General features: G+C 57.0%; 6 protein-coding genes and 1 pseudogene across 9 annotated transcripts in view; 2 read left to right on the top strand and 5 right to left on the bottom strand.

The window, feature by feature from the left end:
- The window catches only part of LOC101026303 (phosphatidylinositol 4-phosphate 5-kinase type-1 gamma), a 52,839-nt gene extending 6,126 nt beyond the window's left edge, over window positions 1–46,713 (bottom strand). The window contains 10 exon segments of the mRNA XM_031660122.1: window positions 791–874; window positions 2,977–3,182; window positions 4,415–4,714; window positions 7,265–7,417; window positions 11,707–11,824; window positions 13,202–13,221; window positions 13,224–13,337; window positions 16,170–16,262; window positions 18,988–19,019; window positions 46,529–46,713. Of these exon segments, the coding sequence (XP_031515982.1) occupies window positions 791–874; window positions 2,977–3,182; window positions 4,415–4,714; window positions 7,265–7,417; window positions 11,707–11,824; window positions 13,202–13,221; window positions 13,224–13,337; window positions 16,170–16,262; window positions 18,988–19,019; window positions 46,529–46,622 (1,214 nt within the window). The 5' untranslated portion in view covers window positions 46,623–46,713.
- A 6,419-nt stretch (window positions 46,714–53,132) lies between these two features.
- TJP3 (tight junction protein 3) lies at window positions 53,133–97,719 on the top strand. Its single transcript, XM_009193155.3, is given in 22 exon segments — window positions 53,133–53,891; window positions 71,516–71,572; window positions 71,696–71,805; window positions 74,017–74,119; window positions 74,343–74,697; window positions 76,585–76,688; window positions 80,141–80,300; window positions 80,709–80,817; window positions 82,220–82,278; window positions 82,823–82,889; window positions 83,119–83,275; window positions 86,372–86,480; window positions 86,716–86,953; window positions 87,649–87,860; window positions 90,588–90,683; window positions 93,262–93,332; window positions 93,846–94,056; window positions 94,137–94,237; window positions 94,995–95,150; window positions 95,152–95,283; window positions 97,041–97,087; window positions 97,491–97,719. Coding segments are annotated over 21 exon segments (2,748 nt in total). The 5' UTR covers window positions 53,133–53,891; window positions 71,516–71,524; the 3' UTR covers window positions 97,594–97,719.
- LOC116271706 lies at window positions 61,095–61,669 on the bottom strand (annotated as a pseudogene).
- Window positions 97,720–97,814: 95 nt separating the features above from the next.
- Window positions 97,815–109,161, bottom strand: APBA3 (amyloid beta precursor protein binding family A member 3). 3 transcript variants are annotated; one of them, XM_031660119.1, is made up of 11 exons: window positions 109,048–109,161; window positions 107,086–107,698; window positions 106,958–106,997; window positions 101,127–101,272; window positions 100,951–101,037; window positions 100,695–100,856; window positions 99,747–99,917; window positions 99,436–99,648; window positions 98,371–98,490; window positions 98,128–98,268; window positions 97,815–98,036 (listed from the first exon to the last, which is right to left on the bottom strand). In XM_031660119.1, exons 2-11 carry the CDS (start codon window positions 107,659–107,661, stop codon window positions 97,965–97,967), a joined length of 1,728 nt encoding a protein of 575 aa, XP_031515979.1. In that variant the 5' UTR covers window positions 107,662–107,698; window positions 109,048–109,161; the 3' UTR covers window positions 97,815–97,964. The 3 variants fall into 3 exon arrangements, with proteins under 3 accessions (XP_031515979.1, XP_031515980.1, XP_031515981.1); XM_031660120.1 differs by having other exon boundaries at window positions 108,949–109,107; XM_031660121.1 differs by lacking the exons at window positions 97,815–98,036; window positions 98,128–98,268 and having other exon boundaries at window positions 98,393–98,832.
- Window positions 109,162–110,038: 877 nt separating this feature from the next.
- Window positions 110,039–115,343, top strand: MRPL54 (mitochondrial ribosomal protein L54). The gene is made up of 4 exons (XM_021930539.2): window positions 110,039–110,205; window positions 112,147–112,312; window positions 114,808–114,944; window positions 115,092–115,343. Exons 1-3 carry the CDS (start codon window positions 110,088–110,090, stop codon window positions 114,938–114,940), a joined length of 417 nt encoding a protein of 138 aa, XP_021786231.1. The 5' UTR covers window positions 110,039–110,087; the 3' UTR covers window positions 114,941–114,944; window positions 115,092–115,343.
- A 1,500-nt stretch (window positions 115,344–116,843) lies between these two features.
- Window positions 116,844–120,294, bottom strand: RAX2 (retina and anterior neural fold homeobox 2). Of its 2 annotated transcripts, none has more exons than XM_003914667.2 (3): window positions 120,235–120,294; window positions 119,612–120,091; window positions 116,844–118,735 (listed from the first exon to the last, which is right to left on the bottom strand). In XM_003914667.2, the coding sequence occupies exons 2-3, from the start codon at window positions 119,963–119,965 to the stop codon at window positions 118,397–118,399; spliced, it is 693 nt and encodes a 230-aa protein (XP_003914716.1). In that variant the 5' UTR covers window positions 119,966–120,091; window positions 120,235–120,294; the 3' UTR covers window positions 116,844–118,396. The 2 variants fall into 2 exon arrangements, with proteins under 2 accessions (XP_003914716.1, XP_009191425.1); XM_009193161.2 differs by having other exon boundaries at window positions 116,898–118,735; window positions 119,612–119,836.
- Window positions 120,295–126,932: 6,638 nt separating this feature from the next.
- Window positions 126,933–134,944, bottom strand: MATK (megakaryocyte-associated tyrosine kinase). Its single transcript, XM_031660118.1, has 14 exons — window positions 134,547–134,944; window positions 133,992–134,214; window positions 133,738–133,797; window positions 133,249–133,362; window positions 133,037–133,152; window positions 132,728–132,947; window positions 132,064–132,157; window positions 130,563–130,628; window positions 128,662–128,761; window positions 128,498–128,582; window positions 128,340–128,413; window positions 127,955–128,150; window positions 127,476–127,562; window positions 126,933–127,388 (listed from the first exon to the last, which is right to left on the bottom strand). The coding sequence occupies exons 1-14, from the start codon at window positions 134,828–134,830 to the stop codon at window positions 127,149–127,151; spliced, it is 1,959 nt and encodes a 652-aa protein (XP_031515978.1). The 5' UTR covers window positions 134,831–134,944; the 3' UTR covers window positions 126,933–127,148.
- Between the last annotated feature and the right edge of the window lie 3,282 nt (window positions 134,945–138,226).

Genomic DNA, 138,226 nt, shown 5'->3' with positions numbered 1-138,226 from the left:
GCGCGTGCCAGTAATCCCAGCTACTCGGGAGGCTGAGGCGGGAGAATAGGGTCGACTCAGAAGGCGGAAGCTGCAGTGAGCCAAGATCGCACCACTGCTCTTCAGCCTGAGTGACAGAGCGAGACTTTGTCTCAAAACAAACAAATGAAAAACCAAAAAACAAATATTCGAGCCCCAAAGGGAGGCCTCAAACCCACTCCTTAGATTTTCTGTTTTCTTTTTTTTTTTTTGAGACAGGGTCTTGCTCTGTCACCCAGCCTGGAGTGCAGCGCAGCCATCACAGCTCACTGCTGCAGCCCTGAACTCTTGGGCCCAAGGAATCCTCCTGCCTCAGCCTCCTGAGTAGCTGGGACTGCAGGAGCACGACCAAGCTCGGTTAATTTTTTTGATATTTCGTAGAGACGGGGTCTTGCTATGTTGCCCAGGCTGGTCTCAAACTCCTGGGCTCAAGCGATCCTCCCGCCTCGGCCTCCCACAGCGCTAGATTACAGGTGTGGACCACTACGCCCAACTCACTCTGGATTTTCAAGGCGACCAGACACCTTCCTTTAGGGCTCAAGAAGGGGCAGCCAAGCAAGAGCTTTCCAGAAGGTTGAGGAAGCCCCGAGAGCTGCTGGTGCAGCTGTTTCCACAGGCAAGCGCCTCTGTGCATGGGTGTCCTGGGGGCACCCACCCACCTGTGGGGCTGCAGACCCGGGGCATCCACCTGTGGGGCTGCAGACCCGGGGCGTCCACCTGTAGGACTGCAGACCCGGGCACCCCCCGTGGGACTGCAGACCCTGGCACCCACCTGTAGGATTGCAGGATATCAATGATGCCAATGTGCAGTAGCAGCCGCTCCCCGCGGCCGTTCACAGCGGGGATCCCGCCCATCCTGGGGAGAGAGGATGAGGGCACCGTCAGCATCCCACAGAGCCGGGACTCGGGGCAGGCAGGGCTGGGGACTCTGGGGCTGGGGAGTCCACCTGCTCCCATGGGTGGCAGCTCGGCCAAGCTCTTGGAGTGGGGCCTGGCACCCGGGAATCTCCGTCCTGATGTCCCTCCATCATCCCCAGTCTCAAACCCAGGCCCAGGCGCTGCTGAGGAGTCCCAGCTAGCAGGCCCGGGCACATACCCTGCCACCACACACGTGTGCATGGACACACACATGCACACACATGTACGTGCACACACATGCACGCTGCATGCCCAGGTAGGGCCACGGGGTCTCAGGTACAGCCTGGGGAGTTAATTGTCACCCGGCACCATGCCCAGCGCAGTTAGTGAGGCCACACGTGCAGCAGCCATCCTGAAGCCACCAGGAGCCAAACCCGCTGGGCCGGGGCCCTGCACGCTCTGCTCACACCACAGGCTGGTGCGCTCACCTGCTCCCCTGCCAGGCCCACGAAGACCCTACAAACGCCAGGATGGTCTGAGGGGGAGCTGTGCCTGGCCTTGGCTCCCGCACTCCCCACAGCTACACCCTGGTTGGGGCCCCGGCTCCTCCTCTGCCATCCATGGGAAATACCACCACCTTTGCAAACCAAAGCCCAGCTGGTGGCCTAGTGCAAGCCAGCACCGCCCCTGGGGCCAGGCCAGGTGGAACTTGGTTCCACACCTGCGTGGCTCCGCTGGGGAAGGCTGCCCCCCAACCTAGGAGCCTACTTCCTCAGCTGGAAACGGGGGAAGCCCACCTCCCTCCTCCAAGGCTGCTGTGAGGACCGAACAGGTACCAAAGTGAAGGCTCGGGCCTGCCCCCACTGTCAGGGTGCTGCTGTGACCAGGGCACAATCTCAGCACTGCTATACAACACCTGTCCAACCCGCCCCCTGGGGCCACATCTGGGGACATCTGTGGTTGTCACAACTGGGGGGTGCTCCTGGCCCGGAGTGGGTGGAGGCCCAGGACGCTGCTCAGCACCCTGCAGTGCCCAGGACAGCCCCAGGACAGCCCCATACCAGCGAATGACCTGGCCCTAACATTCATAGTGTCCCCGAAGGGCTCTGTGAGAATCTCCCCAACCAAGCCCTGAGCCCTGTGAGGGCAGGGCCGGTCTGCTCCCTCTGCCCCTAGTGTCCAGCAGAGACATAACTGTAGGCCACTGAGGTGTGGCCTCCTCTCTCTACCACCGTTTCCATCTTCTGTGGCAGCATTTTTTTTTTTTTTAAGACAGGGTCTCACCCTGACGCCCAAGCTGGAGTGCAGCGGTGTGATCTCGGCTCACCGCAACCTCCGCCTGCCACGCTCACGCCTGCCACACCTTCAGTCTCCTAAATAGTTGGGACTACAGGTGCACATGCCACCATGCCCAGCTAAGTTTTATATTTATTGTAGAGAGGGGGTCTCGCTATGCTGCCCAGGTGGGTACTGAACTCCAGGGCTGAGGTAGTCCTCCCACCTTGGCCTCCCGAAGTACTGGGAGCACAGGCATGAGCCACCGTGCCTGGCCAGCAGTCACTTTGATCTGTGTGGAATCAGATTTTGCAGTCCCTCCTTTTCGTGGGCTGTGTCCTGCTGTGAGCCCTGCCTCGCCCGATCCCTCTGGCCTCCCATGCACCTTCCACACCTCTGTGGCTCCTGTCTGCACGGGCAGCGAGTGGACCCCTCTGAGTGCCACGGGGAAACGCTATCTCTATCTCATTCCTGTGGGTGGCCAGTGGCCTCGGCCCACTCACGGGTGAATGGGAAATGCTACCACCATTGCAAGCCAAGACCCGGAACCCAGCACTCAGCCTGCGGCCCGCACTATGGCCTGGCTTTGCTCTAAGGCCCTGGCGTGAGGCTCTCAGACTCTGTCTGTCACCATGGATGCCCTCGCCAGCCCTCCCTGCCTGTTTTCGCTCTGAGGCCCTGGCGTGAGGCTCTCAGACTCTCTCTGTCGCCGCGGATGCCCTCGCCAGCCTTCCCTGCCTGTTTTCACACTTGAGCCGGGGATGGGGGACCGGAGCCTGTGGGGAAGGGAAGCGGGAGGGGTTCGGAGGCCCCCCGCCCACCTACGTGTCATCCGACTCGATGGGTTCTCCGCGCGCGGCGCCGCCCTGGATGGACTCCATGGCCGTGGAGTAGAGCGCCTTCTGGCCTACTGGCCGCTTCTCGTCCGAGGTGCCCCGGGCGCCCTGCGCCTGCCGCTCACGCTCGTGCTGGTCGATGTTGTGCACACCCAGCAGCAGGCTGTAGTCCATGATCTTGAAGCTCTCCAGGACCTGGCGGGACAGATGGGCAGGAGCACACCATGCCGTCAGCTGTCTCCACCCCCACCACAGCTCCTGGAGCTTATGGGGGCCTCAGCCTGGACAGCTCCGTGGGCTCGGGTGTGAGGGATGGAGTCCCACGGCCATGCAGGGGTGGGGGTTCTAGTATTATCCCGAGGGATGGAGGGGCTGCGGTCACACAGCGGCATCAAGGCGGGCCAGAGTGGGGCTTCCAGCCTCACAGCAGGCCGCCCCAGGCACTGGGACGGGGACTCCCTCCCTGGCTTTGCTCCTTCCTGAGAGACAGGGGGCCAGGCCTATGCTCTGACCAGCCCAGGCCCGTGGGCAAGGACCTGCCAGCCTGACAGGTGACACCCAGGTGCGTGGATGCCCAGGTTAGCCTTGAGGCCCCTGAGCGGTCTGCACAGTTCTCTGGGGGTGTGGGTCAAGTTCTCAAAGGGGTCGGGGAGCTAGGGGTGGTCAGCAGGAGGGCCTGGGTGGAATGGGGGAGCTGGGAGCTGACAGGCTGGGGCCTCCCTCCTTGGCTCCATGCCTCGAAGCTGCCGGGGTGGGGCGGGGACGATGGAGCTAACACAGGGAGAGGAAGAGCTGCGTGCATCGTTCTTTCCCTAATACAGAGCCGGTGCAGGCTCCACGGGGACAGGAGCCAGACCCCCCACCGGACAGACATGGGCCCTTGCCATGGCCTGCAGAGCGGGCAGTCATCCCATTTGATGGGTGAGGAAACTGAGGCACAAGCTCTCATGGCTGGCCGGGAGCTCTGGGCTCGTGACCACAGCATCTGAAGGCTGGGCTCTCTTCTTGGGGGGGTGGGGGGACTCTACCACTGCCACCATGTAACCTCCAGAGGAACCGCTTCTTCGCGGTGCAGACACTCCCAACCCCCAAGGGCTGGGTCTGGAGACATAAGTTTCCTGTTTTCTTTGTGAGACAGGGTCTCACAATGTTGCCCACGCTGGTCTTGAACCCCTGGGCTCAAGCCATCTGCCTGCCTCCCAAAGTGCTGGGATCCCAGGCATGAGCCAGTGTCCAACCACGTTTTAGGTTAAGACCATAAAAGCCTGAGCTGCTTCCGGATCCCACGTTGGGGTGGGGCCTGCTGTGGGCTGCAGGGCAGCTGGGCCTCAGCCTGGCACCCTCCCTGGCCCTGCCTGCCTGGACCGTGGCCTCACCAGGCAGTCCCACCTGCCACCCTCCCTCCCCCGCCCGGGCCGGGCCCTCACCAGACAGTCCCGCTGCAGCGTCTTGACCAGGGCGCTGAAGGTGTCGGCGTCCAGCAGGAGCCCCTCGGGCATGTCCTGCATGAAGTCCAGGTCCTTGTAGGTGGGGAAGCTCTTCTCCTTCTCCTTCTTGCTGGCGCGCCGCTTGTAGGTGGAGCCCTTGAGGTCGAACTTGAGGTGCATCTTGACCACGCGGGGCAGGATGTTGTTCATGACCACCACGCGGATGTTCTTGCCCCCCGACTGCACGCAGTACAGCCCGTAGAACTTGGGTAGCAGCGTCCGCGGGTTCTGGTTAAGGTTCTGCCAGGGGAAGAGGGGACGTCATGGAGGGCGGCCGGGCCACAGACCTACGGGGGCGGGCAGAGCTGGCCTCTGCCTTAGGGGGCTCATGGATGCCCCTGGTCAGCCCCCCTCTCTCCCCAGACGCCCTCAGGGACCTCTTTCCTCTGCAGGTGCCCAGCTGACCTTCCCACAGCACCCCGACTCTCACAGGCCACAGGGTCTCCCCGCCCAACTGTGAGCTCCAGGAGAGCCAGGCCCCGAGGCAGGCGCTTCTGTTCCATCAGAGGCTTCCACACTCCCTGCCTGCCCACAGGACATCGCCCTGGCTGGGCTTGCCTGTTGGGAGGTCTGGAGGCCGGAAACACAATGCTCTATCCTAAAATACATACGTACACATACATATATGTATATGCACACACGCACACACACACATGCACATACACACAGTGTGCACACACACATGTATTTTCTTGAGACAGGGTCTCACTCTGTCGCCCAGGCTGGAGTGCAATGGTGCGATCACAGCTCACTGCAGCCTCAACCTCCAGGGCCCAAACCATCCTCCCAGCTCAGCCTCCCAAAGTGCCAGGACTCCGGGCGTGAGCCCAGCCTCTATGTTGGTTATGCTTTGCTGTGTTGGACTGATCAACTCGGACCTTCACTCCAAATCTGGGTCCCCAGGCACAGGTCTGGGTCCTGTTCTGCCCTGTAGACCCCAAGCAGGCACTGGGTGACCCAGGGGCACCCAAGTGAATCAACAGCTCCCCCTGCCCAGAGCCTCTCAATAACGAACCCAGTGGTTTGCTGCCCAGGTTTTGGGGTTGGGATGGACCCACAGGGAGAGAAGTCGGGGGCACGGCCTCAGGCACCAGCCTGGGCAGGCTCAGCAAACTCCAGCCCCTGGGCCAAATCTGGATGCCACCTATTTTTATAGGGCTATGAGCTAAGAATGGTTTTTCCAGTTTTAAAAAGTGGAGAGGGCCGGGTGCGGTGGCTCACGCCTGTAATCCTAGCACTTTGGGAGGCCGAGGTGGGTGGATCACCTGAGGTCAGGAGTTGGCCTAGCCAACACGGTGAAACCCCGTCTCTATTAAAAATAAAAATTAGCTGGGCGTGGTGGCACATGCCTGTAATCCCAGCTACTTTTGAGGCTGAGGCAGGTGAATCGCTTGAACCTGGGAGATGGAGGTTGCAGTGAGCCGAGATTGTGCCATTGCATTCCAGCCTTGGCGACAGAGCAAGACTCCATCTCAAAAAAAAAAAAAAAAAAGTGGTGAAGAGGCCAGACGTGGTGGCTCCCACCTGTAATCCCAGCACTTTGGGAGGCCGAGACAGGCAGATCATGACATCAGGAGATCGAGACCATCCTGACTAACACGGTGAAACCCTGTCTCTACTAAAAATAAAAAAATAGCTGGGCGTGGTGGCGGGCGCCTGTAGTCCCAGCTGCTTGGGAGGCTGAAGCAGGAGAATGGCTTGAACTTGGGAGTGGGAGACTGCAGTGAGCCGAGATCGCGCCACTGCACTCCAGCCTGGGCGACAGAGTGAGACTCCGTCTCAATAAATAAATAAATAAATAAATAAATAAATAAATAGATAAATAAGTGGGGAAATAGAGAATAGTCTTTGATGACACGTGAAAGTGATATGGAATTTGCATTTCTTGGTCTATACATAACACGTATGGGCACATGGCCGTGCCCGTACATTCTCATGTGGTCATGGCGGCTTGGTGCCACACAGGCAGAGCTGAGGCCTGGAGACATAGGACACTGGCTCGCAGAGCCAAAAGCACTCACTCTCTGGGCCTTTAAAGATTGAGTTTGCTGAGCCTGATCGAGGGAGCCCGGGCCCCTCACTAAGCATCACAGAGAGTGGATGGAGGAGGGCTCAAAGGAGAAACTGAGTCACAGGTTGCACGGCGCTGCCCAGAGCCGGGCAGCAGCTCAGGCCCGGCCACATGGGAGGCGCCCACCTCGTCTGGGCGAGTACCGGAATCCCAGACCAGGGAACACAGCCGCAGCCGCCGGCTCCTCCTCCCGCTCCCGGGGCCTGACGCGCCCTTTCTGTGAGTCACGCGGGGTGAGAGGGGGGCCGGATGGAGCTGCCTCACGCCTGCCCGAGCAGCTGGTCTTTTGTGGGGTGCCAGCCGGTGGCCCGTCCCCTCCTCTCTGGATCCCTCTGAGGCACCCTTGGGCTGCTTGGGCCTCCGTGGCAGCTGAGAGACACTGTCCACGGGCCGCCGCTTCTGGGGCCCACGGCTCATAGGGGTGTTGGCCAGGTGGGGATGGGGAGGCAGGCAGGAGCCGATGCCCACCCAGCCCTGCCCGGGGATGGCCCTCAGGGCGTGTGGCCACAGGAGGAAGAGAGGGCAGCTCCTGAACACTGGTGACTGGTGCTGGTGAAGCCTGACGGGGGACCCCCGAGGGTGAGTCCCTGGGGCCCAAGATGCCTCTCGCTGCGCCCCAAGGACGCCTGCTTGCCCAAGCCTTGCAGACATCTGCTCCTGTCGGCCGGGAGAAGGGGGCTGATGGAGGAGCCGTCCACCCCGCAGGGCGAGCCACGCACCATGTAGTAGCCGGGGAGCAGCTTCTGCAGGAACTCAGCCTCCTTGTGCATGACAGTCTTGATGATGAACTCGTCGTCGCTGGTGACGTAGAAGAGGGAGCCGCTGGCACCCGGGTTGGACAGCTCGATCAGCGGCTCATTGCACAGGGAATACTGGAAGCAGAGGAGGCAGGTCAGCGGGCCCTGAGCTGCTGGACACACAGATGGCACTGGCTTCCGTCTGCCCAACAGCCCCAGGACCTGACGACGTGTCGCTGCGTTTTACAGATGTGGAAAGAGAGGCTCAGAGAGGGGGAGCGACTTGCCTGAGGCCAGCCAGCAAGGACTGGAGCCTGAGACCGAGCTGACTCTGCAGCCCGAGGGCTGGCCTGCTAGGACGCACTCCCCAGGCTGCCTCCCGCTCTCGTTAGGAGTGGACACTGGATCGTATGGGGGTGCTGACGTGCATGGCTAAGAGGTGCTCCCAGCACCCTGCAGCTGGGTGTGGCCACAATGCCAGCTCTCCCCCATGAGTCACAAGCAGAAGCTGTGGGGTGGAACTCAGGGAAGACTCCCTAGATGGGCAACAGGCAGCTGGAGTACCTGCATATTTGCCCTTCTCTCCTTCCCACCTAGTTCTCTCCTGAGATGCTGATGTGATGGCCGGAACCTCAGCAGCCACACTGGACCAGAAGATAACCTCTGGGATGGAAGCTGCATCTCTAATGGGCAGGCCCCACTCTGGCCCCCGGCACCCCAGTCCAAGCCCTTCCTCCCCACCTCTCTGCCCCTTTTTCTCAGCCCCTGCTGTTTGTTTCATGATGTGCTCACTCTCTCTCTGCCGCCACGCCCTCTCCTAGACATTCGGCAGTAGGTCCGTGGAGGCGAAAGTTTTTTGCGTCACTGACACACGACAGGTGCTCTATTTGGGTTTTTTTTTTTTTTTTTTTTTTTGAGACGGAGTCTCGCTCTGCTGCTCAGGCTGGAGTACAGTGGCCGGATCTCAGCTCACTGCAAGCTCCGCCTCCCGGGTTTACACCATTCTCCTGCCTCAGCCTCTGAGTAGCTGGGACTACAGGCGCCCGCCACCTCGCCCGGCTAGGTTTTTGTATTTTTAGTAGAGACGGGGTTTCACCGTGTTCGCCAGGATGGTCTCGATCTCCTGACCTCGTGATCCGCCCGTCTCGGCCTCCCAAAGTGTTGGGATTACAGGCCAGGTGCTCTATTTGTTAAGGACGAGAGTGAAGATGAGACCCACGGGCGCTATCCTGCGTCTTCTGGGTATGGAGCCAATGAAGTGTGCGTGTGGTTAAGGCCATCTGGGTCACGCCCTGCAAAATTCTAACTGGTCGCAGATGAGGTCAGAGCCAGCTCCCCATCAGCGGAGTGAGGCAGGCCCGCCCAGGGTTAACGCTGGGTCCGTATCTGCCGGACAACAGAAGGGTGGTCTCTGAGTGCTGAGTGCCGCCTGCCCCGCTGGGAAGAACGCTGCTGTGCTAAGCAGGTGGGGGGTGTCCCCAGAGTCAGGAGTGGTGGCAAGTAGAAGCGAGGGGAGGCCAGGCACAGCGGCTCACCCAGCACTTTGCAATCCCAGCACCTTGGGAGGCTGAGGATCGTTTGAGCCCAGGAGTTCAAGACCAGCCTGGGCAACAGAGCGAGGCCTCATCTGCACCAAAAAACAAAACAAAACAAAACAAAACATAGGCATGGTGGCGCACATCTGTGGTCCCAGCTACTTGGGAGGCTGAGGTGGGAGGATCACCTGAGCTCAGGAGGTCGAGGCTGCTGTGAGCTGGGACAGCACCACTGCCCTCCAACGTGGGCAACAGAGTAAGAAAGACTCTGTTTCAAAAAAACCCCAACAAGTGAGGGGAACCACCTTTGGAAAATGCTGGAAGAGCCAGAGGCTTGAGGTGTGAGTTAGGTCCCCAATGCCACACATGGTCTGAGGTGTGAATGTGCTTGGGGGCCAGAGGACTCTGGAAACATGAGGTCACTTCAGGCCCAGGGCCTGGGAATGCCCCCGTTCCTCCTTGGGCTCAAGTCACCACCCCCGCCCTCCACTGCCCGAGGTGGTCTCGGGCCAGGGAACGGCGCCATCAGTTATCACACGTCGGTCAACACAGGCTGGATACTGTGGAGTCAGCAACGGCCCTGCCAACCTCGGCAGCTCAGAACAGCGAGCGTCCTTCCTCCTGCACGCGCTGCTTCTGCCATGGCCTGGCTGGGAGTGACGGTGCAGGGTGAGAGAGCCGTGTGGGGTGGACTCAGAGGCTGGAGGGAGATCTGTCCAGGCCACTGCTGTCGCCCAGCCCGGCCATCTGCCTGCCTTTCTCCGCCCACAGCCATGAGCCACAAATATCCACGGGAAACACAGAGCCCACGTGGTTCCTCCACCCTTCCCGCCGCAGCAGGACGCCCTCCAGCCTCCCCGATACAGACGCAGCAGTGCAGAGCGAGGGCGGGTCTCTCCTGGGGCTGGTGCCCTCCCTGGGAGGCCAGGGCACCCCGCCAAGCCCTGGGCCACTGTGTTCAGGTCACCTGCAGCAGGGGGCACCCCACGCAGCTGGAGTGTCCCCCCGAGGCACAAATCACTGCTCCCTCTCCACGGTGGCAGGACGGGGAGGCTGATCTCACCCGCAGAGTGGAAAACACTGCGGAAAGGCACGTTCGGCTTTGTGCAAACACCACCAACGACGGAAATTCTGAAGCCACACGGCTCATGGCAGTTGCAGGGCTGTGGCCTCCATGGGCCTCAGCTGCCACGGGGAAGCAGGCCCCATGAGTGGGTTTCTGAGCCAGGCAGTGCCAGGACAACCCCCCAAGGCCTCCTTCGTCGGTGCTGGGGCTCTCGGCAGCCGTGCCACTGACCTCGGCCTCCTCTCTACCCTCCGCTGACTGCTGGGCAGGGCTGAGCCCCACCCCGCGTCCAACCTCTGCCTTCTCCTTCCTGGCTGTCCTGAGCTGGGGCCTTGCTGGGGCCACCCCTTTTACCAGCGTGGACTGTGACCTCAGCTGTCCAATCAGAGAAGTACCGGCAACCCCCAGTGCCCCCCGAGCCCCACCTGTCCCCACTCAGGTTCAGGGGCCCTGTGGACGGCAACACGCACACTGGCCCGTCCTCCTGCCACTGGCTCATGGCCACATGCACACCACAGCCTGGACAGAGGCTGGGGGCCCCCAGGAGAATTCTCACACTCCTGGGGAGGATTCGGGGGTCACCAACACCAGGCTGGCCCCCAAGACGCTGTGGGCGCACACCCGGCCTGAGGCCCCGGAATGCGGTCTCATCGGGTTCTAGGAGAGACCCAGACGGCCCAGCTCGCCTTGTATCCGTCCACTCCTGCTAACGGACGCGGGCGCCGTCTCTGCTATGAGCCAGGCCGCCGCCTCCCATTCCCGGCCGCCTCACACGGGGGCGTCCAGGTCACCCGAGGGCCATTTCTAGGCAAAAACCCCAGCTGTCTTTTCACTCCCCACTGCCCTGCCGAGCTCAGGCAAACGCTGGGACGCTGAAGTCAGGAGGCTGGGCCCTGGTGACACAGCCTAGGGGCATGGTGACTCCCGGGCACCTGAACAGGGCTGGAGTTCTCGGGGGGTCGCATGTACCCCCGGCTGCAGCACATGCTCATTCTCCCCGGAAGAGCGCAGCCTCGGGCACTTCCTACAGCCTGAGAGAAACCAAACGCCTGCACGGTCAGCAACCACCACAGGCACAAGGAACCGACCACCGTGGGTGAGGGCAGGATCGGAGAACCACAGGCTCCCGGCCCCGGGGACCGCGCTGCCGTGACAGCCAGAACGCCAACCGCACTTGTCTGCGGAGTTCGCGTTTTCCCTGACACAAAGTCCTCAGAATGACCGGCAGGCTTGGGAAAAGGCCACCCGGAGCTTTGAGAAGTGGTGCTGGCGCTGGTGAGCTCCGGGGCCGCCGCGGTGAGCGCCGCCTTCCACACGCCTCTGTCAGGAGCCCGGATGATGGGCTGCTAGGTCAAAGGGGTTGGCCTAGATTTTGACTTTTCTAACTGGAAACAACAAAGCCACGGCTAGAGCTTGGGAGGCCCGACTCTACGCTGGCCCCCAGTGGCACCCACGTCCCAGGGCCTTGTTCTAACCCTAAGTCTGAAGATGGGTCAGTCACTTTGGCACCAGGCTGCAGAAAACTGTACCATCCCTTTGGTGAGCAGACGCTTTGATGACAAGACCCATATGACAAGGAATGGAGGAGGCTCCCAGCCAACGCCAGCCAGGACGGAGTTCTGCAGCCGCCAGCGATGTGAGCTTGGAGGCCGATCCCTCCCCCTTCCCCAGTGAGTCTCACGGAGACCCCGGCCCCGAACCTCACCACAACCCTACACCAGGAACCCAGGGAGGCTGCCCCCAGTGCCTGACCCACAGACCCTCCGAGACCCAACACATGTTCTGTTTCAAGCCAGGAAGCCCATAATAGCAAATACGCTTACCAAGTAATCGTCTGGCCGGATCCCGAAGAGCTCCCGGAAGTAGCGGAAGGCGACAGGTGCATAGGTCTTGAAACGGAAGTCCTGGAAGTGGTGGGCGGGGGTGAGGTTGCTGCCTTCACTGTGGAGGAAGGACAGGAGGAAGCCTGTGAGGGGGGTGGGCACCTCTCCCCCACCCCTGCCATGGCCCCTCCTAGTGCCTCTAGCGGCTGAGCTCCAAGGCTTCCTAGAAATGGCCCAATCCCACAAGCAACATGGGGCTCCTGATGGAACTGTCCCCCAGTAACCACCCTCCCTTCTTTCATTAACAATAGGGCCCACAGTGTTGGTCAGGCACATGGCTGCCAAGAATAGGACCACACCGCCCCAGGCTCTTGCAGCTTGGTGTGGTCATGTGACTGCACCCAGCCAATGACACAAGTGCAGCAGAAACACTGGTTATGTTCTAAAGGGAAAGGCTGTGTTGTTCTCCTTCTCTTTCCTCCTGTGGCTGGAATGCAGCCGTGATGGGAGGAGCCTGGGCAGCCACCTGGGGCCACTGGTCACAAAGCTGTATATTGAGGATGGTGGTGTGGGGTGACCAGAAGGATCCCAGGACCCCAACACCATGGAGCCTCCTGACCAGCCCTGCACTGCCCGCTGGTATTTGTAGATTGTGAAAAGAGCTTCAATCTCTATCTTTTTCTTTTTTTTGTGAGACGGAGTCTCGCCTGGCCGCTTCAGGCTGGAGTGCAGTGGCCGGATCTCAGCTCACTACAAGTCTACCTCCCCGGTTCACTTACTCCCTCCTGCCTCAGCCTCCCCCCGAGAAGTTGACTACAGGCGCCCACCGCTACCGCCATTTTTTTGTATTTTTAGTAGAGACGGGTTTCACTGCAGTTAGCCAGGATGGTCTCATCTCCTGACCTCGATCCTACTGCCTCGGCCTCCCCAAGTGCTGATTACAGGCTTGAGCCAATCAAGGCCCGCCTATCTTTCTTTCTTTTTCCTCTGTTTTTTGAGACAGAGTCTCACTCTGTCACCAGGCTAGAGGCAGTGGCCGGATCTCAGCTCATACTGCAGCTCCACCCTCCTGTGGTTTACGATTCTCCTGCCTCAGCCCCCGGGAAAGAAGCTAGACTACAGGCTCTCACTTAACCCTCGGCCTCAAGCAGGGTTTTTTTATTTTTATTTAGAGACGGCGCTTTCACCAGAAAGCATAGGATGTGGTCTTGATCTCCTGACTGATCCACCTGCCTCTGCCTCCCAAAGTGCTGATTACAGGCTTGAGCCACTGTGACTTGGCCTCTTTTTCCCTGTTCTAAACTGCTTACACTGGGTCCTGATTTAGCAGCAAAACCAATGTCCTGCTGACAGAGGCCAGAGCTCAAGGCCAAGGAGGCCTGGTGAGGGGCCAGGTGCTGCTTTCAGCAGAGAAGGGCGGCCAGGACAGGCCACTCCATGTCACAGCTTGGCGCGCAGCCGGGTGAGGCCTCCTGAGGCCCCGGCCCCGCCCCACCTGGGGAAGAAAGATGCTCTCCCACCACGTAGGAAGTCCTGCATGGAGCACATCGCCGTGCCTTGGAGCCCAGGTGGCCTGGGCAGTGTGTAGCCATGCCCAGCTGGATGGCTACCTTCAGGGTAGAGGAGGTGGTCTATGGGAGACTCCAGAGGCCAGGGCCCCCTGCCACCCCGCTGCCCTGCACCCGCCTATGCACCAGGGGTGGAGACCGTGGTCCAGCTGCAGCTCGGGACTTCGCAGACCTGCCAACCCTCCTCCCCCGTGGCCTCGGGTCTGTCCTGCAGCTGTTGAGCCATGGACATCAGGCCAAGTAGCTACCCTCCCTTTGGCCACACAGCCAGGACAGGGCTTGGCTGTGGCTGCTGCACTGCTGGCCACCAGCCCCTCCAGTCCTGTTGGCTAGCTAGGTTCTAGGAAGGTTCTCACATTTTGAAACAGCTCCAAATTTTAGCAAGGGCTGGTTCACTGTCAGGGTTTTGTTTTAGGGGTACCGCTTTACATGGAGATGCCTTTGTGACTACTTTCAGCACGCCTTCTGATGGGTTCCTGCTAGCTGCCTTCTAAGTAATGCAGCGGGTCACACTGGGGTAACCCATATATGGCCAGCTTCAGGCCTCAGTTTCCTGCCTGTAGACAGGACGGGTACAATGGTTCTGGCCTCTTTGGGAACATGTGGTGTCAGCTACAGCATATTTTTGTTTATTTTTGAGACAGGTTTGCTGTGTCACCCAGGCTGGAGTGCAGTGGCTGATCCCCAGCTCACTGCAAGCTCCACTCTCCCGGTTCACACTCCATTCTCTGCCTCAGCCTCCTAAGTAGCTGGGACTACAGGCGCCCGCCACCACGCCTGGCTAATTTTTTGTATTTTTAGTACAGACGGGGTTTCACCATGTTAACCAGGATGGTCTTGATCTCCTGACCTCGTGATCCGCCCGCTTCGGCCTCCCAAAGTGCTGGGATTACAGGCGTGAGCCACCGCGCCTGGCCGTTATTTTATTTATTTATTTTTTTGAGACAGAGTCTTGCTCTGTTGCCCAGGCTGGAGTGCAGTGGGGCGATCTCGGCTCACTGAAGCCTACGCCTCTCAGGTTCAAGTTATTCTCTGCCTCAGCCTCCCGAGTAGCTGGGATTACAGGCACGCGCCACCACACCTGACTAATAATTTTTTTGTATTTTTAGTAGAGACAAGGTTGCGCCATGTTGCCCAGGCTGGTCTCCAACTCCTGACCTCAGGATCTAACCGCCTCAGCCTCCCAAAGTGCTGGAATTCCAGGCGTGAGCCACTGCGCCCTGCCAGCTGCTGTTATATTTGCCACCAGCATTGTCAGCATTATTCTCACTGTGTGCTCTCGGGGCCATGTTCACGTCAGCCCTGGGAAGCTGGCCCATACCTCTGGTCTCTAACTCTGGCCTCCAGTCCTCCCGTCGCAGGTGCGAGGGGGCAGGGAGGGAGGTCGGGAGTTGGTTTCTGCCACTGCCCAGGTTCGGTCGCTGCCTCCCTCCTAAGCCACACTCTGGGTGGTGGGGGTCTGGCCTGCACGTTCACCTCCCCGAGATGCCACGGACAGAACAGACATGTGCCCGGAGATAACGTACAAATGGCCCTGAAGCCCGCAAAGACGCTCCATGTCACTGGGTACCAAGGGAAAGCAAATCAAACCACAGGGAGGCCGTGCGCGGTGGCTCACGCCTGGAATCCCGGCCACTCGGGAGGCCAGGGTGGGAAGATCGCCTGAGCCTAGGAGTTTGAGACCAGCCTGGGCAACGTGGCAAAACCCCTGTCTCTACAAAAACAAACACACAAAAAAACACCTTGAAGAGACACCACCTCACACCCACCCACGAGGACGCCAGAATCAGAGACAACAATCACGAGGGCTGGTGAGGATGCAGGGACACCGGGCCTCAGTCACCGCTGCTGGGCGTGGAAAATGGTACAGCGGCTGCGGAGAACAGTTTGCAAGTTCCTCAAAAGTGACACTGAGTTACATGTGACTTGGCAGTTCTGCTCCTGGGTGTCTGCCCAAGACAAACGAACACACATATCCACACACAGACTGACACACACGTGTCCTCAGCAGCACAATTCACAACGGCCAGGAGTGTGAACCACGCCAGCGTCCACGACGCAGCAAAGGACAAGCGCAGCACGGGCGCCCCACGTGCCAGAACACGACTCAGCCGTGAACAGGAGCGAGGCTCTGCCGCGGGCCCCAGCGCGAATGAACCCTGAGGACGCCACGCTCAGTGAGAGACGCCAGACACAGAAAGCCACACTGTGTGATTCTATTTCCATGAAACGTCCAGGACAGGCCAATCCACAGCAGCAGGAAAGGGATGCGGGGTGCCGGGGCTGGGAGTGGGGGATGGGGGGCGACTGCTAATGGGGACAGGGTTGCTATTTGAGCTGATGGAATGTTCTGGAATTAGAGGTGATGGCTGCACAACTCTGCAAATGCACTAAAAGTCATTTACTGCACACTTTAAAGGCTGAATTGTACAGTATATGAATCACATCTCAGTAAAACAGTTATTTTTGAAAAAACAAGCCCTAGATGGGGGTGGGAACAGAGCGGGGGTCAGGCTTCCTACCAACATGGTGTGAGCCAGACACACCAGAGTGTCCCGTCCACCGCCCGAGGTGGTGGCGGGGCCCGTAACCCCTCTCCCTCACCAGAGCCGAGAGCCCAGGCTCTGCCCAAGGTTTCAAGGACTCAGAGCCGGGCAGACATTGCAGCCAGGCTGAGCCACGGAGCACACTGCCCAGCCGCCCGGCAAGGACAGCAAACAGCGGGGCCTTGTCCAGGACTGAGGACTCGAGTCTCTGCCCTACACAGCCCACACCTGTCCCTGTGCAGACCCTGGTTTGTGTCGGGGGTGACGGGCCCCATCGATGGTACCAGTGGGAACTCCCGCCCCTCCGCTCCCTCCCGTTCCCCCCAGCCAGCTAAGGGGAGCGAGGAACCTTCTTGTAGGTGGTTTCGCCAGATGCGTCCACACCTCGATGGCCCAACTTCTTCCCATGGCCAGGGCCCGGCTGTGCCGTCATCGACAGGGCCTGGGAAGAGGAAGCAGGAAGCGTTAACTCCGTGAGGAGCACACCCAACGGGGCAGGGTGTGCTCTGAAACCCTGGGAAGAAAGAGTTTAGTTGTTGGGCCCAGCAGGGGTGCACAGGGCAGGGGGCAGGTCCGGGCAACTCCGAGATGCAGCAGGAGGTCCCTCACCCACGGGCGCCTAGTGGGCTGGCTGGGGCCCCTCAGTGTCCCACACTGGACACCCAGAAGCGCTCACTCTGTGGTGGAGACCTCTGGGTCCTCGAGAAGGGAAAGAGGATTGGGCAGCCCCAGCCCCCTAACTTCAGGGTCTCCCCCAGGTGCTGTGGACACTGGGGCTGGACTGTTCTTTGGGGTGCTGAGCAGCATCCCTGGCCTCCACCCACTCCATCCCAGGAGCACCTCCCAGTTGTGACAACCACAGATGTCCCCACACAACTCTGTGAATGTACCAAAAGTCATTTACTGCACACTTCAGAGGGTGAGCTGTATAGCATGTGAATCACATCTCAGTAAAGTGGGTATTTTTTAAAAACAGGACCGCGGGCACCTGTAGTCCCAGCTACTCGGGAGGCTGAGGCAGGAGAATGGTGTGGACCCGGGAGGCGGAGCTTGCAGTGAGCCGAGATTGAGCCACTGCACTCCAGCCTGGGCGACAGAGCGAGACTCCGTCTCAAAAAAAAACAAAAACAAAAACAAAAACAAAAAAACAGGACTGAGGTGGGGGTGGGAACAGAGCGGGGGTTAGGCTTCCTGCCAACACGGTGTGAGCCAGGCCAGCCTCAGCGCGTCCCATCCACCACCTGAGGTGCTGGTGGGAGTCGTAACCCCTCTTCCTCACCAGGGCCCCTAACTGTGAGACCCCTGGGGTGGAAGGATTGTAAAGAGCATCTCGTCCTTGAGGGAGATGGTCTCACTGGCCAGGGTCAGGCCCGGCTCCTACAAGCTGTCGGGCAGCGCAGGCATCCCAGCACATGGGTGAGCTGCCAACCCCAGGGGGCCTCAGCCTGCTACCCTCGTGGGAGGATGTGAAGAGGGGCCGTGGGAGCCTGAAGGGACACAGAGGCCAACCAAGGAGAACAGCCCCGCCTGGCACCATCATATAAGGAGCACCACTGCGTTTGCTAGGAGAGGCCACGGACCCTCCACTGGCCAGACCCCATCCCACTGCTATCGGCCCCAGAGACGCTCCTGCAGCCCTGACCCCTGCCCTGCCCTCCCTCCGCAGCCGACGCTGCTCAGCCATGTTCCATGCATTCTCCTGGGAGGCCACCAGGGGGCAGACTCTCCCCAGTAATTCATCCCGCCACCCGCGCCACCCTCCACACTGCCCCCAGGCCGGGGGACTCTGAAGAAGGATCCCAGGGTCCCAGGCCTGGTGGACAAAGCCCTCCCACCTCTGGCTATGGACGCAGGGCCCAAGGGCGGCCCAGGTGGGGCGGGTGCCTTGGGGACTCCTCCTGGGAATGGGGCTCAGGATACAGGTGCCCTGAGGACTGCAAGCGGGAAAACAGGAGATGCAGCAGCTCGAGCGCCCTCGGCGGACGGCCCACCCCACTGCGCCCACTGGGGTTGGGAAGAAGGCCACTAGGTGCCACGGGGCTGGCAGAAGCTGCAAAGGCAGGGCCACTGTGCAGAGAAAGCTCTCCGGAGAAGAGAGGCAGCAATGACAGGGCATGGAAAGGACCCATCTACACGCACATGTGCACACACACAGGCAAACATGCACACAAGCAAACACACGTGCACACGTGCACACAGGCAAACATGCACACAAGCAAACACACGTGCACACGCGCACACAAACATGCACACCAGCAAACACACGTGCACACACGCACACAGGCAAACACACATGCACACGCGCACACAGGCAAACATGCACACAGGCAAACACGTGCACACGCACACACAGGCAAACACACGTGCACACGCGCACACAGGCAAACACGTGCACACGTGCACACAGGCAAACATGCACACAAACGTGCACACACACACAGGCAAACATGCACACAAACACATGTGCACATGCGCACACAGGCAAACATGCACACAGGCAAACACGCACACAGGTAAACACACGTGCACACAGGCAAACACACGTGCACACGCGCACACAAGCAAACATGCACACTGGCAAACACACGCACACACAGGCAAACATGCACACCTGCAAACACATGTGCACACAGGCAAATGCACACAGGCAAACGCGCACACGCACACAAACACGCACACGTAGGCTGCACACAGCCTGTGCACTACGCCTGTGTGGCTCACAGACACCGATGGTATGGGTGGAGCTGGTAGCCTCAGGCATCGCCCTCTGGGCAGCATCTGACCCTCCAGCTGGGTCTTCCATTCCTGCCCCCAGTGCCCCTGTGAGAGCTGCTCTCTCCCCACCGCCCACCCCCCAGAGTCCTGGCTCCACGTGGCCTGGAACCCAGAGAAGCCCTTCCTGCCCCTGCAGCCCTGACCAGGCACCCCTGCCACTGGGGGCGCGGCCCCTCAAATGCGGGGCCCCCTCCTCCATCACAGAATTTCACCCTGACCTCTCAAGACACGGCTGGCACAGACCTCATGTTCATCCTGCCTGTGGACACTGGATGGCATCTGGGGCCCAGAAAGGTGCGGTGAGCTGCCTCAGGCCACACAGCTTCTCCACGGGTAGGGAGGAAGCGGTCAGGGTGGGGACCCCAGGCCCTTCGTCCCCTCCAGACACTCACCTCTGTTGGGGCTGCCTTCTTCTGAGCCAAACCTGCAGAAGAGACAAACCGGTATCAGACAGGAAACTGGGGACCCCCCGGGAGCCCTGGGCCCAGCCCCCGGCCCATCTCCTGGCCCCCCAGGCCTGGCGTGTGTAACTCTGCATGGGGCCTGTCTCAAGGCTACACACACGTGAAGACATGGACTGAGTGTGCTGGGAGGATGTGATGAGGGCGGGGGCCGCTGAGATCTGCCATGGTCACCCTGGTTGGCGGTCACTGGGGCCTAGAGCAGGGCAGAGGCTTTCTAGCTTCAGGGAGGTGGGCAGCCGGTGACGCCCAGGCTTGGCACCCACCATGAAGGGCCTGGGGCTTGGACCTGCCTGGAGGAGGGGAGGGGAAGTGGGGAGCAAACTTCCCCCGGCTCTTGACCCCCTTCACGCCCAGACATCAGGTTCTGGGCAGTCACCGGCTGAGCAGGTCTGAACTGACTAAGCCCCGCTTCCCCAGAGGCAGGTGCCAGGAGAGGCTCGGGCATGGGGAAATCAGGTGCCAGCGTGGGGAGTGAGGGGTGCAGGCCCCTGCTGGGGCGAGGGCAGGCTGGAGTTGTGGGGAGCGCCCAGCAGCACCCAAGCAGCTGCAGTCAGTGGGAGTTGGCCAGGGGTCCCCAGGGCTGGCGCCCTCCCCATCCCTCTCCAAGGTGAGGTTTGTGGAACGATAAGGGAGCCTGCGAGGAGACCCCCAACCCTGCCCTGGGTCCTGGGCCCACAGCCTCCGGTCAGCGCCTGCAGCAGGGCCTGGGCCGCAGCTCCAGAGAGGACGAGAGACAAGAGGGGCCTGCTGGGTTCAGCTCCAGAGAGGACGACAGGGGCCTGCTGGGTTGAGCCAAAGCTCCGTCCACACAAGGAGGCTGGGACGAGGGGAACAGGCGAGACTCGGCTCCTAGGACCCAGGACCACATTCGCAACCCTGGCTCCCAGCAGCGGGGCCCTGGGGTCCTCATCTGGAGAATGGGAACAGACTCTACAGCTGTGATTACGGGCCCTGAGACCGACGGGAGATGATCCTGGGGGACTTGGGAGTCCGATGTCCTCACAGGGTCCTCACGAGAGGAGGTAGGCGGGTGAGTCAGAGAGAGAGGGGAAGAGGCTGTGCCGTGGCTGTGAGGGGGGAGGAAGGAACCTGAGCCGACAGGTGTGGGCGCCTCTAGACGCTGGGAAAGGCAGGAAACGGATTCTCCTCTGCAGCCTCTGGTGGGCCCAGCCCTGCCCACAGCTTGACTCTAGGCTGGTGAGGCTGTTCTGGGGCCGGACTCCTGGCCCTGGAGCCCTGAGGCGGGCAGTGGTGTCGGTGACTGCAGGGAGCGCACGCACTGGCATCCACCACGCGGGCCCTGAGCAGACCTGGCCTCGCCCTCAAGGGGCTCACGGTCCACAGGGGTGGGCGCAGGGCTAGGTGTTTGATGTGGGGTGACAGGTGGGGTGCGGATCAGCAAGGGAGGCTTCCCTGGGCTGGTCGTGTCTAAGCTCAGTGCCGAACAAGGATGCCGGGGGAGCAGGAGGGATCCAGGCGGAGGGAGCCGCGGTGCAAAGGTCACACGGTGGCTGAGGCGGCCACGCTGCTGCATGGATCACAGCAGCGTTCTCCAGGCTCACGCAGAGGCGGCTGCCGAAGGGGAGCGCCTCCCTGTTGGATTCCAATGCTGGCACCACCCGGGGCCCAGGGCATGGAGACAAATGTGTCTTGAATCACACAGGGGCTGTGGGGCAGGGCTGACTCCGCCCCAGCACTGCCTGTACCTTCTCACTCCATTCCCCAGTCCTAGAGGAACAGGCTGAGGGTCGGGGAAGGGAGGGCTGGCCAAGGTCCTGCAGCTGGGGGTGCTGAGGCAGGCCCTCAAAGGGGATTATTATGAGCCCGTGGAGACGCTCGGGCTGCGCCGGGATGCGGGCAGGAGGGTGTGGCACGTGCCCTGCTCCGTGGGGCTCAGCCCTCTGGCTGCCTCGCTGCTCTGGGCTGGGCAGCAGTGCATTGGAACTGGTCTGGCCCTGGCTTCCAGGCCAGCAGGGGAGGCCAGGACACGTGAGGGGCCAACTGGGCGAGGCTCAGGGAGGTGCAGACAGGTGAGGAGGTGGCTGTGGAGTCCGGGGTGCAGATGGGGACCGTCGGGGGTGGGGACCCGGCTGGGGGTGGACTGGGGAGAGGGGACAGAGGAGAATTTCCCGAGACAAGAAGTCTTTCTGGACCAAGGCCTCACAAAGCCAGCAAAGCACGCAGAGGGAGGGAGCCCCTCTGTTCTAAGACACGGAAAGAGACTGTCAGAGGGAGGGGTGAACCCACCCAAGGTCACGCCGAAGGAGAGTCAAACCCGGGCCTGGGTCATCGACGCCCCACCCTGTCAGTGCCCCTCGGCCCCCTGTGCTGCTCTCAGTGGGTGCACGGGAGACCCACGTGTCCCATCTAGAGGCCGCGCGCGGCGACCGCCCTGCCGTCTGAAAATACGTCCACCGCAGGCACTGAAGGAACTGAAGGCACTGAAGGCACGACTTCGCTCTGCTGCCAGGTCAGAACCGCCAGGGACCCGGCGAAAGCACGAGGTGGAAAACTTTGCTGGGGTCAGGAGCCTCGGAGCAAGGGGCAGCCTGGGGAAGGGGCCAGGGTCAGGAGCCCGGGGCAGCAGCAGGCCGGGGAAGGGGCCGGGGTCAGGAGGCTCAGGGCAGGCCAGGGAAGGGGCCGGGGTCAGGAGCCTGGGGCAGCAGCAGGCCGGGGAAGGGGCCGGGGTCAGGAGCCTGGGGCAGCGGCAGGCCGGGGAAGGGGCCGGGGTCAGGAGGCTCAGGGCAGGCCGGGGAGGGGGCCGCATCTGAGACGCTGGTGGGGCCCTGTTGTCGTGATCAGTCCCCATGCCTGCCTGGGGGTGCGGGGTTGGACAGTGTCCCCCCGACGTTCACGTCCTTCCAAGAACCTCAGCCTGCAACCTTATTTGGAAAGACAGTCTCTGCTGATGTCACTGGGTAAGATGAGGTCGTGCCGGAGTAGGGTGGGCCCTGGATCCGCTGCTGTCCTTATAAGAGAAGCCGCTCGGAGAGGCCAAGATGCCATGTGGGGTGGAGGCGGGGAGGGCACCGCTCCTGCAGGCCCAGAGACGCCAAGGATGCCTGGAGGCACGCGGAGCAGAGGGGCATGAAGCTTCTCCACGGTGGGTCGGGAGGGTGCAGCCCTGCCCACTCCTGGACCTCGGGCTTCTGGCCTCCAGAGCAGAGCCAGAACAAATGCCTGTTCCAGGCTTGCTGCTCCAAGCCCCCCAGTCCCAGGGACTTTGTCTGGGCAGCCCAGGACCTCACACTGGGCGTGGCCCTCCAGTGAGGACCCCAGTCCTGCATGGGAGGGGGCGTACTTCTCGAGGCAGCCAGAACAGCGGAAGGGTCCTCCCCTCGGGTCACCTGGGCGCCCTGCGGGGCTGGGTGGGCACCTGGAAGGGCCATGGAAGGAACTGGGGGACGGACCGCGGTGCTCACTGCAGGGGCGGGGGCGGGGACGGAGGGAGGGAGGTGACTCAGGATTCCGGCTGCCTGCCCTGGTGCAGGGAAGGACGGGGCTGCTTCTCCGTCCTTCCAGAGGACAAGGCTGGTCGCCCCAGGTCTCTGACAGGCCACACAGGGCCTGCTCTGGGCTGCGGGGGGCGGAAGGTGCTGGATGCTGACGTGATGTTTGGGTTGGTGCCCTGGAGCAGAACAATTCACGGTTTTACGTCCAGGGTGTGGGGGAAGGAAAAGAAGAGAGGGCAGGAAGCCAGTGGTGGGCCGGGGCGGGACATTCCAGACCTCATCAGGGGCCTGGGCGTCCCCCTGCTCGGCCTGTCTGGGGCCTCCCTGCCCACAGTCCTGACTCTACTCCCGAAACCGCCCCTCTGGGGCTCCCCCACACCCACTTGGGTGACTCAGCTGTTTTCCTCAGTGGCCCCGAGGCTGAGAGGTCACAGCCCTCGGGTCCACCCCTGCCCGGACTCTCCCAGGCTCCCTATTGCCCCGGGACTGAGTGGACACGGTGAGGCCCTCCAGACCCGGCACTGCTGACCTCACCAGGCACCTCAGGGTCACCTGCATTGGGTCTAGGCCCCTTGCCTCAGTTTCCCTTCCTGGTTCCACATCTTCACCTGCCCAACTCGCCTGAGCTGGCTGACAAGGGGGAGAGGAGAGGGACGGCCAGCTCGGGCCCTGCTGGGAACGGCCCTGCACTGGGGGCCTGTAGGTTAAGGGACTGGCCAGGGCCGAAGCACCAAGGCGGGGGTGGAGCAGGACGGGGAGGGGATGCAGTCGGTTGGGGGACCCCAGGGAAAATGTGGGGCTCCCAGGGCAGGCAGGCAGGGACAGCAAGGGGAGACCAGAGCCGAGTGTCCTGTGGAGGAGAGGGGACAGGGGAGGAAGCAGAGCCTTGCAACCACCGCCCGGTCGAGTGGGCAGGTAAGCGCCATTTTCACTCAATCCTTGCTCCCCACGAGGCCCACTCCGGCACAGAGCCTGCCGTGACCCCCATGAGGGGCTGTCATGACATCGAGCTCTGCTCAGCCTGAGACGTGACTAATTATCTGCAGAATGAGCCACCCCGTTTTCGAGGAAATTAGGTTTTAAAAATAGTCGGGGGAGGAGAGGCGTGCCGCGCCGCAGAGCCGGGAGGTGGCCCCTCTGAGCAGTTTCCTGTGGCCAGACTGAGTGCCCAAGGCGGGGGCTCTGCCGCTGGGGCCCCTCTCTCCTGGCCCCATCACAGGACCTGGCGGCAACGCGACCCGGGCCTGCGGCACATGGCTCTGATTGCTGGCTGCACGTTGACCTCATCGGCCACCCCACCTCCCTGTGTGCCCAGGGCTTCTCTCCGAGCCTCAGTCTCTGCCTGTAAAGTGTGGCTGAAGCCAGCTCGAGCCCTCGAGGCACTGCCGTTCTCCACGGGGACACATGGCCACCTCTGCACCCGCTGTTCCCTGGCCTGTGCCCAGTCTCTGCCCTGGCCCTGCCGTGCCCCCTGGACGCCGTGTCCCACACCAGCCACCTTTGCACCCCACCGACGCCACCCCATCCTGCAGACCAGCCTGGTCTCTCCTGGTGACCCCGGGGATTCCCTCAGGATGGGGCCTACCCTGGGCTGACAGCCTGGGCATTTGTTGACTGACTCATGGACTGACAGATACCCGTTCCTCTTCTCTCTGCACACAGGCCTCTGCCAGAGCTTCCTCTCCACATCTGTCTGACGTGGACACTGAGGCAGCGAATGACTAAACTGCGGGAGGAGGCGGACTGTCAGGCTGGCTCCACAGTAAGACCCAGAGTAAGAATGGGGACAGAGAGGCCTGGACAGGTGGCCGGAGGGAGGGAGGCATTGCAGTGAGAGGAAACAGGGCGCAAGCTAGGCTCACTGACAGCGCCGCAGGGCAGAAGGCCCAGTGAGGGCAAGCTCGAGGGTGGGTGGAAGGCACCTCGACCCACGTGGGTACCTGCAGGGCCCCGCAACAGCAGGCGGGACAGGCACAGTGGTGGCCTCATCCCTGCATGACCGAAGTCCAGGCCCCCGTGGCTGGGAGGAGGAAGCCCCAGGCCTGGAGGCAGTGGGGGTCAGGGGAGAGTGGGCAGCGCCCTGGAAGGTCCAGGATGAGGAAGCCGGGGACTGGGGGGCCAGGGAGAGCTCAGGGCAGGGGAGGGGTTCTGGGAAAGGGGTCCACCCACCCCATCCCCACCGCAGACAAGGGTCTCCCCAGGCCCCACTACAGCCCTGCAAGGTAAAGACCAGGCCCTGTTACCCCACCAGACCGTGCGTGGCCCCCTCCCTGCCCTCCGCTCCTCCCTCCGCTCCAGCCACACAGGCCCTGGCTGTCCCTCCAGCACGCCAGCGCCAGCGCCACCCTGCATCACAGCCTCTGCATGAGCGGTGCCTCTGCCTGGCCTGCTGGTCCCAAGATTCCCTCAGGGTTTGTTCCTTTGCTTCACCCCAGACCTGGCTTAAACATCACCCCCTCAGAGGCCTCCCCCAGCCACCCTGCGCCAAAGAATCCCCTCCTCACTGCCCGGCACATGGCACCACCTGGCATATGGCTGTTGTCATCCCCACAACAGGGGGCCCAGGCCTGCTCTGTCACCTGCCCCCCACAGACTCTGGCAAAGCTCTCTGAGGGCAGCAAGGGAGGGCCAGTGAGAAAGTGGCGGCACTGGGACCCAAGTGTGTCAGAGTAGCACAGGGGGCCTGCACCCCTGGGTGGGGCCGCTGCCCAGAGGGTAGCTGCTGGGCGCCCAGCACAGGTGCGGGCTCACCATGACACTGCAACCCGAGTGCATGAGGACGGCCCAGGCATGGGGTCCTGCGATCCTGCAAGCAGGAACCAACCCTGGGCCAGAGCTCATGGTCACCTCTCTCATTCGCTGGACAACCCATCCTCTGGCCTCCCGCCGTGAAGGCCTCTGACCACGGGGACCACAGGCCCTTTTGAGGACCTGACAGGAAGGCCAGGCTGGGCAGCAGCACTCCACGACACAGGCTGGGTTGGGGACCCAGAGGGGGCGGGGCCAACCCTCAGCTCTGGTGAGGCTCAGCCCAGGACCCAGTGGACAAGGGCAGGCCATGCGAGAATCTTCTCTCACTAAACTGCAGAAAGGGCTTCTGTGGCTGTCCACAGATGGCTGCGATGCTTGGCAGTGGTGTGACTTGGGAGGGAAGGGACAGCATGGGCATGAGGAAGGCTGGCACTTCTCACTGCGTCTCTGGGAACCTGGGCCATGACGCTCAGAGGCCGGCTCCCTGCAGAAAGGCCGGGCGGCCCCAGCTGTTCCTGCCATCCCAGTTGAGGGCTGGACAGGCAAGTGCAGGACAAGCTTGAATTTCCTGCCACTGCCGACCACAGCCACAGGACTAACCCCAGCTATGACCTACAGAAGAACCACCCAGCTGAACCCAACCCAAATAACAGAATCGCAAGCAAATACATCGTTGTCTGAAGCCTCTATCTGGCGGTGGTTTGTTACACGGCAATAGCTGACTGAAACAGATCTCAGCTCACTGTAACCTCTGCCTCTTGGGTTCAAGCAATTCTCTTGCCTCAGCCTCCCCCGAGTAGCTGGGACTATAGGCACGCACCACCACACCCAGCTTTTTTGTATTTTTAGTAGAGACAGAGTTACACCATATTGGCCAGGACGGTCTCGATCTCTTGACCTCGTAATCTGCCCGCCTCGGCCTCCCAACATGCTGCAATGACAGACATGAGCCACCACACCCGGCCTATCTGTGGACTTCTTTGGAACAGGAGGAGTTACAGTTTTTAATTCCTTTGTCTTACTTGGATTTCTTACATTCAAAGGAGCATTAATAATCTGTATAATGGATTATTCAGCCATGAAAAGGAATGAGGCTTTGAAGCAGGCCACGGCACGGATGCACCTTGAAGACGTCATGCTCAGCGAGAGACACCAGACACAAGAGGCCATGCAGTGTGTGACCCCATTTCTACGAAATGCCCAGGACAGGCTGATCCAGAGAGACAGGGAGGGGATGCGTGGGTGCTGGGGCTGGGGAGGGATGGGGAGTGACAGCCACTGGGCACGGGGTTTGCTTTCGGGGTGATAGAAATGTACTAGAATTAGTGGCAGCAACTGAACAACTCTGTGAATACGCCGAAAAGAATTCACTCAGTTGCAATAAGTAAGCAGTAAGACGCCTTCAAAGGGTGAATTTTGTGGCAGTGAATTATGTCCCAGAAAAGCAAAATGAAGATGCAGATCTCGTTAGTTGCAAAAGTATTGCCCAGTGACACACACCATCTGGAACCTTCTCCAAACTCTTGTCATCCCCCAGGGCCTCACAGTTTGCTTGTCTCTAAAGGAGGTCGGGGGACTTGGTCAAGGCTTAACCAGAAAGGCAGCCAGTCCTGCAGGCTGGAGCTTCTCACACTGTCTGTGCCTGCAGGACTGAGTTCACTCTTTCTTTTCCCTCCATCATGGACCAAGGCTTTTGTAAATCGTAGTAAACACCAACTGCCAAGGTCTGGAAGGCTGGTGCCGATTCTCGGCTTCTACTCCTCTCTGGTGTGGACTGGGATGGACAGTCCTGCCCACGGTGACACCAAACGGCCCTGCTTCAGGCCTCTTCTCTCTTGATAGGAGTGTACCAACATGCAAACAGTTTGGGGGCCTCCAGGCACCCCCCAAAGCCCATGCAAACCAGGGTCTCCTCCCTCAGCACTTAGGGCTGGACTGTTCTCTGGGCTGGTCACTGGGGTTGTCCTGGGCACTGTAGAGTGCTGAGCAGCGTCCCTGGCCTCTACTCACTCCATGCCAAGGGCATCCCCCAGCTGTAACAACCACAGATGTCTCCAGACAAGGCCCAGTGTCCCCAGGGGGCAGAATGACCCCAGGTGACGCCCCAATGTGCTGGCCCCTGAGGTTAAACCCTTGGGTGAGAAGTTCAACACGGCTGCAACAGCAAATATCTGCTCCAGGTGCCAACCAAGCTCTCCTCACGCAGAGTCCCACCCGGCCTGACCAGGCAGCCACTCCTCAAGGCTTCATCTGACACATGGGGAAACTGAGGCTGGGAGAGGTGGAAGGATTCCGACAACGTTGGGGAGAAACCACATGGCCAGGCTTCCTGCGCGATCGTCTCTAACCTCATACAGGCCTGGCGTGGTAGGCAATGGCGTCCCTGTTTGGGGACAGGAAGCACCCGACTGACAGTCCCCACCGGGAAGTGACGAGAGACGTGAACTCAGGTACCTGCCTGGCCCTGCAGCCCCAAGACAGGTAAGTCACCGTAAACTGTCACCCGGTACATCCGCGGTCCCGGGCACCCACCGTTCCCAGCACACCTCGGGGAGTGGCCCGCCTGGGCACCAGCACACCTCAGGGAGTGGCCCACCTGAGCTTGGTTCTAAGCCCTGTGGTGTTTGGGTTCGGTCAACCTTAGAAATCACAATGTTTTGGAGAAAAACCTGGGTTTCTCCAAAAACAGGCCGATCTAGAAATAAAAGGCTGCACCATCACTCAGTCCCACCCAGCACGCTCGCCTCTGCCTTCGTCCCCCACGGCCCGCTCCCCGGCGGCGTGTGGCCAGAAGGTGCCTATGGACATCTTATCCAGCTGCCACCTAATTCATGATCACTGTTTGACAGGCCGGGAAATGGGTATTTGGGGACATCTACGAAGTTACCCAAAGCCAACGGTGAAAAACTCTGTGATCCCATCTACGAATCCAGAAAAACCTTCAACGAAATTCAGTATGAATTTCATGTCCCCCCAAAACACTACCAACAAAGAGAAAAAGGAGAAAAAAGAAGACTGCTTCTACTTTAAAAAGAAATGTAAGACCAGGCGACGTGGCTCTAGCACTTTGGGAGGCCGAGGCAGGAGGACGGCTTGAGCCCAGAAGTTTGAAACCAGCTGGGCAACATAGTGAGCCCCCCCATCTCTACAAAAAAAAAATTTAAATATTAGCCAGGAGTGGTGGTGCACGCCTGTGTTTCTAGCTACTTGGGAGGCTGAGGCAGGAGGATCACTTGAACCCAGAAGTTTGAGGCTGCAGTGAGCTATGACTGCACGACTCTCTCTCCCACCCAACCTTGTTCAGGTCTGGATCAAATGTCACCTCCTCAGGGAGGTCCCTCCCTGGTCACCCTGTCCCCGCTTGGTTTGCTTCTCTCTACTCCTTGGATCCTCTGAGGCCATGAGCCCAGGGCAGCGATCTCATCTTTCCTCCCGCAACAGTGCAGGGAGCACGAGCATGGCACGTGAGTAAGGCTGCCTGTGACAGCGTCCTCCGCCCGGGAGTCCCACGGAGGTCTGGGTCCAGGGCACAGCGGGCTTGGCTCAGGAGGGAAACGGGGTTGGATGGAGTCAAGAGCCTGGAGGCACAGGCTGCTTCCCGTCTCTAACCCCTGAGCCGCCCTGGAATAGCTGGAGCATGGCGAGGAGCTGGCCAGAGGCCCGCTAGCCCACCTGTGCCGTGTGTGCGGCGGGGCCCGCACCACGAGAACCCCACGGCTTAGTCATGCAATCGTCCCAACAACCCCGTGATGTAGGCACTGTTACTGCTCCCATTATGCAGAGGCGGAAACTGAGGCTCAGAGAGGTCAGATCGCTTGCCTGAGATCATGCAGCAAAAACGTGGGGGTGGACGCACCTGATTCCAGGAGGTCAGGCCCCAGGCTGCGTCACCACAGCAGGGATGGGAGGAGAGTGAGGAGGAGCCGGGCGGGGGAAGGGCGGAGGGGCCTCCCAGGCAGAGGCACAGCCAGTGCAAAGGCCCCGGGGCAGAATCGTGTCTGGAGAGCTGGGATCTGTCCAGGCACAACTGGACAGTCCTGAGCAGAGCACAGCCAGCCCCCACTTCCCCTCCTGGGCAGTCTCACGCCTCCCCCACGTTGGAGCCCCTGGCACCCTGGCCAGTGATGACTCTCTCTGCAGCAGGCCTGGCCCCCAGCACAAGAGAGGCAGAGCAGACGCTTCGGTGCCTGGAGCACCGCCCACAGCCTCCTGGCTGGGAAATGGCCTCTGTGTCACCCACTGGACCTCACGATGCTTCAAAATAAAGACGGACCGATAAGAAGAGCCTCCCGCTCACAGTGCGGCGGTGGTAACCACACCAGTCATGCATGAGCACTTTTTTGCCTTATAATTAGAGGCATCAAACAAGATGAGCTCATTGCCACCCCCTCACCCCCCACACATCAGCCAGCGCACGATCTCACAGCACTCACTGCACAGATGGGGACACCTGCTGCCTGCCAGGATCCCTTTGGTCCCGGGGGCGGGGCCGACCTCCCTCCCCTTGAAAGTGGGCAGGTCTCAAGCCCTGCTTTTGGCCAATCACATGATGCAGAAGTGACACGGGGCGGGGGGCGGGGGTGAGTTCTCCCATCAGCCTCTGCTCTCTTGGGATCCCTCCAGTACGATGCTGGGGCCAGGCTGGACAGCAGCAGTGATGCAGAGAGAGGCCTGGGAGAGGAGGCCACCGGGGTGTGCCGGCACCAGCCAGATGCCGCTGCCTAGGTGATCCAGGCCAACAGCAGTGATGGGGAAGAACCAACCTGCTGAGCCCAGCCAAGCCCGAGAAACCGACAGCAAAAGCACTGTGGTGTGAATCCTCTCAGTGTGGCAGTGGTCTGTTGCATAATCCATGACTTCCACCACAGACACACCCAGAGCGGGACCACCACCTGCTCAAGGTCACCCGGCACGTAGGGCCCAGGCAGCAAAGTCCCGGGCGGCTGTCTCCCTCTGAGCACCAGGATCTGGTTCCCTGTGACCCACCAGGAGAACTCAAGCTCTTAGTGCTACGCGGCTCCCACCACTGCAGACACGTCATTCGGCAGTCAGGGCCAGACACGTGAATCTTAGAAAGTTCCGAGTTATTTCTGGGTGTTGGATGGGGGAAGGTCTCTTACTTTGCAACTTGCATCCTTTGGTGCTGTTTGAAATACATATTTTGTCATTTTTATTTATAGAAATGAGGCTTTTCTCAAAGCATTAACACAGTCAACTTGTAAAACAGGCAAAGGAGAAGAAAACAAACAGTGTGAACATCTGAGAAAGACGCCCAGACCCCTCTCATGATAAAAGACGTAATATGAAACTGGCTGCCAGCAATGGGGGGGGGGACGCAGGGTGTCCTCACACAGCCCCCCCGGGGTGATGCCAGTGTCAATGGGTTCACCCCCAGGGGCAGCCTGGCAGCATTGCTAATGTGTGTGCCGTTGGCAGCAACTTCAATTCTAGAACTTTCTCCTAAACTTCAGCACAGGTAAAAAGACAGGAGTCTCGCTGATTATGTTGAAGTCATAGGGTCCTACAGAGACTGTCTAAAGCAGGGGCTGGCAAACCACAGTCCAGGGGCCAAATGCAGCCCACTAAAGAGAGTTTTCTTGGAACACAGCCACAACCATTTCTTCACAAATTGTCTGGCTCCTTAAGTGCTAAAACCGCAGCGTGGAGGAGTCGTGATAGAGACCACCTGGACCACAAACCCTAAAATGCTCATCTAGATTTTTTTTGTAGAGACGGGGTCTTGCACTGTCACCCAGGCTGGAGCACAGTGGTGCCATCATACCTCTGCAGCCTCCAACTCCTGGGCTCAAATGATTGTCCTGCCTCAGCCTCCTGAGTAGCTGGGACTACAGGCGCCACCACATCTGGTTAATTCTTTTCTTTTTCAGAGAAAAAGGAGGTCTCGCGTCGTTGCCGAGGCTGGCCTCAAACTCCTGGGCTCAACGGATCCTCCTACCCTGGCCTCCCGAAACAGGCGTGAGCCACCGTACTTAAGAGTAAAAGCTAAAAAATTTACTCCTCAGCCCTTTACAGCAAGTTTCCTAGCCAGGCAGTGACTCACACCTGTAATCCCAGCACTCTGGGAGGCTGATCCTCCTGAAGGGCGAATCACCTAAGGTCAGCAGTTCGACAGCAGCCTGGCCAACATGGTAAAACCCTGTCTCTACCAAAAATACAAAAATTAGCCAGGCGTGGTGGTGCACACCTGTAATCCCAGCTACTCTGGAAGCTGAGGCAGAAGACTGGCTTGAACCCGGGAGGCACAGGTTGCAGTGGGCTGAGATCACGCCACTGACCTCCAGCCTGGGCGACACATCAAGACTCTGTCTCGAGAAAAATAAATATAATAAAGACAGATCAAGTGAACTTCATCAAGACTTTTGTGCCTCACAGGACACCAGCAAGAAACTGGACCTGTAGAATGGTAGAAAGATTTGAATCATCTATGTGGTGAGGGCCCCACATCTAAAAGACACGAACTCACAAGTCAATAATAAGAACCAGGCCAGGCAGTGTCACACCTGTCATCTCAACTCATTTCAACACTTCAGGAGGCCAAACAGGGAGGATGGCTTGAGTCCAGAAGTCTGAGACCAGCCTGGGCAACAGAGCAAGACCCTGTCTCTACAAAACTACAAAAATTAGCTGGGGGTGGTGGCGGCACCTATAGTTCCGGCTACTTGGGAGGCTAAGGTGGGAGGATCGCACCACTGCACTCCAGCCTGGGCAACAGAGTGAGAGCCTGTCTCAGAAAACAAGAAGCACAGACAACAAGAAGAGCTGGTGAAGATGTGGAAAAATGAGGAGCCCTGTCTGCCGCGGCGGGAATGTAAGACGCTGCAGCCACCGTGGGAAACAGTCTGACAGTTCCTCAAACCGTCCCACACCAGGTTTCTGCGGCCCCACAATCCCACCCTTGGACATCAACTCAAGAGAAGTGAAAACCTCCGTCCACACAAAAACTTTACGCAAATGTTCGCAGCGGCACATCCACAACAGCCAAAAGGGGGAAGCAGCCCAGGCATCCATCATCGGGTGAATGGGCCAGCACAGCCTGGCCATCCACACGCTGGAGCGGGACTCAGCCGTGAAAAGGATGAGGCTTTGACACAGGCCACAGCGCGGACGCACCTGGAGGACGTCACGCTCAGCGAGAGGACACAGAAGTGTGATCCCATTTTCCCATTTTCCTTTTTTTTTTTTTTTTTTTTTGAGACGGAGTCTCACTCTGTCGCCCGGGCTGGAGTGCAGTGGTGCGATCTCGGCTCACTGCAAGCTCCGCCTCCCGGGTTCACGCCATTCTGCTGCCTCAGCCTCCCGAGTAGCTGAGACTATAGGTGCCTGCCACCGCACCTGGCTAATTGTTTTTGTATTTTTAGTAGAGACAGGGTTTCACCGTGTTAGCCAGGATGGTCTCTATCTCCTGACCTTGTGATCCGTCCGCCTCGGCCTCCCAAAGTCCTGGGATTACAGGCGTGAGCCACCGCACCTGGCCCCATTTTCCCACTTCTATGAAATGCCCAGAAAGTGAGTGAGGTGTTGTCAGGGGTTGGAGGAGGGGTGGCAGTGACAGTTAATGAGCTCTCCATGGACAGCTTTTGGCTGATGAGAATATTTTGGAATAAGAAGGGAGAGCTGTACAACTGTGAACATACTAAAACCTATGAACACATGTACACACTACAAATAGGTAAAACGTAGGGTCTGTGAATTATATCCCAATAAAGTTGCTATTTAAAAAGAATTTAAGGCTGGGCGCGGGGGCTCACACCTGTGATCCCAGCACTTTGGGAGGCCAAGGTGGGCAGATCACGAGGTCAGGAGTTTGAGACCAGCCTGACCGACATGGAGAAACCCAGTCTCTATTAAAAAAAAAAAATACAAAAATTAGCCAAGTGTGGTGGCACGTGCCTGTAATCCCAGCTACTCAGGAGGCTGAGACAGGAGAATCACTTGAACCTGAGAGGCGGAGGTTGCAGTGAGTCGAGATTGTGCCACTGCATTCCAGCCTGGGCGGCAAAGACTCAGTCTCAAATGAAAAAACACTAAGTAAAAAGTCCAAGTGCATGCCGGGCATGGTGCTCAAGCCTGTAATCCCAGCACTTTGGGAGGCTGAGACGGGCAGATCACGAGGTCAGGAGATCGAGACCATCCTGGCTAACAGGGTGAAACCCCGTCTCTACTAAAAAATACAAAAAGCTAGCCGGGTGAGGTGGCGGGCACCTGTAGTCTCAGCTAGTCGGGAGGCTGAGGCAGGAGAATGGCGTGAACCTGGGAGGCGGAGCTTGCAGTGAGCTGAGATCGCGCCACTGCACTCCAGCCTGGGCGACAGAGCGAGACTCCATCTCAAAAAAAAAGAAAAAAAGAAAAAAGAAAAAAAAAAAGAACTCCAAGTGCAAAACAAGGTATATGTCCCAAACGCAGGGCAGGAAAGGAAGCAAGGACCCACAGGGGCAGGGAGCAGTGAGGGCCTGTGGGAAGGGGACACAGATGTACATACACGCACACACATGCACACATGCGCACACACGTGCACACATGCACACACAGATACACACACGCACGGACACGTGCATGCACACACACACACAGATACACGCACACACAGATACACGCACACACACATGCAGATACGCACACACATGCACACATACATGCAGATACACATGCACACATGCAGATACACACATGCACACATACATACGCAGACACACGCACACATACACGGACACATGCACACACACGCACAGGACACTTGCAGGACACAGCAAGGAGGGCGTGAGCTGGCTGCAGGGGAGGGTACACCTGGGGGACCCCAGCACAGTGGGGGGACAGCCTGCGGTCCACCGGAGTAGTCGGCCGCCCCTCCTCCTTGCCCCATTTTCCCTTCTCCCTGCTGGGTGCTCCCCGCCAGGCCGCAGAGTCATCCCTTTCCCCAGCAGGCAGGCGGGCAGGAGCCAGGGCGGTAAACAGGAAGCCCTGCGCGGGCGGGCGGAGCGTCCAGAACTCCACAGGCCCTGAGCTGTTGGGCCATATCCCAGGGCCCCAGTGTCCAGGGAGAAAGAGGCTCCAACGTCAGCACCAAGCTTCTGGGCGGGCCGGGGCCGGAGGCTGTGGGGCGTGGCCAGCCAGCAGGTGGACGGGTCAGGGTCCACAGGACACGCCGGCCCCTGGGGGAAGCCCGGCCCGTGCGGGCTACGGGAGATTCTGATGGGCCCCGAGCTGAGGTTCCCGCAGCCAGGGTCTGCATGGGGTCCCCACCCCTTTGCGCGCTCCGTCTCCAGCACAGCAGAGGTGGACGCCCCTCGCGGCTGGCTCCCCAGCGTCCCTGTCCTCCAGGGTCCCTCGGGCGAGTACGGTGGCCCTGAAGGGAATTCCGCCCGGAGCCTGAGGTTAGGCCGCGGTGGGAAACAGAGGAGAGTGCCGCAGGGGAGCCTCCAGGGGCTTGTGTGTTCCTCATCTGCGGGTGGGACGGCCCCTGGCCCCCTGCTGTGGGCGGGGAGGGGTCTGGAAGACCGGAAGGCTATTTCCAGGGCAGCATCACCAGTACTTTGGGGCACACACATCCCCAGGCGGCTCCGGTGAGGCCCCTCGCCCCTGGTTTCAGCTCCTGCTGTGAGCACCTGGCTTTCCCTGGTCCACTGAGGGCTGCGTGTGTTTTGCAGTTTTGCAGGTGATTGTGCTGTTGAAATTGCCCCCCAGGCATTGTCCTCAGGTGGTTTCGTGTCCCTCAGGGCTAGAGACCGGGATGAGCCCGCGGAGAAACCCGCAGTGAGAGAAGCTTTGCTCAAACAGGACTGAGAGTGGAAAGAGAGAGAAGAGAGAGAGGGGGAGAACGAGAGCAAGAGAGAGACACCGAGCGGGCCGGTCGGGGAAGGGGGGCTCCCGCCCACGTGGCCACAGCCCCCTACCCCGTTTTTGAGCCCCCACCCAGCTGAATACATGCCCCGGGGTCCCCCTTCTGGCCTCGCCCGCAACCCAGAGCCTGCGACGGTGGGGTGGGGCCGGGAAAGTGCCCGGCATGGGCGGGGAGGGGGCGGGCTTGGCGCAAGGCCTGCGTTCCGTGAGCTCCCTGTGGATAAATCAACAACATGGGTGTCTTTAAAATTTTCTTAGGATCTCACTCTGTCACCCAGGCTGGAGTGCAGTGGCGCAATCATGGCTCACTGCAGCCTCAAACTCCTGGGCTCAAGCGATCCAGCGATCCTCCCGCCTCAGCCTCGCAAAGTGCTGGGATTACAGACGTGAGCCATCGCGCCCAGCCCTAAAGTAAGATGCCTTGAAAAGAAACGGACGGGCCGGGCACGGTGGCTCACGCCTGTAATCCCAGCACTTTGGGAGGCCGAGACGGGCGGATCACGAGGTCAGGAGATCGAGACCATCCTGGCTAACATGGTGAAACCCCGTCTCTACTAAAAATACAAAAAAAATTAGCCGGGCGAGGTGGCGGGCGCCTGTACTCCCAGCTACTCGGGAGGCTGAGGCAGGAGAATGGCGTGAACCCGGGAGGCGGGGCTTGCAGTGAGCTGAGATCCGGCCACTGCACTCCAGCCTGGGCAACAGAGCCAGACTCCGTCTCAAAAAAAAAAAAAAAAAAAAAAAAAGAAATAGAAACGGACATACAACAAGGTCACGTTATCAACTGGCTGATGGAAACGTCGTGCCCAGAGGCTCACAGGAACCCAACCTTGGGTTTCCCCTGGAGTCAGGGCTCAGTGTGTGCCTGAAGTGTCTGCAGCAGCGTCACAAACTAACTACCACAAACAGGCCCAGCGCAGTGGCTCACGCCTGTAACCCCAGCACTTTGGGAGGCTGAGGTGGGTGGATCACGAGATCAGGAGTTCGAGACCCGCCTGGCCAATATAGTGAAAACCCATCTCTACTAAAAATACAAAAAATCAGCCGGACGTGGTGGCGGAAGCCTGTAATCCCAGCTACTCGGGAGGCTGAGGCAGGAGAATCGCTTAAAACCGGAAAATGGAGGTTTCGGTGAGCCGAGATGCACTCCAGCCTGGGCTAAAGAGCAAAACTCCATCTCAAATAATAATAATAATAAAAATAATTAAAATAAAATAAAGAACTACCACAAATAACGGAACTGGCTGCTTCAGGCAGAGAGGCACCGTGCCAGCAACCAACATGCAAATGGCCTGACAAAATCACACACGCACACGCTAACTCACGCACTCACACACACAGACTCGCACACACGCACACACTCACACACACACAGAATGATAAAGACATGGCAAAACGTTAGCAGCTGGCGGATCTCTGTGCGGGCTGTATGGGTGTTCACTGTAGCATTCCTGCCCCTTCTAGAGACTGGAAAGCTTTCCAAACACACTATTTTTAAAAGCCTAATATAATCTGAGCCCCAAGTGTACGGACCAGAGAAACACCTGCGGTGACAGTCGTTATCCCCACAGAGATGGAGAGGGTGAGGTGGGACTCACCTTTTACTCACTGCACGTCTGACCACTTTTTTTTTTTTAACTGTGAACATGTTATCATTTGTTCAAGACAAAATATGGCTGTAGCATGAAGGCAAAGGCAGAGGAACGGATCAGAACAAAAAGTCCAGAAATAGGCCAGGCGCACTGGCTCACACCTGTAACCCCAGCACTTTGGGAAGCCAAGGCAAGAGGATCACTTGAGGCCAGGAGCTGAAGACCAGCCCAGGCAACATGGCAGGACCCTGTCTCCACAGAAGATTAAAAATTAGCCATGCACAGTGGCACACACCTGCAGTCCCAGCGAGTTAGGAGGCTGGTTTGAACCCAGGAGGTTGAGGCTGCAGCAAGCTACAATCACGTCACTGAACTCTAGCCTGGGTGACACAGTGAGACACTGTCTTAAAAAAGAAAGAAAAAAAGAATTGTGAACAAAAAAGAAGCTAAGTTATAAAAGTCTTAGCAGAATTTAATCATATCCTCAGAACAGGAAGACCTTCCCATCCATGACACCAAACTAGGAAACCAAAAAAGGCAAGAGTGGTAAGTCTGACCACATCAACCCCAAAATACCTGCCGGGTGTTAACGATCATCATAGGAGAAGATGGGCAAAGAAGTACTTGCACTTGTGTCACCAATACATGAATAGCTGCCATAACAAATAAAGAGCTCCTACGAATCAACAAGATGGTGATAGGTAACTGTAGACTGGGAAAGACACAATCATACAGGTCCCAGAAAATGAGGTCAGAGTTCAACCTGACATGTGTGTGCTTACAAGAAGGAACTGTGCAAGGAAAATGGGCCGGGGAGGGTCGAGGCCGGGGCCATGGAGCTTGCAGGAGCTGAGGCAGCTCGGAGCCGGCCTCGGTGGTGACCCTGTCTCCCTGGTGGGGACACTCCATTTTCTAGCTCTGATAGAAACACAGGTGACCGTTGGGAGGAGCTCGAAGGAGCTCCTGTGGGGCGAGTCCCTTCTCGAGTGGTTTCTGCTCCCCTCGTGGAAACGCAGTTCCAAGAAAACAAAGAGGAAATGCTGAGAAGATCCACGAGGACTTTTTCTCTGAGTCACAGGAAGACGAATATACGCTGCAATGACGCAGTGAGGGAAGAAGTCGCCTTGCGCCCATATGGCTGGTGAGGATGGGAGAGACGGACGCATCCTCTGCTGCTGGAACACGAGCGCCCAGTCTGTACAGTGCTGATGCTGCGTTTTGTTTTCTGGATTTTATGACATCTTGGGGGCCTCGCTGATCTGGGGATGACGGCCCCTTCCAGGGTTAGCGGATTCCTGCGAGCGCACTGTGACGTGCAGAGCAACCAACTGCGAGCCCACACACCTCATCAAACTCTCATGTGCCACGCCCAGGTTCCCTGTCCTGAATCACCCCAGGGCCAGCTCCCAGACCAGGGACCACTCCAACAGTCAGGAGCTGCAAACAGCTGGGGGTCAAACCAGCCCATGCCAGGCACACCCAGCCCACCTACCCCGCCTGGCCCGTTCCTTCCCACCAAAGCCTCACACAGGCCCTGGCCCGACCCTTCTGCCCTCTGGCTCCTGCCTGACGCCGGTGCTGCATGGGGTGGCCCTGCGTGGGTCGCAGTCGGGCCCCTTCTCTCGGGAACTGTAACACAAGAGCTTTTCTTTTTTATTTTTTTGAGATGGAGTCTCGCTCTGTCGCCCAGGCTGGAGTGCAGTGGCCGGATCTCAGCTCACTGCAAGCTCCGCCTCCCAGGTTTACGCCATTCTCCTGCCTCAGCCTCCCGAGTAGCTGGGACTACAGGTGCCTGCCACCTCGCCCGGCTAGTTTTTTTTTTTTGCATTTTTTAGTAGAGACGGGGTTTCACCATGTTAGCCAGGATGGTCTCGATCTCCCGACCTCGTGATCCGCCCGTCTCGGCCTCCCAAAGTGCTGGGATTACAGGCTTGAGTCACCGTGCCCGGCACAAGAGCTTTTCAATAGCAGTCACCTCCTGCTCTCTTGGCCTCACCAGACCTGATTAAAACCAATCACAGTGCATTTTAATACACGTACCACCTTTCTGGGTTACAGAAGTATGGAGCCTTTACTGCACTGAGGGTGACAGCACCTCTGTCAACCTGGATCTGAGAGATCAGGGGAGCAAAACCACCATAGCCCCCAACGCAAGCAAGAAACGAGCCTCTGGGATGGCCAGGAGAGCGGGGATGTTTGTTTTAGCAGCAGACGCCAAGCCAGGCTGACTCATATGCGCCTGGGGAAATGCATTCGCCCCAGGAGGATGGACCAGCCAGACATGGGCGCACTGGGGCTGCAGGCACGGGGCCCCAAGGCAGCTACTCCCACCCCAGGCTCTTTTCCCTGCCCAAGCAGCCCTGCTGACGTCAGCGCACATAGGTGGCCAGGCCCAGCACCGCACGGGAAGGGCGCACAGTGGGAACTGCCCGCTCACGTCCCCCTCCCCGCTCCCTGGGCGCTCACCATGGGCAGGGCCGGCTCTGAGCCTTTTGTGTGCATTGACTCATCTAATCCTCAAGGGCCCCTGCTTTCCAAATGAGGAAACTAAGGCACGGAGCGGCTGAGCAACCGAACCCGCTCATCTCAGCTGTCCTCCTGCCAACAGTGCGATGGAACAGAGACACTGTCCACTGAGCACGGCCACCACCAGGGTCCTGACGGCCCCACCCAGTCCCATTGCCGGCTCTCCCCACTGCCCCTGACGCTCCCCACAGGGGCTTCTGGGGTCTTACACGCAGTTCGGCCATGCTGGGCACCGGCGGCCCCCACGCTGCCCTTCCTGCATCTATCTTGGCTGAGGGCGGCTCTGACCTTCCAGGGCTCAGGCTCAAACCTTGATATAAAACTCAAGCCCCCTCAGCCCCACACTCAACCCTTCAAAAGGTCCTGCTGGCTCTGCTCCCAAAATCCATCCCAGGTGGCCCACTGCTCATGTTCCCCTCTGCCCTGGTTCCCCTAGCCCAGCTCCCGCCCTCACCCCATCTGTCCTCCCCACAGCAGCCACCAGGGGGTGCCTGTGAGCTCCTGAGTCAGGGCCCAACCCTCCTCTGCCCTCAGCCCTCCATGGCTCCCACCTCCCTCGGGGTCAAAGCCCAAGTCCTCCCTGCAGCCCACAAGGCCCTGCACACCCTGCCCCTTCCCCTCCCTACCCTCCCCTCCTCACTGTTCCTCTAAAACACCAGGCGTGGTCCTGCCCCAGGGCCTTTGCACAGTGCCTCTGCTGGAGGGCTCCCCCCACACTTCCACGACCCCCTGGCTTCCCCTGGACCTCTGTTCAAGCATGACCCCCAAGTCCCCAGCCTTGAGGGCACCTCCTCTGCCGCTCTCTCCCCTCCTCTGCTCAGCTCTTCTCCCCGGCACTTGTCTCGTCCACTGCGTTGCGTGTTTTGCTTTTCTTTGCTGTCTGCACATCCTGGCCCCACTCCCAGAGTTCCTTCGGGGGCCTGGCCCTCTTGTTTCCCTGGCCCCCAGCACCCGGCCAAAGCACACATAGGAGAGCACATGTTGGCGATATCCGAACCGCAACCCACTCCCCCAAACCGTCATCAGCAGCCCCGCCTGAGTGGAGGACAGCGGCCAGGCAGGGTGCTGGGGTCCTCTCTTCACTCAGCCAGAGGCCCGGTCCCCTAGCACCCCCACGTCAGCTCAGGCACCTGGGGGCCCTCATGCTCAACTCCAGCCCCTCCCAAGCTGGCCTCTCAGCGTGGCGGGGAGGCAGGTGCAGGGGCTCCGAGCTAATCCCCTCAGGCTGTAATCCCCATGAGCACTGGCACCACCGCGGGCCCCTGTCCAGCTGGCGCCTGCCGGCAAATCCTTACAGGGTCTTGACCGGCCTGGTCCTGTGTAAAGGGACACGCTGCCCAGGCCAGGTGGCAGGCAGCAGGAAGCAGGGAGGCCTAGGCCCCGCTCCTCGTTCACGGCCCCACCCTGTGTGGACTCTCCAGCCCTCCTGGAGCCTCGGTTTCCCCATCTGTAAAGAAAGACCCAGGTCATGCAGCTTCCCAGGGGCTGGGCCCTCACCCATCCCTGTCCTGCCAGGTACTCAGGACACCTGCAGCTGTCGTTCCAAAAGGCAAAGAAGGGGCCACCGTCGGGGCCATGCCTGTAATCCCAGCACTTTGGGAGGCGGAGGCAGGAGGGCTGCTTGGGACAGACCCTTGGACCCTGGACAACATAGCGAGACCTCATCTCTACAAAAAGTTTTAAAATTTTAAAACAAAGGGAAGTCACTTGCTCAGAGGCACACGGGTCTCCGTGGCCAAGGCAGGCTCAGCTCAGTCCACACCAGGCTCTGGGACCACCCCGCCCAGACTCCTGGAGGCTCCCCCTGCTTTGGGGGTCCCCACTGCCTGCTCATCCCACATCGGCACACACCTGCCACAGAGCCTGGGCTGTCCTGCTCTGTCCCACAGTCCTGCTCTGTCCTCAGTCCTCGCCACCCTGGCCACCAGCTCCAGGGCGTGGGCCAAAATCCTTCCGGGCCCCTCATCTCCCTCACCAGCCCTCACCTCCCCATGCCCTGTCCAGGCACCGGCGCCACTCACCTGGACACCTGCCCCAACCCCACAGAGCACGGCTGCCCACAGACCATCCCCCACCAGGCGCCGGGGCTGTGAATGGGTGCTCGCCGCCCCACTCAGACGCTAGTGCCGCCCGCTGTCCTCACGTCCGACCTCATGCGACCCTCTCGCACTGCACGGACTTCACTTCTGCAGCTCAAGTGGGTGCAGCACGTTCCCACCCCACGGGCTCGGCGCGGCTGTCCCACCGCCTACGTCGCCTGAGCCGCAGCCCATCCTTATTCAGCTCGTGGCGACAGTCACCTCCCTCCGAGTCCTCGGCTGTCACAGGCCTGGCCACTCGACCTCCCAGGTACCCTCCCCACACTCACCACCGCCCAACGCAGCCCGGCTCTGGGCTGGGCAAACATCTTCCATAAAGGACCGGGCAGCAAGTGTTTTTGGCTCTGCGGAACACGAAGTCCCAAGCGTGACACTCAGCTCCCAGCTCTGCCGCTGCAGCATGGAGGACACCAAGGCCGGCAAGGGAACAAATGGTGTGGCCGTTGCCAATAAAACTTTGTTGACAAGAACTGGCATGGACAGATTCGGGCTGGGGCTCATGTGGCCACTTGTTGCCATCCACAGCCTGACGCCCAGCAACTGAGGGCTCCAAGGGGTCAGCGAGGGAGTCCCCTTGGCACCAAAAGACCGGGCACCCTGAGCCCCACCCGGCCCACACGAGGTATTCAACAAAGGTCTGGAGCCCATGCGAGGACCTGCGGGAATGGACCCCACGCTTTCGCGAGCCCTGACTCCCACGGTGGACCCCAGCACCCAGGTGAGCTCGCTTGGCACCTGGCCCCCCCAGAAGCAGCACACGAAGGGGACTCCTCCTCCAACGGCAACCTGGGAGGGAGGGGGCATCCTAGCTCTCTCGCGGGGCCGGCTGCCTGCCCCGTGCCTTCTAAGGGCTTTACCCCTCGATTCTCCACGCAGCCCAGGAGAAAAGCAGCCATCACGCCCACTTTACAGACAGGGACACCAAGGCCACACGTCCCCGGCTGGCATGCAGTGGCGCTGGGTGTGAACCCAGGAGGGCCGGCTCCCGAGGCCTCTCCACCGGGACACCCAGGCTGCGGCAGTCACAGTGCCTGACCTGCATCCTGGGAGGAGGCCAGGGCGGGACAGAATGAGGAACTTTCCGTCGCCAGCGTCCTCAGACTCCGCCTGGGCCCTGTTGACTTGCAACGAGAGACACCACAATCCCACTGACCCTTTTTTGTTGTTGTGGTTGTTGAGATACAATTTCGCTGTTACTCAGGCGTGCAGTGGCACGATCACAGCTCATTGCAGCCTCGGCCTCCCAGGCTCAGGTGATCCTCCTGCCTCAGCCTCCTGAGTAGCTGGAACTACAGGTGCCTGCCATTACGTCTAGTTACTTCTTTTAATTTTTTTTAGTAGAGACAGGGGTCTTGCTATGTTGCCCCAGGCTGGTCTCAAACTCCTGAGGTCAAGTGATCCTCCTGCCTCAGCCTCCCAAAATGCTGGCATTACGGGTGTAAGCCACCGTGCCAGGCCTCCCTGACCTTTTATGCAGACCACCACAGCTATAGGGGAGGCCCTGGTGGTGGTGCTGACTCCCTGCCCGGCCCTGTGACCACACTACACTGTGCTCCAGGCACGCGGGGCCTCTGCTGGGGCCATGCCCTCTTCCTGCCCACCACCCACAGGTCTCCCTCAGATGCCACCTTCTTGGCAAGCCCTTCCCAGCCACCCCATTCTACCCTGCCCTTCCTCCCTGGCACTGCTGCCCTCGTGCACCCGATGTTCACCAGGCTCTGCCCTGTGCTGAGCTCTTCCGGGTGCAGGGGAAGCCGCGGGAGCAGCACAGACAGCCTTGGCCCTGGCGGAGCTCTCGCTCAGGAGGAGATGGTCAGAAAACACGTCAGCAGAGCCATATGTTTCAGGTGGTGACAAGTGCTATGGTGACACAAACAAGGAAGAGGAACCGCGAGGGCAGGGGACGGAGGAGGGGAGGCCGCTGAGTAGTGACAGCAGGGCGGGGAGGCCTTACGGAGAGGAGATGCTCCCGCAAAACCTGGAGAGTGCTAAGGGAGTGAAGGACACAGAAAGGAGGAGGGGCATTCCAGGCAGGGGGTGAGGACAGCAGTGCAAAGGCCCTGGGGCAGGACCACGCCCCGCGTGCTGGAGGAACAGCAAGGGGCCCATGGGCCTGCATCAGAGTGCGGAGGGGAGGGCAAGGGCCTGGCACAGGCTGTGCAGGGCCTGATGGGCTTCAAGGAGGACTGTGTCTTTGACCCTGAGGGAGGTGGGAGCTATGGAGGGCTGCCAGCAGAGGAGGGGTGGGACTTGGGCCGCTGGTTTTTAATGGGGTCCTCCTGGAATGTGGGACAGGGAGCAGAGGAAGAGCAGGAGTGCTGGGCCTGGCTCAGGGGGAGAAGGAGGACTGAGCTGGACGGAGGAGGACCGAGCTGGACCGGGGAAGACCGGGCTGGACTGGGAAGGGTCGAACTGGACCGGGGAGGACCAAGCTGGATCTGGGGAGGCAAAGGACAGGGAAGGAGTCAGTGGGTTCTGGGCCAGTTCTGAAGGTGAAGCTGACATCATCTGCCGCCAGATCAGCCGCGGGAGTGGGGCAGGGGCAGGGATGCAGCTGACCTTTCAGGGCATCATAGAGACAGATCAGCCGTGGGAGTGGGGGAGGGGCAGAGATGGAGCTGAGCGTTCTGGGGCATCACAGAGATAGGACAGCCTGGAAGAGGCTCAGACACACCCAGGCCACATCTCAGACCAAACCCCACCACAGGCCATCGGCCCCCACAGCGGGCACAGCCGCATCCCAAGACCCGGCCTTCCCGAGACGGCCCCCACGTTCCCCACAGCCATGGCCCATGGAGATGCCATTCAGGCCACGTCTCGGGAGCCAGGAGCCCGGGCAATTAGAGGAACCAGATTTTAAACACCAACGAGACATTGCTTTGCCTCCCATCGGATCGGCCAAAATCGCCAAGGACGACGACATTGGGAGCTGGCAGTGCCACGGGAAACGGGCAGCCTCCCTCAGCCCGTCGGACAAGGCTCCCGCTGTAGCTGAGCTTTCTGGAAGGTGTCACCATCGCCTCTAACAGCAAGAGTTGACTCCAGAAACCACCAGCATGGGCCTCAGCAGGGGCCTGGAGGCACTGACGATGGAGAGGCCCGAAGGGGGCGGCCAACCGGCACACAGTCACCAAGCATGAGTGCCAACTCATCCCAGGCTCAGCCAGCCCCCGGCAGACACGGTCATCACCCCATTTTACAGACAGGACACTGAAGCCCAGGGAAGTGACAGCCACACAGCAACTGAGGCACGGAGCTGGGAGGGGTACCCTGGTGGGAACAACTCCAGGGGCTCCCCCTTAACCACTGCCTGGCACTCACCCTCTCTACAAACCGATACCAACATAGGGTGGGGAGACTCCAGATGACCACAGATAAAAAGCAAGCAGTTCAGAGAGTCATAAACGTGTGGCATTTCTCACCAGGGCCATCCTGTCCCCAGGGGACACTGAACAATGTCTGGGTCACTTGTGGCTGTCACAACTGGGAGGTACTCCTGGCATACAGTGGACAGAAGCCAGGGGCGCTGCTCAGCACCCCTCATTTCCTGGCTCAACATACCTCTGCCAAGGCAGAGAAACCCCAGTGAGGCATGAAACCATCTCGGTGAAGAACAAGCAGGCCCCTTTATGTGCTCAGGTCTCCGCGGCCCAGCCAGGCACAACCTAAACTCACCAGCACTGACATAGAAGAGATGGCGTTGGAGGAATGAGGCAACTCTGAATATTAAAATTTCAGAGGCAATATATGGCCAGCTGGGGTCCAATTTCTGTGGATTTCAGGGATGGGCAGAGATGCCGGACCCTGACCTTCCAGCTGTCCCCTCCCCGCCCATGCTCAGCCCCAGCCATGGCTCCTGCAGCTGGCAACTTTATCTGTCCCCAGTGCTCCCAGAGCCCCTGATAAGATGAATGGTCACAGTGCGGTTTTCTCGTGGTCAGCGAGACCTGGGTTACTTTGTCTCTGACCAGCTGGGGTCAGAGGGCTGACAGCGGAAGTTGGGGGGCCCGAGAAAGGAACCCGGGCTGGGGCCTGCTGCCCTGCCTGGGTTCCTCCACCATGTCTCGTGTTAGCCAGGCCAGGACACTGGCTGCCCGCAAAGAAAGGGGCGAGGCCACTGGCTCTGGGGAAGGAACCGGGTCATCCACCAAGCAGTTCCAGATGGCCGCCAGGAGGGAAGCCACGAGTGTCTTTCAAGGCTGGGGGCGGTGGGGGGGGGGGGGACTTGATAACTTCCACACTCTCTCTCTCTCCAGACATCTCCCCCAACTCCCAGGCAGCACGCATCGCCCGCCCGCCCGCTTGCCCGCCTGCCAACCAAGGAAGCTTCGGGAGGCCCGGGGGGAGAAGGAGGACGGATGCCCGTGTGGGTGTCTACAGAGACGCTGCTGCTGCCGGCTGCCTGGGAGGAGCAGAGGATTTTGTGAATCCGGAAACTTCCGATTTGGGAGCTTGTGACCTCGACAGAGAAGGAACCGTTCCCTTCCTCTGGGATCTGCACACCGTCCCCACAGAAGGGCAGGCCCAGCTGCCCGCACCTACCCGGCTGAAGGGCCAGGAAGCAGTCAAAAGGGGCATGAGACAACCGCGCCCCCCGCCCAGCCCGCAGCCCCACCAGTGTGTCCCGGGGGAAGGCTCGGGGAGAGGGAGAGGGGGCGACAGGGCACCCTGTGTGCACAGCCGGGGCGGTGGAGGCATCTTGAAATGTCACCCTTTTCCTCCCCTCATTGTAGCAGGGAGGTAAACTGAGGCCCAGGAAGGTGAGGAAAGGTCGTGCACCCGGACCCAGGTCTGGGGACTTACAGAAAGGGAGGTGACATCACGAGGTGGACACGCACGGCCTCAGAGACCCCCGCCTTCTCCACCCAAGCAGCCGCCACTCACACGCCGGGCAGCCCCGGGGAGTGGATCCGAGCAGAGGCCGGCAGAACGGGGGTCCCCAGCGGCGCCCACGCCGAGTCGCCCCCGGCCCTGGAGCGGTGGGAGGTGGCACCCCGCAGGCCTCCCACTTCCCGGCGCGGCCCCAGCCCCGTCCTCCCCGGGGCTCCAGGAGGCTGCCCCGCCCCAGGCTACCGGAACCAGCGGGGACCCCGCAGCGACCGTGCAGCCCCAGTCCCGGCCCCACAGCCCCGCGACCCTCAGCGCTCGGACGAGCCCAGCGGGCCGCAGCCCCCGGAGGCCGGGCCGTTACCTGCCGCCGCCCCGCTCTCCGCCGCCCACGCCGCCTCCGAGGGCACGGCCCCCGCCTCGGCGCTCTCCGCCTCGTCCGGCACCTCCAGCTCCATGGCCGCGCGCGGACGGCGGCGGGGGCGCCCGAGGGGGACCCGAGCTGCGACCGCCGCCGCCGAACAACAAGCGCCGCCGGCCAAGGGAGGGCGCGCCGGGCCGGCGCGGGGCGGACGGGGCGGGGCCTGCGTGCGTGCAACGCCGCGGACGGCGCGCAGCCAATGGGGACTCGGGGGCGGGGCCGGCGTGCCACCCGCGGCCAGGAGCGCCTCGAGTGCCCCCTCGCGACCAGGGGTGGGAGGACAGCGCCAGGCTCGCTATTCCGTCGTGTTAGATAAGAAAGATTGACAGGCACGATAAGTATCAATAACATTGCTCGGCACAACACATACCAATGACATGGAACTACACAACACATACCAATAATATGGATCTATACACCACATGCCAATAATATGGATGTACACAGCACATGCCAATAACATGGATCTAAACAACACATGCCAGTAACAGGGACCTGCGCAGCACATGACAGTAGCATGGATCTGGCAGGTCGCGGTGGCTCGCGCCTGTAATTCCAGCACTTTGGGAGGCCGAGGAGGCGGATCACCTGAGGTCAGGAGTTCGAGACCAACCTGACCAACATGGTGAAATCCTGTCCCTGCTAAAAATACAAAAAACAGCTGGGCACGGTGGCGCACACCAGTAATCCCAGCTACTCGGGAGGCTGAGGCAAGAGAATCGCTTGAACCTAGGAGGTGGAGGTTGCAGTGAGCCAAGGTCGCGCGGTTGAACTCCAGCCTGGGCCACAGAGTGAGACTCTGTCTCAAAAACAAAAAACACATGGACCTGCACAGCACATGCCAATAACATGGAATTACCCAATACATGCCAATAACATGGATATACACAATACATGCCAACAACACGGATATACGCATCACATGCCAATAACATGGATATACACAGCACTTGCCAATAACATGCATATACATAATACATGCTAATAACATGGATATACACAATACATGCCAATAACATGAATCTATACTAGATCATTAACATGAATCTACATAAAACATACAAATGGCATTTCTGTATGCAATACATGCCAATAACATTGCTATACACGACGAATACCGGTAACATCGATCTACACAATACATGTGACTAACATTGATCTACGCAATACACATTATTAACAGTGATATACACACTACATGTCAATAACATTGATATGTACAAAATATGCCAATAACAGTGATATACACAGTACATGTAAATAATAATGATCTACACATGGCCGGGCGTGGTGGGTCAAGCCTGCACTTTGGGAGGCTGAGGCAGGCAGATCACAAGGTCAGGAGATCGAGACCATCCTGGTGAAACCCCGTCTCTACCAAAAATACAAAAAATTAGCCGGGCGTAGTGGCGGGCGCCTGTAGTCCGAGCTACTTGGGAGGCTGAGGCAGGAGAATCACTTGAACCCGGGAGGCAGAGGTTGCAGTGAGCCCACATGGCAACACTGTACTCCAGCCTGGGCAACAGAGCAAGACTGTCTCCAAAAAAGAAAGAGATGGTGAAAATCACTTGAAACCGGGTGTGGTGGCTCACGCCTGTAATCCCAGCACTTTAGGAGGCCGAGGTGGGCGGATCACGTAAGGTCAAGAGTTCAGGACCAGCCTGGCCAACGTGGCGAAACCCTGTCTCTACTAAAAATACCAAAAAAATAGCCGGGCGTGGTGGCACATGCCTATAATCCCAGCTACTCGGGAGGCTAAGGCAGGAGAATCACTTGAACCCGAGAGGCGGAGGTTGCAGTGAGCCAACATGGCACCACTGTACTCCAGCCTGGGCGACAGAGCAAGACAAAAAAAAAAAAAAGAAATGGTGAAAATGGTGAATTGTATGTTATGTGTATTTTACTACCATTTTTTGTTTTTTTCTTTTTTGAGATGCAGTCTTGCTCTGTCACCCAGGCTGGAGTACAGTGGTGCAATCTCGGCTCACTGTAGCCTCTGCCTCCCAGGTTCAAGCAATCCTCCCACCTCAGCCTCCCAAGTAGCTGGGACCACAGGTGTGTGCTACCATACCTAGCTAATTTTTGTAGTAGAAACGGGATTTCTACTAAAATTGGCCAGGCTGGTCTCAAACTCCCGACCTCAGGTGATCCGCCCACCTTGGCCTCCCAAAGTGTGAGGATTATAGGCGTGAACCACCACACCCGGTCTCCACCATTTTAAGGCTCCAGGAAGAGTTATTTGGACTCAGGTCATCAATAGAGCCCCTGATTCATCCAGAATCTGTCTTGAAAAAAAGATTTAGACCACTGGTTCTCAAGGTATGGTCCCTGGGCCAGCCACATTAGCCTCACTTGGGAGCTTGTTAGAAACGCCGTTTCCGAGACCAGGTGTGGTGGTTCATGCCCGTAATCCCAGTGCTTTGGGATTGAGGCTGAGGCAGGAGGATCGCTTGAGCCCAGGAGTTCAAGACCAGCCTGGGCAACATAGCAAAACCAGATCTCTACAAAACAAATTAAAAATTAGCCTGGCTTGGCCAGATGCAGTGGCTCATGCCTGTAATCCCAGCACTTTGGGAGGCCGAGGCAGGCGGATTGCCTGAGGTCAGGAGTTCGAGACCAGCCTGACCATCATGGAGAAACTCTGTTTCTACTAAAAATACAAAAATTAGTTGGGCGTGGTGGCACATGCCTATAATCCCAGCTACTTGGGAGGCTGAGGTGGGAGGATCACTTGAGCCCAGAAGTTCGAAGCTGCAGTGAGCTATAATCATACCACTACAGTCCAGCCTAGGCAACAGAGCAAGACCCGGTCTCAAAACAAACAATGAAAAGGGAAAGAAATGCAGGTTCCCAGGCCCCCACTCAGACTTCACACACCAGAAACTGAGCAGAGTTGGTGGGGGAAACAATCTGGGTGTTCATGACTCCCCGCTTCCAGGAAATTCAGATGCCAGATAAAGTTTGGGGGAAGGGGCCAGGTGTGGTGATTCATGCCTGTCATTCCAGCACTTTGGGAGGCCGAGGTGGGTGAATCACTTGAGGTCAGGAGTTCGAGACCAGCCTGGCCAACATGGTGAAACCCCATCTCTACTAAACATACAAAAATTGGCTAGGTGTGGTGGTGGGCATATGTAGTCCCAACTACTTGGGAGGCTGAGGCAGGAGAATTGCTTGAACCCGGGAGGCAGAGGTTGCAGTGAGCCGAGATAGCCCCATTGCACTCCAGTCTGAGTGACAGAGCGAGACTCCGTCTCAAAACAAAGAAAAGGAAAAGAAATGCAGGTTTCCAGGCCCCAACGCAGACTTCGCACACCAGAAACTGGGCGGGGTGGTGGTGGGGGGTACAATCTGGGTGTTCATGACTTCCCCCTTCCAAGCAATTTGGATGCCAGATAAAGTGGAGGAAGGGCTGGAGGTTAGATCATTGATGAGGATAATGAAGAGGAAATATATATATTTTTTAAAATGCTAAAACTGGCCGAAGAGTCATAACTTAGAGACGCGGAAGTCAACATTAAAACAAGCAGTTAAAAGCAGCCTGTTGGCCGGGCACGGTGGGTCATGCCTGTAATCCCAGCACTTTGGGAGGCTGAGGAGGGCAGATCACCTGAGGTCAGGAGTTCCAGACCAGCCTGGCCAACATGGTGAAACCCTCATCTCTACTAAAAATACAAAAATTAGCTGGGCGTGTTGGTGGGCACCTGTAATCCCCAACTACTCGGGAGGTTGAGGCAGGAGAATCGCTTGAACCTGGGAGGCGGAGGTTGCAGTGAGCCGAGATTGCGCCACTTCCAGTCTGGGTGACAGAGCAAGACTACATCTCAAAATAACAACAACAACAACAACAACAACAAAGCAGCCTCTTGTGGGGGAAATTGTAGGGAGGCGACATCACACGTATAATTTTCTGAACAAATCTAGATGACTCAGCTCTTAAAAATGCACATGGGCCGGGCGCGGTGGCTCACACCTGTAATTCCAGCACTTTGGGCGGCCGAGGCGGGTGGATCACGAGGTCAGGAGTTCAGGACCAGCCTGAACAACATGGTGAAACCCCGTCTTTACTAAAAATACAAAAATTAGCCGGGCCTGTTGGCACATGCCTGTAAATCCCAGCCACGGGGAGGCTTGAGGCATGAGAATTGTTTAACCGAGGAGGCCGTTATCCGATCCACCACGTCCGTCCCAGAGCGACCGGCCCAAAAAGAAAATGGAACACTAGGGGACAGGCTCACGCCTCCTAGAACCCCATCTTAGAGGCTGGAGCATGGTGGGGATCACGAGGTCGAGATTCAGACCATCCTGAGACAATGGTGAAACTCGTCTCACAAAAAATACAAAAATTAGTTTGGTGGAAGTGGCTGGTCGGTAGTCCCAGCTACCGGGAGGCTGAGGCAGGAGACTTATGAACTTGAGCTTTGCAAAAAAAAAAAAAAAGCACACCACACCCTTTATTATGGTTGCTGCCTGAGTATGAGTCCCAGGTGTCTGCAGTGGTGGATCTCATTCACTGCACCTCAATTCCTGGTTCAAGAGGATCTGCTCTAACCTCCCCAGTAGCTGGGATTACAGATGCACACCACCACTGCCATTCTTTTTGTATTTTGATGGAGATGGGTTTCACTAGGCTGACGGGGTTGTCTGGAACCTGACCTTGCACCCACCAGTCCCAACCCAAAGTCCTGGGGATTTGAGAGGAACCACCTGCACCGCCATGTAACTTTAATGCAAGATAAAAACTTTGAAAAGAAGGCCAGGCTCTGTGGCTCATGCCTGTAATCCCAGCACCACTGCACTCCAGCCCGGGCGACAGACTCTGTCTCAAGAAACAAAAACAAACAAACAAAAAACTTTAAAAAAAAAAAAAAAACTAGGGCCGGGATGGGGTGGCAGGAGGGGAGAGGCAAGGGACAGCGAGGAGGGGCTGGGGTCCGGGAGAGCCACCAGCCTCTGTGCCTTCCCCGCATCCCCCACACCCCTGCTCCGCTGTTCCCATTACGCAGAGTGGAAAACCGAGGCTGCCGGGCGGGGGCCGGTTGCGTGGTTTCTGGCGCCCCCTGGTGGCCATAGTGGCTACTGCCGTCAGCAGGAGGTACTGCAGGCTGGAGGGACCGTAGTCCATTCACGCCAAAAACATATATTGAGCACCTACTGTGTACCAGGCACTGTGCTAGGCCATAGGACACGCCAGGGATGAGCACGACAAAATCCATGACCTCTGTAAGGTGTCATTCTAATTTATTTATTTGTTTATTTTTGAGCCAGGGTCTTGCTCTGTTCCCCAGGCTGGAGTGCTGGGTTGCAATCTCGGCTCACTGCAACCTCTGCTTCCTGGGCTCCAGCGATTCTCCTGCCTCAACATCCCAAGTAGCTGGAACTACAGGCGCCCACCACCATGCCCAGCTAATTTTTGTATTTTTAGTAGAGACGGGGTTTCCCCATGTTGGCCAGGCTGGTCTCGAACTCCTGACCTCAGGTGATCCGGCCGCCTCAGCCTCCTAAAGTGCTGCGATTACAGGCGTGAGCCACTGCGCCCAGACTTAATTGCTTTAGTTTTAATTTTAATGTACTGGTAAAGATGGGGGCGGGTCTCACTATGTTGCCCAGACTGGTCTCGAATTCCTGGCCTCAAGTGATCCTGCCACCTTGGCCTCCAACGCCCTGAGATTATAGGTGTGAGCCATCATGCCCAACCTTTCCTGTATTATTTTATTTTATTTTAGATAAGATCTTGCTCTGTTACCCAGGCTGGAGTGCAGTGGCACAATTATACCTCTCTGCAGCCTCAACCTCCCAGGTTCAATCGATCCTCCCGCCTCAGCCTCCTGAGTAACTGGGACCACAGGTGTGCGCCACTACATCTGACTAATTTTTTAAAAAGTTTTCTTGACCGGGCGCGGTGGCTCAAGCCTGTAATCCCAGCACTTTGGGAGGCCGAGGCGGGCGGATCACTTGAGGTCAGGAGTTTGAGATCAGCCTGGCCAACATGGGAAAACCCCGTCTCTACTAAAAATAAAAATACAAAATTTAACCAAGCGTGGTTGTGGGTGCCTGTAATCCCAGCTACTCAGGAAGCTGAGGCAGGAGAATCACTTGAACTCAGGAGGTGGAGGTTGCAGTTAGCTGAGATCGTGCCACTGCACTCCAACCTGGGTGATAGAGGGAAACTCTGTCTCAAAACAAACAACAAACAAAAGATATAGGCCAGGCGCGGTGGCTCACGCCTGTATTCCCAGCACTTTGGGAGGCCGAGGTGGGTGGATTGCGGGGTCAGGAGATCGAGACCATCCTGGCGAACACGGTGAAACCCTGTCTCTACTAAAAATATAAAAAAATTAGCCGGGCGTGGTGGCGGGCGCCTGTAGTCCCAGCTTCTAGGGAGGCTGAGGCAGGAGAATGGCGTGAACCCGGGAGGCAACGGAGCTTGCAGTGAGCGGAGATCATGCCACTGCACTCCAGCCTGGGCGACAGAGCGAGACTCCGTCTCAAAAAAAAAAAAAAATTTTGTAGAGATGGGTTTCACCGTGTTACCCAGGCTGGTCTCAAATTCCTGGGCTCAAGTGATCCTCCCCACCTCGGCCTCCCAAAGTGCTGGGATTACAGGTGCGAGCCACCACACCTGACCCTTCCTTGTTTTTTAGATGAGGACAGCGAGAAGCCCCTGTGATTTGCCCAGAGCCACACAGTGGGGAAGTGGCAGAAGCTTCTCTATGTAGGAATCCAGTCACTTCATAGTAGAGAGGCAGACGTTGCACGCAGATCTGCGGTGGGTAAGAGAGTATGCCAAGCTGCAACCTGATGGGCCGGCGTGCCTGGCGGGAGGCTCAGCACACACAGAGGCTGGGCAGCTCCAGATGCAAGAAGCAGGAGGCAGGGGGACTCAGGGGGTGCGGCCCATTCATGCCTGAATGTAGCCAATGAGGGTTTCCTAAGCACCTACTATGTGTGGACGCTTGATGCCAGGGCCTCGGCGGTGAGGGCGCAGGCAGGAGCAAGCTCACCTCTGGGCAAGCAGGGGTTAAGGCCAGCTGCTCCCACGTGAGGGCACCTTGCGACAGAGGCTCACACCCAGCCCGCCTGCTGGCCCGCCCCCTCACCCTGGTCCGTCTCCCTGTGTCTGTGGTCGTTGGTTCCACTGGCAGGGGACCTGCCTCCCTGTTGCCACCACAAGAGAGGAAAAGTTGGTCAAACAGGTGGGGAGGCCAGAGCTACAAGCCTCGAGTTCCCTCCCCACCACCCGTGCCAGGTGGGCACCCGGGCCCTGGCACCTGCCGCCTGCCCAGAGGCCACTCAGCCTCCTAGACAGGTAAGTCCCCCGCCCCACTCTGCTTTTCCACCCAGGGTGCATTGTCTGAGCTGGCCTTCCCCAGCTGAGGGTCCTGGGACTCCTCCCCAACCTCCCCCAACCTCCCCCGCCGCGAGCTGTCTCCCCTGCTCCTCGGAAAGCAGGAAACTGACACTCCTGCGTGGGCATCTGACATAGTTTCGTAGGGATTATCTGACCGGCAGTTACTGCACCTGGCGGCCTGCCCAGGACACTGAGCTAGAGACTTAAAAGGGTCATTGTTATCTAGGTGGTGCAGGGATGGGGAGGCAGCGAAGAGGCACAGGTTGGTCTCTGATCCCCCAAACTGAGGAGGGGAGGGGATAGCAGTCCGGACAGAGCCTGGGTTTACCTCCTGCAGCCTGAGGCCAGGAGGTGACAGGTGGGAAAGGCTGCGACCTCACCCATCCCTGAGCTTCCTGGAACTTCTTAAAAGGCTCCCAAGTTTTCAAACAACTGCATCTCCGTCCCCCAACCCCTCACCCTGTTCTCACCGCTGGAACCTCCGGGAGATTTGCAGGGAGGAGCTGGGGTGGGCTTTCTTTTGTTAATCTTTTTTTTTTTTTTTTGAGACGCCGTTTCGCTCTTTTTGCCCAGGCTGGAGTGCAGTGGCGCGATCTCAGCTCACTGCAACCTCTGCCTCCGCCTCCTGAGTAGCTGGGATTACAGGCGTCCACCACCACGCCCAGCTAATTTTTGTATTTTTAATAGAGACGGGGTTTCACCATGTTGGCTAGGCTGGTCTTGAACTCCTGACCTCAGGTGATCCACCTGCCTCGGCCTTCCAAAGTGCTGGGATTACAGGCGTGAGCCACCGCGCCCGGCCTTCCTTTGCTAATCTTTACGCCTCTGAGCGAAATCTCTGCGGGATTGGGCAGGTGGGAAGGAGGAAGGAGCTCTCAGAGTCAGAGAGGGGAGGGGTCGGCGACAAAAGTGTTTTTCTGGGTCATTTGCTCCCAAATGGGAGAACCAAGGGAGCTTCCTGGTGAGCCAAGTGTCCGATTTTTGCATCTCAAATCTCTTTCTCAGCACCAAGAGGGTGCCCTGGGGCTGAGGAGGCGTGGATGATCGCATGGTAGGGGACAGAGCAGCCCAGCATTGGGGTCACCTTGTGGCTGTGTGGCCGCAGAGCTCCCAGGGAGCAGGCTTGCTTGAGATTCGGGAGTCTGTAGGGGTGGGCGACACGGATCCCACCTTGCCTGGGTTTTGAGAGCAAACCTGTGGACTCAGGAAGATTTGGCTTCCACTCCTCCCTTCTCTCCGGGCCTCTGTTTCCTGCTGTAAAATGCAGACATTGAGGGCCGGCGCGGTGGCTCACACCTGTCATCCCAGCACTTTGGGAGGCCGAGGCGAATGGATCATGAGGTCAGGAGTTTGAGACCAGCCCGGCCAATATAGTGGAACCCTGTCTCTACTAAAAACGCAAAAATGAGCCGGGTGTGGTTGTGGGCGCTTGTGATCCCAGCTACTCGGGAGGCGGAGGCAGGAGAATCTCTTGAACCCGGGAGGTGGAGGATGCAGTGAGCAGAGATCGTATCACCACATTCCAGCCTGGGCAAGAGTGAGACTCTGTCTCAAAAAAAAAAAAAAAAAAGGCAGGATATTGAGTCACTGAGTCACAGGGCTGTTGAGTGCTGGACATAATAGAGCAGGTAACAGATTCTTGGTCATTCTGGGGTCAAGATGAGCAGTCCTGTTCCCAATGGGAGTCCTGTGGTCTCATCAGCTTCGTGGTTTATAGAGGATGAACCCTGGCTCAGAGAAGGACAGCCGCTTACCCTGGGCTGCACAGCCAAGTAGAAATGTCAGGCAGGCAAGAGTCAAGATGCAGAGGATGGGGAGCTCGTTTGTGGGCGGGGACGGGGCGGAGGGGGGAGGCCGCTGCTCTGGAGGCCGGCCCTGCCCCCAGCGGATGCCTCAGGCTCAGCATCTGGAGAAAGGCCTGCCCCCTGGCTTGGTGCTTCCTCGTGGCCCTGAGTCCCGGGGAAAGTCCAGGGCAGGGATTATGGGTGCTTGTTCTTCCTCTTTAGGGCTGGCCGGGTGCCAGGGGAGCTGTGTTTGCTCAGGGTGGAGCCTGACACCCTTTGGAATGGGTTGAGGTTAGCGGAAGCCTAGGCTGGGGGGAGGGGTCACCCAGGGAGGGAATGGGCATTTATGGAGCACTTACTGTATGCGCGAGTATGGGGTCACCAGGCCTTGGAGATTCAGCAGTGAGCAAGGCAGACCACGCTTCCTGCTCTCGTGTGGCATGTTTTGGTGGGGAAAGACAGACATGGAACAAGACACACAATAATTGAGCCAATGGCTGCACAGATGATAACATGTGTGAGAGGCGCTTTGTAATTTATTTTATTTTACTTTTCTTGAGACGGAGTCTTGCTCTGTTGCTCAGGCTGGAGCTCAGTGGCATGATCTCCGCTCACTGCAACCTCCACCTCCTGGGTTCAAGTGATTCTCCTGCCTCAGCCTCCCGAGTTGCTGGGATTATAAGCACCCACCACCAGGCCAGCTAATTTTTGTATTTTTAGTAGAGACAGGGTTTCGCCATATTGGCCAGGCTGGTCTCGAACTCCTGATCTCAGGTGATTCTCCTGCCTCGGGCTCCCAAAATGCTGGGATTATAGCCATGAGTCACCAAGTTCAGCCAAAATGAAGAAAGAGCTTTAAGTGCTGGCCTGAAGACACTTGGCTTTATGAAATTAAAGGATATTTTTTCCCAAAATAGTAAAATCATAACTCTCCTTTTTTTTTTTTTTTGAGACGTCTTGAGACGGAGTCTTGCTTTGTCCCCCAGGCTGGAGTGCAGTGGCGCGATCTCGGCTCACTGCAAGCTCCGCCTCCTGGGTTTACGCCATTCTCCTGCCTCGGCCTCCCGAGTAGCTGGGACTACAGGCGCCCGCCACCTCGCCCGGCTAGTTTTTTGTATTTTTAGTAGAGACGGGGTTTCACCACGTTAGCCAGGATGGTCTCGATCTCCTGACCTTGTGATCCACCCGCCTCGGCCTCCCAAAGTGCTGGGATTACAGGCTTGAGCCACCGCGCCCGGCCTATAACTCTCATACAAGTACAAAATGAGGCCAGATGCGGTGGCTCACGCCTGTAATCCCAGCACTTTGGGAGGCCGAGGCGGGTGGATCGCTTGAGCCCAGGAGTTTGGGACCAGCCTGGCCAACATGGTGAAACCCTATCTCTACTAAAAATACAAAAATTAGCCGGGTGTGTTGGAGGGCGTCTATAATTCCAGCTACTTGGGAGGCTGAGGCAGGAGAATCGCTTGAACCCGGGAGGCAGAGGTTGCAGTGAGCCGAGATCGCACCGCTGCACTCCCGCCCCAGCGACAAAGTGAGACTCCATCTCAAAAATGTCATTCCGTGCCCAGAATGACAACACCTTAGTGCAGACGGTTTTCAGGGGGCAGGGAGCCCCCTCTAACCCTGAGACACTGTAATTCACCTTTGATTTTCCTATGGGGGGCCCGAGTGGAGTTAGAAGCTTGGAGAGGCAGCCCAGGGGATCCTTAGCGGTGGATGCTTAAGCCTTTGAGCCTTCCCCGAAATATTGCTCAGGGTCAAAACCGGGATCTCCATTTTACAGATGAGGAAACTGAGGCAGGAGCTGGAATTCACGGGGGCTCTGCTGTTCTCTCTCAGCTGTGGAACCTCCTTCTAGAGCTCAGCCGTCCTCTCTTTTGGGGGAAATGGCATCTTTGGCATGCCTTGGTGGCTGCCGCCTGGAATCCCAACATTTTGGGAGGCCGAGGTGGGAGGATCACATGAGCCCAGCAGTTCAAGACAGGCCCGGACAACATAATGAGGTCCTGTCTCTACAAAATATACAAAAATCTGCCGGGCAGGGTGGCGTGCACCTGTGGTCCCAGCTACTCAGGAGGCTGGGGTGGGAGGATCACTTGAGCCCAGGAAAGTGGAGGCCACAGTGAGCTATGACTGCACCACCGCACTCCAGCCTAGGTAGCAGAGCAAGACTGTCTCAAAAAAAAGAAAACAAGTCCCCCGTTGAACCCCCTGAGCTGCATTCCATACTGCAAGCTTCTAGTAGGTTCCACACTCCCCTCCTACTTCAAAGTGCCCCCCGTGAGGTCCTCCAACTTCCCAAGGACGCCAAACCCTGAGACATTCTTCAGCCCTCCTGTGCATTAGAGCTGAGCAGGCCACACCTAGAATCCGTCCTTCCTCAAAGGTCATTCGACTCTTGGCAACCCACAGACCGGCGCGTCTCCTCCCACCTGGCTGCCCTCCGTCTTTGCTCTCTGTCTCTGCTCCTGCGCCGTCCTCTCCACTCAGCTTCCAACGCAGAGAAATTCCACTGTCAACCCCTCAAAGAGAGGAAGCTGGATAACCGCACCAGGACACATTGTCTTCCTCCAACCACCCACCGTCTGCTCTCATATCCATGCCCTGCTCAAGAGCACTCAATGGCTCCCTAGTACCATCCTGTGAACCTGGGTTGAAATCCAAGGCTTTGGAGATGGGCATAGCCTTGAGCCCCTTATTCCCCCCACCCCTGACCTTCAGATCACCTTAATGAATTAAAAACCTGCTTTTCTGGCCGGGCGCAGTGGCTCAAGCCTGTAATCCCAGCACTTTGGGAGGCCGAGACTGGCGGATCACGAGGTCAGGAGATCGAGACCATCCTGGCTAACCCGGTGAAACCCCGTCTCTACTAAAAAATACAAAAAACTAGCCGGGCGAGGTGGTGGGCACCTGTAGTCCCAGCTACTCGGGAGGCTGAGGCAGGAGAATGGCGTAAACCTGGGAGGCAGAGCTTGCAGTGAGCTGAGATCTGGCCACTGCACTCCAGCCTGGGTGACAGAGCGAGACTCCATCTCAAAAAAAAAAAAAAAAAAGTTACCTGGGCGTGGTGGCATCCACCAGTACTCCCAGGTACTCGGAAGGCCGGGTCAGGAGAATTGCTTGAACCTGGGAGGCAGAGGTTGCAGTGAGCCGAGATCATGGCACTGTCTCCAACCTGGGCCACAGGGTGAGACTGTGTCTCAAAAAAAGAAAAAATATATATATACACACACACACACACACACATATGTGTGTGTATATATATATATGAGCTGGATGTGGTGGCAGGCACCTCTAGGCCCACCTACTCAGGAGGCTGAAGTGGGAGGATCACTTGAGCCCAGGAAGTTGAGGTTTCAGTGAGCCATGATCTTGCCCTTGCACTCCAGCCTGGGTGACAGAGCTAGACGCTGTCTCAAAAATAAATAAATAAATAAGCGGGTTAAACTTCTAGCAACGAATGGGGCTCCTGGGCCATGTTTCCTGGCATATGCCTGGCTTCAGCCACAGTTACACCCGACATTCGTGTGCCCACTTTGCAGCTGAGAAAACTGGGGCCAGATGGTGAGCTGATCTGCGGGATTTGGCTGCAGCTGTTTGCCCCTGCATCTTGAACTCCAACGTGGTGCCTCTTACCGGAGGGGGACCCTTGGCAATGTCTTGAGATATTTGGGTGTTCAAAACCAGGCCGAGGCCAGGCGCAGTGGCTCACACCTGTAATCCCAGCACTTTGGGAGGCCGAGGCAGGCGGATCACGAGGTCAGGAGATCGAGACCATCCTGGCTAACCCGGTGAAACCCCGTCTCTACTAAAAATACAAAAAATTAGCCGGATGTGGTGGCGGGCGCCTGTAGTCCCAGCTACTTGGGAGGCTGAGGCGGGAGAATAATTTGAACCCAGGAGGTAGAGCTTGCAGTGAGCCGAGATCACACCAGTGCACTCCAGCCTGGGCGACAGAGCAAGACTCCCTCTCAAAAAAAAAATTTAAAAAAAAAATTGCTGGACCTTATTCATCTAAAATCTTTTTTTTTTTTTTGCGCCACCTGCTGGTGGCCGGATGTCACACAGGGAAGGGCTGAGCTGCCTCTAGGTACACAGTAGGTGTTCAGCAAGCCTTAGTTTTGGTTATTGGTGTTTCTACATTGGCTCAGCATGGGGTCTTGGAAAGAGTCTGGGGCTCCAGGAACCCATGCTGTGCAACCTTCACTGAGACTGGGACCCTTTCTGAACCTTCATCTATAAAATATGTGTGTGTGGCTGGGAGTGGTGGCTCACGCCCGTAATCCTAACACTTTGGGAGGCCCAGGTGGCCGAAGATCCAGACCAGCCTGGCCAACATGGGGAAACCCCGTCTCTACTGAAAATACAAACATTAGCCGGCCGTGGTGGCAGGTGCCTGTAATCCCAGCTACTCGGGAGGCTGAGGCAGGAGAATCACTCGACCCTGGGAGACAGAGGTTGCAGTGAGCTGAGATCGCGCCACTGCACTCCAGCCTGGGCAACACAGCGAGGCACTATCTCAAAAATAAAATAAAGTGAAGTATGTGTGTGGGATTCCCTGATAAAAATAATAGCCAACACTTAGTGGGAGCTTTCTAAGAATATTGTGTGCATTTACTCACATAATGCTTGGAGTCAGGTGCTATTATTACCATTTACAGATGGGGAAAATGAGGCACAGAGTGGTTTGCAGGAGGACACACCACTGGGATGGGGCAGATATCACATTTATGTCCTATTCTAGGCCCCTTTTATTTATTCATTTATTTATTTTTTTGAGACGGAGTCTCGCTCTGTCACCCAGGCTGGAGTTCGATGGCGTGATCTCGATCTCGGCTCACTGCAAGCTCCACCTCCCGGGTTCACACCATTCTCCTGCCTCAGCCTCCCGAGTAGCTGAGACTACAGGTGCCCGCCACCACCCCCGGTTAATTTTTTGTATTTTTAGTAGAGATGAGGTTTCACCGTGTTAACCAAGATGGTCTCAATCTCCTAACCTCGTGATCCGCCCGCCTCGGCCTCCCAAAGTGCTGGGATTACAGTATTTATTTATTTTCATTTCAATTTTTTTTTTTTTTTTTTTTTGAGACAGAGTCTCGCTCTGTCGCCAGGCTGGAGTGCAGTGGCGCCATCTCTGCTCACTGCAAGCCCCGCCTCCCAGGTTCACACCATTCTCCTGCCTCAGCCTCCCGAGTAGCTGGGACTACAGGCTCCCGTCACCGCACCCAGTTAATTTTTTGTATTTTTCATAGAGACAGGGTTTCACATTGTTAGCCAGGATGGTCTCGATCTCCTGACCTCAAGATCTGCCCACTTTGGCCTCCCAAAGTGCTGGGATTACGGGCGTGAGCCACCACCCCTGGCTTTTACAGGCTCAAGTTTTAATCAAAGCTTGTCTATAAGATTACTTTATTCCTGCATCTTCTCCATTGTTTCTTCCTTGTATTTGCCCTTTTCCTTTCCTACCTGGTGAGATTTGGCTTTCCGTTCAAGGATCTTCTTGCCGCCTTTGTCCAGTTTTAGCCTAGTGATAACCACCTAGGTCAATGCCTACGTGGACAGTTGTGCCGTTAGCCTTTTCCTGCTGCACCCGTTCAGTGTAGATAACATATTTCTTCCTGTAAACCTGGACTACTTTGCCAATTTGCTGACCTTTATAGTGTCCTCGCACAACCAGAACTTCATCATCGTTTTGAGTGGGCATGGATCGCAGGTGGTACTTGTGTCTCAGCTCTTTGGAAAGAGGGGAAGACATAGAATCTTCCTGCGAATGTGGGAAGGTGCATTAAAATGCCTTTTGTGATTCTTGCTTCGCTGGGAAGTCACAAAGGGACTGAACTTCATCTTGGTCGCTCCCGCTTCAGTGATGGCCGCAAAAGTGAAGAGAACTACACACTCCTTTTTGTTTATTTATTTTATTTTCTTTTTCTTTTTCTTTTTTTTTTTTTTTGAGACGGAGTCTCATTCTGTCACCCAGGCTGGAGTGCAGTGGCGCGATCTCCACTCACTGCAAGCTCCACCTCCCGGGGCCACGTCATTCTCCTGCCTCAGCCTCCCGAGTAGCTGGGACTACAGGTGCCTGCCACCTCGCCTGGCTAATTTTTGTATTTTTTTAGTAGAGACAGGGTTTCACCATGTTAGCCAGGATGGTCTCGATTTCCTGACCTCGTGATCCGCCCGTCTTGGCCTCCCAAAGTGCTGGGATTACAGGCATGAGCCACCGCGCCTGGCCTCCTTTTTATTTTTTACAGAGATTGGGTCTTGCTATATTGCCCAGGCTGGTCTCCAACTCCTGGCATCAAGTGATCCTCCCACCTGACTCTTCAAAATGCTGGAATTACAGGAGTGAGCCATTGTGCCTGGCCTCTAGGCTCCTTTTAATCCTCCTGACAACCCTGTGATGTAGGGCCTATTATTTTCCCCAATTACAGATGTGGAAACTGAGGAACAGAGAGGGGCAGTAACTTGCCTGAGGTCACACAGCAAATAGGTGAGAGCTGGTTTTAGAACCCTCCCAGCTCTGAAGTTCCAAGTGGGTCCCCACAAGAGGCTTTGGTAATGCTTTACTGGGGCCCTTGGAGACCCTTGAGGGACACCCTTGAGGGACTGACTGTAGCTGACTCGGGTCTCTGGGCTAGTGTTTTGGGTAGAATTGTAGTGAAGGAGGTGAGATGTCATCTTAGTGGGCCCTCTGAGACGTTGATATTGTTGGTCTTGTTTACTTAGCAAACTCTTTTTTTTTTTTTTTTTTTTTTTTGAGACTGAGTCTTGCTCTGTCACCCAGGCTGGAGTGCAGTGGTGCAATCTCGGCTCACTGCAAGCTCTCCCTGCTGGGTTCAAGCCATTCTTCTGCCTCAGCCTCCCAAGTAGCTGGGACTACAGGTGCCCGCCACCATACCTGGCTAATTTTTTTTTTGCATTTTTAGTAGAGACGGGGTTTCACAGTGTTTGCCAGGATGGTCTCGATCTCCTGACCTCGTGATCTGCCCATCTTGGCCTCCCAAAGTGCTGGGATTACAGGCGTGAGCCACTGCGCCCGGCCTACTTAGCAAACTCTTAACCAACCTTCAAATCCCCAGCTGCGATGCCCCCTCCTCCAGGAAGCCTTTCTTTTACCCACTAGAGTTTTCTCTATGCTCTTCACACCTAACCACAACCTGGGGCTCCTCTCCCTGCCCAGCCGTGACTGGATAAGGCTGGGAAGGGGTGTTTATGTGTAGGTTTGCCCCTTTAACCCTGGGGTGGGGCCCAGGCACAGCTGGGCTCAGGTTTTTTTTTTTATAGTAAGGAATGTGTGGGTGCAGCCATGACCAGCCCCGCCCACCCAGGTGACTTGAAGTTTTCCTACACTGGTCCAGTCCCTCCTAGGTCTAACCTTAAGAATCCCGGAATCCCAGGCGCCTGAGGTGGGAGGCTGGGCTGGGCTGGGTGAGAAGAAGGAAACGACCTTTACTCACTCCCAGAGCCTGAAGAATTTCCTCGTGCCCTGCTCCCCTGCCCCTTTCTTTCTTTCTTTGTTTCTCTTTCTTTTTCTTTCTTTCCTTTTTCTTTTTTTTCTTTTTTTTTTTTTTTTGAGACAGAGTCTTGCTCTGTCACCCAGGCTGGAGTGCAGTGGCCGGATCTCAGCTCACTGCAAGCTCCGCCTCCCGGGTTTCACCTTCATTCTTGCCTCAGCCTCCCGAGTAGCTGGGACTGCAGGCACCGCCGCGCCCCTTGTAGTTTTTTGTATTTTAGTAGAGGCAGGGGTTTCACCGTGTTAGCCAAGGATGGTCTCGATCTCCTGACCTCGTGATCCAGCCCATCTCGGCCTCCCAAAGTGCTGGGATTACAGGCTTGAGCCACGGCGCCCGGCCAATTCTTTTTTTTTTTTGAGACAGGGTCTCGCTCTGCTCTGTCACCCAGACTGGAGTGCAGTGACTTGATCTCAGCTCACAGTAACCTCAGCCTCCCGGGTTCAAGCTATTCTCTTTCCTCAGTCTCCCGAGTAGCTGAGGCATGCGCCACTACGACCGGCTGATTTTTGTATTTTTAGTAGAGACGGGGGTTTCCACATGTTGGTGAGGCTGGTCTCGAACTCCTGACCTCGTGATCCGCTCGCCTCGGCCTCCCAAAAAATTCGGGGATTACAGGCAGGAGACACCGCGCCCGGTCCCGCCCTGCTCCTTTCTTTCCTGGGTGCTGGGTGTGAAGACAGAGCCCGGAGGCCAGGACCGCAGGGAAAAGGCACGCAGCCGCTGTTGCATCTTCAGGGCGTCCACGCCCCTGGCCTCTGGAGCCTCAGGTTCCCCTCTGGGGAATAGGGCAAACCTTCCGGAGATAAGGTGACCCAGGGACCAGCCCTGTGCTGAGGAGGTCTCCGGCCCTCGACAAGCTTCTAATCCAAGAGGCCTCCCAGATGCACCTCAAAATGTGCCCATTTCGCGGACGGAAACACCGTCCAAATAGTAGGCTCCGTTCCAAGAGCAGGGGTTACTCCTGCCGGGTCTTGCTGGCAGCCTTGTCGGGCCGGGATCTGGTCGCGGCCGCCGGCCCCAGCTCGGCTGCGTGGATAACCCGGCCTGGAGTTTCCGCCTCAGGACCTGGCTCCTGTGATGGGAGGGGGGAGAAACCTCCGCAGCGTCCAGGGGGCGTGTCTGGGCAGGGGCGGGGCTGGCCTGGGACCTGGAGGAGGAAGAGGGGGCAGGTGCAGCCGGGAGCTGCGGAGCTGGAGGGAGGAGGACGAGAGCCGCCAGGCCCTCAGAGGCTGTGACCCTCCCCAGCCTCCTTCCCCAGCCCGGGGTGGGGGCCGATTGACTGTTTCCAGGCCCCGCCTCGGGTAGGGGGGCTGGAGAGCCCCCAGGTGGACCATGGCGGTGAGATTCCAGGCGAGTAACCCTCCGAGGGCGGCGCGGGGAGGGGTTCGGGCTGGGGTGGTGGGGGGAACCAGGGTTTGGGAGTCGACCCAGGACAGCAGAACACCTTCTACCTACATAACAGGCAGGGAAACTGAGTCCCAGAGGGATGAAATGGCTAGCTGGAGGTTGCACTTCGAGATGCTTCCGCGCCCCCATCCCTGCTTCCAAAGACCATCTCTTCTGGAACCTCCTCTGCCCCAGGACCGGCCTCCTTTAATCCCACAGAGCTGGGTTCAAATCCCGAATTTTCTGTCCACTATGCTGTGTGTAACGTGGGGCCAGTGAGTGAACCCTCTCTTTACCTCATCTGATAAATGGGTGATCAGCATTTTAAACAGAGGGAAAATGTATTTGAAGAACTTGGCGCATCGTAGGTGGGCTGGAGAGATGTTCATCCCCCTTTGCTGGGGGTGTGCAGCCGGCTGAGCTCGGGCGCCCATGGTGGCACGGTGGGCAGTGACTTCATTTGTGGGCTGGGGTGGCTTTGGTGAACATTCACCTCCTACAAGGCTGCAGGAGGGAGCACCAGCATTTATTGGGTGCCCACTGTGTACAGAGCCGTTAACAGGCATTACCAGGCAGAGGCAGGGGTGGGGTGAGCAAGCTGGCTGGGGTGCGCCGTGGTGGGGGCGGGGTGGAGGGGCGATCCTTGTCTCCAGAGGGATTTCACCCTCCAGGCATGGAGCCTGGACTGGCTCCTTCACACCCACCAGCCAGGGTAGACTGGGGTTGCAGTGGTATGTGGCCAGACCCAGGCCACTCGGCCCCAAGCTTCAGGACCTGGCACTTCTGGTTTCCACTGACTTCCTCCTGGCCTCCAGGTACAGCTCTCAGAATCCCCTCCCCAGTCGGTGTATCTGTTGGCTGAAACCTCCCCCTCTGCCATTGTTTCTGGAAGTGTGGGGGGCGGGGAGAAGGGACAGTGGCCTGGGAGCCCCGTGCCCCGGGGCCGTGTGACTTGGTACCGCCGTCCCCTCTGGGCGGGCCTCTTGTTCGGCGTTTGTGTCCAGCCCTGGGTGGGGGGCGGGGACAAAGACCCAAGCCCCACCCTCTCAGAGCTCACCTGGACAGGGGCAGGGCCGGGAACTCAGGACGCACCTGTTGAGCACTTGCCACAGTGTGTTTTGTTCAACCATTCACTCGTTCCTCAAACTCTTCCCTAGGGGGACCTGGTCTTATGGGGTCCCAGGGGCCCATCCCTGCCCATCGGGAGCCCTCAGACTGAGGGGGAAGGTGTAGGGTGGAGAAATGCACTCTGACATCCCACATCCCAATCATCACAGTTGGGCCAGACGGAAGGATGCGTACGGAGGAAGAGACTGGGGCTGTGAAGGATGAATAGGAGTTTGCCAGGGAATCCAGCACCAGCACCCAGGGCCTGGAAAGGAGACTGATGGCCGAACACCTGGGCCTTAAGTAGCCAGAGAGACAGACATGCCTCCTTTCACAGACAAAGAGAAAAGACCAGAACCGTACCAACTGATGGTTAAAGGGAATAAAGATGATTTTTAGATGCCTTGAATAAAAAATCATAAAACAGGCCGGACGCGGGGGCTCACGCCTGTCATCCCAGCACTTTGGGAGGCTGAGGCGGGCAGATCACCTGAGGTCAGGAGTTTGAGACCAGTCTGACCAACATGGTGAAACCCCGTCTCTACTAAAAATACAAAAATTAGCCGGGCGTGGTGGTGGGTGCCTGTAATTCTAGCTACTTGGGAGGCTGAGGCACGAGAATCGCTGGAAACCGGGAGGTGGAGGTTGCAGTGAGCCAAGATCGCACCATTGCACTCCAGCCTGGGCGACAGAGTGACACTCTGTCTCAAAGTAAAAATAATAATAATAAAAAAACAAGCAGGAGTGATTGGGGATCAGAGAAGACTGGTTAGTTAGGTGGTCAGGGAGGACTTCCTGAGGAGGTGGCATTTGAGCCTAGACTTCAGTGGCTGGGGCCAGCCAGGCAGGAATCCCATGAAACATGTCCCAGATTCAGGGGACAGACGGGGGAAAGGTTTGGAGGTGAACTAAGATGAGGTGGGCTGTGAGGTTAGGCTTAATCCCTCGGGCACTGTGGAGCTCTGGAGGGTTTAGACAAAGCTTCTGGTTTCCGTGGAGACGAACCCGCACAAGCTGGGACAAGCCTGGACCACCTGGACTCCCTCACCGCCCTCCCCATCTGGGGCCCTGGTTCCCTGGGACTGTCTCTCTCTTTTTTTTTGAGACAGAATCTCACTTTCTTTTTTTTTTTTTTTTTAAGGAGGAGTCTCACTTTGTCGCCCAGGCTGGGGTGCAGTGGCACGATCTCGGCTCACTGCAAGCTCCACCTCCCGGGTTCACGCCATTCTTCCGCCTCAGCCTCCCGAGGAGCTGGGACCACAGGTGCCCGCCACCTCGCCCGGCTAACTTTTCTATTTTTTGTAGAGATGGGGGTCTCACTATGTTGTTCAGGTTGGTCTCGAACTCCTGGGCTCAAGCCATCCTGTTGCCTCGGTCTCACAAAGTGCCAGGATTATAGGCAGAAGCCACTGTGCCTGGCCCTGGGACCATTTAATGACACAAAGTATAACATCAAAGCAGGTAAAAAAAAAAAAAAAAAAAAAAGATGCAATTTTGAAAACTAAGCTCAGAAGAAAAACAGGGGCCGGGCGCGGTGGCTCAAGCCTGTAATCCCAGCACTTTGGGAGGCCGAGACGGGCGGATCACGAGGTCAGGAGATCGAGACCATCCTGGCTAACACAGTGAAACCCCGTCTCTACTAAAAAAATACAAAAAACTAGCCGGGCGAGGTGGTGGGCGCCTGTAGTCCCAGCTACTCGGGAGGCTGAGGCAGGAGAATGGCGTAAACCCGGGAGGCGGAGCTTGCAGTGAGCTGAGATCCGGCCACTGCACTCCAGCCTGGGCGACAGAGTAAGACTCCGTCTCAAAAAAAAAAAAAAAAGAAGAAAAACAGTAAATAATCAGAAAGCCACTATGGCCTGGTGGTTAAGAGCAAGAGTGAGGCTGGGTGCGGTAGGTCACGCCTGTAATTCTAACACTTTGAGAGCCTGAGGAGGGAGGATCGCTTGGGCCCAGGAATTTGAGACCAGCTTGATCAACATAGCAAAAACCCTATCTCTACAAAGAGAAAAAAAAAAAAAATGCCGGGTGTGGTGGTGCATGCCTGCGGTCCCAGCTTCTCGGGAGGCTGAAGCAGGAGGATCCCTTGAGCCTGGGAGTTCAAGGCTGCAGTGAGCTGTAATTGAGCCACTCCAGCATGGGCAACAGTGAAACCCCGTATCAAAAACCAACCAACCAACCAAAAAAGAGCCAGAGAACAGGGCAGGCTGCCAAAGTTCACCACTGTGCTGTGTGACCTCAGGCAAGTTACTGAACCTCTCTGGGCGCCTTTTAATCTCACTGCTAAAGTAGGAATGGTAACCGTGCCACTTCCTAAGGTCACTCTGAGGATGAAATGAATAGGTCCACATCAAGCGCCCGCTCGCAGCCAGCATGGACGAGGAGAGCTTTGGGACGCCAAGGCAGGAGTTCAAGACAGCCTGGCCAACATGGTGAAATCCTGTCTCTACTAACAGTACAAACATTAGCTGGCTGTGGTTGTGGGTGCCTATAATCCCAGCTGTTCAGGAGGCTGAGTCAGGAGAATCGCTTGAACCCAGGAGGTGGAGGTTGCAGTGAGCTGAGACGACGCCATTGCACTCCAGCCTGGGTGACAAGAGCAAAAAACTCCTTCTCAAAACAAACAAACCAACAAACAAACAACTACGCAAAGGAGAAAGTCATTATTTGGCCGCCACCTCCCCAAGCCTCCTTCTCCTTGTCATGCATTGAATCTGTCCCCTTCTCTCAAACCACATCCCTGGAAGACAGGGTAGCGGTGCCATTTCACAGATGGGGAGACTGAGGCTGGGAGAGGCCCCGCCATAGCTAGCACGGGTGGGCGGACGTGCGATTTGAGTCCGGTCCTGAGTGCTGTCCTGCCTCCCTGGGAACTGCAGAGCCCTGCCCTCTGCTCTGTTTCTCTCCCCTCCACCCCGCTTCTCACTCCTGGAGATCAGGAATGCTGGCCTCCCTGGAGACGCTGGAGCTTATAAGAAAATGGGGGGTGCCTGGGCAGAGGCAATCACACACCCGCTGTGCCAAGCCTGGAAAACCGGCTGGGGAGGAGGAGGAGTTACTTCTACAAACTCCCTCCCCCGTCCCTCCACCTGTCCCCTGCCTGGGGAGCAGGGCATGGTCTGTGCTGGCAGGAGGGAAGGGGGGGTGGAGGCGTGGCCAGGTGACCTTGCACCTGAGTCTAGTGTTCTCATCTATGCCATGGACATGAAAATAACAGAATCGGCCAGGCGCGGAAGCTCACGCCTGTAATCCTAGCACTTTGGGAGGCCGAGGCGGGCGGATCACCTGAGGTCTGGAGTTCAAGATCAGCCTGGTCAACGTGGTGAGACCCCCATCTCTACTAAAACTACAAAAAATTAGCTGGGCGTGGTGGCAGGCGCCTGTAATCCCAGCTACTCAGGAGGCTGAGGCAGGAGAATCGCTTGAAGCTAGGAGGCGGAGGTTGCAATGAGCCGAGATCGCACCACTGCACTCCAGCCTGGGCAACAAGAGCGAAACTGTCTCAAAAAAACAACAACAAAAAAGATAGTACATGTAAAGCACCTGGCACAAAGGAAGTGCTTCATTAATTCACTCACTCACTCATTCATTCATTCAGCAAATCCTTCTTGAATCCCTGCTGCAACTCATGCGCTGTTCTAGGCAGGGAACTGAGGGCTCAGTTATGGACAAAGACAAAAATCTCTGCCCTCTAGAGCTGATATTCTAGACGGTGAGGGTGGATAGTGAATAGGCTTTAAAAATCGAGAGAATGTCCAAGGATTGCAAATTCCTTTTTTAATTTTTTTCTTTTCTTTTTTGAGATGGAGCCTTGCTCTGTCGCCCAGGCAGGAGTGTAACGGCGCGATCTCAGCTCACTACAGCCTCCACCTCCCAGGTTAAGCCATTCTCTTGCCTCAGCCTCCCAAGTAGCTGAGACTACAGGCACCCGCCACCATGCTTTGCTCATTTTTTTTTTGTATTTTTAGTAGAGACTGGATTTTGCCATGTTGGCCAGGCTGATTCTGAACTCCTGACCTCAGGTGATCTGCCTGCCTTGGCCTCCCAAAGTGGTGTTGGAATTACAGGCATGAGCCACCGCACCCAGCCTGCCTTTTTTTTTTTGAGATGGAGTCTTGCTCTGTCGCCCAGGCTGGAGTGCAGGGCGTAATCTTGGCTCACTGCAACCTCCGCCTCCTGGGTTCAAGCAATTCTCCTGTCTCAGCCTCCCGAGTAGCTGGGATTACAAGTGTGCACCATCACACCCAGCTAATTTTTGTATTTTTAGTAGAGATGGGGTTTCACCATGTTGCCCAGGCTGGTCTCAAACTCCTGACCTCAGGTGATCCACCTGCCTTGGCCCCCAGAGTGCTAGGATTACAGGTGTGAGGCATGGTGCCCGGCCGGGTTGAAAATTCTATGGAGGAAGATACACCAAGGAGAGAGGGAAAAGGTGGTCTGTTGTGGTCAGGAGGGGGTTACAGTTCTAAATGGGGTGATCAGCGGTGACTTCATCAAGGGGGTCACGTTTGAGTTAAGTCCTTGAAGGAGGGTGAGGGATATGGGGAAGGCGCTCCGTGCAGAGGGCACGGCTGGTGCAAAGGCCCTGAGGCAGGACTGCGCCTGGCGTGTTGGTGTTGGAGGGACAGTGAGGAGGCCCGAGTGGCTGGAGCAGAGTGAGCTCCCTCTACCCTGCAGGCCTGGCTCGATCCTCTCCAGGGAACTGAGCCAGACCTTCCAGAGGGAGAGGGACCAAGAACTTGCTTTCTCTCTGCACCTGCTACTGTTCAGTTCACTTCAACCAGGTCTCTCCCCCTTGGCACTGCTGACATTCACAGCCGGATTGTTCTCCGGGGTGGGGCCGTCCTGGGCACTGCAGGGTGCTGAACAGCGTCCCTGGCCTCCACCCACTCCATATCAGGAGCTCCCTCAAGTCATGACAACCACATCTGTCCCCAGACATCGCCCAGTGTCCCCAGGGCAAAGCAGAATTGCCCCTGTTTGAGAGCCACTGACTTAGACCCATTTTGCAGATGAAAAACTGAGTACGGGCCAGGCGCCGTAGCTCACGCCTATAATCGCAACATTTTGAGAGGCCGAGGTGGGTGGATCACCTCTCAGTGGTGAGAGGCTGAGGTTGGGAGTTTGAGACCAGCCTGGCCAACATGGCGAACCCCGTCTCTACTAAAAATAGAAAAATTAGCCCGGCATGGTGACGGGCACCTGTAATCCCAGCTACTCAGGAGACTGAGGCAGGAGATTCACTTGAACTTGGCAGGCAGACACTGCAGTGAGCAGAGATTGTGCCACTGCACCCCAGCCTGGGCAACAGAGTGAGACTATGCCTCAAAAAAAAACAAGGCCGGGCACAGTGGCTCACGCCTGTAATCCCAGCACTTTGGGAGGCCAAGGCGGGTGGATCACTTGAGGCCAGGAGTTAAAGACCAGTCTGGCCAATGTGGTGAAACCCCATCTCTATTAAAAATACAAAAGTTAGCCGGGCGTGGTGGTGCACCCCTGTAATCCCAGCTACTTGGGAGGCTGAGGCAGGAGAATCGCTTGAACCTGGGAGGTGGAGCTTGCAGTGAGCTGAGATTGTGCCACTGCACTCCAGCTTGGGTGACAGAGTGAGACTCCGTCTCAGAAAACAAACAAAAAAACCTGAGGCCCTGAGAGAGGTAGTAACTTGTCACAGGCTCCAACCACAGGCCTGTCAGAGCTTGACTCCTCATCCTGGGGCTGGGGACCCCCAAGTGCTCGGATGAGCCTGTGTGACCTCACACCCGTCTTCCCCGTTCCCCTTGACCAGGTGGCCGACATGGAGGAGCTGACCATCTGGGAACAGCACACGGCCACACTGTCCAAGGTGAGACCTCCCTCGCCCTGTCTGGGTGCCGGGGGACATGGTGGCTTCGGCCCAGCTCAATAGAGGGGAGATGCTTTACTCTGCGGGAAACAGCAGCTCTTCCTCCCCCTTATCCTCTCTCAGGACCCTCGCCGGGGCTTTGGCATTGCGATCTCTGGAGGCCGAGACCGGCCCGGTGGATCCGTGGTTGTGTCTGACGTGGTACCCGGAGGGCCGGCGGAGGGCAGGCTACAGTGAGTATCCAGGCAGCTGGGTTCTGTCAGGGGGAGGGCACGTCGAGAGGAGAAACCAGGCCGGGTACGGTGGCTCACGCCTGTCATCCCAGCACTTTGGGAGGCTGAGGTGGGTGGATCATCTGAGGTGAGGAGTTTGACACCAGCCTGGCCAACATGGTGAAACCCTGTCTCTACTAAAATTACAAAAATCAGCCCTGAGTGGTGGCGCGCGCCTGTAATCCCAGCTACTCGGGAGGCTGAGCTGGGAGAATCGCTTGAACCTGGGAGGTGGAGGTTGCAGTGAGCCGAGATCACGCCACTGCACACCAGCCTGGGCAACAGAGGGAGACTGTGTCTCAAAAAAAAAAAAAAAAGAATAAGAAAGAAAGCAAGGCAGGCAGGGTGCAGAGGCTCACGCCTGTAATCCCAGCACTTCGGGAGGCCAAGGCGAGTGGATCATGAGGTCAGGAGTTCAACACCAGCCTGGCCAAGATGGTGAAACCCTGTCTCTACTAAAAATACAAAAAATTAGCTGGGTGTGGTGGCATGCACCTGTAATCCCAGCTACTCCAGAGGCTGAGGCAGAGAATTTCTTAAACCTGAATGGGCGGAGGTTGCAGTGAGCTGAGGTCGTGCCGCTGCACTCCAGCCTGGGTGACAGAGCGAGACTCCGTCAAAAAAAAAAAAAAGAAAGCAAGGTGAAACCTTTGTAAGCCAAAGCAAGGAGACTGGAAAGTGCCTGGCACCTTCTAGCTCTGTCAACACAGGGCTCGGAGTTGGCAGTAGGACAGTGTCAGAGACTTGAGCCTCACTTCCCTAAGGTACTTCCGGGTTCTTCACGGCAGTTCCTGGGGTCATAGTGGCCCCAGGGCCCTTTTGGAACATAAAGTCCTGGAAACCATCTTTTTTATTTTTTGGCAGGAGGGAAGGAGACCCAGTGTCCTGAGTCTTTAAGGGTTTGAAGCTTCTTGGAATTGTGTTGATAAAATGGTTCTGGGCCCCAAGTGGCTGACAGGTGATATGGCTCAGCCCAGCCCAGAATTAGGGACCACCAGGTTCAGAGAGAAAGAGCTAGAGAGAAAATATGAAATACAGACAGGGAGAGAGGGAAAGAAAAGCAGGAAGTGGGGATTTGTGGTGGAGGAAGCGAGGAGCAAGAAGATGCCAGGTGTGTGTAGTTGTAGCTTCCAGGCCCGGCATGGTGGCTCAGGCCTGTAATCCCAGCAGTTTGGGAGGCTGAGGCGGGTGGATCATGAGGGCAGGAGATCGACACCATCCTGGTTAACATGGTGAAACCCCATCTCTACAAAAAAATACAAAAATTGGCTGGGCGCGGTGGCTCACGCCTGTAATTCCAGCACTTTGGGAGGCCGAGGCGGGCGGATCACAAGGTCAGGAGATCGAGACCACGGTGAAACCCCATCTCTACTAAAAATACAAAAAAAACCACATTAGCCAGGCGTGGTGGTGGGCGCCTGTAGTCCCAGCTACTCAGGAGGCTGAGGCGGGAGAATGGCGTGATCCCAGGAGGCGGAGCTTGTAGTGAGCCGAGATCGCGCCACTGCACTCCAGCCAGGGGGACAGAGCAAAACTCCGTCTCAAAAAAAAAGTACAAAAAATTAGCCGGGCGTGGGGGCGGGCCCCTGTAGTCCCAGCTTCTTGGGAGGCTGAGGCAGGAGAATGGCGTGAACCCGGGAACCAGAGCTTGCAGTGAGCCGAGATTGCGCCACAGCACTCCAGCCTGGGCGACAGAGCAAGACTCTGTCTCAAAAATAAAATAAAATAAAATAATATTAAATTAAATTAAAAAAACTAAAAAGTACAAAACTTAGCCAGGCGTGGTGGCGGGCACCTGTAGTCCCAGCTACTAGGAAGGCTGAGGCAGGAGGATCATTTGAAATGAGGAGGTGGAGGTTGCAGTGAATTGAGATCATGCTACTGCAATCCAGCCTGGGCAACAGAGTGAGACCCTGTCTCAAAAAAAAAAAAAAAAAAAAAAATGTTGCTTCCACCCTATGATTATAGTAGGTTCTACAATTGGCCCCATTTTACAGATGAGAAAACGGAGGCCCAGAAGGATGAATGTCTTTGTGAACCTAGGGACGCCAATGAATTAGAACCAGGCCTTGTAGACCTGGAGGTTCCAGAGACACCCCCTCCTCAGTGAGGGCTTGTTACGAGGGTCTCCCCTGCAAAGCCTCCTCCGTAAGACCCACCCACCTCTCTCAGGACAGGTGACCACATCGTTATGGTGAACGGGGTCTCCATGGAAAATGCCACCTCCACGTTTGTCATTCAGACACTCAAGACCTGCGCCAAGATGGCCAACATTGTGAGTAGGCAGCCCCTGGCATGGCCGGCGTCTCTGACCCCAGCCTGGGTCCTGCCGCTGTAGAGGTTGTAAGCTTCAGAGAGCAACAAGTCATCTTCTCATCTTACACTTTGGACATTGAGGTCCAGAGAGAGACTGGTGTCGCCCAGGGTCACCTGGGGGCTGAGCAGAGCCTCCCCCAGCCCTTCCTGTAGCTGAGCCCTCCTGTCCCTTCCTCTAACAGACAGTGAAACGTCCCCGGAGGATCCAGCTGCCCACCACCACCAAGGCCAGCCCCTCCGGCCCAGGGCATCGGGACTCGGACGAGGACGATGGGCCACACCGGGTGGAGGAGGTGGACCAGGGCCAGGGCTATGATGGTGACTCATCCAGTGGCTCCGGCCACTCCTGGGACGAGCGCTCCCGCCGGCAGAGGCCTGGTCGCCGGGGCCGGGCCAGCAGCCATGGGCGTAGGAGCCCGGGTGGTGACTCTGAGGCCAACGGGTTGGCCCTGGTATCTGGCTTTAAGCGGCTGCCACGGCAGGATGTGCAGATGAAGCCCGTGAAGTCGGTTCTGGTAAAGAGGAGAGACAGCGAAGGTGAGGCGGGAGGTCAGGCACGATCAGAACTGGACACAGGGCACTGTGGTCGGGTGGGCGACGGTTTCAGGCACTCCTCCTGCCTCAGGCTTCCTAGTGACTGGGACTACAGGCACTCGCCACCATGCCTGGCTCATTTTTGTATTTTTAGACGAGACAGAGTTTCACCATGCTGGCCAGGTTGGTTTTGAACTCCTGACCTCAGGTGATCCCCTGCCTTGGCCTCCCATAGTGCTGGTATTGCAGGCGTGAGCCACCGTGTCCGGCCTGGAGGCTACAACTACACCTGGCATCTTCTTGCTCCTCACTCCCCCCACCACAAATCCCCACTTTTCCCCTTTTCTGTCCCTTTCTCCCTGTCTGCATTTCATATATTCTGTCTAGCTCTTTCTCTGTGAACCTGGTGGTCCCTCATTCTGGGCTGGGTTAAGCCATATCACCTGTCAGCCACTTGAGGCCCAGAACCATTTTATCACCATGTCCCCTCCCCGATCCCCAGAACCGCTGCTTAGGCCACCTCACTTAGCAAAAGGGACTCAGCAAGTGGGATGGAGTGAAGGACCCTGAGCTCGGAGGTGATCCTGGATGATGTGGGAGGCCCAATATCACCACAGCGTCCTTATAAGAGGAGGCCTGGGCTGGGCGCGGTGGCTCAAGCCTGTAATCCCAGCACTTTGGGAGGCCGAGACGGGCGGATCATGAGGTCAGGAGATCGAGATCATCCTGGCTAACACAGTGAAACCCCATCTCTACTAAAAAAAAAAATACAAAAAACTAGCCGGGCGAGGTGGTGGGCGCCTGTAGTCCCAGCTACTCGGGAGGCTGAGGCAGGAGAATGGCGTAGACCCGGGAGGCGGAGCTTGCAGTGAGCTGAGATCTGGCCACTGCACTCCAGCCTGGGCGACAGAGCGAGACTCCGTCTAAAAAAATATAAAAAAATAAAAAATAAAAAATAAATTTAAAAAAAAGAAAAAAAAAAGAGGAGGCCTGGCTGAGTGTGGTGGCTGACGCCTGTAATCCTAACACTTTGGGAGGCCAAGGCAGGCGGATCACTTGAGGCCAGGAGTTTGAGACCAGCCTGACCAATATGGTGGAACCCTGTTCCTACTAAAAATACAAAAATTAGCCAGGCGTGGTGGCATGTACCTGTAATCCCAGCTACCTGGGAGGCTGAGGAATGAGAATTGCTTGAACCCGGGAGGCGGAGGTTGCAGTGAACCGAGATTTCGCCACTGCACTCCAGCCCAGGTGATAACAGTGAGACTCATTCTCGAAAAAAATTAAAAAATAAAAAATAGGCCGGGCGTGGTGGCTCAAGCCTGTAATCCCAGCACTTTGGGAGGCCGAGACGGGCAGATCACGAGGTCAGGAGATCAAGACCATCCTGGCTAACCAGGTGAAACCCCGTCTCTACTAAAAAATACAAAAAACTAGCCGGGCGAGGTGGCGGGCACCTGTAGTCCCAGCTACTCGGGAGGCTGAGGCAGGAGAATGGTGTAAACCCGGGAGGTGGAGCTTGCAGTGAGCTCAGATCCGGCCACCGCACTCCAGCCTGGGTGACAGAGCGAGACTCCGTCTCAAAAAAAAAATAAAATAAAATAAAAAATAAAAATGGAAACAATTATGATGTCAGGAGCAATATCATACCCTTAGCCTGGGCATGGCAACATCACGAGCGGCAGGTGACATGGTGTCCCCGCCCTCTGGAGATGTCATTGACACTTTCAGATCTTAGATCCCACAGGCGACATCGCCGTTCTCATTATGATGCCATCAAAGTGTTAGGAAGGGAGGGCCCACACCTGGACTCTGTCCTTGCAACAGGAGAATGCCCCCAGGCACCCGTTTCCAGAGTCCTGCCTCAGTTTCCCTCCTCCCCCCTTACAGAGTTCGGTGTCAAGCTGGGCAGTCAGATCTTCATCAAGCACATTACAGATTCGGGCCTGGCTGCCCGGCACGGTGGGCTGCATGAAGGAGATCTCATTCTACAGGTGAGGCCGGGCTGCTTATCCTATGGGAAGGGAGACCAAGGCAGGGTGGGGACGGGCAGTACCACTGAGTCATACAGCAACGACAGCAGAGCTGGGCCCCAAACCATTTACCTTCAGTGTTGTTGCTCATATCTCAAAGGTTGCAGATGGCCACGCATAAAACCACCTTTCCTGGCCAGGCGTGGTGGCTTACGCCTGTAATTGCAGCACTTTGGGAGGCCATGGCGGGCGGATCATGAGGTCAGGAGATGGAGATCATCCTGGCTAACACGGGGGTCAGGAGATCGAGATCATCCTGGCTAACAGAGATCATCCTGGCTAACATGGTGAAACCCCGTCTCTACTAAAAAAAATATAAAAAAATTAGCCGGGCACAATGGCGGGTGCCTGTAGTCTCAGCTACTTGGGAGGCTGAGCGCCACTGCACTCCAGCCTGGGAGACAGAGCGAGACTCCATCTCAAAAAAAAAACAAACAAAAAAACCACCCTTCTCTCCAGCTACTGCTAATCCATGGCCAAATGTCGGTTTCTAGTATCCTCATGGAGTTGTCTGTTTCTAATACCCTCTAGCTTTGATGTGCATCAGAGAATCATGTGGGCAGCTGATTCCTGGACCTACCCTAGAGGGACCTCCTGACCTCGTGGATCCGCCTCGCCTCGGCCTCCCCCAAAGTGCTGGGATTACAGGCTTGAGCCACCGGGCTACCGCCGAGTTGTCTGTTTCTATCAATCTCTAGCTTTGATGTGCATCAGAGAATCATGTGGGCAGCTGATTCCTGGACCTACCCTAGACGGCTGGATGCTAATGACCCAGTCACCATGTTTAGGGGAGCTGCCCTGCCCTAAAGGATGGTTTCTTTCTGGATTCTTCCCCTGAAAATCTGTTTCTAGTGACTCCTAGTGTTTGATTTCCAAACTGCTTTCAGCTGGTTATTTTCAGTGTCTTTAAAAAGTTATCTGTTTCTTTTCTATTTTTTTTTTGAGACAGAGTCTTGCTCTGTTGCCCAGGCTGGAGTGCAGTGGCACAATCTCGGCTCACTGCAACCTCCGCCTCCCGGGTTCAAGTGATTCTCCTGCCTCAGCCTCCCGAGTAGCTGGGATTACAGGTGCCCACCATCACACCCAGCTAATGTTTGTATTTTTAGTAAACACGGGGTTTCACCATGTTGGCCAGGCTGGTCTCGAACTCCTGACCTCAGGCAATCCACCCATCTCGGCCTCCCAAGGTGTTGGGATTACAGGCGTGAGCCACTGCTTCTGGCTAAGTTATCTGTTTCTAGTGACCTGAGCAACTGTGTTTCTAGTGTGCTGCAGCAGACACCAGAAATAGAGAACTTGGTGGGGGTTACTAGAAATTTACAATCCCAGAGCCAGGCCTGGTGGCTCACGCCTATAATCCCAGCACTTTGGGAGGCCGAGGCAGGAGGATCTCTTGAGCCCAGGAATTCAAGCCCAGCCTGGGCAACAGAGTGAGACCCCATCTCTACAAAAAAGAAAATTAGTGGTGCCACACACCTGTGGTCCCAGCTACTTGGAGGCTGAGGTGGGAGGATCACCTGAGCCTGGGAAGTTAAGGCTACAGTGATCTTGAGCTGTGATGATGCCACTGTACTCCAGCCTGGGCGACAGAGCAAGACCCTGTCTCAAAAATAAATAAATAAATAAATAAATAAATAAATAAATAAATAAAATGCCAGGTGTAGTGGCTTATGCCTGTAATCCCAGTACTGTAGGAGGCTGAGATAGGAGGACTGCTTGAGCCCAGAAGTTTGAGACCAACCTGGGCAACATAGCAAGATGGCCATCTCTATTTAAAAAAGGCCGAGTGGCGTGGCTCAAGCCTGTAATCCCAGCACTTTGGGAGGCCGAGGCAGTGAGATCATGAGGTCAGGAGATCGGAACTATCCTGGCTAACAGTGAAACCCCATCTCTACTAAAAATACAAAAACTAGCCGAGGCCGAAGTGGCGACCTGTGGTCCCAGCATCTCGGGAGGCTGAGGCAGAGAATGGCGTAAACCCGGGAGGCTTGCAGTGAGCTGAGATCCGGCCTGCCTCCAACCTGGGCGCAAGGCCAGACTCAGTCTCAAAAAAAAAAAAAAAAAAAAAAAGGTGGCCGGTAGCGATGGCTCCCACGCCTGTAATCTAACTTACTTTGGGAGGCGAGGAGGCAGGCGAGGATCCACAAAGTCAGGAGATTGAGACCATCCTGGCTAACCACGGTGAAACCCGATCTCTACTAAAAATACAAAAATTAGCCCGAGGCGTGGTGAATTTGCATGCCTGTATTCCCAGCTACCACGGAGTCGGCAGGAGAATGGCGTGAACCCAGGGCCCGGGCTTGCAGTGAGCTGAGATCCGGCCACTGCATGCCAGCCCTGGGCATGGGAGACTCATGCAAAAAAAAAAAAAAAAAAAAGGTAAAAAAAACAAAACTAAATTAGAAGAAACCAACAATCCCCAGGGTTACTGAAAATAAACCTGCCAAGGGAAAATGTTAGAAGTGGGTTTTTGGGGCTACTGGAGATGACATTAAGTTCTTTCTTTCTTTTTTTTTGAGATGGAGTTTTGCTCTTGTTACCCTGGCTGGAGTGCAATGGCGCGATCTCGGCCGCCCTCCCAAAGTGCTGGGATTACAGGCATGAGGCACCGCACCCGGCTGACATTAAGTTCTTTCTAGGAATTGTGTGTTTCTAATCTACCTCCAGATGACTTTTCCTTTCTTTCTTTCTTTTTTCTTTCCTTTTTGATATGGAGTGTTTCTCTGTCACCCAGGCTGGAGTGCAGTGGTGGGATCTTGGCTCACTGCAACCTCTGCCTCCCGGGTTAAAGTGATTCTCCTGTCTCAGTCTCCTGAGTAGCTGGGACCACAGGCGCCCCCCACCACGCCCGGCTAATTTTTGTATTTTTAGTAGAGACAGGGTTTCACAACGTTGGCCAGGCTGGTCTCGAACTCCTGACCTCAAGTGATCCGTCTGCCTCTGCCTCCCAAAGTGCTGGCATTACAGGCGTGAGCCACCGCACCCAGCCCTAGATGTCTGCTTCTAGTTATGTCCCAGAAGATTGGGTATTTCTAGTATCTTTTAAGTATCTGATACTCCTTCTTCTCCAATTAGAGTTGTTTATAATGTCACCCTCACATCTGTTCCTAGTATCCCCTGAGAAATTTCCACTTTTGGTAAGAAAGGAGAGTCAACCTGTTTCTCATTTTCTCCAGTGTCTCCCACCCCTGGATGTTCTAAGGAACATTTTCTGTTTCTAGAATTTGGTGATCAGTTCTTGGTGTGGTCTCCACTCACAGCAGGAATCCAATTCTAACGTTTTCCTTAGGGTGTGTCTGTTTTTAGCAACCCCTGGGGGAATTGTCTGTTTCTAGTTCCCCCACCAAACTGTTTCTACTGTCTCCCGTCTCTCATTAACTCACTTCCTCTCTTTCATTCCTGGTCCCTTTCAGATCAACGGGGTGTCCAGCCAGAACCTGTCACTGAGTGACACCCGGCGACTGATCGAGAAGTCGGAAGGGAAGCTAAGCCTGCTGGTGCTGAGAGATCGCGGGCAGTTCCTGGTGAACATGCCACCTGCTGTGAGTGACAGCGACAGCTCGCCGTTGGAGGGTGAGGACGCAGAGGATAGGCCCTGGGAGGGGGTTGAATGGACGGCAGGGAAGGCAGGAAGCCCCAGGCAGGGCCAAGGACAAACCAGTGAGCCTGGTCCCTAGAGGCTCAGAGAGTGGCAGGAACTTGCCAAAGGCCACACAGAAAGTCAGGAGTACAGGGGGGCGATCTTGGCTCACTGCAAACTCCGCCTCCTGGGTTCAAGTGATTCTCATGCCTCAGCCTCCTGGGTAGCTGGGATTATAGGTGTGAGCCACCGTGCCCACCTCCAGAGCTGAATATTCTAACTGAGCTTCTGACTTTGGTCTAGGGCCCTTTGTTTAGAGGGGTCTTGATATGCCCCTCTGTAAAATGGGTCCAGTCTGGAAGGCGTGACCATGGCTGATGAGATGTCCTCTCCCCCTGCAGACATCTCGGACCTCACCTCGGAGCTATCGCAGGCACCACCATCCCACATCCCGCCACCACCCCGGCATGCTCAGCGGAGCCCCGAGGCCAGCCAGACCGACTCTCCCGTGTAAGTATCACCCGTCAGAATAGTCGATGGGAGGGAGAGGGGAATGCGGGCGTAGCTTTCCAACTGGGGGTAACCTTGAGGATGCAGTCCTGTATTTCTAGCACCTGCCTCAAAACACCTCTAGCCTCTACCCATTACCCAGTTCCAAAGCCATGTCCACATTTGTAGGTGTTGGTTACAGCAGCACCCCACTTCTTAGTATCAAACTCTGCCTTAGGCTGGGAGCGGTGGCTCACGCCTGTAATCTCAGCACTTTGGGAGGCTGAGGAAGGTCGATCATCTGAGGACAGGAGTTCGAGACCAGCCTGGCCCAACATGGTGAAACCCTGTCTCTACTAAAATACCAAAATTAGCCCGGCGTGGTGCCAGGTGCCTGTAATCCCAGCTGCTTGGGAGGCTGAGGCAGGAAAATCGCTTGAACCCAGGAAATGGAGTTTGCAGTGAGCCGACATCATGTCATTACACTCCAGCCTGGGCGACCACAGCAAAACTCCGTCTCAAAAAAAAATTTTTTTTTTCCTCTATTTATTTATTTGTTTTGAGACTGAGTCATGTGAGACTGGCTAATTTTCGTATTTTTGGTAGACATGGGGGCTGTGTTGCCCAGCTATGTTGCCCAGGCTGGTCTTGAACTCCTGGGCTCAAGCATTTGGCCTGTCTCAGCCTCCCAAAGTGCTGGGATTACACGTGTGAGCCACCACGCCCAGCCCAGATAAATTACAATTCTGTTTATTTTGTTTATTTATTTGTTTTTTTGGAGACAAGGTCTCGTTCTGTCGCCCAGGCTGGAGTGCAGTGGCGTGATCTTGGCTCACTGCAACCTCTGCCTCCCGGGTTCAGGCAATTATCCTGCCTTAACCTCCTGCGTAGCTGGGATTACAGACACCCACCATCATGCCTGGCTAATTTTTGTATTTTTTTTTTTTTTTTTTGAGACGGAGTCTTACTCTGTCGCCCAGGCTAGAGTGCAGTGGCAGGATCGCAGCTCACTGCAAGCTCCGCCTCCCGGGTTTCCGCCATTCTCCTGCCTCAGCCTCCCGAATAGCTGGGACTACAGGTGCCCGCCACCGTGCCCGGCTAGTTTTTTGTATTTTTTAAGTAGAGACGGGGTTTCACCGTGTTAGCCAGGATGGTCTCGATCTCCTGACCTCGTGATCCGCCCGTCTCGGCCTCCCAAAGTGCTGGGATTACAGGCTTGAGCCACCGCGCCCGGCCTAATTTTTGTATTTTTGTAGAGACAGGGTTTAACCTTGTTGGCCACCTGACCTCAGGTGATCCACCCGCCTTGACCTCCCAAAATGCTAGGATTACAGGCGTGAACCACCGCAACCGGCCTAAAATTCTTTTTAAAATGGCCCCTTGACATCTACCCCTACTTCACTCCCAATGTGTTCCCCACCAGGGAGAGCCCCCGGCTTCGGCGGGAAAGTTCAGTCGATTCCAGAACCATCTCGGAACCAGGTGAGCAACAGGCAGGTGGGTGGTGACTCTGAGCACCCCATCCCTGATACTTCTTTTTTGAGACACAGTCTCCCTCTGTCGCCCAGGCTGGGGTGCAGAGGCGCCATCTCAGCTCACCGAAACCTCCGCCCCTCCAGGTTTAAGCAATTCTCTGCCTCAGCCTCCGGAGTAGCTGAGATTACAGGCGCCCGCCACCACGCCCAGCTAATTTTTTTGTATTTTTAGTAGAGACGGGGTTTCACCATCTTGGCCAGGCTGGTCTTGAACTCCTGACCTCGTGATCCACCCACCTCGGCCTCCCAAAGTGCTGGGATTACAGGCATGAGCCACCGCGCCTGGCCAATTCCTGATATTTCTGATCCCCGACAGCAAGGCTGTGCCAGGCAGAGCCGGGGGAGGTTGGCCTGAGCCAAAGTGGTGAGACATGGTTTCCTGAGAAGGACTCGAGGTGGGTGATGGTCCTTCCAGGATGAGGACATAAAGCAAAGGTTTGGAGACTGGACCGAGCCAGTGTGCTGGGGAAAGACTGGCTTTTCCCTTTCAGAGTTGCCCAGGGAAAGCAGCTATGACATCTACAGAGTGCCCAGCAGCCAGAGCATGGAGGATCGCGGGTATGTGCGCCAGAAGAAAGCCCACCCGCTCGAAACTCCTGCATCTCAGGCTGCCTCCCTCATCAGCGCAGTCCTGCCTGCTTGTATCCCTTGTGTTGAGTGGGACAATTAAGTGGGGATTTGAGGGAAACCAAGGCCTGGAGGGGGCGGGGGCTTTCCCAAGGACAATGCTGAGCCCTCCCCCTGTCCGCCCACTCTGGTCTGACGCCCCCTCTCCCTCCCCTTGCAGGTATAGCCCCGACACACGGGTGGTCCGCTTCCTCAAGGGCAAGAGCATCGGGCTGCGGCTGGCCGGGGGCAATGACGTGGGCATCTTCGTGTCCGGGGTGCAGGCGGGCAGCCCGGCTGATGGACAGGGCATCCAGGAGGGAGATCAGATCTTGCAGGTACTACCGGGGCCGCCGGCCAGCCCCACCGGTCATGGGCGTGTCGTGTGCTAGGTCCTGCCCTTGTTTGCTACAACTTGTGGGTCCTCCCCTTGGGTCCACCCTGGGGACTGTTGAGACCCTAGATGTGTATTTCAGCATTTTAATATCCCCTTCGCTGTGTCACGATCTGGCTGATGTCACGACCTTATCTTCCAGGTCATGACGTCATCGTCCAGTCACAACCTCCTTGTCTGTGCCTTGACCGTATCCGGGTTCATCTTTTTTGTTTGTTTGTTTTTGAGACGGAGTTTTGCTCTTGTTGCCCAGGCTGCAGTGCAGTGGTGCGATCTCGGCTCACCACAACCTCTGCCTGCCAGGTTCAAGCGATTCTTCTGCCTCACCTCCTAAGTAGCTGGGATTACAGGTGCCCACCACCACGCCCGGCTGATTTTTATATTTTTAGTAGAGATGAGTTTTCGCCATATTGGCCAGGCTGGTCTCAAACTCCTGACCTCAGGTGATCCACCTGCCTCAGCTTCCCAAGTAGCTGAGATTACAGGCATAAGCCACTGCGCCTGGCTAACTTTTTTTTTTTGAGATGGAGTCTTGCTCTGACACCCAGGCTGGAGTGCAGTGGTGTGATCTCGGCTCACTGCAAGCTCCGCCTCCCGGGTTTAAGGGATCATCCTGCCTCAGCCTCCCAAGTAGCTGGGATTACAGGTGTGCGCCACCATGCCCAGCTAATTTTTGTATTTTTAGTAGAGATGGGGTTTCACCATGTTGGCCGGGCTGGTCTTGAACTCCTGGCCTCAAGTGATCCACCCACCTCAGCCTCCCAAAGTGCTGGGATTACAGGCGCCGGCCACCGCGCCCGGCTAATTTTTTGTATTTTTAGTAGAGACGGGGTTTCACCGTGGTCTCGATCTCCTGACCTTGTGATCCGCCCGCCTCGGCCTCCCAAAGTGCTGGGATTACAGGCGTGAGCCACCGCGCCTGGCCACAATCTTCTTGTTCATGTCATATGACCTTGTCCATGTGACAACCTTGTTATCAATGTCACAGTCTCCTTGTTATCAACATCAGGACTTTGTCTGGGCCATAACCTCATTGCCTATGTCATGACCTTGTCTGGGTCACAATCCTCTTGTTCCTGACGTGGCTGTGTTGACTGCGTCATGACCGTCTCGTATGTCCTAATCGTGTGGTCAGGTCACGGATCATTCTCGTATGATCTCCATGTCCATGTACAGTCATTTTCTGTGCCACCACCCCCTATGTCTGTGTTGTGACCTTGCTTGGGTCCTGCCTTCATAACAGTGTCATAACTACCTCCAGCCCTTCATCATCCCCCCATCTCTGTCCTTGCCTCATCTCATCCCCAGGCTATCTCCCCTGTCCCTTGCACAAGTTCACTCACCAAGTCGCACCCCCAGTTTGCTCTCATGACCTTGTTTGTGTCTTGACCTTGCAGTGTGAGTTGTGATTCGTGAGGGAGTCACAGCTCCCCACTTTCCATGTCCTCAGCCCACTGGCTGGGTGACAACTTGATGCCAAGTTGCCTGAGGGTCATGGTATTTTTTAGTGTATTTCTACTCAGTTTGCTTGTGGGATTCTAACCTTGACATCCATGTCATGACCCCGAGAGTAGGTGTCTGTGCTCACAGGCTGTGTCTATATATTGCTGTCCCTATTATGACCCTGAGAGCAGGTGGCTGTGTCTGTCCTCTAATATATTTAAGAGTCCCTGGTGTAGGTCTGAGGCAGGTGTGTTGCGTCCTGAGGTCCTGAGGGCGAGGTGGCTGTGTCTGTATATTGCGTCCCTGTTGTGACTCTGAGAGCAGGTGGCTGTGTCTGTATATTGCTGTCCATGTCACAACCCCGAGAGCAGGTGGCTATGTCTGTGTATTGCTCTCCCTGTCATGACCCTGAGAGCAGGTGGCTGTGTCTGTGTATTGCTGTCCATGTGTCACAACCCGAGGAGCAAGGTGGCTGTGTCTGTATATTGCTGTCCCTGTTGTGACCCTGAGAGCAGGTGGCTATGTCTATATATTGCTGTCCCTGTCACGACCCTGAGAGCAGGTGGCTGTGTCTGTATATTGCTGTCCATGTCATGACCCTGAGATAGGTGTCTGTGTCCACAGGCTGTGCACATATATTGCTGTCCCTGTTATGACCCTGAGAGCAGGTGGCTGTGTCTGTATATTGCCGTCCCTGTCGTGACTCTGAGAGCAGGTGGCTGTGTCTGTATATTGCTGTCCATGTCACAACCCCAAGAGCAGGTGGCTGTGTCTGTATATTGCTGTCCCTGTCGCGACCCTGACAGCAGGTGGCTGTGTCCATTGGCTGCGTCCGTGTATTGTTGTCCTTGTCATGATCCTGATGGTAGGCATCTGTGACCCACTGTGTGTCCATATATTGTTGTCCCTGTCACGACCTTGTGACTACTGTGATTATGTCTGAATTCTTTTTTTTTTTTTTTTTTTTTGAGACGGAGTCTCGCTCTGTCGCCCAAGCTGGAGTGCAGTGGCGCGATCCTGGCTCACTGCAAGCTCCGCCTCCTGGGTTGACGCCATTCTCCTGCCTCAGCCTCCCGAGTAGCTGGAACTACAGGCGCCCGCCACCGCGCCCGGCTCATTTTTTGTATTTTTAGTAGAGACAGGGTTTCACCATGGTCTCGATCTCCTGACCTTGTGATCCACCCGCCTCGGCCTCCCAAAGTGCTGGGATTACAGGCGTGAGCCACCGCGCCCGGCCGTCTGAATTCTTTTGAGCATTTCACAGTTTCCACCGAGCTCCATGCCATGACCTCTGTTCCCATGTTTTGATACTGACAACCCACCATGACTTGGTTATCTGAGGGCCAGCGCAGTGCCTGTGCCCGTGTTTCTGTGTCAAAACCCTTGTATCCTTATGATGCCACCAGCTATCTGTGTCACACATCACACAGCCATAGGGTGATACCCCAGTCAGAAAGCCCTCTGGGAACTGCCGGGGCCCTTGGAAGCAGCTCTAGAAGCCATTGGGGCTGAGTTTTGCCCAGAGGAAGGTCCAGGATCTCATGCACGGCCAGGAGGTACCGGAGCTTGGTCTATAGCTGTGCCCGCTTTCTGGCAGGTGAATGACGTGCCATTCCAGAACCTGACACGGGAGGAGGCGGTGCAGTTCCTGCTGGGGCTGCCACCGGGCGAGGAGATGGAGCTGGTGACGCAGCGGAAGCAGGACAGTGAGTGCGTGTGGATGTGGGTGTGCCTGTGTGTGTCGGCGGGGGACCTGGCTGTGTGGCCTGGTGGCGAGTGCAGGGGTGTGGTTGAATCTGCATCTCTGCACCCTCCATCCCTCTCCCCAGCCCCTGCAGGGACAGTGCCCAAGTCTCCTGGGTGGGTTCCCTCCAGCCAGACCCACTCTCCGCAGGGGAGGGCTCAGATCGGGCAGCTCATGCGGCCTTCTGCTCTCCCCAGTTTTCTGGAAAATGGTGCAGTCCCGCGTGGGCGACTCCTTCTACATCCGCACTCACTTTGAGCTGGAGCCCAGCCCACCATCCGGCCTGGGCTTCACCCGTGGCGATGTCTTCCACGTGCTGGACACGCTGTACCCGGGCCCCGAGCAGAGCCACGCGCGAGGAGGCCACTGGCTGGCGGTGCGCATGGGTCGTGACCTGCGGGAGCAAGAGCGGGGCGTCATTCCCAACCAGAGCAGGTGGGGACTGCGCACCCCTGTAGCGGGGCCCTTCTGCTTCAGCCTCAGTCTCCCCATTAGAAATGGGCTCGCTATCGGCCGGGCGCGGTGGCTCACGCCTGTAATCCCAGCACTCTGGGAGGCCGAGGTGGGTGGATCACGAGGTCAGGAGATTGAGACCATCCTGGCTAACACGGTGAAACCCCATCTCTACTAAAAATACAGAAAAATAAAAAGCCAGGTTGGTGACAGACGCCTGTAGTCCCAGCTACTCCGGAGGCTGAGGCAGGAGAATGGCGTGAACCCGGGAGGCGGAGCTTGCAGTGAGCCGAGATCTCGCCACTGCACTCCAGCCTGGGCGACAGAGCGAGACTCCGTCTCAAAAAAAAAAAAAATTAGCCGGGCACGGTGGCGGGCGCCTGTAATCCCAGCTACTTGGGAGGCTGAGGCAGGAGAATTGCTTGAACCCAGGAGGCAGAGGTTGTAGTGAGCTGAGATTGTGCCACTGCACTCCAACCCACTCCAGCATGGACAACAGAGCAAGACTTTGTCTCAAAAAAACCCAAAATAATCATCATCATCATCATCTCATTTGCAGAGTCCCATTTGCCATACAAAGTGGCCCGTCCACAGGCTCCGAGGGGTAGGAAGAGGACACCTTCGGGGCCGTGATGCTGCTGACCCCAATGCTCAGTACTGTCCCCTCTCCTCCCCAGGGCGGAGCAGCTGGCCAGCCTGGAAGCTGCCCAGAGGGCCGTGGGAATCGGGCCTGGCTCCTCCGCGGGCTCCAATGCTCGGGCCGAGTTCTGGCGGCTGCGGGGTCTTCGTCGAGGAGCCAAGAAGACCAGTCAGCGGAGCCGCGAGGACCTCTCAGCTCTGACCCGACAGGGCCACTACCCGCCCTATGAACGAGTGGTGCTTCGAGAAGGTGGGGCCCGGGGTGGGAGGGGCCCTGGGGAGGCCTCACACAGAGGTCCTGGTGCACCTGTTCCCTCACATCCAGCCTCTAAAAGGCACAGTCTTGGCCGGGCGTGGTGGCTCACACCTATAATCCTGACACTTTGGGAGGCTGAGGTAAGAGGATCTCTGAGGCCAGGAGTCCCAGACCAGCCTAGGCAGTAAAGCAAGACTACATCTCTACATCAAATCTATTTATTTATTTACTTTTTATTTTATTTTTTATTTTTGAGACGGAATCTTGCTCTGTTGCCCAGGCTGGTGTGCAGTGGCGCGATCTCCACTCACTGCAAGCTCCGCTTCCCGGATTTACACCATTCTCCTGCCTCAGCCTCCTGTGTAGCTGGGACTACAGGCGCCTGCCACCACGCCCGGCTAATTTTTTTAAATGTATTTTTAGTAGAGACAGGGTTTCACCGTGTTAGCCAGGATGGTCTCGATCTCCTGACCTCGTGATCCGCCTGCCTTGGCCTCCCAAAGTGCTGGGATTACAGGCGTGAGCCACCGCGCCTGGCCTATTTATTTACTTTTTTATTTTTTATTTTAGACAGAGTCTCGTTCTGTCTTAGACTGGAGTGCAATAGCGTGATCTTAGCTCACTGCAACCCCTGCCTCCCTGATTCAAGCTATTCTCCTGCCTCAGCCTCCCAAGTAACTGGGATTACCATCACCACGCCCAGCTAATTTTTTGTATTTTTAGTGCTGAGATTACAGGCGTGAGCCAACGTGCCCGGCCTCTACATCAAATTTAAAAAGATAGTTGGGCATGGTGGTGCATACCTATAGTCCCAGCTACTTGGGAGGCTGAGGCAGGAAGATCGCTTGAGCCCAAGAGGTCCAGGTTGCAGTGAGCTATGATCGCACCACTGCACTCCAGCCTGGGCCACAGATTGACACTATCTTTAAAAAAAAAAACCCGGGGGGGCGGAGCTTGCAGTGAGCCGAGATCGCGCCACTGCACTCCAGCCTGGGGCACAGAGCAAGACTCCGTCTCAAAAAAAAAAAAAAAAAAAAAAAAAAGACATGTTTCTAACCACATTCTCCTTCTATCAAAAATACTTTTGCAGCAGGGCGCGGTGGCTCACACCTGTAATCCCAATAGTTTGGGAGGCTGAGGCGGGTGGATCACCTGAGGTCAGGAGCTCGAGACCAGCCTGGCCCACATGGTGAAACCCCATCTCTACTAAAAATACAAAAAATTAGCCAGGTGTGGTGGCAGGAGCCTGTAGTCCCCTCCCGATAGTTTGGGAGGCTGAGGCAGGAGAATTGCTTGAACCTGGGAGGCAGAGGTTGTGAGTCGAGGTCACGTCACTGCACTCCAGCCTAAGCGACAACAGCAAAACTCCATCTCAAAAAAACCAAAAATACAAAAAAAAACCCAAACTTTTGGGTTATTTTAGGGGACAGAAGGAGAGAGGAAGGGGGTTCTTTCCTTAAAAATCTATTTGTGTCGGCTGGACGTGGTGGCTCACACCTGTAATCCGAGCACTTTGGGAGGCTGAGGCGGGTGGATCACGAGGTCAGGAGTTGAGACCATCCTGGCTAACACAGTGAAACCCTGTCTCTACTAAAAATACAAAAAATTAGCAGAGCGTGGTGGCAGGTGCCTGTAGTCCCAGCTACTAGGGAGACTGAGGCAGAAGAATGGCATGAACCTGGGAGGTGGAGTTTGCAGTGAGCCGAGATCGCGCCACTGCACTCCAGCCTGGGCGACAGAGCGAGACTCCATCTCAAAAAAATAAGTAAATAGGCCGGACGTAGTGGCTCATGCCTGTAATCCCAGCACTTTGGGAGGCCAAGGCGGGCGGATCATGAGGTCAGGAGTTCGAGATCAGCCTGACCAACATTGTGAAACCCCGTCTCTACTAAAAATACAAAAATTAGCTGGGCAAGGTGGCGTGTACCTGTAATCCTAGCTACTCAGGAGGCTGAGGCAGGAGAATCGCTTGAACCTGGGAGGCAGAGGTTGCAGTAAGCCAAGATCGCACCACTGCACTCCAGCCTGGGTGACAGAGCTAGACTCCGTCTCAAAAAAAAAAAGTAAATAAAATGAAAGAAAGGGAGAAGGAGAAGGATTAAATTGCAAAGATCCTGGGCTGCCACTTTTCTCCCCTCAAGATGCTCTGAGGCTGTTTCTTCAGTGGTAAAACGGTGTATCTGGTAGGCCAGGTGTCAACATACTTTTCCTGCAAAGGATCACACAGTTAACTATTTTAGGCTTTGTGGGCTAGTCTGGCAGAACTACTCAGCTCTGCTCAAAGGTAGCCATAGACAGGACATAAAGAAATGGCCGTCACTGTGTTTTGATAAAACTTTATTTACAAACACATGCTGTGGGCCAGATGTGGCCCTCAGGTTGTAGTCTCCTGACCTATGAGTTAGCTAGGTTCAACTGCTAAAAGAGACCCTACAGCCAGGGAGAAAGGGAATGAAGGCTGGAGAGAGGCTTATTCCTGCCCTTGAAGGCGGAACCCAGAAATGCACACATCGATTCTGCTTGTGTTCCTTTGGCCAGTATTTGGTCACATGACCATCCTAGCTGCAAGGGATACTGGGAGATGTAGTCTTTGGCTGGGCAGCTATGGTCCTAGCTAAATAGGCTGTTTACTATAAGGAAGTGGAGGGGTTTGTACAACACACTAGCTGTCTTTAACCGCAAATGGGACCCTGATTCTTTCACTGTGTCTCTGCCCCTCAGCCAGTTTCAAGCGGCCGGTGGTGATCCTGGGACCTGTGGCCGACATTGCTATGCAGAAGTTGACTGCTGAGATGCCTGACCAGTTTGAAATCGCGGGTGAGACTCCAGATCCCCTGGAAACCTCGTTGATGAATCGTTTCACGACCGTTTTTTTGTGGGGGGTAGGTGGAGAGTCAGAATAATGACGGCAAATAAGCAGCAGATGGGCCACCAGTGCCCCCTCCAATACCCAAGCCAGACAGCCTCAATCCATCTTGGCACCGTTTGTCTGGATAGAACCTCCACATCCTTCTTTTTTTTTTTTTTTTTTTTTTTTTTTTTTTGAGATGAAGTCTGGCTCTGTGGCCCAGGCTGGAGAGCAGTGGCGCAATCTCGGCTCACTGCAAGCTCCGCCACCCGGGTTCACGCTATTCTCCTGCCTCAGCCTCCTGAGTAGCTGGGACTACAGGCGCCCACCACCGCGCCTGGCTAATTTTTTGTATTTTTTAGTAAAGACGGGGTTTCACCATGTTAGCCAGGATGGTCTCGATCTCCTGACCTCGTGATCCGCTCGCCTAGGCCTCCCAAAGTACTGGGATTACAGGTGTGAGCCACCGCGCCCGGCCTACATCCTTCTTAATACAGTTCACCAGGTAGCCATTGCCAGTTGAGGCAAAGTGCCACCTGTTATTTAAGAGAAATTTATTGATCTTCTGAGACAGCAGCGAACAGGACAGGCAAGGTCCCTGGAGAAGACTCCAAATTAACAAGTATAAAAACAACTGGCACAGTGGCTCATGCCTGTAATCCCAGCACTTTGGGAGGCCGAGGCGGGCGGATCATGAGGTCAAGAGATTGAGACCATCCTGGCTAACATGGTGAAACCCCGTCTCTCCTAAAAATACAAAATTAGCTAGGTGTGGCGGCAGGCGCCCACAGTCCCAGCTACTTGGGAGGCTGGGGCAGAATTGTTTGAACCCGTGAGGCAGAGGTTGCAGTGAGCTGAGATCACGCCACTGCACTCCAGCCTGGCGACAGAGTGAGACTTCATCTCAAAAAAAAAAAAAGAAAAGAAAAACAAGATAGACTAGGAGGCTGGGCGCAGTGGTCAGGAATTCAAGACTAGCCTGGCCAACATGGTGAAATCCCGTCTCTATTAAAAACAAAAAATTAGCTGGATGTGGTGGCACATGCCTGTAATCCCAGCTACTCAGGAAGCTGAGGCAGGAGAATCGCTTGAACCCAAGAGGCGGAGGGTGCAGTGAGCAGAGATCACACCACTGCACTCCAGCCTGGGTGACAGAGGGAGACTCTGTCTCAAAACAAAACACAAAAAATAGTTAAGATTGCAAATTTTGGCTGGGTGTGGTGGCTCACATTTAACTCAGCACTTTGGGAGACCAAGGTGTGAGGATGACTTGAGCCTAGGAGTTTGAGACCAGCCTGGGCAACATAGCAAAATCACGTTTCTATAAAAGAAAAAAGATTTTTTTAATTAAAAAAGATGCAAATTTTACGGGTTTTTTTTTTTTTTTTGAGTCGGAGTCTTGCTCTGTTGCTCAGGCTGGAGTGCAGTGGCAGTATCTTGGCTTACTGCAACCTCCGCTCCTAGGTTCAAGTGATCCCCCTGCCTCAGTCCCCCAGTAGCTGGAATTACAGGCACGTGCCACCATGCCTGGCTAATTTTTGTATTTTTAGTAGAGATGGGGTTTTGCTGTTTGGTCAGGCTGGTCTTGAACTTTTTTTTTTTTTTTTTTTTTTTGAGACGGAGTCTCGCTCCGTCGCCCAGGCTGGAGTGCAGTGGCCAGATCTCAGCTCACTGCAAGCTCCGCCTCCTGGGTTCACGCCATTCTCCTGCCTCAGCCTCCCGAGTAGCTGGGACTACAGGCGCCCGCCACCTCGCCCGGCTAGTTTTTTGTATTTTTTAGTAGAGACGGGGTTTCACCAGGTTAGCCAGGATGGTCTCGATCTCCTGACCTCGTGACCCGCCCGTCTCGGCCTCCCAAAGTGCTGGGATTACAGGCTTGAGCCACCGCGCCCGGCCTGGTCTTGAACTTTTGACCTCAGGTGATCCACCCGCCTTGGCCTCCCAAAGTGGTGGGATTACAGGCTTGAGCCACTGCACCCTGACGATTTTACGTCTTTAACCAAAACAAAAAGAGGGGATGAGGTCACATCTCCCTCCTTGAACCCCTCCATGCCAGGCTGTGTCTCCTTCCTGAAACTTTGCACAATCCAGGAGGGCTTCCTGGAAGAAGCAGTGCTCCTCTCAGATCCTAGAAGACAGATATCGGCAAGAGTGGAGCTTCCTGTGGGGTTGTAGCCTGAGCAGAACCCTGGAGTTGGGACTGAGTTTGGGAGAGCCAGGGGTTGCAGCTCAGGCTCAGTGTCTGGCCTCTGACTCTGCGACCCTGAGCAAGTAGCCTTTTGTCTCTGAGTCTCAGTTTCCCCACCTGCCACATGGGCCAATACCAGCCACCCACTCCTCAGGAGGATGTGAGAGCTTGAGGTCAGGAGGGGATGTGAGTGCAGTGCCTGGCACTTGGCCAACAGGAGTTGCTGCTGCTGTTAGGATTTCTCTCCAGGGCAATGGGGAGCCTGGTGGCTTCTTGAGCAGGGGAGGGGCAGGTAGGTGTGAATTTGAGGGGCCGGGGGCTGCCCTCCTGAAGCTGGTGGTCCTGTCTCCCCTCCACAGAGACTGTGTCCAGGACGGACAGCCCCTCCAAGATCATCAAACTGGAGACTGTGCGGCTGATTGCAGAAAAAGTAAGCCGGGTCCTGCTACGGGTCCCATTTCATGGATGGGGGAAACCGAGGCCTGGGCGTCCAACTGAATGTTCTGACCTGTTCTCAGCCCACACCCCACAAGTGCAGTCTCCCATGGAGCCCCTTTCGGAGGCTTTGTGAGGCAGGAGGCCCGAGAGAGACAAGGGCTTCCCGGAGTCAAACAGCACTCAGCCCTGGGCACAGGCAGAGAAAGTTGGGGCTTTGATGCCCAAGATGCTGTGGCCTGGGCTATTACCACCACCATCCCCACCATGCTAGCCTGTAGATGTGAGGCTGGGGTCCACTCTGACCTCAGACTCTTCATCTTTCCATCTTTCCCTCTGTCTGCCAAGATGCTGTGCCCTAGGCTATTACCACCACCATCCCCAACATGCCAGCCTGTGGATGTGAGAGGCTGGGGTCCACTCTGACCTCAGACTCCTCATCTTTCCATCTTTCTCTGTTTACCCTGCTGCAATCCCCCTCTCCCCAACCTCCGCGGGCCTGGCCCAGGACAAGCACGCGCTCCTGGATGTGACCCCCTCCGCCATCGAGCGCCTCAACTATGTGCAGTACTACCCCATCGTGGTCTTCTTCATGCCCGAGAGCCGGCCGGCCCTCAAGGCGCTGCGCCAGTGGCTGGCGCCTGCCTCCCGCCGCAGCACCCGCCGCCTCTACGCACAAGCCCAGAAGCTGCGGAAACACAGCAGCCACCTCTTCACAGGTGTGGGGCTGGGTGTCCCAGGGTAGGCGGGTGGGCCCCAGCCTGAGTCTCCCGCGCATACTAATGTCTCCTCCCTGCAGCCACCATCCCTCTGAATGGCACAAGTGACACCTGGTACCAGGAGCTCAAGGCCATCATTCGAGAGCAGCAGACGCGGCCCATCTGGACAGCGGAAGATCAGGTACTGCCGTGGTGAGGGTGGGTCGGGGACAGGGGGGCCCCACAGACCCTGTGCAGGCCCAGCTGGGGTTTGGGGCCTCTGTCGGGAGTTAGATTTTGCTCAGGGGTCAGGATTCTGGCCAGAGTCAAGATGGGACCTGAGACAAGGGTGTTGGACTGGAACTTGGATGAGATGAGATTGGAGGAGCTGTTTTTTGTTGTTGTTTGATTTGAGATGGAGTCTCATTATGTCACCCAGGCTGGAGTGCAGTGGTGTGGTCTCAGCTTGCTGCAACCTCTGCCTCCTGGGTTCAAGTGATTCTTCTGCCTCAGCCTCCCGAGTAGCTGGGACTACAGACAAGCGCCACCACGCCCAGCTAATTTTTGTATTTTTAGCAGAGACAAGGTTTCACCATGTTGGCCAGGCTGGTCTCGAACTCCTGACCTCAGGTGATCCACCCGCCTCAGCCTCCCAAAGTGCTGGGATGACAGGCCTGAATCACTGCGCCCGGCCTGGAGGAGCTGTTTTGAGAGAGAGACGAGTCTTCTCTTGGTGCTGGAGTCAAGGTTTAGGACTCAGCTTGGATTTGGGGGCTGAGCCTCTCAGGTGAAGGGTCAATGAATACAATTAATCCTGGAGTCAACAGTGAAGCCTCCACTGAGGCTAGAGGCTCCAGGACCGTCTCGATTTGGGACTGGAGTTTGAAGGTGGGGGGTGTCGTGGGTGGCGGCTGGGGTCCTGGCCGGGGCTAGCCACAGCATCCACACCCACCCCACAGCTGGAAGGCTCCTTGGAGGACAACCTAGACCTCCCCCACCGCGGCCTGGCCGACAGCTCCGCTGACCTCAGCTGCGACAGCCGTGTTAACAGCGACTACGAGACAGACGGCGAGGGCGGCGCGTACACAGACGGCGAGGGCTACACGGACGGCGAGGGGGGGGCCCTACACAGATATGGATGATGAGCCCCCGGCTCCAGCCCTGGCCCGGTCCTCGGAGCCTGTGCAGGCAGATGAGCCTCAGAGCCCAAGGGATCGTGGGAGAATCTTGGCTCATCAGGGGGCCCAGGTGCGTGGGGCATGGGGGGCAGTCCTGGGAAAGGTCTCTGGCAGGGACGCTGGCACAGAGCAGACACACACTGGGGAGCCTGTTTTCTACCAGGACGCCAACAAACCGCTTCCCTGGTCAGATCGGTTTCCGGGACTCAGACCTGGGGTAGCTAAGAGCCACGTGGCACTGAGCAACTTGCAGCCATTTTTTTTTTTTTTTTTGAGACGGAGTTTCGCTTTTGTTGCCCAGGCTGGAGTGCGATGGCGCCAACTCAGCTCACCACAACCTCCGCCTCCCGGGTTCAAGTGATTCTCATGCCTCGGCCTCCTGAGTAGCTGGGATTACAGGCACGCACCACCATGCCTGGCTAATTTTGTATTTTTAGTAGAGACAGGGTTTCTCCTTGTTGGTCAGGTTGGTCTCAAACTCCTAACCTCAGGTGATCCGCCCGCCTCAGCCCCCCAAAGTGCTGGAATTACAGGCGTGAACCACTGCACCCGGCCTAATTTTTTTTTTTTTTGAGTTAGAGTTTCGCTGTGTCGCCCAGGCTGGAGTGCAGTGGCATGATCTCGGCTCACGCCAGCCTCGGCCTCCTGTGTTCAAGCAATTCTCCTGCCTCAGACTCCCAGGTAGCTGGGATTACAGGCGAGCACCACCATGCCCAGCTATTTTTTTTTTTTCCTAAGGTATTCTTAATAGAGAGAGGGTTTCACCATGTTGGCCAGGCTGGTCTCCAATTCCTGACCTCAGGTGGTCCACCTGGGCCTCTCAGAGTGTTGGGATTACAGGCGTGAGCCACTGCACCTGGCCTCCAGCCAACATTTTAACCTCTCTCTGCACCTGTTTCCTCATCTAGGACACAGGGTGGATGGTATCAGACTTGGTGGCACAGGGCAGTGGCGAGCACTCAATGTACTCAGCCCAAGTCTTGGCACATAGTAGTTGCGTGTTTTTTTGAACTTGCCCTAACTTACCTAATTTATGTATTTTACTTTTTCAATTTTAGAGATAGGGTCTTGCCCTGCTGCCCAGGCTGGAGTGCAGTGGTGCAATTATAGTTCATAGCAGCCTCCAATTCCTGAGCTAAAGGGATCCTCTCACCTCAGCCTCCCGAGTAGCTGGGACCACAAGCACGCACCATCACCCATGCCCAGCTAATTTTTTTCACTTTTTGCAGAGATGTGGTCTTGCTATGTTGCCCTGGCTGGTCTCTAACTCCTGGGCTCAAGTGATCCTCCTGCCTTGGCATCCCAAAGTGCTGGGATTACAGGCGTGAACCATGGCACCCAGCTGTAGTTGGGTGTTTAACAAAAGTGTATGTAGCTCTTAGTGTATATGCCTCAGCATCTTCTTCCACACCCTCTCTGGGTCAATGTAAAAATCTATCAATCGATGACATCTCTGATTAGAATGATTTTCCTAGGGTTGTGCAGTACCCAACCTGTTCAACTGTCCATGGCAGCCGCATATGGAGCAGCCACTATACTAAGTCCTTTACATACATGAACTCATGGCAGTGGCCCTATGAGGACCTGCACAGATGAGAAACCCAATTCCCCTTTTGCTGACAGGCTAGGAGGTCTCAGCTAAGGCCTTCCCCTATCCCAGCCTGTTTTCTCATTTATATTTGGGGATGACCTGCAGACTTGTCATGGGGTTAGCAATTGGGCAGCATGGCCCCGGCCAACGTGGGGGATGGGATGGAGGTGGTTATTGATCTCGACTTACCATGCTCTGGGGGGAATTTTGAAGCTCCTCTCTCCCTCTCCTCCAAGGTGGACAGCAGCCATCCCCAGGGTCAGTGGCGACAGGACAGTGTGCGGTAAGAACCACATATTCCAGACTGGGGGCCCCTCAACCCTTCCCTTGGGACTCAGACTCTGGGGTTAATAAAGAGATCTATATCCAAGCTATGCCTTCATGTGCCCCTAGCCTAGTTGGGAAGACAGAGCCTGCCAAAGCCTCTCTAAGCCCCATATAATCATGGCCAAGGGAGTAGGAATCCACTTCCTGGGAGAGCTAGGAAGGCTTCTTGAAGGGCAGGACATTGAAGCTGGGGCTTTGAGGGATGCATAGGAGTTTGTTAACAAGGCGCTACCCATGAATGCCCAGATGTGCTTATCTCTGCCCACACCCACTGTGCCTAGCACAGTCAGCCTCAGTTTACAGTGGGAAAGCTCACACGCTCCCCACCCACAGCATCTATTCTATTTCCTGATCCCCAGAACCTATGAACGGGAAGCCCTGAAGAAAAAGTTTACACGAGTCCGCGATGCGGAGTCCTCCGATGAAGAAGGCTACGACTGGGGTCCGGCCACTGACCTGTGACCTCTCCCAGGCTGCCAGCTGGTCCGTCCTCCTTCTCCCTCCCTGGGACTGGGACTCAGTTTCCCATACAGAACCCACAACCCCGCCTCCCTCCGCCTGGTCTTTAATAAACAAAGTATTTTCACAGCACCGGCCTCTAGTGGCTTCCGGGAAGGATAAGGTGGTGAGAGGGCCAAGCCCCGGGCTCACCTTCCTCGGTCTCGTAGACCCTGATCCGAGACTTTGCCGCTTGCATAAGCTTTTACTGTTTTTGTATCAGGAAATCATACAGGACCAAGAACTGCTGGGGTCCTGGCCAGCCAAGGCAGGCCCAGGATGGGGCTCCGGGGCCATGGAGGCGAAGGCACAGTGGCAGGCGAGGGACATGGTGGTCACAGGTACACGGGCTGCTCCTGGCCTGTAAGGAGGCGGTATGTGGCGGCTGGCATCGTCTTGATATGTACCTGGGGAGTGGAGGCAGAATGGGGTTCAGGGCAGGCCTGGGCTTGCCAGGGACGTGGGGGCGCCCCTGGCCACCACCCACCACCTGCACACCTCGCCGTAGGCCTCGGTGAGCAGCTCGATGATGCGGGCGTGTGGCGTGGCCACCACGCTCTGCCCATTGATCTCAATGATGCGGTGGCCCACACGGATGCCCCCGCGCTCGGCGATGCCGCCGCGGAGAAGGCTGCAGATCTGGGGGAGGAAAGCGGGGAATGGGAAAGAGGTGGGGGCTGCTCAGGGGCCGTGCTCAGGGCCGCCCTCCTCCCCACCGCGGGCCAGGGGCCGGGGCCTCACGATGCCGTCCTCCACGCAGAAGCCCAGTTGCTCGCGAGTGTGGGGCCGGTGGATGATGGCGGTGGTGACAGGCGGGCAGTGGACGATGCTGAGTGTCACCGACGTCTGCGACTTCGTCTCCTGCAGGGCGGGGGCCGTTGGCCTCACTCAGCTGCTGGACAGCCTGGCAGGCTGTAGCCCCCTCTGGGCCTCAGTTTACCCTCTCATAAACCAGAGACCTGGAGTGCAGGGGCTCAATTCTGGGAGACCCCTCAGATGTGGTGGAGAACAGACTCGGGCCCGGTGGGCTTGGGGTCGAAGCTGTGTGACCCGAGCCATATCGCTTCCTTATGGCCAAAAGCCAAGCCGACAGCCGGGCTCTCCAGGCAGGCTGCAAGCGTCTGTAAGAGGCTGCACGGACTGTGGCCTCATCCTTCTGACGGAGGCAGGTCCCTCCCTACCTCTGGGCCTCAGTTTCCCCATCTGAACAACAAAGGTTAAGACTCAAAAACATGGCCAGGCGCAGTGGCTCACGCCTGTAATCCCAGCACTGTGGGATTAGGCAGGTGGGTCACTTAAGGGCAGGAGTTCAAGACCAGCCTGGCCAACATAGTGAGACCCCATCTCTACAAAAAGTAAAACAATTAGCTTGGCGTGGTGGTGCACACCTGTGGTCCCAGCTACTCGGGAGGCTGAGGCAGAATTGCTTGAGCCCAGGAGGTCAAGGCTGCAGTGAGCCACAGGTGCACTACTGCCCCCCAGTCTGGGCAAGAGAGTAAGACCTTGTCTCAAACAAACAAACCCCCCTAGAAATCAGCTGTCTCTTGTTAGACAGCGAGCCGCCCAGCCCTGGCGCTGGGCCACCCGCATTTCCATCCTGGCTCTGGTTCTAGGGAGGTGCCCTGGACAAGCGGCCTCCCTTCTCCAGGCCTCAGTTTCCCCAAGGGCACACGAGTGGGCAGGACTTGAAAGTTAGACTTTGTCCCTCCCGGCTGGCCTGGAGAGACCTGGCCAGGGAAGAGACCTCTCTGGGACTCAGTTCCCCTTCCTGGGAATGTGGGGGCCCCGCCACCCCAGGAAACTCACGCGGACGGCGGCCTGGCACGCGGCCAGAGGCAGCCCCACCAGGCTGGTCCCATTGATGGCGGTCAGGCGGTCCCCGATGCTGAGGGCTCCCGAGCGCTCAGCGGGCCCCCCGTGCAGCAGGTTGGCGATGACGGCTGTGGGCAGCAGGGAGCCCCAGCCCGACTCCACCAGGGCCACGCCCAGGCCCTCCCCTCGCCGCTTCTCGAGGAGCACCTGGGACAGAAAGGGGGTGCGGAGGCTGCTTGGGAGGGCCTGGTGCAGGTGCACGGGGGGGCAGGGGCCAGGCGGGGGCTGCCCGGCGCCTCACTCACCTCCCGGCAGTTGTCGCTGTTGGAGAAGTGGTCCAGGTCCCCGTTGTGGAGGTGCCCGGGGCCCGGGCTCGGCTGCGCGCCCACCTGGCTGGGGTCGATGCCGCTTTCCCGCAGGAACTGGCTGTAGGCGGCGGCGAAGGCCTGGCCGATGGCCTGGGCGATGAGCTGGGCCTGCGGGGAGGGGCGGCGCGTCCCTGGGGTGTCCCACCCACCTCCTCCAGGTCCCCGAAGTCCCCAGGGTCCTCAGAGCTGAGCCCTCCTGTCCCCACGTAGGGTGAGAGTCCCAGGACACAGCCGCCTGCCCTGGGGCTTTGGGGGAGGTGGAGAGACAGCCGTATCTTGGGGAATCTACAGGAAGAAGGAAGGGTAGGGGCAGCCCTGGGCTGGGGCGACGATGAGGGAGGCAGCTCCCTGAGCATGGGCTGTGGGAAAAGCTACCAGAGACCCAGCCAGGGGGCCTGGGGCCTGATGGGTGGCAGGGACAGCCCAGGAGTGGGCGAGGTTTCAGGGAGACAGCTAGGGTCTTGGAGGCTTATGGGAGGATGGGCGCGGTAGCTCACGCCTGTAATCCCAGCACTTTGGGAGGCCGAGGTGGGTGGATCACTGGAGCCCAGGAGTTTGAGACTCTATGTTCACCTGGGCAACAGAGCGAGACCCTGTCTCTATCAAAAATCCAAAAATTAGCCAGGTATGGTGACGCCCTGTGGTCCCAGCTACTAGGGGGGCTGAAGTGGGAGGATCGCTTGAGCCTGGTAGGGGGCAGAGGCTGCAGTGAACTACAATCGTCCCACTGCACTCCGGCCTGGGTGACAGGGAGACCCTGTCCCAAAAAAAGAATTAAAAAAATAAGCTTATGGGAGGGAGGCTAAACGCGTGGCCCAGCAAGGCGGGTAAACAGTTGCCGTGAGGAGGGCCTCAGAAGGGTGGCCCCACGCCCTGGCTGCTCACGTCCTCCGCGTGGAACACGTGGCAGAGCATCTTGTACAGGCGACGGCCGTGGTCCTGGGGGGCCGGCCTCCGCGCCAGCCGCCGCCGCGCCATCAGCACCAGCACGCAGCCGATGTCGGCTATGTAGGAGATAGTATGCAGGGCGTGGTCCATCATGGCCTCCTGGGGGCGGGAGAGGCAGCCTGGGTGGGCTGGGGGGCCCTGCCAGGCTCGATCACCCCACCCGCATCCCTGGGGCCAGGTCCCTGCCCCGTACCTGGGAATCCGCTGTCAAGACCTTGATCCTCTTGGTGGAGACAAACAGGTCCACCTCCGTCATGGGCTGGGTCTCCCCGTCGGGGGCCTGTGGGGGGTGGCGTGGGAGGTGGAGGCTCCCACAGACCCAACCCGCAGCCCACCCGCCTGCCCACCCGCCCCCGGCCGCCCCCTCACCTTGACGCGGTCCATGGCCTCCCGGGCCTGAGCCATGCGTGTGCTGGTGGGCGGGTTCCGTTCTGATACCAGCTGGGTGGAACCCAGGTACCTGGCCCCAAATATGACACCATCCAGGAGGTCTTCATGGTCACAGGGACCGGGCACTGAGGGCGACAGCGGAGAGGGTCAGCCCTCAGGGGCCCACTCCCACGGGCTCTGCCCCAGGGCTGTGCTCTCCGAGATGGTCGGAAGACACAGTGTTCTAGCTGGTGGCTGAGCACTCTCCAGCCAGGAAGCACAGCCCACTGTTCTAGAACCATCCAAGCAGCCTGGCCCTCACAGATCTAGAACCTTCTGTCCATCCCGCAAGGACTCGCAGGCGGGAAAGCCAGTGAGTCCAGGCCATGGCTAGATTCAAAGCCAGATCTAGCACCCACAGATACCTTCACCCCATATCCCCAGAACTCCAGGATCGGGCCAGAACCAGACAGTCCCACGTCTACATTTTTTGAGACACAGTCTCACTGTCGCCCAGGCTGGAGCTCAGTGGTGTGATCTCAGCTCACTGCAACCTCTGCCTTCCAGGTTCAAGTGATTCTCCTGCCTCAGCCTCATGAGTAGCTGGGATTACAGGCGCCCGCCACCATGCCTGGCTAATTTTTGTATTTTTAGTAGAGACGAGGTTTCGCCATGTTGGCCAGGCTGGTCTCAAACTCCTGACCTCAAGTGATCCACCCGCCTTGGCCTCCTGAAGTGCTGGGATGATAGGCGTGAACCACCGTGCCCCACCCCCCACTCCTATTTCTAAACCTCCACAACATTCTAGAACCACAGTGGACCTCTGCTTCTCGGTTCTGGAGTTCCCTCAATCAATCTAGAACTGGCCAGCATTGCCCACTGTTCTAGAACTGTCTCCAGTCAGCCCAGGATAGCAGTCAGCTCTGTGCCTGGGTTGTAGAACTGCCCAGAATAGAGAGAGAACTGGCTGCCTGTCTAAAAAAATTCCCATACTGTCCAGAACCCCAGTTGATTCTGACCCTTGATTCCAGAACTCTCTGACAGGTCTCATAACAATTCTGTCAGGAGTTCTAGAAACTTATTATCCCTCTAGAATCAGACTTCTCCATGATTCCAGAACATCTTAATCACAACGGCGTCAGACAGCTCTCCCTGTGGTTCTAGAATCTCCTTCAGTAGTTCACACCTTGGCTACACCAGTGATTCTAAGAATTACCTGACCAGTCGAGGAACAAACAATTCTGTTCCAGGAGAATTCCAGAACAGTTCTAGAATACTCCCAACCCAGCCCAGAACTACATAAAGCTTTACTCCTGGCCAGGCGCGGTAGCTCACGCCTGTCATTCCAGCACTTTGGGAGGCCGAGATAGGTGGATCACCGGAGGTCAGGAGTTCGAGACCAGCCTGGCCAACATGACGAAACCCTGTCTCTACTAAAAATACAAAAATTAGCTGGGCGTGGTGGCACATGCCTGTAATCCTGGCTACTCGAAAGCTGAGGCGGGAGAATCACTTGAACCCAGGAGGTGGAGGTTGCAGTGAGCCGAGAGAGATCGCGCCACTGCACACCCGCCTGGGCGACAGGGCAAGATTCCGTCTCCAAAAACCAAAAGGGTGAAAAAAGAAGCTTGACTCCCATGGTTCTAGAATTCCCTGAGCTACCTAAAGCCAGACAGCTCTGCTGGTGGCTCTAGAATATTCTAAGTAGTAACTACTGCTCTTTGGTTTAGAACCACAGGCGTAGGGCCCAGTTCTGGACACCCCTCAGTGAAAGTCATCCTCCACCACAGTCGCTTCTGCCCACTGTCATGATTTCATGATCTAAACATTCTGGAACAAGAGCTCCACTCTGGGGTTCTACAGATGCACCATTCAGTGTGTAGCACCAGGCACATGTATCTGTCACAGACTTGAAATGCGGCTTCTCTGAATAGAGACGTAAATAGAAAATATACACTAGCTATTGAAGATTAGCATGCAGAAAAGTAATTTAAGGCCAGGCGTGGTGGTTCACGCCTGTAATCCCAACACTTTGGGAGGCCAAGGCGGGCGGATCACCTGAGGTCAGGAGTTTGAGACCAGCCGGGCCAACATGGTGAAACCCTGTCTCTACTAAAAATACCAAAATTAGCCAGGCATGGTGGCGGGTGCCTATAATCCCAGCTACTCGGGAGGCTGAGGAAGGAGAATCACTTAAACCCGGGAGGCAGTGGTTGCAGTGAGCCGAGATCGCGCCACTGCACTCCAGCCTGGGCAACAGGGTGAGACCGTGTCTCAAAAAAATAAAAAAGTAATTTAAAAATATTGATTATATGTGGAAATAATATTTTAAATATGTTAGCTTACTTAAAATGTTATTAAAGTTAATTTCTTAGCCAGATATGGTGGCATACTCCTATAGTCCCAGCTACTCAGGAGGCTGAGGCGAGAGAATTGCTTGAATCTGGGAGACGGAGGCTGCGGTGAGCTGAGATTGAGCCACTGCACTCCAGCCTGGGTGACACAGCGAGACTCCGTCTCAGTTAAAAACAAAAAAAAAGTTATTTCACCTGTTTTTAATTTTTTAATGTGGATAACTATAAAATTTTAAATCATATATGGCTCACATTATATTTCTATTGTACTTCCATCTAGAACTTTCTGATTACACTATAATTGGACAGCTCTGCCCAGGGTTCTAGAACACCAGATAACTATTCCCTCCATTTCTGGAATTTTCCAGTCTTGAGTAGAAGCAGATGGCTCTGTTCACCAATTCTGAGCATATTCTCATCAGCCCAGACTCCTAGAACCTAGAAACACAGACAAAACGCCAAGCCTGGGAACTCCCAAGGCGTCGCAGCTCTGCTCATGATTCTAGAACCTTCTTAGAGCTATAGGTTCAAACCAGTTCTTCTCTCTACAACCACAGAACTGCTTTTTTTTTTTTTTTTTTGAGACATGGTCTCCCTGTGTCACCCTGGGTGGAGTGCAGAGGCACAATCTTGGCTCACTGCAGCCTCAAGTGATCGTCCCACCTCAGCCTCCCAAGTAGCTGGGATTACAGACCCATGCCACGTGCCCGGCTAATTTTGGGGGGGCGGTATTTTATTTTTGTAGAGACAGGGTTTTGCTGTGTTGCCCAGGCTGGTCTCCAACTCCTGGGCTCAAGCAATCCTCCCACATCAGCCTCCCAAATAGCTGGGATTACAGACCCATGCCATGTGCCCAGCTAATTTTTGGGGGGATTTTATTTTATTTTATTTATTTATTTTTTTTTTTTTGAGACGGAGTCTCGCTCTGTCACCCAGGCTGGAGTGCAGTGGCCGGATCTCAGCTCACTGCAAGCTCCGCCTCCCGGGTTCACGCCATTCTCCGGCCTCAGCCTCCCGAGTAGCTGGGACTACAGGCGCCCGCCACCTCGCCCGGCTAGTTTTTTTTTTCTATTTCTTAATAGAGACGGGGTTTCACCGTGTTAGCCAGGATGGTCTCGATCTCCTGACCTCATGATCCGCCCGTCTCGGCCTCCCAAAGTGCTGGGATTACAGGCTTGAGCCACCGCGCCCGGCCGGGATTTTATTTTTGTAGAGACAGAGTGTTGCTGTGTTGCCCAGGCTGGTCTCGAACTCCTGGGCTCAATCGAGCCTCCCATTCTGGCCTCCCAAAGTGTTGGGATTACAGATGTGAGCCGCCCTTCCTGGCCAGAACTTACTATCTGACCTGTATTCTTAGGAAAGTCTAGAACACAGGCTCGGCGCGGTGGCTCACACCTGTAATCCCAGCATTTTGGGAAGCTGAGGCAGGTGGATGACAAGGTCAGGAGTTTGAGACCAGACTGACCGAGATGGTGAAACCCCATCTCTACTAAAAATACAAAAATTAGCCGGGCATGGTGGCAGACACCTGTAATCTCAGCTACTCAGGAGGCTGAAGTAGGAGAATCATTTGAACCCGGGCGGCAGAGGCTGCAGTGAGCTGAGTGTGCGTCACTGAAAAAAAAGTCTAGAACATTCCAGAGGGCCAGAAATTGTTCTTCCCATGCTTTTAGGGCAGCGATTGGCAAACATTTTCTGTAAAGGGCCAAAGAGTAAATATTTTCAGCCCTGTAGGTCACAAGGTCTCTGCTGCAGCTACTCAGCTCTGCCATTCTAACAGCAGAGCAGCCATGGACAACACATGAATGACCAAGCATGATGTGTACCAATAAAACTTTATGTACACTGAAATTTGTTACTATTATTATTATTTTTTGAGACGGAGTCTCACGATATTGCCCAGGCTGTAGTGCAATGGTGCAATCTCGGCTCACTGCAGCCTCCGCCTCCCAGGTTCATGCGATTCTCCTGCCACAGCCTCCTGAGTAGCTGGGATTACAGGCGCGCACCACCACACCTGGCTAATTTTTGCATTTTTAGTAGAGACGGGGTTTTACCAATGTTGGCCAGGCTGGTCTCAAACTCCTGACCTCGTGATCCGCCTGCCTCGAATTCCCAAAGTGCTGGGATTATAGGCATGAGCCACCATGCCCGGCTTATGCACACTAAAATTTGAATTGCATTTTTTTATTTTTGAGACAAGGTCTCGCTCTGTTGCTTTGGTTGCATAGTGCATTGGCATGATCTCGGCTCACCGCAGTCTCAACTCCCTGGGCTCAAGAACTTCTTTCACCTCAGCCTCCTGAGTAGCTGGGACTACAGGCATGCACTGCCACGCCTGGCTAATTTTAAACATTTTTTGTAGAGATGGGGTCTTGCTATGTTGCCCCAGCTGGTCTCCAACTCCTGGGCTCAAGCAATCCTCCTGCCTTAGCCTCCCAAAGAGCCGGGATTACAGGTGTGAGCCACCATATCCAGCCTAGTATATCATTTTCATGTGAAGAAATAGTATTCTTCAGCCCAGTGCAGTGGCTCACGCTTGTAATCCCAGCACTTTGGGAGGCCAAGGCGGCCGAATCACTTGAGGTCCAGAGTTTGAGACCAGCCTGGCCAACACAATGAAACCCCATCTCTACTAAAAACACACAAATTAGCTGGGCGTGGTGGCAGGTGCCTGTAATCCCAGCTACTCGGGAGGCTGAGGCAGAAAAATTGCTTGAACCCAGGAGGCGGAGGTTGCAGTGAGCCAGGATCGCACCACTGCACTCCAGCCTGGGCGACAGACTCTGACTCAAAAAAAAAAAAAAAAAGAAAGAAATAGTATTCTTCTTTCAATTAAAAATGCAAAGGCCACCCGGGCACAGTGGCTCACGCCTGTAATCCCAGCACTCTGGGAGGCCAAGGCAGGCAGATCGCTTGAGCTCAGGAGTTTGAAACCAGCTTGGGCAACATGGTGAAACCCCATCTCGACCCAAATAAATACAAAATAAAATTAGCTGGGCATGGTGGCATGCACCTGTAGTCTCAGCTATTTGGGAAACTGTGGTGGGAGGATCGCTTGAACCTGGGAGATGGAGGTTGCAGTGAGCTGAGATCAAGCCACCGCACTCCAGCCTGGAAAACAGAAGTCATCAAAAAAAAAAGTTAAAAGAAAAATACACACAAAAACCATCTTTAACTAAAGACCTATGTGAGCAGGCAGTGAGCTGGGTCTGGCCCGACGATGATGATTTGCCAAGCCCGGCTCTAGAAGCGAGTGCTGCCAGTGGCCAAAGCTGCCCCACAGCCCCCTTCTCACTCTACCCCGTTCTCAAGACTGGCTCTCCTCTCCCTGGCCAGCCGGGATCTGCTCGAAACCACCCTCAGAGCCTCCTGAGAACCTCATCCTTCCTGGCAAACTGTTGCCAGACTTTGGAAGCCTGATTCTGGCTGTCTAGGGGCCTTAGTCCCTGAGGCTAGGGTGGGCGGGACACTCACCCTCCTGGGGGGCAGGGTAGGAAGCCAGGGTCTCGGGGCTCTGGAAGAAGACAGAGGAGGGGCAGGACTGAGTCCCCCTGCTTGGTTCCAGGCAGTCCAGGACACCTGGAGGGTGGGGCAGGCACTACCTGGGCACCAGCGGGTGGCTCTTCAGGTGCGACTAGAGGCACCGTCTCCAGCCAGGGTTCTGGGGAACTGCTTGAGCTCCTGCTGCCCCCCTGCTCAGCAGAGGCCCCCTCCACCCAGTCTGGGGAGTCAGAATCCTCATCTGGGTCCTCAGGAGGCTGCAACAGTCGGGGGGCAGGCTCTAGAGGCTCTTCAGGACCAGGCTGGGAAGGTGAGCATTCCTCGCAGTGCAAGAGGCTCAGCAGGTCATCCCGGCCAGCTTCAGCAGACAGGAGCCCGTGGGCATCGGCGATCTCCTGGGAGGCCAGGCCGTGGCCTGTGGCAATGTGTAGGGGACAGGGGGTTCCATCTGGGGATGGGCCCACCAGATCACCCGGCAGAGCTTCAAACTGCTGCACCAGCTCCTGAACACTTGACTCATCAAGTTCCATCCGACTCAGGCTGCCGGGGCCTCCTGGCACAGGGTCCCACTGGCTGTGAGGGGTGAGGTCCTCAGGGGGCACAAGAATGTCCCTAGGCTCCTCCAAGTCCATGGCTGGAAGCCCCGAAGAGGATCGGGAAATTGTGGGGAAGTCCATGCCTGGACTCCAGGCTTAGGCTGGCATCTTCAAGCAGCTGAAAGACAGAGAGTCAGCGCTGAGGTTTCACCCGGGTACAGTGGTTCATGCCTGTAATCCCAGCACTTTGGGAGGCCAAGAAGGGCTGACTGAACCCAGGAGTTCAAGATCAGCCTGGGCAACAGAACAAGACCCTATCTCTACAAAAAATACAAAAAGAATTAAGGCCGGGCACAGTGGCTCATGCCTGTAATCCCAGCACCTTGGGAGGCCAAGGCAGATGGATCACAAGGAGTTCGAGACCAGCCTGACCAACATGGTGAAATTCCGTCTCTACTAAAAATACAAAAAATTAGCCAGGTGTGGTGGCGGATGTCTGTAATCCCAGCTACTCAAGAGGCTGAGGCAAGAGAATTGCTTGAACCCGGGGGGTGAAGGTTGCAGTGAGCTGAGATCGCGCCATTGCACTCCAGGTTGGGCGACAGAGCGAGACTCTGTCTCAAAAAAAAAAAAAAAAAAAATTAGCTAGGGGTGGTGGTGTATGCCCGTAGTCCCAGCTACTTGAGAGGTTGAGGTGGGAGGATCACTTGAGCCAGGGGAGGCAGAGGCTGCAGTGAGCCTTGATTGTGCCACTGCACTCCAGTCTGGGCGACAGAGTGAGGCCTTGTCTTAAAAAAACAAAAAACAAAAAACAAAAACCCCAAAAACCATAAAACCTGAGGTTTCCTGGGTGCCTATCCGGTGCTAGGCTCTAGCGGGTACTGTTCACACAGGGTACGTAATTTAATCCCCGACAACCCTTACAAGGAGTTAGGATTCCCATTTTACAGATGAAGAAACTGAGGCGCAGAATGGGGAGGTGTGAGGCAGTGGCTTCCCGAGCCCCTGTATATGTCATCCCAGACCTCTCCCAACTAATGACGTCTGCTCACTCCAGCCCTGGTTCTTCCAAGTCCTCCTCCCTCGAGACGCGGAACCCAGGCTGGAGACCCAGACCTCACACCCTAACTCTACAGACTCGTCAGAAGCAGGTCCCCAAGACCCCAGACCCAAGACCTCAGTCCCATGACCTCAACCCCCAATACCTCCATCCAGAACTTTAGACCCAGGACCCTGGACTTAATACCAGAGACCCAAGACGCCATAAAGCAGACCCGAGTCTCCAAACCTCCAATGTTACCCCAAGATCGACTCCAAACTGAGACCCCGACTTCAGGACCCAGCCCCAAGCCCAGACTCCAGTCCGCCCTCAGACCGAAGACCTCAAGCGCCGACTCAGACCTCGCTCTGCACCTCGAGGACACTCACTTCCCAAATCGAGGCCGCCTCAGCCCCGCGCAGCCTCCAGGACCCCGCGCCCCCAGTACGACCCCGACATAGCCCAGACCGCGTCCCCAGAAGGCGCACCTCGGGGATTCCCGGTCCCAGCGCTGGCTCCTCCATCCGCACAGCGCCCTGGCCCACTGAGCATGCGCGGCCTCGCGAGGCCTGCTGGGAAATGTAGTTCTCTCAGCCAGCCTCGCCACGAGGGGGCGCTGGGACTCCTGTAGGTGTTGGAGCCGGGGTTCGAATCCCATGCTTCCCTGCCCGCAGACAGCCCGGGCTGGCCCCAGGACCTGTTTCTTCCCCTGCAAAATAGGGTTAATAATCACTGCCTGGCTCCGGGGGCCGTGTTCATTATTCCAAAGGATGGCAGATGCGGAGAAGTGGGGTTGGGAAATATTAAAGAAGTGTGAGAGGTGGTTTCCTTGGGACCTTGAGGCACCGGAAGCGACATGGGAACCCTGTTGAAGACGGACTTCCGGTTTGGCTCACAGTAGGGAGACAGGTTGGTGCACCCTGGATTTGCGGTCGTCCTGGGAACTTTACCTCCCTGAGTCTCAGTTTCCTCACTAATAAGCTGGGGAAAAAAATAGTACCTACCTCCTAATTGTGAGCATTAAATTAGATCGAGTGGGTTAAGGATTTAGCAGTAGGGCTGGAAAAGAATATATAAAATACATATTATTAATTTGTATATTATATATAATACATACTATATGTTATATATATATTATATACAATAATGTTAAAAATATGATGTTATAAAAATTAACAGTGATTAGACTCCAGGCCTACTGGGGTATATTAGACTCATTGTTAATCTCTTTAAATTTAAAGCTTTGAATAATTACTCATTGGATGGAATCGGGAACATATAAAGTGTGATATTTTTAGTAAATGTTATATAATTGAAGAAGGGCAAGAAGAGGTCAATGAAATAGCCCTTGAACGCCTCCTTCTACAGTAACTACGTATGTCTACAGTCTAAAGAAATCACTATAGAGTATGAGAACTTGGGAGACTACATTTCCCAGACACCTCCACGGGGCCTACAACTCCCGAGCACCCCTTGGACCACTGACGTCTTCCGGAAACGTGCACGTGCAAGCTGCCCGCAATACGTCATGGCGACCAGACGCCTTTTAGGGGCTGCCCGGATATGGGCCGGCTGGGGGACCCGGGAGCTCCTAGACCCCGCCTCTCCTAGAAGGCTCCTGGTCCGGGATTATGCTAAGAAACCAGGTGAGCTGGGTTAACAGGAACCAAATGAGGACGGTGGGTACTCTGAGGAATTGGCAGTGCGCAGGCGCCGGTTGGGGAGGCAGTGGTAGAACTAATGCGCAAACGCAGAGAGGCGGTTGCCAGGCTGTAGGCGCAGGCGCAGTTTGAGGGACCCAGCGCCGCTTGGAGCTCGGGCGTCTGGCTTGGAGATAACCTTAGCGATTGGACGCAGGGCGCAGGCGCCAGCTGGGGAGAGGCCTGGGAGGAGGGTGTGGGTTACGTGGAGCCCACGCGTTTCACTGCGCAGGAGCGGGTTGGAAGGGATTTGCCGGGAGTCTGGGGAGGTCATGAACTTGGGTTCCAGTCCTGTTTCTCTGCCTGCCTCCAAATCGCAGGGTGACCTTGGCCAAGCCGTTACCAAAAATTCAAAGAAACTATGGAGCCTATTTAAATCTTAGCCACTTCAGCAAGAACAAACCAAGGTTATTAAGGTTTAGCTGGATACAGCCTTGCCTGATCTCCTTTGTTGAAAGGGGAAGATTGGCACATGTTCGGCCTTAAAGACAGACACATAGCAGACAATATAACTTGAATGACTTGGTCATTCCAAGCATCGGTGTTACTTAATGCTATGTCTAAATCCCACTTAAAGTGATTTTGAGGCCAGGCATGGTGGCTCACATCTTTATTCCCAGCACTTTGGGAGGCCAAGGAGGCATGATCGATCGCTTGAACCCAGGAGTACGAGACCAGCCTGGGCCACATAGCAGGACCCTGTTTGTATAAAAAATAAAAAAGTGCCTGGCACGGTAGCTCACGCCTGTAATCCCAGCACTTTGAGAGGCTGAGGCAGGTGCATCACTTGAGGTCAGGAGTTCGAGACCAGCCTGGCCAACACAGTGAAACCTCTACTAAAAGTACAAAAAATTAGCCGGACGTGGCAGCTCGTGCCTGTAATCCCAGCTACTCGGGAGGCTGAGACAGGAGAATCGCTTAAACCCGGGAGGCGGAGGTTGCCGTGAGCCAAGATCGCGCCACTGCACTCCAGCCTGGGCGACACAGTGACACTCCATCTCAAAAATAAATTTAAAAAAATAAAAAGTGGGGCATGGTGGCTCACACCTGTGATCTCAGCTACTGGGGAGGCAGAGGCAGGAGGATCGCTTGAGCCTGGGAGTTTGAGGCTGCAGTGAACCATGATTGTGCCCCTGCACTCCAACCTGGGCTGCCTTTATTTTTAAATTTTTTTGGATTTTTTTTTTTTTTGAGATGGAGTCTTGCTCTGTTACCCAGGCTGGAGTGCAGTGATGTGATCTCGGCTCACTGCAAGCTCCGCCTCCCGGGTTCAAGCGATTGTCCTACCTCAGCCTCCCGAGGTGCTGGGATTACAGGCTTGAGCCACCGCGCCCGGCCGGCCAGGCTAGTCTTAAACTCACCTGACCTCAAGTGATCTGCCCACCTCGGCCTCCCATAGGGCTGAGATTACAGGCGTCAGCCACTATGCCTGGCCGAGACCCTGTCTTTAAAAAAAAGTTTTGAGAGGCCGAACGTGGTGGTTCACGCCTGTAATCCCAGCACTTTGGGAGGCCGAGGTGGGCAGATCATGAGGTCGGGAGATCGAGACCATCCTGGCTAACACAGTGAAACCCTGTCTCTACTAAAAATACGGAAAAATTAGCAGGGCGTGGTGGTGGGCGCCTGTAGTCCCAGCTACTCGGGAAGCTGAGGCAGGAGAATGGCGTGAACCTGGGAGGCAGAGCTTGCAGTGAGCCAAGATCATGCCATTGCACTCCAGCGTAGGCAACAGAGTGAGACTCCATCTCAGAAAAAAAAAAAAAAAGGTTTTAGTGTGACAGAGTCCAGTGAGGGGCTGAGGCCACCTGAGACAGGGGGTTCTGTAAGGGAAGTTTGGCTTCCAGGGGAAGGACTGGGCTGAAATGACTCTCCCTCTCCTCCCCCCAGTTATGAAGGGGGGCAAATCCGGAAAAGGTGCAGTGCCCAGTGAGGCCCTCAAGGACCCCGACGTATGCACAGACCCGGTCCGGCTCACCACATACGCCATGGGCGTCAACATCTACAAGGAAGGGCAGGATGTACCCCTGAAACCGGATGCTGAGTACCCTGAATGGTGAGTGGACCAGGCTGTGTCATCCTGCACTGACTATTCCTTCTTCCGCCCCAGGAGGACCCCTTCTGGGAGAGGCGGATCCCCACTCCAGCCAGAGCCTCACAGTCATACCTACGCATCCTGGCTTCAGGGCAGGGGCTTCAGGGCTCTGCATCTGGGTGGTCTCATCTGTAACGGGGTGATGGGACCCATCCCTCCCTCCAACGGCTGTGAGGAATTCATGAGATTAGAACGCCTGTTCAAGTACCTAAAACGATGCTCTTTTCTTCTTTTTTTTTTTTTTTTTTTTTTTTTTGAGGCCGGGTCTACTCTATGCGCCAGGCTGGAGTGAAATTGGCGGATCGCCAGCAGCTCACTGCAAGCCCACCTCCTGGGTTCCGCGCCATTCTCCACCACCTCAGCCTCGGTAGCTGGGACACGGCCTCGCCCGGCTAATTTTGGCATTTTTAGTAGAGAGGCGAGGTTTCACGTGTTAGCCAACATGGTCTCGATCTCCTGACCACCATTGATCCACCCATCTCGGCCTCTGAGAAGTGCTGGGATTACAGGCTGAGCCACGGCCGGCCATGATGCTCTTTCTTCTTAAGCAAATACTTCAAAAGTTTTTTTTTTCAGGCTGGGCTCAGTGGCTCACGCCCATAATCCCAGCACTTTGGGAGGCCGAGGTGGTTAGATCACTTGAGGTCAGGAGTTCGAGACCAGCCTGGCCAACATGGTGAAACCCCGTCTCTACTAAAAGTATAAAATTGGCCGGGTGCAGTGGCTCACGCCTGTAATCCCAGCACTCTGGGAGGCCGAGGCGGGCAGATCACCAGGTCAGGAGATCGAGACCATCCTGGCTAACACAGTGAAACCCTGTCTCTACTAAAAAAAGTACAAAAAGTTAGCCGGGAGTGGTGGTGGGCGCCTGTAGTCCCAGCTACTTGGGAGACTGAGGCAGAACGGCGTGAACCTGGGAGGCGGAACTTGCAGTGAGCCCAGATCGCACCACTGCACTCCAGCCTGGGCGACAGAGCGAAACTCTGTCTCTCTCTCTATATAACATATATATTTTATGTATTTTACATATGTAATATATAATATATATATATAAATTAGCTGGGTGTGGTGGCTCATGCCTGTAGTCCCAGTTACTTGGGAGGCTGAGGCACGAGAATTGCTTGAGCCTGGGAGGCGGACGTTGCAGTGAGCCAAGGTCACACCACTGCACTCCAGCCTGGGCGACAGAGTGAGATTTGGTCTCCAAAAAAAAAAAAAAAAAAGTTTTTTTATTTGAGATGGAGTCTCACTCTGTCACCCAGTCTGGAATGCAGTCACGCGATCTCGGCTCACTGCAAACTCTGCCTCCTGGGTTCAGATGATTCTCCTGCCTCAGCCTTCAGAGTAGCTGGGACTACAGGCATGCACCCCCACACCCAGCTAATTTTTTTGTGGCTTGTTTATTTTTTTGTGTTTTTTTTTTTTTTAGACAGAGTTTTGCTCTTATTGCCCTGGCTGGAGTGCAGTGGCATGATCTCAGCTCACTGCAACCTCTGCCTCCCAGGTTCAGACGATTCTCCTGCCTCAGCCTGCCGAGTAGCTGGGATTACAGGTGCCCGCCACCACACCCAGCTAATTTTTGTATTCTTAGTAGAGACGGGGTTTCCCCATGTTCTCCAGGCTAGTCTCGAACTCCTAACCTCGCGATCCACCCGCCCTGGCCTCCCAAAGTGCTGGGACTACAGGTGTGAGCCACCGCGCCCGGCCTGCAAATACTTACTGACCACTGACTGCCTGCCAGGCCCTTGCTCTAGGCTTCAGGATACAGAAGGGCTCAAAATAGACACAAGTCACCACTGGCAGAACTAGCTGGGGAGGCAGACGGGAAGCAGGAAGTCAGGCAGCTGTGGTGGCGACACTTCCGGGAAGGGGGCAGGAGAATGAGTGACAGAGCAGGGACATTTGGCTGCTCTGGTCTGAGGTTTGGGGGACACAGAAGCCAAGACATGAGTGGGTGGAAGGGGTTTTTCAGGCAATGGACACAGCCTGTGTAAAGGCCCCGGGGCAGGACTGCACCTAGTGTGCTGGAGGAACAGCCGGGAGGCGTGTGTGGCTGGAGCAGAGTGAGGAGGGCGAGAGAGCGAGGAGGCGAGGACAGGGCCTGTGGGCTGCGGGAAGGGCTCTGCTGCGGCCCCAAGCTGATCTGCAGCCTGGGGAGGGTCAGGAAGTCTGAGCAAGTGGGGACAGGTGGCCTGGTGTGGACAGTGCTGGGAGGCAGGAGAGGGCTTGGCATGTGCCAGCCTCAGATGTTGTGCCATTGGGGTGCAGTTGGCTGCATTGCTGCACGGCCAGGGACCCTCCCAGCCCAGGATCCGGGAAGGACCACCCCGAGATCATGCAGCCAACCAGTGGGCTTGGGACCCGGCCCTGTCGCCGCCTCTGCCCGAGGTGCCCAGGACACCAGGTGGCCCAGGGGGTCACCATGTAGCTCTGATTCCTGCCTGCGCCCTCGTCAGGCTGTTCGAGATGAACTTGGGCCCCCCAAAGACCCTGGAGGAGCTGGATCCTGAGACCCGGGAGTACTGGCGGCTGCTGCGGAAACAGAACATCTGGCGCCACAACCGGCTGAGCAAGAACAAGAAGTTGTAGCGTGGTGGGCCGGCGCCACGCCCCCGTCCCCGCCACCCCCAGGGCTTGCCGCATAGCGTGGTGGGTCCGGCACCCGCCCCCACCCGCCCCGCCCCGCCCCGCCCCCTGCCCCCGCCCCCTGCCCCGGGGCTGCCGCGCCCAGCCTAGCGTGGTGGGCCCGGCCTTCCCGCCCCCTGCCCCGAGGGCTTGCCGCGTAGCGTGGTGGGTCCGGCCTCCCCGCCCCCGGCCCCGAGGGCTTGCCGCGTAGCGTGGTGGGCCCGGCCTCCCCCACGCCCACACTGAGGACTTGCCAGTTTCCCAGAGGACGCCGACTTTTGTGAGACAAGAGGCCTGGGTTTCCATGTGACCCCACAGTGGGGCTGGACTAGGGCCCTGGAGGCCAATAAAGACCTTTCTGGGTAGACCCTGGTGCCCCTTGGTATTGTCTGGCGTCGGTCTGGCGGGAAGTGGGCCCTTCAGACCCCAGGGATCCCGGCCTCCATGCCAGCCACTGGCGGGCGGTCTGCAGGTCCCCTGTGCCTCTGGACCCTTGGTGGGCTTCTCTTGCCAACTCCTGGAGTTCCTGACACCGCCCACAAGGCCCGAGCCCCAAATCTCAAGCTGCTGGGTGAGGGGGTTGTCCTAGCTAAGCGGCTCTTGGTTGCAAGGGACTCAAACCTAACTCAAGCCGTCAGAGTCAGAAAAGAGGCTTTATGAGCTTCAAGAACAGAGATGTGCGGGGGAGGGGGGGGGGGGTAGCGGTGTGGCTGCAGGTGTGGCTGGATCCAGGTGCTTCCATATTCAGACCCAAGGCCCTCTCCATCTCAGGGTCCTTGGATCCCCCAGGGGCTCACACTCATGGGCAGGGTAGCCCCAGGGCTCCTGGCTGATGTCCTCACCAGCACAGCAAGTAGAATCAGAGGGAAGGGACTGCCCCTTCCTTCCTGCCACAGTCACAGCGTGGTCCTCGATGGCCTATCCCTGGAGCCCAGGGGCTTGGGCCTTCCTTCTCCACCCCCAAGTCCTCTGTCCACTCCACTGGAGCCCAGGTCTCAACCTCCGCCCCCAGTCCACCCTCTGGAGTCTGCTTTCAGAACCCTGACCCTGACCCACAGCCCGAGTGAGGACTGGCCTCCCTGCAGTCCCAACTCCTGCCCTGCCTGGCTGTGATGAGGAGCAATGGGGCGGGATCCTGAGGGCTGGAGCGCACCAGATTGGAGGAGGCGGGGGTGGGGGGACACCTAGTTAGGGAGTGATGGGGCCTCTTGGTGGGGGTAGATCACCTCATGGACCCCACATCCTGCAGAACCCCCAAGGGTCATGCCCTCATCCCCACCCTTGCCACAGCAGCCCCACCCATTCCTAGGTGGGTACCCTAGGGGCTTTGGGCTGGGCTCACCCACCCTCTGGCTTCCTCTGTCCACAAGCTGGATGGGCGGGGTGAGGACCCGAGGCTAATTCTTCCCGTCCCAGGGAAACCCTAACCTTCATCGTCTTAGGGAGCTCTGGAGTGGAGCGGATTACCACGCACCTGCTGTCCCCGGTGGCCTCCCTGGGCAGGCGGGGGTGTGAGCACGCCTTCTCTTGCACTCACAGCAGGTGGTGCCAGCCCTGTTCCCACCATCCTGTTATTCCCCAAGGTTCTCAGGGCAAAAATCAAAGTTATAACAGCCACTGCCCTGCCTGGCCTCCCCGTCACCTCCCTCCTCCCCCTCCTCACTCTACTCCAGCCACACGGGCCTCCTTGCTATTCTGCCAATGCACCAGGCGCGGCCCTGCCCCAGGGCCTTTGCACGGCCTATGCCTCTGCCCAGCCTCCTCCTCCCCTAGACCACCTCCCTCCCGCCCCGGTCTCCACCTTCACGCCAGCCTCCCCTCCTCCAGAACTCCCTGTTACAATTGCAGCCCCGGCCACGCTCCCCATCTGCCTTTCCTGGTTGTTGTTTTCTCCCTATCACTTATCACTGAAGTCTTATGCTTTAGGTTTGTTTTTTATTTATTTGTTTTGAGTCGGGGTCTGGCTCTGTTGCACAGGCTGGAATGCAGTGGTGTGATCACAGCTCAGCCTCGACCTTCTGGGCTCAAGCAATCCTCCTGCCTCAGCTTCTCGGGTCCCTGGGATGACAAGTGTGCACCACTACACCTGGCACGTTTTAAAAATGTTTGTGGAGACTGAGTCTTGCTATGTCACCCAGACTGGTCTCAAGCAATCCTCCCACCTCAGCGTCCCAAAGCACTGGGATTACAGGCATGAGCCACCGCACCTGGCCTGGTTTAGGTTAAAAAGAAAAAAAAAATCTTTCTTGTGCTTACTGCCGTGTCCCCAGTGCCTGGTGCACAGTGACATTGGCTGGGCGTTGGGCCACAGGACTGGTGTGCGAGGTGCTGCCTGGAGATGGGGTGCCCCGGTGATCTGGGAGTGATCTGGAGAGCCCGGGCTGGAGACGAGGAGGGTAGCTACTGCAGCTCCTGCCCTGGTGCCGCACTTCTGTCTCGGGGTGGCCCTGGCCAAGACTGTCCCATCCCATGGCTCAGGGCCCCTCCTGCTGCACTGGGCCAGCCATGCTTGCCAGTCACAGCGGGTTCTCAGCCCCGCGACAGCCTCCTTGCTCAGAGCTCTTGGGCAATGCAACTGGGTTGGACAGAGCAGACCCCGGCCGTGCCTCTGCAGGGCTGGAGGACATGCACGGGGCCTGGGGTCTGTGGGGACGCGAGGAACAGGGGCTGATGACGACACAGCCAGCACCAGCCTGCCTCCACACGAGGCCCCACCCTCCCTCCAGAACCTGCTGCCGTGCCTCGGATGGGGGGGCCGGTGATGGGTCTGAAAGGCAGCTTCACCCACTCCTAGCCGTGCGACCTTGGGGACCTGGCTTCCTGCCTGAGCCCCAGTTTCCCTCTCTGTAGAATGGGCTGACGGCTGTGCCCGAGGTCCAGGGCGCAACGGAGAGGGGAACGCTCACGTGGTGGGTGCACCGTGAAAGGAGACCAGGCTCGCGGGAGCTGCCGTGATTGTCATTTCGGGGGGACCGGGAGCCTGGAGAGCGGGCAGCTCTGCTGATGGGGAGTGGGAGCGGCAGAGAGATGTACACTCATCTTACAGAGTCAGCGGCCCCGCCACTCACAGCCTCACAGCCCGGGAACCTCAGAGGCCCCCACACCCCATTAACAGACGGGAGACTGAGGCCCCAGGAGGGGAGGAGGGCCCCCGTCCCTGGCCTAGGAATACTTGGGTCACCTCCTGCCTGACACTAGGGCCGGTCCGCTGCCAGCAGGACGGGTGGTGATCGGGTAGGGGACAGGATGGGGGCGGGGGACCCAGCAGCCTGTCTCTGGTCCTGCTCCCCAGTGGTGGTGGCCTGGCCTGACCACGGTTGCTCCGTGACCTCAGCCTAGGCCAAGGCGTGGTGGCTGTCACCAGGGCACGTCTCCAGCTCTCAGGCTGAACCGAGGAGGGGGCCCAGGAGGGCAGCAGGCTCAGGCTGGCGGCCAAGCCCTGTCCAGAGCCTGTGCGTGTTCCTTGGCCAGCAGCCGCAGGGACGCCTCCTCCAGGGCGAAGCCGTCTGCGAAGGTGGGAGCAAAGGCATGAGGCCCAAAGGACGCTTGCAGCCCCGGGCCCGGGCCCAGGAGGCGGGGGAGGCCTGGCACGGCCGGCGGTCCAGGGCCCAACCAGGGCTCCAGGGGCAGCGACATGGCCGGGGGGCGGGCGAAGGGCAGCGCCGGGGCCTCGGGAAGTCTCGGGGCTGCCACGGCACCCGAGCCTGACTCCAGCCGCTCCTGGCGGCGCCACTTGGCCCGGCGGTTCTGGAACCACACCTGGAGGGTGTGAGAGGGAACGGGGGGATGCTGTGAGCTCAGCTGCTCCCCGCCACTCCTTGGAGGTCCTCTGCACACCCCAGCCCCGGGGATTCCGCCTCCCGGCTGACCCAACTCACACCTGCTGCTTTGCTGTTTCGTCCCAAGAAGATGAGGATCTCCGAAGCGTTCCCTAAGCCCAGGCTCCCCTCCAACTCCTCACTCCCCTCCTTGGTCTCCCTTGGCCCTTATCATTCAAGGCCTCCAAAGGCATCGTTACCGGCACCATTCTCTGCCTCCTCCTTCACCCACTTCACACCTGGCTCAAGGGAAACGCCTCCAACTGAACCCCTCCACGCCTTTGCACACACTGTTCAGGATGCCTAGGAAAATGCCCCTTTTCCTTCCCAGCTGGCACACTCCTACTCAAATGTCTTTGTTTTGTTTTGTTTTGTTTTGTTTTTTTTGAGACGGGGTCTTGCTCTGTCGCCCAGGCTGGAGTGCAGTGGCGGGATCGCAGCTCACTGCAAGCTCCGCCTCCCGGGTTCCCGCCATTCTCCTGCCTCAGCCTCCCAAGTAGCTGTGACTACAGGCATCCGCCACCTCGCCCGGCTAGTTTTTTTGTTTTTTTTTAGTAGAGACGGGGTTTCACCGTGTTAGCCAGGATGCTCTCGATCTCCTGACCTCGTGATCCGCCCGTCTCAGCCTCCCAAAGTGCTGGGATTACAGGCTTGAGCCACCGCGCCCGGCCCCAAATGTCAAAACCTCAGCTCCCACACCCCCTCCTCCAGGAAGCCTTCCTAGCTTCTCTTCTGCTCATGCGCCGGGAGGGTCAGGATCTTGCTTTGCCTCCCTCCACAGGCTGTGAAAGGTGTGTGTTCTGGGGGGTGCCCTCACCTGCACGCGCACCTCAGGTAGGTGCACCTTGGCCGCCAGCTCCTCACGGCTGTAGACATCCGGGTAATGGGAGGCCTCGAACGCCCGCTCCAGCTGGTGCAGCTGGTAGGTGGTGAAGGTGGTGCGGTTCCTCCGGTGCTTCTTCTTGGGGGCCTCCTCGCCCGGCCCCAGACTCCCACCCTCGGCCGCCGGCCCCTCACCCGGGCTCAGGAACATGGCTCCCACCTGGCGAGACGGCAGCGGGACAGATGGCGGGGAGACGGCCGGGGGGGCTACCGGCAGGGACAGGGCAGGGGAGCCCCAGGCTTGCCTCCCGGCTCCGGGGAGATCTGTTCCCTCCACTGGGGCCGGCATGCGCTCTGCATCCCCGGGCTGTCCTCCTGGGGCTTGTGGGGGTCTCCTGCTGGGCCTCTGTCTGTTCTTCCTTCTCTGTGTGTCACCGTCCCTGTTTTCTCTTCCCCTCTCTGTGGCTGTCACGGCCTATGTGTGTGGCGGGGGGGGTCAAGGATGCCCCCCCAAAGGAAGGCAGGATCCCTTCTCACACCCTAAGCCCTCCACCCTGGGGGGGATCTCTGCCCCCACCACCTCCCACGCAGGCCCACCAGTGCCCACCCCGCACTCACCGCCCACGGCAGCCCCTCTGTCAATCTCCACAGGGCACCTGCCCCAGTGGGCCCGGCGCCGCGTCTGCTGTGGCCTGGCCCTGCCAGACCTGAGCCGGGTCGGGGTTGGGTGGGGGAGGATTAGCTCAAGGTGATTAATTGAGGCGGCACCTCCCACTCGGTCCCCGGGCTGTCCTGAGCCAGGAGGGAGGGCAGGGTGGGCGGAGGGCTGCAGCTCCAGGTGGAGGCTGGGGGGATAGTCTGCCGGGCTCCACCGCCCCTCGCCATAAGATGCCACGGGGCTCTTCCTCCCTGGGCCTCAGTCTCCCTGGCTGTAAAACTGCCACACTAGGACCTACCCTGGGGGGATTTCAGCTGCTCAGAGCATCGCACAGAAATTGGCATACAGGGGGCACTTGATGAATGCCCATTATTAATACTTTTATCTGCTGGGGGCAGAAAAAGGTGTCTTAGGACTCACAGAGGTCAGAGGGGGTTGGGGAAGCTGAGGTCCCAGAGGTGAAGGCACTGCAGTTGGCTCTTCTGGACACAAGGGGCAGAGGCCCTTTTAACTGGGTCTTGAGGTATGAATAGGAGTTCACCATTCACAGACGGGCGCAGTGGCTCACACCTGTAACCCCAAGACTTTGGGGAGGCTGAGGCGGGTGGACCACCTGAGGTCAAGAGCCAAGATCGCACCACTGCAATCCAGCCTGGGCTGGAGTGAAACTCCGTCTCAAAAAGAAAAAGAAGTTCACCATTCATTCGTTCAATAAGCACTTATTGAGCACTTACTGTGTGCCAGGTACTGCTCACAGCAGTAGTGACCAAAACAGACAGAAGACACGGGGCTGACTTTCTAGCAGGGCAAACAGACAACCAGCAACTGTGTTAAAATGCAGAGCGTGGCCAGTGGCCACGAGCCTGGGGAGAAAACCCACGGGAAGGGGCCTGTGGGGACAAGGTGGGTTCCTATTTTATTTTGTTTTGTTTGTTTGTTTGTTTTTTATTTTTTGAGACAGAGTCTCGCTCTGTCACCCAGGCTGGAGTGCAGCAGCGTGATCTCAGATCTCAGCTCACTGCAACCTCCGCCTCCCGGGTTCAAGCGATTCTCCTGCCTCAGCCTCTTGAGTACCTGGGATTACAGGCACCCACCACCACGCCCAGCTAATTTTTGTATTTTTTAGTGCGGACAGGGTTTCACCATGTTGGCCAGGCTGGTCTCGAACTCCCGACCTCGTGATCTGCCCACCTTGACCTCCCAAAGTGCTGGGATTACAGATGTGAGCCACCGCACCTGGCCTATTTTTGTTTTTTTGAGACTGGGTCTCCCTCTATTGCTCAGGCTGGAGTGCAGTGGCGCAATCTTGGCTCACTGCAACCTCTACCTCCCAGGTTCAAGCGATTCTTTTGCCTCAGCCTCCCGAGTAGCTGGGATTGCAGGCACCTGCCACCACGCCCAGGTCATTTTTTTTTTGAGACAGACTCTTGCTCTGTTGCCCAGGCTGGAGTGCAGTGGCACGATCTCGGCTCACTGCAAGCTCCGCCTCCCAGGCTTACGCCATTCTCCTGCCTCAGCCTCTCGAGTAGCTGGGACTACAGGCGCCCGCCACCACGCCCGGCTAATTTTTTGTATTTTTAGTAGACACGGGGTTTCACCGTGTTAGCCAGGATGGTCTCAATCTCCTGACCTCGTGATCCGCCTGCCTCGGCCTCCCAAAGTGCTGGGATTACAGGTGTGAGCCACCGTGCCCGGCTAATTTTTGTACTTTTACTAAAGATGGAGTTTCACCATGTTGGCCAGGCTGGTCTTGAACTCCCAACTCCAGGTGATCCACCTGCCTCGGCCTCCCATAGTGCTGGGGTTCCAGGCATGAGCCACCACGCCCGGCCAGGTTGCTATGTTACGGAAGGTGGTGAGAATGGAAGATGGAGTGCAAAGCCGCAAGTTCTGGACACATGCGGTGTGAAGGATGGGGTGCTGGGGAGCCATGGGAGGTTGTGGAGCAGGGACACACTGGCATTTTATACAAACATCAATGATGAGCAGCTGAGAAACCAAGGGCAGGTGCCCGGCAGGCGAGGCTAAAGGGCCTGGTCAGGCCAAGGGCTGGGGGATGGGGAGGACAGAAGGGAGGGGGTAGCGATTCCACAGGAAGGAAGTTGGAGAGGGGCAGGGTGTGGGCGTGGAGGTGCAAGGGCGATGTCCAGGCGCATTCTGGACTGTGAGGTGGGACTGTTTCAGAGGCGGAGGCCTGAGAGGTGGAGTGGGCTCCAGGAAAGCTCCAGAGACCAGTGTCCCCCAAGTCCAAGGAGCCAGGGGGCTCAGGCAGGGGAGCGCCCTGGACACGGAAAGGAGAGGGTACTCCAGGGGCAGTGGGAAGGGGAGATGAGGGGAGGCTTGATTTAGTGACACGGAGGACATGGGGGAGGTGACTGCGGTGGAGTGAGGGGACACTCAGGCCTGCGGATGGGTGAAGGGGCGGGTGCAAAGTGAAGTAGAGAGAGATCCTTCCGGAATGTTGGCATGTTGGCTTTGAAGGGAGAGAGACACACAAAGAGAGACAGAGGAAGGCGTGACACACACACATACGAGAAACCGGGTGCCCAGGCCCCAGAGGAGTCCGGGTCAGAACCCAGGGGGCAGGTGGCTTCGACTCTGGATCCGGGTGTAGCTCCCCAATGCCAGGGGCCAAGTTCAGGTGGGCAAGGTGCGGAGGGACACAGGGGTTCAAGCCCGGGCCAGAGGGGCAGCTGCAGCTTCTGAGGCTCCAGGTGCCTCCCCCGGCCTCAGCTGCCCGTTGGCAAGGTGGGCCCACCAGGCTCTGCGTCCAGGGCGGAGCCAGGCCTGTTGCCCATTGAGGCACAGGGCTGCGGGGTGGGGAGAGAGAATTGCCCTGATTGCTTCATCACTTTAGAGCACTAACGAGCTGCTTCATATCTCAGACCCCAATTAACTAATTGGCCAGTGTGGGTTAAGAGGCCGCAGGAAGGATCGTGGCGTGAGGCGCGGGGGGGGGCTTTGGGCGACTTAGCCGGACAGGCAAAAGCTGCAGACGCTGTGTCAGCTTAGAGGGCCGGATTAGGAGTGTGGGCCGGGCGGGCAGGGCCCAGGGGACAGGTGGTCCCCCGCGGCGGATTAGGCAGGGGCTGGTCCCCTCCAGCCTTCACCTTTCAATTATCCCCCAGACAGAACCACTAACCTGCCTCCGGTGCTGGTGAGGAAAGTGAGGCCCGAGGGTGTGCAGGGCTTTAATGGGGCTGCATAGGAGGTCGGCATGACCTTGGGACATTTCCGTGTCTCAGCTTGGCCAGGATGGGAGGGTGGCCCGGGAGTCCTGGAGTGGGGGCCGTGCCCAGCCTGGCCAGAGACTCCTCTCTGTGTATCCTCAAGGCTGGCTCCATGGGAGACTCAACTGAGAGCAGGTGTTGGACCGTCCCAGCAATAATGGGGCACCAGCTATATGCCTGCCTTCTAGGTGCCCCTCCCTTCACTGCTGTGGGCCTTGGGGCCCTCCTGCCCCTCTAGGAAAAGGTGCCCGTTGACTGGAGGAGGCTGCTGAGGCCTAGAGAGGGAAAAAGTTTTCCCAGTAGGGGCCGCCTCGCCCCTGTTTGCCCGGGACTTTCCCGGTTTTAGCTCTAAAGTCGCATACCCTGGAACAGCCCTCAGCCCTGAGCAAACCAGGGCTGTCACCCCAGGGCCAGCGTCACACAGCTGGGGGGCGAGTCAGGATTGAACCTGCATGTGCAAAGTGGATCCAGACCCACTGTGCCAGAGCGGGCAGGAGGGCCAGTGTTTCCCTGCCATTCTGTCCCCCAGAGTCACAGGGTCAGCCTGCTAGGTCCCTGGACATTTGGACTGCCTCTGTCCAAGGACAGTGTCATCTGAGAGCTGTCACTGCAGCAGCTGCGATGATACTCAGTACCCAGAGGGCCAGCACAGTAGGCCGGAGACAGAGGCCGGGGCGCCCGTGCCGCACAGCTCCCAGGCCAGCTTCTCGGACAACTTGTGGAAGGGTGCCCAGCAGGTGGGCTCTGCCTCCCAGCTGCTGCTCTGAGGACGTGCACGGGGCCTGGACAGCCCTTGGGGGGCTGCACGCGGTACCCCTTCTCCATGGCCTCTGACACCTCCTTCAGCCTGGCTTTGTTAAGTGAAGAGGAGGGGTGGATGGATGTGTGAATGGATGGTGGGTGGGTAGGTGGATGAAGGGATGGATGAATGGTGGGTGGATCAATGGAACAGTGGATGGAGAGATGGATGAATAGAGTGGATGGGTGGGTAGATGAATGGATGGGTAGATGGATGGACATGGGAATGAGTGGGGGATGGATGCGTGGGGAGATGGATAAGTGGATGTATGTATGCATGGATGGGTGAATGGGTGGGGACAGGAGGATGGGTGGGTGGATGGATGAATGGAAGGATGGATGGGTGTGTGGATGGATGATGGGTAGATAAATGGGTGGACAGATATGTGAGTGGATGGTAGGTGGATGGGTGAATGGATGGGTGGACAGGTGGATGGATGCATGGGTGGATGGATGGATGGATGGTGGATATGTGGGTGGATGGATGATTGGTAGATGAGTAGATGGTGAGTGGATGGATGGATGGGTGGATGGATGCATGGGTGGATGGATGAGTGGATAGTAGGTGGATGGATGGATGGATGGATGGGTGAGTGGACAGGTAGATGTGTGGGTCGATGGACTCGGGTGGATGGATGAATAGGTGGATGGTAGATGTGTGGGTGGATGGATGACTGGTGGATGAGTGGATGGTGGGTGGATGGTGGATGGTGGATGGATGAATAGGTAGATGGGTGGATGGATGAATGGATAGTAGGTAGATGGATGGGTGGACGGGTGAGTGAACAGGTAGATGTATGGGTGGGTGGACACATGGGTGGATGGATGAATAGGTGGGTGGATGGTGGATGATTGGGTGGATGGATGAGTGGATGCTGGGTGGATGGATGGATGGATGCGCGGATGGGTGGATGGTAGATGTATGATTGAGTGAGTGGATGAGTAGAATTGAATGCATGGTGTGAATGGAATAAATAGGTGGGTGCACAGGTGGATGGGTGGGTGTATGGATGGATGGATGGATGATAGGTATGTGGGTGGATGGATGATTGGTGGGTGGATGGATGGGTGTGTGGATGGTGGGTGGGTGGATGGAGGGTGGGTGGATGCGTGGGTGGGTGGATGGACACATGGATGAATGAATAGGGTGGGTGCATGGGTGGATGGATGAATGAGTGGATGGTGGGTAGGTGGATGGATGTGGATGAGTGGATAGTGGATGGATGGATGAGTGGATGGTGGGTGGATGGATGATGTGTGGGTGGATGGATAGGTGGGTGGACGGATGGATGGGTGACTGGGTGGGTGGATGGATGGATGAGTGGATGGTGGGTAGATGGATGGATGGGTGATTGGGTGGATGGATGAATGAGTAGATGGTGGGTGGGTGGATGGATGATGTGTGGGTGGATGGATAGGTGGATAGGTGGGTGGATGGATGGATGAGTGGATGGTGGGTGGGTGGATGGATGGATGAGTGGATGGTGGGTGGGTGGATGGGTGGGTGGGTGGATGGATGGATGAGTGGATGGTGGGTGGTGGGTGGATGGATGGTGGATGGTGGATGGTGGATGGTGGGGGGGTGGGTGGATGGATGAGTGGATGGTGATTGAGTGGATGGATGGATGAGTAGATACTGGGTGGATGGGTGGGTGATGGGTGAGATTTTCATGATTGGTTCAGACCATGATGAAAAAAGCAGAAGTGAGGGACGTGCAGAGAAGTGGGAGAGGCTGGAGCGGGAAGAGAGGGGAACGAAACCTGGGCTGTGGACCCAGACAGGCCCAGATTCAAATCCAGGCTCTACCATATCTTCTTGTGGCAACCCAGCGTGAGCGACCTGCCCTCTCTGGGCTTCAGTGTCCGCGTCTGTGAAATGGGTGTAATCTTGGCACTCACCTCCAGCGGCATTTTGGGGATTTGACCTGAAAGTGCTCAACATGGTGGCTGCCCATGAATGGGGGAGGCAGGAGGAGGAGGGTGGCCTCCCCAGGCCATCCCTAAACAGGGCTGCTGCCACACACGCAGACCTTCCTTGGGCTGCCATCATGGGGGCTCCCATAGGGATGTAGAGGGCTGGGGCCTGAGAAAGGGATGTGGTGGGAGGGGAGACTTGGACCTTGGGGGCTGCTGGCAGCCTCCCGAGATCCCATGGGTTGGGACGGGGTGCCCACCACTGAATACAGCATCCCCTGGGGGACTGCAGTGGGGAACCCATGGGTAATGGCAAGTGGGTCTCCTGCCCAGAATTCCCCGGGGAACGATGTCCCCACAGTGGCCAGCGGGCAGGTTCCAGCTGGGTGGATCCTCCATGGACAAAGATGCGGAGGCCCCGTGTGCAGGCACATGGCTGCAGGAGGCAGGGGCTTGGGGCCGGTGGGTGCCCAAGACAAGGCCAAGGATCAGTGGGGTCCCAATTAATTGATCCCATCATGTGGGCTGCAGTGGGTTCCACAGAGGAGGGAGGTGACTGCTGGGGCCAGGGCACACAGGGCATCCGGGTGGGGGGGTGGACCTCTACGGGAGGACCCAGGATGCCTGGCGCCTGGGGGTGTCCGAGAGCAGATCGCCAAAAGTGGCCTCCGGGGAAGAGGGCATGGGGACACAGAGAGAGACACAGGCGCCTACAGTCCTTGGAATCCGTCTTTATCGGGGCGATCATCCTTCGCCTTCGCAGGTCTGGGGTGTTCACGGTCCGCCCAGAGCCCCTTACGCGGGCCAGCCCCTGCCGTGGGCACCAGGACGATGCCTTGCCGACCTGGACCCTCCTTGGGCCTGGCCGGTGTCCCCACGCCGCACTGCCCACTCTCTTGGTCCTCTGGGGCCAAGGGCCCCACCGGGTGGGGTCAGGGCTCCTGGCTTCGGGGCGAGGTGGAGCCGTCGGTATCCTGCCCTGAGACGGAGGCCGGGGCGCCCGCGCTGCGCAGCTCCCGGGCCAGCTTCTCAGCCAGCTTGCGGAAGGGTGGCCGGCGGGCGGGCTCTGCCTCCCAGCAGCTGCTCATGAGGACGTGCACGGGGCCTGGACAGCCCTCGGGGGGCTCCATGCGATACCCCTTCTCCACGGCTTCCGACACCTCCTTCAGTGACTGTGGACAGCAGGCGTGGGCAGGGGTCAAGGCCATAGCCTCTGGACCTGCCCGGAACCCAGTGCCTCCCTGGGGCCCCCTGCTCACCATTTTAGGGTACGGAGCCCGTCCATATGAGAAGACCTCCCAGAGCAGCACCCCAAAACTCCAGACATCCGACTTGCTGGTGAACTTCTGTGGGGCCCGAGACAGGGGTGAGGAGGAACCCCTCAGGGTTTCTGCTCCAGCCTCTGCTTCCTCCAGGAAGCCCTCCTGGGTTGACCCTCACTCTCCGGTCTCCTAATTGATTCCTCCCCCAACGCCGCCCACAATCGAGTCTAGCTCAGCCTTCATGCATGAAGGAAGCCTGGTCATTCTTCACCTCAGTCCTGAGCCCATGCCTTTTTCAGAGCTGGAGAAACTGAGGCCCAGAGGGAAGCTACAAGGAACAATTATGGGCCAAGAGCTTCCTGGAGAGGCAGAGCCATTGCCCTCGGAGTTTCTGAGAGGCCAAGTGACATAGCCAGGGTCATACAGCAAAGCTGGGGGGACCCCAAAGCCCCAGGGGTGTGTGAAGGAGGGCTCACCCCGTGTTTGAGCGCCTCGGGCGCCGTCCACTTAACGGGCAGGCGGCTCGAGTCCAGCCCTTTCCGCTCTGCTTTGGCCAGGCCAAAGTCGCTGACCTTGGCCACCAGGTCCTCGGAGACCAGGATGTTGCGGGCGGCCAGGTCACGGTGCACCAGCTTCTTGCTCTCCAGGTACTCCATCCCCTCGGCCACGTGCCTGGGGGGAGCAGGGGGCAGTGGGGGCTCAGGTGCCAGGACGCCTGCATTCACGGCTCAGAAAGCTCTGGGTGCCTGGGCCACAAGCTCAGAAAGCCTCCCTGCCCCGTGCCTCAGTTTCCCCTTGATGGATCTTGGAATCTGCCCCCCGACGACCCCCACGCCCCGGCACCCTGAGAGCCCCACTTACAGGGAAAACTGCAGGAGCTGAGCGGTGTTCACGAGGGCTCGGCCCCGGGTCCGCAGAAAGTTCACCAGGTTGCCCTGTTGGGGGTGGGAGACGGCCGTGGGGGATGTTAGGGCTGCTTTGCCATGTGGGACCCCCTCCCCGCCTGGGCCCCGCCCCACCTTGCTCACGTGCTCCATGACAATGTACAGCCCCTGGTGCAGGATCACGCCCAGGAGGCGCACCAGGTTCTTGTGTTGCATCTTCCTGGGGGCGGTGGGGTGGGCGTGAGGGCGGGGCTGGGACCCCCCATCCCAGGGTCCCCAGCCCCTACCCCGGGACTCACGTCATGACAGCCGTCTCATCCAGGAAGGCCTGGGCCGTCACGTCACACTTGATATTCTTCACGGCCACCTTTTGCCCCAGGTACTCACCCTGCAGGACAGCTTGGGGGTGGGGGCGGGGAACGGGGTGAGATCGGGACCCCCAACAAACAGCGACAGAGAGACAGACAGACAGGCCCGCTCACACCGGTGCCCATGTAACACTCACACAGCTGCGGGTCCCCAGACCTTGAAACGCAGCCCCCACGTTCCCCATCCCTCCCGCCCTCACAAGCTCCAGACCCAAGATCAAAGAGAACCGTCTGGTCCTGGCGCGGTGGCTCACGCCTGTAATCCCAGCACTCTGGGAGGCTGAGGCAGGCAGATCACCTGAGGTCAGGAGTTCAAGACCAGGCTGACTAACATGGAGAAACCTCGTCTCTACTAAAAATACAAAACTAGCCGGATGTGGTGGCACATGCCTGTAGTCCCAGCTACTCGGGAGGCTGAGGCAGGAGAATCGCTTGAACCCTGGAGGTGGAGGTTGCAGTGAGCCAAGATCGCGCCATTGCACTACAGCCCGGGCAACAGAGCGAAATTCCATCTCAAGAAAAACCACATAAAACCAAAAAAAAACAAAAAACAAAAACAAAGAGAGAACCATCTAAGCCAGGGGTCTGTGAACCTCCACCCCCCAGGGGCCAAATCTACGCTGTCAATTCTTTTTGCAAGACCTTTGAGCTCAAAATGTTTTTTGCATTTTTATTTTTAAAATATTGATACAGTGTCTCACTCTCTCATCCAGGTGAAGTGCAGTGGAGTGATCACAGCTCAGTGTAGGTTCAAATTCCTGGGCTCAAGGGATCCTCCCATCCCAGCCTCCTGAATAGCTGGGACTACAGGCATGCTCCACTGTGCCTGTTTTTTTTTTTTTTGTACAGATGGGGGTCTTGCTATGTTGCCCAGGCTGGACTTGAACTCCTGAGCTCAAGGGATCCTTCTGCCTCAACCTCCCAAAGTGCTGGGATTTCAGGCATGAGACACTGCGCCTGGCTGGTTTTTTTTTGTTTGTTTGTTTGTTTTTGTTTTTGAGATGGAGTCTCGCTATGTCGCCCAGGCTGGAGTGCAGTGGCGCTATCTCGGCTCACTGCAAGCTCCACCTCCCGGGTTCACGCCATTCTCCTGCCTCAGCCTCCCGAGTAGCTGGGACTACAGGCACCCACCACCACGCCCAGCTAATTTTTTTGTATTTTTTTTAGTAGAGACAGGGTTTCACTGTGTTAGCCAGGATGGTCTTGATTTCCTGACCTTGTGATCCACCTGCCTCGGCCTCCCAAAGTGCTGGGATTACAGGCGTGAGCCACGGTGCCCGTCTGGTTTTTGCATTTTTAAATGGTTGTAAAATCAAAAGATGAGTACTGTTTCAGGACATGTGAGCATTATACAAAATTCAAATTTCTGGGCCATAGTTTTCATGGCCACGCCCATATGTTTACATATTGTCTGTGGTTGCTTTCACTCCACAAGGGCAGGATTCAGCAGCTGTGATAGCAGCTCCCTGACACACGAAGCAAAAAATATTATTACAGAGAGTCTGCTGACCCCTGATCTAAACCCCAGAGCCTTCCAGAATAATAATTTCAGGGAATGGTGTTCCAAACATTCCAAACAGAGGGACTGACCATACAAGACCCTGGCAGTGTGAAGTCACTAACATTGACTGCTTGAGTTCATTGACCCCTCATGACAGCTGCCATTACCCCGTGTTCCAGAGGGGGAAACTGAGGCTCAGAGGATTTGCGTGTCTTCAGTTGCACAACTAGTAGGTCATTAAGTATGGGTTTGAATTCAGCTCTGTGACTGCAAAGCCTCAATATGCACCTCCCACCTTCCTTCAGCACCCCCAACCCAGTCCGCCACTCACCTCCAAATTCTCCCTCTCCGATCTGCGCTCCCAATGTCAAATGCTGCAGGTTCAGTAACCAGCCCGCTGTGGAGTGAAGACCCAGTCAGAGGGGTAATGGGCCCCCCAAGCCCTCCCACTGGGGGTTCTACTTGGTGAGAGACTAGGTGAAGTCTCTCACAGTGCTGCAGCTGTGGATACACATTTGAATGGCTGCTGGACCTGGCAATGCCCCTAGGACGGATCAGAGACACCCCACTCCTGGTACCAATTACTGTTGTTGCAACAGACCTATCTCAGGTTGACCTGAGCAAAAACGGGCTTACAGGAGGGATAGTGGTGTGAATGGTCAAAGCTGGGGGCCTGCCTGGCTGAGACCCTCAGATTCCACATTTGCCTTCCAGGAACTCCCTGTCAGGCTCAGGGGGCAGTGCCAGGAAACACTTCAGGTCTCAGAGAGAAGAGCTGCCCTTTTCTCTTTGGCTCTCTTGTCCCTCCAAATACCTGCTGGGCTCTTCCCTACACAGTTCTTTACCTCTGACCACTCAGAAACACACACAGAGCAAAAAAAACAAAAAAACAAAAAAACACAACATGGAGACCCATAAAGGTTCCAGAATATTCCAGGGCTCTGGCCTCCCTGACCCTTCTCCCAAGCGCTCCTGTGTTGTCCCCTCCACTGTCCTCTGGTTGGTTCTGCAGGCGTTCTCTTCTCCCTCCAGAAAGTGACCCCTCCAAATGCCATGGTCTTAAGGGATCATTGGTCAGGGTGATGCTAGTGTCCACCTGGGTGCCATCCCTGATGGATACAGATTTCCCTAGGAGAGACGTACTTTCAAGGAGACAGACATGGGGTGGGAAGAGGCATTTGCTTTTGACCTTAAACACTGAGGATTTCACTACTCAGGGGCTGGAAAAGCATTTCAGGTGAAGGGAACAGAATACACAATGGCTCAGAGGCATGAAGGAAACGATGATCACAGTTGACCTGGGAGGGGGTGGATGCGTGGAGGAAGGGCTTTGCAGATGAGGCTGGAAAGGTGGCTCAGGCCATGCGGGCAGGTTCTGGAAGGTAGTGGAGCTGCTGGGCCTCTCTCCCTGGAGGCACGATTTCATGACAGAAAGATAACCTTGAGGCCGCACTCAAGGCCTGGGCTGGAAGGGGGACTCGCCCTCTGGGAAGGAGGCAATCTGATGGGAGGGCCTGAGGCTGGACTGTGGGGAGGGGAGGGGAGCAGATTCACAAGGTGTTGGTAACCTGGCCAAGGAGGGAATGCTGGAGGGTGGGGTGGGTGGAGGTTCAGGGCCAGGTTTCTGGCTCAGATGGTGGATGATGGCGAAAAAAGGACTGATCTGTGTCTGTGGGTACCCCCAAGGCAGCCCACGTCTTCTATCCCATAGTTGGGCATAGAGACAGGCTTGGGTGATCTGGCCTCAGAGGTGCGGAGGCCCCAGGGCCCTTCCTCCCGCGCTGGGCTAACGCGGTCAGGGAAGGGGGTCTGTCCTCCTGAGCGTCCCCTACCCCTGGCCAGCTCCTCCTCGGCAGACTTGGTCCCGTGTTTCCGCTTTGGTCTCACCAGCTTGGTGCAGATAGCGCCCTTGTCTTTGCTGTAATGCTGCAGGATGTGGGGACAGCCATGAGCCCAGCCCCAGGGCGGGGAACCCCGGCATCCTGTCCCCTTCCTGGGTGGCCTCTGGGCAGGGTGGGTGGGACCGGGGAGGAGGAGAAAGGCTGGTTTCCATAGGAACGGGAAAGGAGGCAAGCTAAAAGGAGGGGGAGTACTCTGGATTGGTATCAACTTGGGGGGGTCCTGGGGGTCCCCAGAGGAGTCACCCTAGTCCCTAGAGGTAGAACCAGACTGACTCAGGCCACCTGTAGGATGGGCGGTCCATAGGGATCAGCCCCCTGCCCATTTCTGCATTAAGGAGAATCCTACTGTGAGGTCCTCCTGTCTGCCTATCTGAGATGGGATGGGGGCCTGGGGGGCCCCAGGGACTACCCCCTTCATCTCCACATTGGGGAAGCACAGAGCTCAGGGGGGTCCCGGGCGATCAGCACAGAGGTAGGGATGGTGTCTGCCCAGCTGCTGGGGAAGGGCTAGAAGTCAGGCGACCGGCCCCTCCGTCTCTACATAGGGGAGTCTCCAGGGCAGCAGGGACGGGGTGGGGCCTCTGGATGGCAGCACCTCCACCATGTCCATGAGGTTGCAGAAGAACACGGCCTCATCGATGGTGAGGTGGCCGTCGCGGTGCAGCACGCGGTAGTGGATGACGTCACGGCCAAAGCTCACGCACAGGACGTAGTCGCCAGGATGGCGCGCGGACTCCCGCACCAGGAACAGCCCGTCCTCAGGTGGCTGCAGCTGCTGGACAGCCTCCTGGCCCGAGATCTTCCCGTGGAACCACCTGGGGCCACAAAAGGGGTGGGTTGGACCAGGCTGTGGGGGGCGGTCACCTACTGCCCCCCACTCCAGGCCCCTGTCCCGCCCACTCACGGCATGAGGCTGAGCTTGGGGTCTGTGGAGAGGGCCTCCCGCTCCCGCAGCGCCCCAGCTGCCAGCAGCCCCTCCTGCCCGCTGGTGTGGTGCTTGACGCGGTACCAGCTCTTGTTCTGCCAGGGAGGAAGCACGGGGTTGATGTGGGGGGTGTGGGGGTGGTCCTGGTGGAGCCCCCAGCCCCAAGCACCCACACCCTGGCCGCCTCTCACCTCGCAGGCCTCCAGGATGGTGACCACGTCGCCCTTGCGGAAGGCCAGCTCCCCTGGCTTGGGGCGGGTGTGCTCGCATTTGGTGATGCACTGGGTACCCGGGGCCCAGCGCCTCTGCAGAGGGGGCCAGGAGAGGGGCGATGGGAGGACATCACGGAGATGTGGGGAGCAGAGGCATGGGAGGGGAAAGAGGACAGGAGGGAGAAAGGCATGGAGATTGGAGAAGAGCAGAGAGGCAGAGAAAACAGATGCAGACATTGGGGAAGGAGAGAAACGGGGTGAACAGCGCTCAAAGAGAGAAATTGTAGAGTCACAAAGAGAGGACAGGGGCAGAAGGTCAGGAAGCCAAGATGACTGAGAAAGGCCAGGCAGAGCCCAGCAGAAGCGGGTAGAGGGAAGAGAGCACAGCCCTCCAGGAAGGGGGCTGAGGGTGTGGCTGGAGTTGAAGAAGGACCCGGGGGATAGAGGAACCAGGCTAGACACACTCACCGTTGGCATCCTGGCTGAGACAGGCGGGGGGTGCCAGGCTCGGAGGAAGCGGGGGCTCACCTGGGGAGGGGGCAGAGTCCAGGTGGGAGCTGGGCTGAGACCCAGGGTCCAGTTCCCACCACTTCCAGCCCAGGCCAGGTGGGGGCAATGGCCAGGCAGGGGCAATGGCCAGGCAGGCAGAGAGAGCCCCCGAGAGGCATCCTGGGTGGACCCAGAGCTGGCTCCCCAAGCCCCTTCGGGGAAGTGATCTTTACCCGGGGAAGTTCTTTAGCAGAATCACAGCCATGAAATGCCCGCCAGGAAAGCAGGGAGCCTCGCCCCGCCATCGCCCCCAGAGGGAAACTGAGGCAGGGGAGAGGAGCACTGAGCAAGTGGCCACAGTCGGGGACGCTGGGAATGGCCTGCCACAGTCCGGGCGGCTGGCACGGGAGGTAGGGAGCTGGGTGCCACTGGACCGAGCCTGGTTCTTCCTCTTTTCTGGTAAGTAGGCAGGGGCAGGGTGGGGAAATAGGGATGAGTCAAGGTCATTCCCAAGATTATCTGACCGTGGGGTGGAACTGGGGGCAGGGGTGGGTCCAGTAGCCCTGCTGGGCTCCTCCGGCCACCCGCTGAGCCTCTCTGATCCCCCCAAACCCAGGACAGACACACAAAGTCGCTCACTGCTGCAGGGATGGGGGACCCTCCCTGCCTCCCTGCCTCCCCCATCTCCAGGACCGCTGGTGGCTGGGAAGTGGGCGGTGCTGGGGGGTGAGTCTCAGCCCCTCCAATATGCGCCTCCCCTGAAATCCTCCAGTCCCACGTGTACTCACACGCATACGGATGCATGTACACGCACAGAAACACACGGGGCTCGGACACAGGTGCGCGCAGACAAGCAAATGACCACGTCCACCTGGAAACAGGTGTGCGCACACGTCCCCGCGCGTCCGCGCGCATAAGCGCTCCACACCTGGGAACGTGCGCACCTGTCCCCCGCCCCCGGCACACACACAGCCGCCCCACACTGGAACACCTGGGCGCCAGCACTGGGCCACTCGGGCACGCAGGGCGCCACGCAGGGCCGCGCACACGCTTCTCGGCCACACGCGCCCATACTCCACGTGGACGCGCGGGTACACACGCCCGGGGCTCGTAGCCGCGCACACTCGCACCCAGGAAATCCCCGCCGCCACCACGCCGGGTCCGATCTTCTCTGAGCACCCTCCGCCCCAGCCGCGCAACCGCCGCGCGCCCGGGTCGCGCACACTCGCGCGCCGCACCGTACTTCCTGCGTCCCGGACCCACCCCCGCCCAGAGCCCTCGGGGTTTCCCCCCCCCCGGCCTCGGGGTCCCTCCACCTCTCCCCGCCGAGGTGCTCACCTGCCAGGGGCGCCCGGGCCGCGCCCCGCGCCCGGCCCCAGGAGGGCCTCCGCGAGCCGGCTGCGCACACCGAGGCGGTCCCGGCTGCCTGCACTGGCTGGGCGAGGTTGCTCCGTTTCCTCATTGCCAGGGGGCTTGAAGGAGGGTCGGGGTGGAGGCCCGGGGAGGCTGGGAGCCCGCGGGGTCCCGGCCGCACTGCGGTCTGCTCCGCGCGCCGCCGCCGCCGCCCCTCCCCGCCCCCACGGCCCCCGGCGCCTCCCGCGCTCCCGGGCTGGCGGGGGTCGGGCGCGCGCGCCGGGCGCCACGCCTGGCTTGACCCGGCCCTGTCGGGTGCGTGCACCCCACACACCCTGGGAAGCGGGGTTCTTGGAGTGTGGTATGGGCGCCGCCAGGGCGCGTGGCGGGGGTCGGGGGTGAGGGAGAGTGAGCTGCCCGTCCGGGGAGGTAAGCAAGGCGCCGAGCCCGGACACCCAGAGGATCCTTCGTACTCTGCAATTCCAACTCCCTCAGTGCCGCCCATTTTAGCACCCACCGTCTCAGAGGGCTATTGGTGGTTGACAAAAAGCCTTCAAAAATGTCACTCACTATCAATATCCTTATCATAATCATCAACATTAAGGGAAAATTGGGGTAACAGAATCATCGGGAACTGTAATCATCCGGATGCAAATTTCTTAGAGCTGCCCTCCTCAGAGGGTAAAAGGGGGGCCTGGGAGTTGGGGGGACCTGGCTCTGCCCAGAGGTAGGCGCTACCGCTTTTCCAGCAGGGATTTCCTCCCCCATAGGGAGGGTGGGGGCCCCACCCACTTTCACCTCACAGAACAGTTTGATCTCACTTGGTCTTGGTGGACAGGACCCTGGCCCCTAGCAATGGCTTTGTGGTTGGGGTGACCAAACCGCCCAATCCGCTTTCACCCAATGCAGGCCTTTATTTTTATTTTTTATTTATTATTATTATTTTTTTTTTTTTTGAGACGGAATCTTGCTCTGTCGCCCAGGCTGGAGTGCAGTGGCCGGATCTCAGCTCACTGCAATCTCTGCCTTCCGGGTATACGCCATTCTCCTGCCTCAGCCTCCCGAGTAGCTGGGACCCAGGCGCCCATGCAGCCGGCTGGGTACTGTATTTTTTTAGTAGAGGCGATTGTTTCGTGTTAGCCAGGATGGTCTTGATCTCCTGACCTCGTGATCCACCCGTCTCGGCCTCCCAAAGTGCTGGGATTACAGGCTTGAGCCACCGTGCCCAGCCATATTATAACGTATTATACTATATTATTATTATTATTATTATATTATATTATATTATATTATATTATATTATATTATATTATATTATATTTTCCAGGCCATCCAGGATGCTCTGTCATCTCACTAGCATCAATTTAATCCCATCTGCAGGCTGGGCCCAGTGGCTCACGCCTGTAATCCCAGCACTTTGGGAGGCCTAGGTGGGCATATCACCTGAGGTCAGGAGTTCTAGACCAGCCTGGCCCACATGATGAAACCCCGTCTCTATTAAAACTACAAAAATTAGCTGGGCATGGTGGCACACACCTGCAATCCCAGCACTTTGGGAGGCCAAAGTGGGTGGATCACAAGGTCAAGAGTTCAAGACCGGCCTGGCCAAGATGGTGAAACCCTGTCCACTAAAAATGCAAAAATTAGTCTGGCGTGGTGATGGGCGCCTGTAATCCCAGCTACTTGGGAGGCCGAAGCAGAGAATTGCTTGAACCTGGGAGGTGAAGGTTGCCATGAGCTGAGATTGCACCACTGCACCCCAGCCTGGGCAACAGAGTGAGACTCTGTCTCAAAAAATAAATAAATAAATAAAGGTGGGATCTGGCTATGTTGCCCAGGCTGGTCTCAAACGCCTGCACTCAAATGATCCTCCAACCCAGGCCTCCCAAAGTGCTGGGATTCCAGGTGTGAGCCACCACGCGACCTCAGCTCACTGCAACCTCTGCCTCCTGGGTTCAAGCAATTCTCCTGTCTCAGCCTCCTGAGTAGCTGGGATTACAGGCACGTGCCACCACACGCAGCCAATTTTTGTACTTTTAGTAGAAATGGGGTTTCACCTGGTCAGGCTGGTCTCAAACTGCTGACCTCAGGTGATCCACCCACCTCAGCCTCGCAGAGCGCTGGGATTATAGGCGTGAGCCATGGCACCTGGCTTACCGGCCTCAACTTTCTTTCATGGGGTTGTAATTTACTATTAGAAGATCTTTGGGGAGGATGCCCCTGTGCCTATGGTTTTAGCAGCACCCACAGCTTCATGGATCTGGCTGTGGGATAGTCTAGGGTGTGGCTCCCCAAAAGGGCTGGGGACGCTGCAGCTGTCCTTCTGTCACGGTCACTGCGGGCCCACCATATATGGCAAACCACCATCACTAGAAGTGTCAAAATACCTGCAGCGGAAAACCCAGCCACCTAATGTGCTTCTCACCAGAAGCTGCTGCTGACCACACGTGCTTTGCCGAGGTCTGCCTTCTCTTCGTTCGCGAGGGAAATGTCCCTGCATGAGAGGGACATTTAAGACGCTCTAGCACCGCAGAGAGACTTTCTTCTCTTCCTCCCTCTGCAAATCAATGATATTTAGTGTCAGTCCTCCCAAGGAACCCCAGGGCTCCTGGCAGGAGGCCTCACCCCGGAAGAAATAATAAGAGGAACCAAAAGGGTCTTGAGCCCAGAGAAGGGCGGACTTAAGGAGCTGGTGTTGGGTTTCCAAATCGTCAAGGGCTGGCCTGGGGTGCAGGGAGCTCCCCCAACTGGGTGGGGACATAGACACTGAGCTGTGCCTGACTCTCGGGGATAGATCTGAGCCTGCGGTTTATCTGAATCAGAGCCACAGAAGGGGTAACATCAGGAGGGGGTGAGCTCTCTGTCCTGGGAGGCATCCAATAATTGGCCACTTTGCTTTTTTTTTTTTTTTTTGAGACGGAGACTTGCTCTGTTACCTGGGCTGGAGTGCAGTGGCGCTATCTCGGCTCACTGCAACCTTCAGCTCCCAGGTTTAAGCGATTCTCCTTCCTCAGCCTCCTGAGTAGCTGGGATTACAGGTGTGCACCACCATGCCCGGCTAACTTTTGTATTTGTATTTTTATTTTTATTTTTTTTGAGATGGAGTCTCACTCCC

This window comes from Papio anubis, chromosome 20 (assembly GCF_008728515.1).
Source record: "Papio anubis isolate 15944 chromosome 20, Panubis1.0, whole genome shotgun sequence".
Taxonomy (NCBI): domain Eukaryota; kingdom Metazoa; phylum Chordata; class Mammalia; order Primates; family Cercopithecidae; genus Papio; species Papio anubis.
The sequence above is the reverse complement of the archived record's forward strand: the minus strand, read 5'-3'. Positions and strand labels throughout refer to the sequence as shown.

Excerpts from the sequence above, each read along its gene's own strand:
- MRPL54 (XM_021930539.2), top strand. The coding sequence starts at position 110,088 with ATGGCGACCAGACGCCTTTTAGGGGCTGCCCGGATATGGGCCGGCTGG. Across the intron at positions 110,206-112,146 it reads GGATTATGCTAAGAAACCAG|TTATGAAGGGGGGCAAATCC; the intron begins GTGAGCTGGGTT and ends TCCTCCCCCCAG. Across the intron at positions 112,313-114,807 it reads GATGCTGAGTACCCTGAATG|GCTGTTCGAGATGAACTTGG; the intron begins GTGAGTGGACCA and ends CGCCCTCGTCAG.
- APBA3 (XM_031660119.1), bottom strand. The coding sequence starts at position 107,661 with ATGGACTTCCCCACAATTTCCCGATCCTCTTCGGGGCTTCCAGCCATG. Across the intron at positions 98,491-99,435 it reads CGTGCCAGGCCGCCGTCCGC|GAGACGAAGTCGCAGACGTC; the intron begins GTGAGTTTCCTG and ends CCCGCCCTGCAG. Across the intron at positions 98,269-98,370 it reads TCTGCGTGGAGGACGGCATC|ATCTGCAGCCTTCTCCGCGG; the intron begins GTGAGGCCCCGG and ends TTCCTCCCCCAG.
- RAX2 (XM_003914667.2), bottom strand. The coding sequence starts at position 119,965 with ATGCCGGCCCCAGTGGAGGGAACAGATCTCCCCGGAGCCGGGAGGCAA. Across the intron at positions 118,736-119,611 it reads TACCTGAGGTGCGCGTGCAG|GTGTGGTTCCAGAACCGCCG; the intron begins GTGAGGGCACCC and ends CACACCCTCCAG.
- MATK (XM_031660118.1), bottom strand. The coding sequence starts at position 134,830 with ATGGGCGCGTGTGGCCGAGAAGCGTGTGCGCGGCCCTGCGTGGCGCCC. Across the intron at positions 128,762-130,562 it reads CGGAGAGGGAGAATTTGGAG|CTGTCCTGCAGGGTGAGTAC; the intron begins GTGAGTGGCGGA and ends CCCACCCCCAAG. Across the intron at positions 127,389-127,475 it reads GGGCTCCGTACCCTAAAATG|TCACTGAAGGAGGTGTCGGA; the intron begins GTGAGCAGGGGG and ends TGCTGTCCACAG.